Genomic DNA, 129,470 nt, shown 5'->3' on the forward strand with positions numbered 1-129,470 from the left:
TGCTATTTTACTGCGCTATCAATTATGGGGACACTCTAGAGGAATTTTCGACGTCGCCGTCACCGTGAGGTTGCGTATAAAGTCCAGGCGTGATAAGATCATATCGCGCATCGCGCCGTTTGCTGTAGGTGCGAGGAAAAAAGGGTGCGAGGGTGAGCCGAGAAGGATGTTGGCTTGATGTGCGGCGTCCGCCTGCTCGCCCTGTGTTGTGCGCTCAAGGCGGGGTAGGGGGGGGGGGGTGAGAGCGCGACTCCTCTTTTAGCCGGATAGTTGCTACCCATGACTCGACTCCGCGCACCGTACGTTGGAGGTAACTTGCGACGAGTTGGAAGACTAGCTGAACTGAGATGGCTGGTGGCTTCGTGTGGACTGTGTTCTCCCGCTCCTAGTATTGACGATCGCGCAGTATGATGTCTCGGAATAAAGACAGCACGAAGCTTTCGCTCGCCGCTGCTGCCGCTCTTCATCACGTCAGCGTTGTGACAGCGAGTGTCCACGGTCATCGAGTGGGATCTGTTTATGTTTACCTCTGCACGAGTGAAACCATACTAGCAATTTTTTATAAGAAGGGCAGGAGCACCTAGAATAACGGACAACAGCAAGAAAATCAGAGAACATTCTTGCCGCACAGCTATATTTCAAGCGTCATTTTTTACATATACGATTACAGAGTGGAACGCCCTGCCTGATACTGTTGTCTCCATGCCTTGTGATATGCTTACGGCTGCGCTCTGGCAGCACTTGCACATAACCTCTAGGTGAGTTGGAACTCTGTAGATTGAGTGTTTGTATACTGTGGTAATTGCACTATGCATTGTACCTATATCTTTCTGCCTCCTCTTGGCGTTCTTCTGGTTGTCTCCTCGTGCGTTGCTCCTGCGTTTCTTTTCTTTTTCTAATTTCGATGCTCCTTTGTTTTGCGCATTTTTTTGTTGAACAGCCTCCTGTGCAAGAAGGCTTTATGACGAATGTAGGTATTATTAAATAATGTAAAATAAATAAATTTATGTGAATGTTTGCTGCAATTGGATATTCAATGTATAATTATATTTTATTAAGTTTATAAGTTGGTGTATTGTGCTCCCACTTTAAATACTGTACTGCACCGCCCCCCCCAACCTTACTCAATGATCCCACCGCGGAGTCTGTAAGGCGCTGTAATTTATAAATAAATAAATTTATACGGTCGATAAGAGTAGGACTTTTATTTCGGGTAGTTGTCTAATACTTTGCTATCGCAATCAATACTTCGCCTTTCGGGCGAAAGTGCGACATTTTCTTACTTGGTTATTTTTTCTACTTAACCTTACCGCATCCAGTATTTTCTCTAGAGCCTCCCGGTCATTTTCTAGACATTATTACTTTAGGCGAAATTTGTCCCCGCCACCGCCAACAGCGATCTCGTTCATAATTTTTTTTGTAAGTTGGCACAACACCCCTCCAGGCTTGCGCCACCGTTCATCCTAACTCACTCGCGAGGCAGTAAGCCTCTGAGAAACTTGAACAGGCGCACAATGAGAGGCACCGTAAAATGGAGGTGCCCGGATTAATATGACCAATCGTGGTAGTCTAACAAGAGGCTGTTCCTGCTGTCCGACGATGGACAAATGTCCTTGTACGCTGTGGCAGTCGCCATGGCCGCCCGCCCTCCGAGCATAATAATAATAATAATAATAATAATAATAATAATAATAATAATAATAATAATAATAATAATAATAATAATAATAATAATAATAATAATAATAAATGAACATGTTTAATTCTAGAGGAACCCATCAGTATTGTTCAGTGCAGTTCATTGTCTTTTATCGATTCCTCGAGTACGAGTGATACAGCAGATGCCGAACAAACGTATTGCAGCCACGACGCGCGCTATGCGAGAGCGTAATGCTTCAACACCACCGCATTACTTGTTAATGAAAAGATTGCGACATATTCATTCACTCATCCACTCTCCAAATCAAAGGACATAATGAGGGCGGTGATTAGGTGAAAAAGATCCAAATGTTGAAGAATTTTTTTTTTCGAAGGAAACTGCCGTTGGAAGCACGTCCGTTGGAAACCCGCTGGAATTACTAGATACATAAACAAATCTAGAGCTCAAATAGAAGCACAACGAATAAAATGTGAAGTGCACTCAACGCCCCACGCTCAGTTACCACGTTTCTCTCGCTGCTGAAAGAATTGACCGCATACATGCAGCAAGGAGTCAGCGAGCAAGCAGTTAAACCTGTATAAGCGGTAATATACTTGCTCTCAATATGGTGATATTAGTACGCTTGGGGATCACAACTTGTAGATAGGCTAGTTGGTGGATGTTATATGCAATAATCTCAGCGCGTATGCACGGTGTTACGATCGGCCTGCAGGGGTACTTCTCTGCAAAGCTATTTCAGCCCGCTGCGCGTGCTTCGATCGACTCGCGGTGCTGACGCCCTTCGGAGAACCAGCGAGGACGACAGCGCTAACCGACCATTCGCCTCGTTCGGAGAATCGGTGACGGCAGCAGGGCGGGCCACGTTTGGCGCCCAACGTATTGTTGGTTGATTTGGCTGGTCTTCATGGTCTCTCTCGGCAGCAAGAAGAGCTTCCCTAACAAAAGGGTGCTTTGCGATATGGTGCCCCAGGATTCGTCACAGTCTGCTGACACTCGTGGCGACTACAGCAGAAAGGCAGCTCTGGAATTTAGAGGCGCAAGACAATGGGCAACCAGCAGCCGCGCTGCGGGGGTCAGCTCGGGGAACCGACGCGCCTTTCAAGACTCAAGATAATGGACAACTGGCGGGTCAACTACGATGACTGGTTGAACGGTTCTCTCACCTAGGGAGCTAGGGACCAATGGAGTGTTTATAAGCGGCTGTTGTCGGCTGCTAGAGTGTGCTCGTGCTCGTCAGTGTGCTGTATGTTCGTCTTGCGTGCTTCATTTGGGAGCCACGCTAGACTGTCGAATGTATCTCTTGTTTAAAATGTAAATACTGTAAATAAACCCTGCACGCCTGGTTCCTCCCAAGTTCCTCTCTACGACCTACAACTCTTTCAACTGGTGGCAGCGGCGAGAACGTCCGAAAACTCTTACAACGGACGCACGCACACAAGTACAAAGAGACACTGTGCAAGCTCGTGCGGTGCTTTGCATCCCGCAAAATTTGCGTATGTTGAATAATAATGTATATGCTGACACGGGTTGTTAGGGTCATGAGCTCGCACACACTGTGTGTGCGAGTGCTCTCACTTAACATTTTTCATAAATTGTGTAATTTTCGGACGAAAGAATATCATGTCGACAAGTTGCCTCGACCTGCCTGATTAGAACCTCTGCAAGACACAAGACTTTATCACAACCTGCTAATTTCCGCTCCGGCACCAATTCTGTACGTGCCAATCTCGTTACTTCATCGCTTTGAACACTTGTTCGACAGCGCCTCCTGTCCTTTGGTACTCATTATGTTACTCTTAGACTGCTAAGCAGCGCCTCCCCCCCCCCCCCCCGTCTGTGTCATCCACAAATCCAATCAGTCGGTGAAAGCTTTCATGAAAGGAGTGCACTTCGAAGGAAGGCACTTAACACGAGAGGAAACAAACACACACACACACAAAACGCGCCTCTCCCTCGCATGCACGCGCAGCACGCAAAGGCACACAGCCGAGCGCGCTCACAGGTTAAAGGACGCCTTCATTGCGAGCAACGTGCGGATCCTCTGGGCGAGGCGGGTCGCATTCACCAGGTGGTGTGGTTTTCCCCAGTGGTCCACCCAGCCGACGTACAGCTCTGAGTTCATGAGAGGGCCCGACATCTGCTGGCGCGACTTGCGAGCAAACGCATGCCTCGGATCCGTGCCTGCATTGACCGTTAGGCAGACGAGCCCGCGGGATGCCATTTTGACTGCTGCTCTGACAGAAACGCTTCACTTACCCGAAAACCACATCCGTAAACATTTTATTTATTTTTGTAAACCCTTCTGTGCTTGCAGCAAAACAGAAGAAAAAAAGAACGATTACAAGCACTGTGGGTACGCACTACGGTACGTCTTTGATGGCGTAATTTTCATTCACACGCTGCAGCCTTCATTCGTATAGCAGCGATATGAAATAAGTCGAGGACCAGCATACTGGGTTTCATACAAAGTTGTAAGTCTTGGAACATTACTTTCCAGCGGCCTGTTTACTTCTACTCTGCATAAAAATAGCATGCCAGTTTGCACCGAAATGAGTGCAAATGTCAATAACAGTGAGTAACAATGGTTCAGATTTCAAAGGATTCTTTCGACGGCAACACTACAAAAGCCATTTATATGACCGCCGGGCTTGCGGTGAGTAGAGCCGTCGGCAATGTGTTCCTCTGGCAAGCTTATACGTCCTCGAAAGAAATAGCTTCAGCTCAAGCATGAGTCGAGTCAAATATAACGCATCGCGGAGTCGTTTCTTGCCACTTCTGTGCGTGCAGTCTAACAATGTTACCCCGGTAATGTGATTGGAGTCACATTCTGGGCACCTTATTTATAAAACCTTCAAGTATTGGCGAGCGCTGAAGTGTCTTATGTGCTTCGCCAGCAGAACACTATACGACACACCGTCGAATACCGAGACCAAGGGAGGTATTACGTAAGTGTCCATGCAGTGGACATGTCCACTTCAGCTGCAGCTGAAGTGCTGATAGGCTGGGCTGGGTGTAAAAGCGAGAAGGAAACGGTCGCCCACAGCCAGTTTCATTCTCTTTCGTTCAGCTCAAGCCAATCAGCGATGAACACAAGTGTACACAAGCGCACACGTATATGCACACAATTGAATGTATACAGGACGACATCTCGTGTTGGGAACTTGCTTGTGTGCGTCTGTAGTTGTTCTAAGACTGCAATTCTCGGCTATAAAGAAAAGCACTGGTCTAAACCAAGATCCACTTACTAATACGCCCGCTTCGGATCTAAGGGTAGCCCATAAATGCGAATCATTAAAGCAAACCGCGCATTGTATCTAACAGAAAACATCGAATTTCTCACTGGTGCCGAAGTTGACGGTGGTGAGCACGCCCCCGACGCTGCCGCACTTGATCATGTTGTCATTGATGCTGTCAACGGTGAAAAGAACCACGTCCCGCCCCAGCTGCGCCCATGCCAGGTCCCGCAGGTGCGTCATGTACGAAGTGTCGCACGCTTTGTGGAAGCCGTATTCATTCTCCACCTGAACAATGAAGTACGGGGCGAAATCACGCGGTCAGATTTAATCAAGAAGAGGAACGGAAGTTGAGCGTTGGCCAATAATTATAGCAGTATCATTGAGGAGGAAGGAAACAGCTGTGAAGAAGACTGCTTATGAAAACGAATATACAGACGTTTACTATTACAAACGAGTAACAGGTTACATGTTCAAATGATCCTCCGAATTATTCGTAAAACACTGCAACACTATTTTAGCGTTTTCCCGAACAGAGAGCAACATGGTAATTAACATATGCTTCTGTTGGTGGTGACCATTCTTCTTTCTGTATCGTTCACACCGCAGTAACTTTCAGGTGCAAGGGAGTCACCATGGCTGCTGTTAAAACAGCAAAAATTGCTCTTATTGGAGGCGTGACGGCAGAGATGGAAAGAAGTTTGTGTCTGCAATCACGAGCGATGATCTCAAATAGAGTGTCATTGAAAAGAAAACAATCAGGAGCCAAGGACAGAATTTTGTGAATTAGTGCTTAGCTACGTTAAGCATAATGTGTCATAGAGTTGGGGGAGTATACCTAAAATAACTGAATTCTGAGATTTCACGTGCCGAAACCGCGATCTGATTATGAAGCACGCCGTAGTTGTGTACTCCGGATTAGCAGTGGGCAACTATAGTGTCCTTTAACGTGCACACAATGCGTGGTACACGGGCGTTTCTGCAAGCATGACATTTTTGCTACCAGAATACATATTTTGAAGCACATGCAAACAAGTTTTCTTCGCTGTAACCGGCACCGCATCGAATCCCGTAATTTCGAATTTTAAGTAATTTCGAATTTTAAATAATTTCGAATTTTAAATAATTTCTGCGGTTTTAGCGCCAAGATTTCATTATCAGGGACGTCGCAGTGGGGGACTCCGGATTAATTTGAACCACCTACGGTTCTTTAATGTGTACCCGATGCACGATACACGGGCGTTTTTGCATTTCACCTCCAACAAAATGTGGCTGCCATTGCCAGGATTCGATCCCGCGCCCTCGGGCTCAGCATCGCTACGACAAAGCCGCTACGCCACACCGGCAGGTGGGAAGTATATTTTTGTGTCGGGCTAGTTTCACAACAACACCTACAAGAAAGCTTCGCAAAAAAAAAGAAAAAAAGCGCAATCATGCTGACTTCAATCTGAGGTCAATTAAAAAGAAAGACAATTCATTTCACAAATTCCGTGAATATATGGCGAGAGAAGCTTATACAACGCCATAGCTTTAGGCAAATTCAACTTCAGCAACTTTTATCCAGATCATAGTAAATTGTAAGATTTCCTCATAGTGTGGCGTATAGTTAAGAAATCATAAAAAAGTGGCATTGACGTTGCCTACTGCATTAGAACTTCCATTGCGGTGCTCTGTCGCATGCGCCAAACAAGACCACCAGCGAGGAAGGATGTACGTAAGTACATATTTCACTGACGCCTGCGAAAAACAAAATCATCCTGCATGCTAATCAATTCATAGCCTCATTCTAACACAGCTCGAATCTGCTACGATTCATTACTTCATTTCACTTGGCCTTTATACTATAAGCAAGTCCCACTATCTCTCCTACACACAGTTTTAGGCAACAGCTTTCAAGTGCGCACGAGCACAAAGACATTCATTATCAAACAGCTGTTCGGACAAAGCTGGAATATGTTTCGGCCAGAATGCGGACTCAATCGCTGTATGTCAATTGACGTCACGGAACTTGTCCAAGGTCGAGCACATTGGTATGTACTTATTATCTGCACTTGTAGCGTCTCACTACCCTCACCTGTTTCTGTAATATTATCAGCTAGAGAACAAAAGCATTTCGTAAAGTCCTCTTTTTCATCTTATGCACCTTATTACCAACAGATACTCTTCATAGCTATCTTAACGGAGGAAAAAAATATGTCGTCTATCAGAAAGCAGTACAAAGCTGCGAATGACGAAAAAAGGTATCGTATTTGAAGAAAAATTCATCCCGGTCAGCGAATTGAACCCCGGACTAAAGCTTTACAGGGGCGGTCGCTATACCACCGGAGCTAAATTGCAGGCTGCCAGATAACAGGATGAGGATGAACTGATTGAAAACTCAAACCGTAGTATCACTGAATGGGCAAGTCAGTTCTGCAAAAAATGAGCAAAGTAGAGGACATTTTATGAAAGGTCGTCTGAAAGATCGTTTATGAAGGTTTATGAAAGATCGTCTCTCAGAAACGACCACGAAGTTGCCAAGGAAACCGCACGGGTTTCGTTTAAGTCTCCTAGTCATATGGTTTGATTTCTGCGTTTCACATCTACTTCAACAGGAAAATCAGAATCGGCCCCAAGTTAAAGCTTTCCGTTAACAAAAAGTGGTAGCTGGTTCATGCCTACCAAAAGCATGTTGCGCTTACCTGCACCATAATGACCGGTCCTCCGTTGCCGATAAGAAGTGGTCGCACTTTTTCGAACACCTTCGTCAGAAAGCGATCCACATAGAAGAGATAGCCTGCGGGCAATCCGACATATAAAGCAGACCTCAACACGCGAATCATGAAACTACAGAGTTGCTGCGGAACTTGTGTCGTTTAAATGGGAACACGGCATCAATGTGCGCACTAATTTAGCTCCGCAGAGATGGTTCTCAAAAGTATTCTCCACATCTTGGGCAGACGTAACCAAAGAACAAGGCGGTGGTCATGAGTCGCCTAACACAGAAGCAAATGAAGCAGCTGAAGCAACACTGAGTATCCAGTGGTTACACATATAGCATTAAAACGTTGTTGTTGTTGTTGTTGTTGTTGTTGTTGTTGTTGTTGTTGTTGTTGTTGTTGTTGTTGTTGTTGTTGTTGTTGTTGTTGTTGTTGTTGTTGTTGTTGTTGTTGTTGTAACAGAGGTGCATATGGTTGGTTAAGATTTTGGTTGGTAAAAACTTTATTGGGTGTCCTGCAGATTAAGTGTCCTGCTGGCTCAGGTTTCCCACGTCGGGACGCCCAGGCCTTGCCTAGTCGCCGCTTCGCGGGTCTGCTGGACGGCCTAGATTTGGTAAGCAAGCGTGGAGCTATGCAGGGCATCGGCCAACCTCGCCGAGAGAGCATCGGGATTAATGCCTTTGCTCTTTGCTTCACATTCCGAGAGCATGTGTTTTAGCGTAGCAGGTTGTAAACCGCGAACCTTGCAGGTGCTGTCGTGATAGATCTCAGGGAAGAATCTATGATATGCTAGCGGGTTCGGATAAGTATCAGTCTGTAGTTGCCGCCAGGTGGCCGCTGGTTTAATTCTTGGCATGTCTGGGAACAACCAGATATGCCATAAGCATTTCAGTGAACAGATGAGACGGCGCGCGAGTGAGACATGCAACCACGAGGACGTTGCCGAAGTACTTGAGCGGAACGGGTGGTCACTGAAGGCAGCTATTTAAATTGACGAAGTCAGCAGCCGATGATGGCGAAACTAGAAGTGATCGCGTGAGCCGGAGATCATGAACGAATGTCACAAGAAAGGCGGCCACAGATATCGAAGCTAATCGACCACAGCTAAGACTTTGGTCCACGCTTCAAACCCCAGGAATTTGCGTCGCATCTGCTGATACAGAGTTTCCCCTGCACGAAAGTGTGAAAGTTTTCAAGGCTACACACCTCCATACGTTAAATGTAGCATACGCAAAAGTAACATACCTAAAACTTACATGGCATTGGTAATATCTCTGCCAGACACCCTTATACGTGGCCATAAATGTAAAAAAATGCTCCTGCTTATTAAACATTATCGTGGTAAGATTGCACGTTCGCATTCGTATCGCACCTGCTGACGACAGCTCATGCTACGCTTTAGACAGATAGCAAGCGATGCTTAATGAGACACTGTTCAATGTGAACTTAACAATGTGAAGCTCATCTCGGATGCACGTCTCATTTGTTGTCACATATGACATCTTCGGCTGGCCGTTTCGGTGCATTATAGACCGCTTTCGCGAGCGGCGTTGTCTTCGGCTAGATGAAAGAGGGTCCGCGCCCTGCGTTCGTCTGGTTCGTTCGGCTGGATCGCTCTCCTCCATCTTGAAGCGCTCTGAGGCGCTCCGAGACTTGTCGCCGGGGCAGTCAAGATTGAGAGCGTTTCCCCGTTTCCCGCAACGTCATAACAACAAAGAGTCACACCTGTCGGTGACGGTCCACCGTCAACCTAGGCAACCTTGCCCGTTGTATGCTGTCGTCTTAACGAACGCTCGTCCCACCGGCGCGTCCGCCTGTTTTACCGGAAGCGTCGAGAGCTTTGAATAGGCGAAACATCGGACGTTGGCTGTAGTCACGTGGTTTCGCATCTGCCATTTCCTCCTCCGAGAGCGTGTCACACGTCCGGCTTGCGCGCTTGTCCTTTACCTATGAGTTCGGGGAACACCGGATCTTCCCGACTCTGCTTTGGCGGATGGAGGCGACCAGTCGAAGATGCCAATAGTTAAATGAAGGCGGGCTAGACAAGCGTGCCATTTAAGACTTAGCTCTGACCTTCGCTAACAAGCTAACGACCACTTCCCTCAGTTCACGTACCTTAATTTCTCCAAGCCCACAACATAAGCCAAAGCGGCAGCATTTTCAAAAAAGAAGCATCAGAAATTGAGAGAAGAATGTTACAGAAGCAGTAACGCCAGGGCTCCTGGCGTGGTGGGATTTTGTGATCACGTTACATCTCAAGATGAAACGGCTGTCGTGCAAACGCAAACGTGAATTCGGAAAAAGATACATTCATTTCTAATTTGAAGCCAGATGCATGCAGCAATGTATGTAAGTGGCTTAATTATATTGCTACGGAACAGTATTGTCACCAACTGTATTTCAGAAAAGAGAAAATTTCTAGGAGGCCACTGTATCGTTATCAACGACGAAAAGCCACTCACGAAATGGATTTTAAATGCCCCGAGATGACGTGGCAATCAAGGATGCAGAAACGAAATAGCCAGACGATGCTACGCCTTTATCTATGAATTTACATAAACAACGCAAACAAAACCGGTTTTCACCTCAAAAAAGAGACGATAACTTTGTCCGCATAAATGTATATTCTGCTTTGCAAATAAAACGGCAGTCTTGAGCAAACTATAGGTTTCTTTTTCGAATGCGTGGTATACAAGTTGGTAATATGTGAACTGAATTGAAAGAGCATTGTACTATTGAACTTTTTTAAAAAAAATCTTGAGGGCATTTTAGTACGCGCAAACACACACACACACACACTAACTCACTTTTATCAGAAGTTCTAAGCCGCATTGAAGATCCATTTCTTAGAAGCCAGTATGGAAATCCACCCTGCAAAAAAAGAAACGCCTTCATCAAGCAGAGCCCTCAATTCCGCTAGATATTCTTTCCCTTCACACAACGACATGAGGGGCATTCAATAAATTCTCGCTCGACGTAGAAGCGAGAGCTTTGTGATAAGGAACAAATTCTTATTTTTTCCTTCCGTCCTTCTTCCCTTGAACGTCAACGCACTTGAAATATCGCTTACTAAGCTCTCTTAGACCTGACGAGAAAAAGACTTTGTTGCGCTTACGAAAACACTATTCGATGGCTTCTGTGAGTTAACTCAGGGAAGTCGTTATCATCATCACGAAATCACACTCCTAAAATTTGCTCTTCTAAGTTTAAAAATAAAAAGTAGTCATGTGACCAAATGTCCAGAGAACAGGCAGGGTGGTTGCGTTGATTCGAACAAGTATTTTCGTGCAGTGACTTCTGCAACGCGAGATGTACGGGCTAGAGCTTGCTGATCCAGGACACCTTTATCTCTAGCAACCTTTCTCGGAGATGTTTCTTTCTTTTTTACGCGAAAGCGTCAAAAATGATAAAAGCCGGCATCTGTAGTCTGTAGCAGCGAAACGGCACCTAAAGTCCGATTGGCTGCGACGCCACGTCACGAGAGCATCTCGAAGGAGCAGAGCGGGTGAAAGGGAAACATGCGGCCGCGATAGCGCGCCAGGTGTTCCCTGAGGGGAGAGGGCAACGCCGCGATGCAACGTCACCCTCGCTCTCGCTCTCGGAACCCGGCGCACGGCCGGTATCGCTCTCCCTCACTCCCACTAGGCTTAGCTGTTGCGCGCGCTAGCCGGCCTTGGTGGCCGCTGCTGTTTCCGCGGCCTCTTGTGGCGCAGGACGTTGGTGCCATACGGCGTTGGCACCGCAGGCTGCTACTGCTGCTTGCTGGCTCGGACAGCACCATACTACTATGGTACATTACTCGCAGAGCAAAACTCGAACGACCGCTCAGCGGCGTTCAGTTGGACATAAATGTTTTGCATTCACAACTAATAACAAGTGCTTAGGTGTCATCGAATTTTTTTATACATGACTTCACAGAACTGACTAAGTTTACGGCCTTATCGGCACCTGTTGTAGTTTTGGCTGGCAGATAATCAATGAGCAGAACAAAGAGCAATGCTCTCATTCTAAAGAAGCTGTTGATATGACTTTTACCGCTGAGGCTTATTTTACAGCCGAAGAATTCTGTGATTCTAGACGGCTCTCTTGACGACACTCGGAGTCTCAATGGTAGAGCCACGTTTAATCTCAATTCGACGGTCGGTCAATAAAAAGTGCTCTCATCAGCGTTCGTTGTGGCTAACATTTCACTCGACCTTCGTTTCGGGTGTCAACATTTTCGACACCCAGCTCGAACAGACCATGAACACGCATGGCGAAAAACAGCTCAACTTCACAAGGACGAAGAAAAGACACACAGTGTCGCTGCCACAGAGTAATTGTAGACAGGACATATGCAGGGTGTTTCTAGTTTTTTTTTAGACACTACATGTTCTTTAACAAAAAAATCTATTAGTATAGTGAACATGGTGTTCTTGCAGACTAATTGACGAAAATTAATTATTAACCTTATTATTTGTGCCTTGTGGGCAGTTGTCTATATGATATATATATATATATATATATATATATATATATATATATATATATATATATATATATATATATATATATATATGGTAGCATACAACAAAAACGTTGTCTGTACGCAGCAGCGCTGTTTTCCAACGTGCACCTGCACCAACTTGCCCAATTACTTCAGCTAGCAAAGACATCTCACACGACCAAATGTTCGTGCAACGTCGTTCAATACGGGCCCACTACTTATCACTTTATATTTATCTTTATCTTATCACTTTATCTTTATAGTAGCCTGGACAACCTCCCGCCCATACTCCGTGTGTCTCAGTTAAGGTTAGCCAAGCTGTTCAATAAAAAATAAAGATTAAAAAAACACGGTGCATGAAACAATTATAAAACATATTATAAAACATATGGTCGTCAAACAGAGGTTTGACGACCCAACACCGTAGGTTGAAAAATTGTAAGTTGCACTGTGTCTATTTATCTCTCTTTTTTTTTCGTTCTAATGAATTCTGATTTTCGGCACATGCATTGAGCGGGGACTTCAAAAGGGCGACCGGTTCGAGGGTTACCTTCTATGCTGTCTGCCATGCCTAAACAAAGCTGGTCATCTTTCCACAGTCATTTATCATGGTGCGGATCTCTCAGACATTCTTCATGCGCCTACGAATATTCGCCAGCGCTGCTATTTCCTTCATCAAGTTGCAGAAAAATTCATACGCGTCGAGACGCTTGATCATTGACAGGATTGCATGAATTTTTTTCACAATCCGTGGAATGGGGGGGGAGGGTAAGAGCCTCAGGGGTTAAAGTGTTACCGCAGTAAAGATGTTCAGAGCCGGTAGGAATCGCTGAAATCGGCTTTTATTTATTTATTTATTTATTTACTTATTTATTTCCCCGTATGTGTGCTATAGCGGGAGAGCATGTTACCTTGTTGAGCAAAAGCTAATGGCAGCTTTCATATTCAACGACGGATTGTTAGAATGGCTATGGATGAGTAAACGTGCCATCCGGCGTGGCAGAGCTCGTGTAGCGCAATACTATTCCACATAATGATGGGAACTTCGTGCTATACTTTCTATAGTCCAGGCGGTGAGCGTTGAAGAAACGCGAAACCAGGATTCACAATGCTGAAACGATTATGATGCTGTGGTTGCTAAGAGCGCCGAAAATGCGATGTAGGAGTGACACCGGTGGCCTCCTAAACTACTGAGGCTATTGCACGTTAGATTGAGAAATTCGACTCACAAAATCTCGCTCGGCGCAGATGTACGGACCTGGTCGAAGGATGACCATGAAGCCCAGCTTATGGGCTATCCGTAAGAAACGGACCAGGTCCTGCTGGCCTTCGAAGTCGAAGTTGCCTTCTTCGGGTTCATGACTGCTCCACTCTACGTAGCTGTGCATTTGGGGAGAACAGCGGTAAGCAACCCCGAATCGGCGATTCGAAATACTGAAGTAGAGAATGGAATTCTCTACTTGCACCGCCGTTGCACCAATGTGCAGACTCGGTCAAGCACGCCTACGTGTTATACTTGAAGCTCGAGAGGACCAGTGCGTTCAGCTGTTAGTAAACAATCCGCAAAGCAATAAAAAGAATTGCATTCAACAATAATAGCTACATGCCAAAATTGAAGACCAAGGAAAATAAACTGAGGCGGTATAGCGTTTATTATTTTTTCTAGGTTTCTTAATGACTGATTGCGTGATAAAAGCAAGTCTAGGTTTCTTAATGACTGGTTGCGTGATAAAAGCAAGTGTCACTGTTTATAGAATTGGTTTGTAAATTTCAGTCGCGCGATGATGCTGTTCTTTATAACATCGCGCAGCATCACTCAGTCAGCATTGGTTTTAGCGTGCAGAGATCAAACAGTAGAATTTTATTAAGCCTCTCATCCACTTTCTCCCTCTCCACTTTCTCATTTTCTTTCCTCGTGACAGTTCGCGTTTTGGTGCGCCACGTTAGCCCACACTACACCCCAGTTCTTTCTTCATAGCGGCTAACGCTACGTTGGAACTGTGTGACGTTGTACCGACTTCATCACCGGCCCAAGTTATTAAGCATACTGGCAAGGACAGCTGCGTATCTTCACAAGAGAGCACGCACACACGTATGTGCCCGCTTCGGAGCTTTCAGTACCGTGCAAGGAACTGAAGATTTTACCCAACCAGTCGACCATGCTCACACTTTTGTCAACGTACCTCTGCTGGGACCAACATATTTTGTGTTGTGTCACCAGCAATGCTAACTTATTTCGTAATCGCCGCACAGTGCCTTCCATGCACACTGATGGCGCGCGTCGGCTTCAAAATGCAAAGCATTACCGCGCGTAACGCACTGACGCAAAGTAAAAAGAACGAGCCGTTTGTACAATTATCTCAATGGTCTGCCCTGCTTAATAATTCAGCGTGAGCTTTTGAGTCAATTACTAGACCCAGTAGAAACTTCAGCGCGGCGCTTTTGACATCTTGAAACAAACTCATGCGAAGGTTGTACCGCGAGTAATGCAAGTGTAAGCGAAACCTTTCTTGTGTGAACTGGCACATGATGCTCAAAAGAAACGTGTAAATGTGTGTGACCGTTCCTATATACAAAAGGCATTATTGTCGCATTCGTCACAGAAGTTATGCTACGATCGCTGCCACAGGGGTACCTATTAGTATCCTGACAATCACAGGAAGATGGAAACGTGAAGTGAGCAACTGTGCGCGAAGGAGGGATGTCGCTCGAGCCAACAATTTAACAAGGGTGTCTTCGCCAGGGCAGCAACTGTTTTCCTTAGCAGAGGTTGTGTGTGCGTAGCTCACTCAAGCCCACACTCAACGCGGGAGGAGCAGAATAGCCTGGTGTGTAGAGTAAGGCGAGAGAAGTTTAGTACTCAAAGTAAGAAAGGGTGGAGAGAGAGAGAAATGGAAAGAAAAGCAAAAGGGGGTGGTGTTCGACTCCCTCGACCTCCCTTGTTCGACAACATTGAGTAATTATACGGACGTTCAAGCGCGTTCCCGGTGTTGGTGCAGCCGCCGCCGTGCCGTCGTGTCATAGACGGCGCATGCGCGGCCCGCGCGCGGAGGAGTAGACGTTTTCCAGAGACGTGGCTTGCGTTTGGGCGAAAAAAAGAAACGACCAATTGAAGGACACGCTGTCAGGCTACGCTCTATCGCCTTGGTGGCGGAGCAAGGGCGCAGCGCTCAACCTTCCGCCGCTGGCATAAGCGTTGTGCGCACGCACACCATAAGCACACATGAGCGCTCCTGCTGAGAGCTGTTGTCTGTATGCAATGATACCGGTTCTCTGTGCAGTCGAATTTCGGCGTTGGAGGTCGATGCCGCTGAAGCACATAGGAAGCACCTTCGTTCGGCACTACGCTAGCAGCGTCGCAGACAGTAAACGTCAAGCAAACGTTATCTAACACCGTCGGTTACTCGGTCTCATCTCGCGCACCATAGAGGTGCGACACCTGCAACGCCACCGATAGCGCTCCTCTTCACGCCAGCGCAAGGCGCCTCGATAGTGCCACCCCGCTGGTATCGAGGCATCCATGCCAGCGTTGTGAGACGCCTGCAGCTGCCTGGGCGCTGTTCTTCTTGCATGTTGCATTGCATGGTTGCGTCGCGCCAACATGTCGAACCCGCGGATAGTTCGAGCACCGTACGACGATTACGAGTTCAAGTGCAACACTAAACCTTGCTATCGCTGTCAATGAGTCGCCATACGAAACTGCTTTTCAATGCGAAAGCATTAAATGCCCCATTACGCGAAAATCCGTCGCCGCCGGCGTGCCCAAAACATGGTACCAAAAATGGCCGACTGCGCAAAGAGTAAAAACACGTCAAAAAATGCTAGGATTGGCGTCAGATTTCTCAGGGAGGTTGCCGTAAACAAAGTAAATTAATGGTTTTGAATAGAAAATTTGGTAAATTTCGGTCTGGATGGCTATCGAACCCAGCTTTCGGCTTGAGAGACGAGCACGCTTCCCCGAAGCCAAGGCGGCTCCTCGAATTTGGCTTACTAAAGGTATGCCTAGTGCATGCGTCCTTGCACATGTGACGTCGCAGCCACCTGGCCGACTAAAGGTGCGGCCTCGTGCATGCGTCATTGGGCACGTGACGGCACAGCCAATGGGGAGGAGGCGGCGCCACGTCACGAGTGTATAACATGAGCGCGTTCATGGCGTTCCGAGGTCTACAAACGGTATAATGATTTCGCATTCCCACACGCAATCAGTCTTAAGTGTCTCTGCCTTTTTTTTTTGCAATAGCAATTATACGAACGCTACAGGCGCATTCCCGCTATCGCCGTTGGTGTCGTCGTAGTGTCGCGGTATCTATACTCCGTTTCATACATCACGTGCAACGCTGTGGAGGCTAGAGATACTTGTTGCAGTGGCTGCGTTCCCACTTAGAAAGAGTTTGGTGCTTTTTGACCGACTTTTGTGAAATTGGTCTTTATGTAAGGTCAGTTCTGAATTAAATAATAATATGCCGCTAGGAGGAGACAAACCGTGCGCTCATTCGGCTGCTAACACGCTGTTTTATATCAGTTTCCTTTTCGTTGTTTTTTTATCTGCATCCCGTCGCGGCAGCCTCACGTGCATGTTCGCGCGAGCGAACGCTGCTGGCGGCCAGCGCAGCATGGACGGCGCACGCGGAGTGATAAAATTTGGAGAGCGTACCATCTTTTTCTTTCTCTATGAGCGTACTAATTGCATAGCTTCCACAGCGTTGCACCTGATGTGTGGTACGGAGTACAGAGCCCCTAAAGGTACCGACGCGCATGCGCGGATCGCGTTTGGAGGGTTAGGTTTCCAGAGGCGCGACATACGCCCAGTGCATTTGGTTGCAAAAACATGGAAAACACGACGAAACCAAGCGGACGCGCACACTTATTCCTGGGTCCTCACCCTCTTTATGCTCCGCTTAATGGACTCTGGAGGGGAACCAGCGCAGCGTTCCGCCCACGACTGCTGGCATGAACGTTGTGCGCACGCTGCTGAGTTTATATGTGCATATGATGGTACATAAAGTGGTCTGAGCGGAATGGACAGCACACGTCAAGCTACAAACAGTGGCGCTTTTTCTTTGGTCTAATTTCGTGCACCATTGAGGTGCAACGCCTGCAACACCGGTGGCGGCGCACCTCATGATGCCAGCGTTGTGAGACGCTTGGTAGCTGCCAAGACGCTGTTTCTACTACAGAACAGCTGTTGCCTCACGTGCTTTGTGGCGCTAACATGCCGTCCCTGCATATTCTACAAGCACTGCATGAGGAGCTTCAACGCAATGCTGTGTATACCTTGATCTCGCTTTTAACTCCCGCAATCACGTCCAGCGCCTTGAGCACACAAAAACATGACCTTTGCAATTCGCTTTCACTACTTCAGAGAAACCGTTGCGGCGGGGTACGATTCGGACGCCTGCTGTCCTGGACATTCCTCGTGTAAGTGTTGCGATAACTCGATCACTGCTGTAGTCGAACGGACACTGCCACTTCTCGCGAAAAATTTAGTTAAAGTCGCTCTTGCTTATACTCTATATCTTCGCCCGCGGCACAACAAATACATTACAAATCATTCGCCTACAATATGTTAAAATTCCACCACATGCGTAATTTTAAACACCAACGACAACAAATAAAGTTGTGCCTCTTTTGCGTTACTTTCGATACAACATTGAGAACTACTCGTTGGCAAAGCTGTTCGCGTTGCTGAAAATGCTGACTAAGAAAGAAGTACGAAAGAACTGCTAAAAGCAATGGTTCCGTTAGTCCAGCGGCGACAACGTCACAACTGCGTACGTTTCGACCGTATTCAGGCCGGAGGCTTGCATGGTGATCAGTCTTTCTTCCCACAGCTCCGGAAGTACCCGGAAGTAGTGCATGGCACCGGACATTATCTGCACAGGCTTGCCTCGCATCACAAAGGAATTGCTTCCAAAATCGACGGCGAAGGGAAGCTTTGCCTGGAAAAGAAGCATGCCCCGTACCTGTTAAGCGCATACGCATAGATAATATGCAAAGTCGGAGCAGCGTTAGGCTCACTTGGAAAACCGACAATGTTTAGGTCGACGCCTCGGCCAGGGAGCGACCTTTCATTGTCATTATAATGCTGTTCGCCATGATAAATGCTTCATTTATACTCTGCGCTACTGCGTGTAGCATCTGCATTTTACAAATGCGGGTATTTATGCACAAACATGCATTTCACTTAAAAAAAAGGACGCGGTAATGCTGCGATTACGAGAACGGCGGCATGTACCCACGCAGAAACTAGAGAAAAAGGAGACGGGAAGAGGAAGACCACCATTTATTTCATCCCCACAATTTATTCGAGTGAACCGCATGAAACCGTCAAACAATGTGGCTCAGGGAAGTACAGGGAAAGTGAGGTGTTTTATGCGAAGCATACTAGCCGCACAACCACGCTCTTCCTTGCTGCGCCGCGCGCTGCCGCGTAGCTACCATATGACGTCATAACAGCTGCGAAAGCGGAGGCTCAACTCGTGCGCTCGCTTGCGGCCGCGTAGCTACATAGTCGGGTTTCAGCTCGTGCGCTCGCCTGCATGAGTTGTTTCTTCGTCTAGCCGAACCAAATATAGCCAAGCAACAGCAGTTCACCAGGCTAAACAGTGGTTCAACAACTAAAGTAAAGGCTAGTATGCTTCGCCATTTTTTTTTCTAATTGCATTAACAAAATAATTTCACATGAAGGCGAAATTTGCGATAATATTCATACTGTTAACAAAAAAATGCAAATAAAAGTGGAAGAGAAGGGAACCTTGCGACCGACAAGAACTGAACATAGACTCAGCATACACCGCTTGCGGTAATCACATGCCAAGTGAATTAAATAAACTCGTGTCTGCACCCGGCCGAAAGAAAAAGAATCACATGTTTAGGAAGACAAAATTCTTCAATAAGTGTCTTGCCAGAAAGTGGTGTGCTGCAGCTGTTATGGCGAGAGGCACCATTAAAACAAGTGACATGCAGGTTCGAACGAAACGGGTTAGCTCTGCAGTTAACGCCGACCTTCTCGAGACGCACGCAAGCAATGCGCGAGCGTGATATAGTACTCACATACTTCGGCGTGAAGACCTTGGGCCAAAGCAAGCAAACGATATAAGAGCCGACCAAGACGCTTAACAGCCGTATGCAAGACCTAGCGCGTCGGCGCACCACCGGTACGCGGCTGCTCTGCTTCAGGTGCTTCTGCATCTGGAAAGAATGATGCACAGACATCTTAATTTATTTATTTATTTTTTATTTCCCAATACTGTCAATCCCGATATGGATTATTACAGGAGTGGGCACATGGTCATCAAAAGGTACAATATGAGCAAACACTGAACAAACAAGGAGTTAGCATAGAAAAACATGGACACTTGCATTTATTGAGTAACACACTGGTCTTCACACAATTGCTTTTGCAAAAAATAAAAAAAATAAATAAGACACTAAGTTGTGATTGCGATTGCTTCTTCTAGATGATTTCTAAATGTTTCTAATGTGGGCTGGGCAGTAATGGCAGGGTTTAAGCAGTTCCACTCTGGCACAGCTCGCGGAAAGAATGAAAAGAAAAAAGTATTGTTGTTACAAAGAAATTCCTCTAGCGTGAAAGCGTGCTTACACCGAGTTGGTCTAGTGTGTTTGTGCTTTAGAAAGGCGGCGGGATCCGCAACTTCAGCGCACTGTGTAATACCAAGCATAGGAACTTTAATCGTTGAACCTTAGCTCGAATTTCGAGGGTAGCGAGGCCTGCGCGAGAAAGAAGTTCGGTTGGTGAATCTGTGCGTTTAAAACGATTATACATAAATCGGGCAGCTTTTCCTTGTATGCGTTCCAGCGTATGAATGTGGTTTTTGGAATGCGGAAACCATACTATGTTGGCATATTCGAGTGTTGGTCTGATAAGGCTGACGTAAGCAAGCTGCTTTGTCTGGCTGGTGGAATGCGATAAGGTGCGTTTGAGGTAGGACAGTTTGTTCAATGCTTTTTTAGCTACGTACTGTATGTGCGCATAGCTACGTACTGTATGTTCGCATTCCAGCTGAGGTCGGATGGGATGATTACGCCGAAGTATTTATACTGGGTGACGCTTTGTAGAATAGTGCCGTTGAAACCGTACGGGAACTGCAGACTTGATCTTTTGTTTGTGACTGACATGCAGACAGTTTTGTCGAAATTTATCACCAATTGCCAGGCTGCACACCACCGCACTACCTTATTTGGGGAATTGTTCAGTTTTGCTTGATCTTCGTGGTTACGCACAGTATGATAAAGAATGCAGTCGTCTGCAAAGAGGCGAATGGTGACGTCGACTTGGTTTGTTATATCATCTATTTATAATAAGAACATCCAAAGAGCCATGAAACATCCAAAGAGCCAGATCCACAAGCGACAATAATGAATAAAGAACCTGCAAGCACTACTCGCAGCTGATACGACTTATTCAGAAAAAAATCAAATAAAGAAGTCACGACTCCCCATGCAACGGTAACCGATGGTGGTGGAGTAGGGCGGCTTCTGCGTCGCCTGCAGGGGCAGCCTTACGTGGCGGTGGACGGAAAACGGTTGTGTGGATGAGGCCCTAGAAGGACTTTGAGATGCCGTGTTTAGTGGAGCTTTCCCTGTGGCTCCGAAGCATAGGGTTTCATAGAATAATTACTGTAGGAATCTCTACGTTCCGAAGCTTACGTCCCCTGGTAGGCGGTGGCGCAGTCTTGCGTTTCTGCAAGGTGCACTCACAGCCGGACTGGAACGCGCACGGAGAGTCCAGTTCAGTCGTATGGCCTTGATTGCAGCGCGACCTGACCTGCAGGTTTTGAAGTGCGCGGGCGCGTTGTTCTCGTCTCTCCGTTTGTGTTGGAGCACGACCGTCACTTCGCTCGCTTCTGCTGCCGCGCTTCCTCACGCCAGCGTTTTGACAGCGTGTGACCGCGGTCATCGAGTGTGATGTGTTCGTGACTGCCTGTGCGCGCGCGACATTATGCTTGTTAATTTAGTTAGTAAGCGAATCCTTACTTCGTATAGCTGTGTACTAATTTGCTACCGCAATCGATGCTTCGCCTTTCGGGGCAGAAGTATGACTTTTATACCTCTGTGTTCCACTGCCTCAACATGCCTCGCTGTAGGCAAGACGATCTTCTAAGGACGATGTGCGGGGGAATGAACAAAGCGGCGGTTAAAATTGAGCGTTCAAAATGCCGTATGCAAGTAATGCACTTCATCGAACACATGCAGTCCCGGTGATATGCATGCGCCTTTAGCAAATAGCGTATTCTTCTGCCGGAAGACGCACAAAAAGGCGCAAGACAAGAAGTTGGAGTACGTCTAACAAAAATAAACGTGCTGAGATATGCACTTGCCAAAGTATGTCCCACGTTGTTGTTCTGACAGGTGGCAGTGGTAATAGTTGTTTTTGGGGCTCAAGGTTTGGTTTGGTTGGTGCCTACGGATATGGCTCAACCCACTACGGGGGATCGGCTACGAATCGGACGGCAGTAGGTAAGAAGGGAAGAATACTTAAATAGAATTTAGTAATATAGAAATGATAATAAATGAATACTAATTGTTATCAATTTTCAGGCTTTATTAATTTAATATTTGAAGTTAATATTTTTGTGTACACATTGAGGAAAGTAAAACAGTGAAGTTAACATTGCAGACTCTTTGCTTCCCTTGTAAAATTAAATACGGCATCAAATACATACCTATTACAGTGTCCTAGTGCCCGCGCTCCAAACGACAGTATCACAGGGAGGGTAACGCTCATTCCAAGTTGGCGAAGAGGACCTTCCAGAAGTCGTTTTGCACGTCGAACCTACAACGCTCTATAAAGAAATATTCCATAGTTTCAGGTTCGTTGAAATAAAAACAATGAGGGCAAGGTGCCGAACCAGACATGTGGGAATAAAAATTAAGCATTGGTATTCGGCAACGGATTCTCGTGAATTAAACTTCAAATTTTCTTGTTGAATACCACTTGCTGTGCCAAGGGAATCTAAGGTGCTGGAAATCGGTGTTATTTAATATGCTTGATTTCTTATGTTCTTCTTGAACATAAAATTTTCTAAATATTGCAGCCGTGATGTATGCCGAAGGTTTCAGGATCTTCAGTACAGGACCTCTAAAGAGATGCCGCCGCCAGTGCGTCCGCTGACTCATTTAAAGTGAGTCCCATGTGTCCTGACACCCATAACAAATGTATGAGCCGTAAATGTTGGGTGATATATGAATGAAATTCTCGGAGAATGGTAGATGAATTTGGCACTGTTAGAGCAGAACAAACGGATAAGGAGTCGATTATGGTAACGGCAGAGGAAATAGATGAGGGAAGTTTTCGTAAAGCTAGAATGACAGCCAATAACTCTACCTGAAATATTAGTGTAAAGTCGGGCAGTCGAAGAGAGAAAGACCAATTTAATGGCGGCGAAAAAATGCCCACTCCGGCCTTCTCTTCATTGACAGAAGCATTTGTGGCTATTACTGTATTTATAGGGACTTTCTCAAAGTGGTCATCTAACAAACCTTTTGGGTATCTAATAGGCAGAAGCTTAGCGTTATTAGGGAATATATTATCGAATTCAACGCTTACTGTCGCAGTGGGTAAAATTTGGGAAAACTACATCAAGGATTGGTACTTGCAATGGTTCAAATAGCTTCTGCACCAAATGTATGCAACAAAATTAACTGGGGACGATGCAGTCGAGACCATTGATTCGGAAAGAATGCTGTCGGGTCTCGAATGAACACATAGGAGGAGCGTCTCTGGGGAGAAGTATAGATATTCAGTAATATCTGGACTGTCAGCATCCGAAATCGAGATTGAAGAGAAGGCAGGGGAGTTTCATGATAAAGAATATTATTCGCTACAAATTTTGGAAGGCCAGGACATAGACGTAATGATTCGCGTTCTAAAAGAACGAGATGGCGTAATTTATAAGAAGGACCTGCGGAAAGTGATACGCAACCAAACTTGAAAATGTGGCGGACATACATACAATAAATCGTCAGCAGAGTCTCCCTGCGCATTCCAATATGCCTGTTGCTGACTCTTCGTAATAAACCAACAACCCGTGCTCCATTAGATGCGATTTAATCTATGTGTGTCCGCCAATTAAGCTTTTCTGTATAAGTAATTCTCACATACTTTAATGATTGTACCTGTGGAATTATCTCCTGATTATCTCCTGTCAATGTTATCCGGAGGGAAAAAGTCAAGGGGAAAACGATGATGGCACCTTTCCTGACACTTATTGACATTTGTATTCCCTTAAGCCACATTTCAACCTTATTCAAATGCGACTGCAATGCTTTATAAAGGCTATGTATATCGCCTGACACCGAAAGAAATGCAATACCATCAGCATATACATATACCTGCACGACACGGTGTGTAGGAATATGACTCAGTAAAACATTAAATAAAATGGCGGAAAGTAGTGCGCCTTGAGGAACACCCCTGGTCTGTTTGTATAACATTGAGAAGAAACACCTATAGCAATAAAATGTACAACCACTCAGAAAATTACGAATCCATGCGATTATATACTGTGCGAGATTCACACTTTCAAGTCTGTCGATCAAGATGGTGTGCTCGACACTGTCATACGCCTTCGCAATGTCTAGTGGCATTAAGGCCGCGTACTAGTTGTTGCGGCGAGCGAGTTGAATTCGACTCTCCAAGTCAACATGAGCACACCAAATTGAGCCCCCAGGCCTGAATCCTATTTGATAGTCACATAATATTTTGGTGTCACCTATCCACATTTCGATATGACCATACAATACTCTCTCGATTAACTTTAGAAGATTTGAAGCGAGTGAAATAGGCCTAATGTTATATATCGTGTATCCACCGCCCTGCTTTTTAAGTAGTGGCATTACTTTGGCAACTTTCCAATCTGGATAAATCCATGCATTTCGAACTGAGAAATTTATAAATTTCAGCAATTTCTGGGAGACAATTTCAATATTATTTTTATTATTGTTGTAGTTATGCCATCAGGACCTGGAGCTGAACCTGGCAGTGACTTTACCACTTTCGCTAATTCCTTTAATATGACTCCAGCGAATTCATAAGCTTGTTGAGGTGCCGGCATATGATAGTGCAGAAGTGACGTAAATCGACTATCTAAGCGTTTTTCAATCTACTCCAGTGACTGCATCAATTCCGTCGAAGTTAAACTAACAGATTCTACATTTGTTGGTGCTGAAACAATCTTTTTTGACCGTAGAAACTTAAAAAGGGCTTTTTTAATTACTGGATTGTGATAGATAACTGCAGTGTTTTGCGTTATAATTATCTTTCGCTTTGTCAACTGTCTGCCCGAATGTAGCTGCAACAAATGTATAGTCATTCCAGTTACGTGGACACTGGTTATACAGTAACTTGTTCCATGCTGCTTTTCTTCTTCTATATACGCGTTCACAGTTAGGATTTCACCAGGAGGAATTAGTACCACCTTTGGTTGACTGCATAATGAATCTAGATTTCGCATAACTGTCACTTATAACATGACACAAATTAAGTGCATTTACTTCGTCACTTAGTCCTCCCTGTTTATTTAAATTTGTTCGCAATGCATCTTGAAATTTGCTATAATTAATATAGGTTCGGACATGCTTATTGACCAAATTGACCGTTTGCGGCCGAGGTGATAGCAGACCAGGACAAAATGACACAACCCGGACTGGAAAAAATTAGGTCTAGCACCAAACGCGATTTCCCGGATACATAGGTTGGGGTTCTCAAATTTACGCAATTAAGGTCATTTGATGAAGTCTAATCTAACATTCGTTTGCCAAAATGATCGGAACGATAGCCCCATAATACATGGTGAGAATTAAAATCACCAGGTTTGATTATATTCTTTCTGCTTGCTGCAACCGCGGCATCAAGAGTACTTACATTTATAACTCCTCTAGGAAAATAAACATTGACTATCGAAAATCGGGCACAACCAGGCAGCATTACGTCCGATGCTAACACCTCACTTTCTGCAAAGAATGACTGGTGGATAATCTTAGCTCTATGACAAATTTCCGATGAGATAAAAAATGATAAACCCCCTCTAGCTACGAGAAGGGCGATCTAGACGAAAACTACGATAATTCTTTAAATGAAATCTATCTGTATATGGCCATGTTTCTTGCAAAATAATCAAATCAGGAGAAAGTTCTTCAGAAACGTATAAAAAATTGGTGGCTGCAGCAAAAGTGGAATGACAGTTCCACTGCAGCACTTTTTAAGGTTCCTATGTTGACGATGTGCCGGCATTATTAACTGCCATCTGTAAAATACTACATTTAGGAAATAATCCTTTGAGAGGTTGTCATTTTGACTCTTCTTACCCTTTAGTTTATGAAGGATAGTAGACCTAGGGGTGTATGGAGAAGCGCGACGTTTACACGCTCAAGCATCCAAATCCATTTTCTCAATGTTTTCTGAACCGGACTTGCAACTGCTACCACCCTGGCGTATCTGCCGATAGGCCTTTGTCTAATATTCTCGTGAGAAGATGTACTCTCAGAAACAACATTTGGTTGCGCAGCAACCTGCAAAAGTTGTGACATCTGTGCAGTGAAAACTTTCCCAATGGTCTCAGAAAGGTTCGAAAAAAGACTGTCAAGGGCTTTTGCCATAGCTTTTTCCACAGCAGTTCCTACGACATCCCCAAGAGATGCATCCAAAACTTTTAAGTGACTAGCAGCATCTTCAGCGTACCCACATGATTCCTCTAATATTATAGCCCGAGCCTCACGATGCGAACATCGCTTCCGTTCTATAACTTGTAAAATTTGAAGCTCTTGGTCTCTCGCAGTGCATTTCGAACAGTCCGCAAGGTGAGAACCCTTACACAAGCAGCATTGCTCGCTCTGAGAGGGACACGACTTTGCATCATGGCATTCTCCGCAAATGCGGCGCAGAAGCTGTGACTTTTTTTAATTATGGGGTTTTAAGTGCCAAAACCACTTTCTAATTATGAGGCACGCCGTAGTGGGGGACTCCGGAAATTTGGACCACCTGGGGTTCCTTAACGTGCACCCACATCTAAGTACACGGGTGTTCTCGCATTTCTCCCCCTTCGAAATGCGGCTGCCGTGGACGGGGTAGCCTCTGCATTACGAGGGACGAGACATTGCATTTCTTGCTTGCTTAGGGGGGTGTGAGCCATTACTGATGATGATAGGTTTTGTACCATTGGACTGGACGATGCGTTTTTTTTTTAAGGCATCGGTGGTATCAGGCACGAGTTATTGCTTAAAGGGACACTAAAGGCAAATACTAAGTCGACGTGGACTGTTTAAATGCCATTCTATAAATTTTTCAACGCTTGTTTTGCGCCAAGAGCAGAAAATAGCAACTTAAAGGTCCGAATGCCTTGCCTTTTTCAAATTTCATATCTCCCGCCACCCAACCACGGTAGTGGTGACGTTGCAGACGCCATCACCACCCTTGCCGCCGTCGGTAAATAAAATTCCGCCCGACTGACGGCGCTGCCGCGCCAAGACAGATAAAACCCCTTAAACTTCGTAAGGTAGCGACACTCTCCTCCTCCGCCTTCACTCCTTTTCGTTTCTCCTCTCTTTCATGCTCCCTCCTCGATCGTGGCACCGCCTACACCTAAAACCTACACCGCTCGAGCGTAGCATACGAAACACAGGATAGCAGCGGCGCCAACATGCACTCCTCGCCACTCCGTAGACGGTTCTCAAGCGAAAAGGGCGCTAAAGCACGACTGTAAACAAACGAAGCCGGCGCGAGGGCCCACATGATGCTATTAGGCCAATAGCGATGCAGCGTCGGCCTCGGCCAGAGCGCGCGAGGAGGAGGCGGCATAGTTCAAAGCGTGTCGCTACTTTACGAAGTTTAAGGGGCTTTAAAGACGGAGCGCCGTCTTGATGAAAAAACATTGATTCACCGTGGAGGAAAAGAACTAGGCAGCTTACCAGCAAGTATGCGACCTGTATGGTGAGCAACATGGCATCAAGCGGAAAGTCAGAGAGGCTGAGATAACCTCATGGGTGGCGGTTATGGAAAAGAAACCTGCTATGAGTAACTACTTAAGAGGCAGAAACGAAATCAGGAAAGAAACAATTTATGATAACTCGAAGGGAAGCTCATTACTTTTCGAAGCGAGATCAGGATGCCTTAGAACACGCACTTATAAAGCAAGATATGACAAGGTAGAAGAACCCTGTGCTTGCTGCGGTAAAGCTAGGGAAACGATGGAGCATGTTTTATCAGAATGTGACGATGTCTGCCCATTGGTCGATTTAGGTATCTCTGACCTCCTTGAGGCTCTTGGGTTCAGCGAAAGCAGGTGAAAAGTAAACATGCTCCCAGTAGAGATTAGTAAGCGGCGATTGAAAGATTGGCGTAAGAAAAGTAGGGAAATGACAAACAAAGAGGTGTGCAAAAAAAAAATGTTCACTATAGAGGCTCAGAAAGTTTGGTTATAGGATTTTATAGTGATGTTTCTTTTTCCGTTTCCTTGGTTTCTCTTTTTTTTTCTTTAACAGAGGTAGGACATTAGGCAATATGATAACAAGAGCTTTATGGTGCAATCCGCCACCCCGTTCCAAAGGGGCGCTCATAGCATCCATCCATCCGGAGTGGTTTATTCGCCGCTGCAGCTGCTTTTTGGTCAAGTTGCGTAGACCATTCGGGCATTCCGCGACACCACATGGAAGTTGAATTCTCTGCTACTTGCAGTTTGTGCGAGTTTCGCACAAAACGCGCACTACACCAGCACTACGCGATAACGAAATTAGGGAACCGCGAAAGCGTGGGCGGCGCTGAGTCGAGCGAAAATGAAACCTTTCGACCGCCCGCGTCGTTGTCAAGGATAATTTCCATTAGTTCTCTTTTTTCAACAAAACGAAATAGAAATGGACAAGTAGCATTTTATCTCGCCTTACAATACAAGGATGTTTTTTGCAGCGAATGGTTGAGTACTAGTGACAGAATTTAACTGAGGAGTGCTTTCGTCATCGGGCAAGTGCATGAATGTCCCGGGAGAGTCTCTAACCATGTCCTGCATTTACCTCAGTTTCTCGATTATTAAGGCTCTGTTCGCGGTAATACTGACGCCTTAGAGATTCTCGAGCACTAATCTATCACTTTAGCTTGACTTGATATTTGCCTTTAGAGTCCCTTTATTATGAAAACGAAAACTTCATGTGGTCCTGGCAGTATTCTCACTGCGTTCCTTCGCCGATATGCTGAGGTTGTTGCAGTTTCATGTTATTATATTTCGTGTTTCTTTATTGTACGAAGGTTGCCAAATGACTGGATGACGGCCCGAATGGTGCCTATCTTTAAGAAGAGAGTTCGGTTATTAATACGAAATTATCGTCCGATTTCACTACCTTCACCATGTTGTAAACTATAACAGAACATATTATTTAAAAAAGAAAAGCATACACACATTTGTAGAACAGCACTCTATATTAACTAAATTCCAAGACGGGTTTAGAAAAGGGTACTCGGCCATTACGCAACTAATAACTGTGATTCACTATTTTCCATCATTTATCGATATGAACAGCCAGATAGAGGTATTATTCTTAAAGTTCTGTAAGGCTTTTGACATATTACCACATGATAAACCAATCCTAAAGGTTAGGTCAACTGTTGTTCTGGAAATTTCTTGTGCGCTGAATTGCAGCTTATTTGTGTGACCACGTACACTTCGTTGATGTGGATGGCCATTACTAGGTCTTCCTTACGGTTACATCTGGTATACCTCAAGGATGTGTATCAGGACTTCTCTATATCAATGACATTGTTAACGTAATCTATCCTGAAGTCCAAATTCGACTGTTGACCGACGATTGCATATTGTTAGGAATGGCCTGCCGAGGTGCCGACATGCAAAGTTTCTCAGCCAGCTGCAGCAGCAGGGTTGGCGTTTTCTAGGAAGCGATCGTCTTTCTCCAGCCGGACGGCGCCGCTAGGTCTACTGTATGAGAAGGACAATACGCCGCGTCAGCGACTCTCCGTCGCGGGAAGGCCGAGATGAGTTCGACGAACCAGGCTTTGTTACTGAACTCGCCCCCGCCGACCTGGTCTGCTGTGAGCGGGGGAGTTCCCGAGGGAAGGTATTTGGCGGCACCTTCCCACGCGCCTTTCAAGACGTAAGCCCCGAGTTCTGCGAAGCCCATCTCACCTCGGTGGGGGCAGTGAAACCAGTGCGTACGTGTGTGTGTGAGCCCTCCTCCTCCAAAAAGGCGGGTCAGCTACGATGACGTTGGACGCTACGAACTGGCGGTGAACTGCCGTTTTCCCTCACCTAGGGATCTAGGGAGGACGGAGTGTTTAAAAGCAGCTGTTGTCGGCTGCTAGTGAGTGCTCTGTGATCGTGCTCGTGAGCTGTGTGCTCGTGCTCGACAAGCAGTGTGTTTGGAGCTTCGTGCTCGCATGCTGTATGCTTCGTCTTGTGTGCTCCATTCGGGAGCCACGCTAGACTGTCGAATGTATCTCTTGATGTAAATATCTGTAAATAGATTCTGTACGCCTAGTTCCTCCCAAGTTCCTCCCTACGACCTACAACTCCTAATATATATATATATATATATATATATATATATATATATATATATATATATATATATATATATATATATATATATATATATATATATGCGTTTGTGCATGTGTGTGTGTGTGTGTGTGTGTGTGTGTTTTGGAAAACAAATTCTAGCGCTGCCGTTTAGTGCCCTCGTTTTGACGTGTATCCTCGCCTATATTTAATGCATGTTTACCGCTCAGCTGCAGCCTTCCGACATTTGCTGGTCATATCTACGGCAAATATGTTGGAACCAGTTCCACAAAAAACTACAGTCAAACCTCGTTATGACGAAGTCGCATCGGACACGAAACTACCTTTGTTACATCCGATATTCGTAATAAGCACACACGCGGTAATCGGCCAAAAGGAATATCGCGGCCAGGTATATGCGAAAGAATCGAAAGCAGGGTGTCTCCAAAGGGAACCCTTCAGATTTTGATGACACCGCATGATTCTGTGACGATACGAGGCACGGGAACCTGCACGGTCCAACCAAGCAGGACGCCACCACACTTTTCGGACACCGCGTGCGACGGCTTCGACTGGATCGCTTCTAGTGTACACGGTCGTCAGTCTGGCCTGTGCGTCTGGTCCCACGCTCGATCTCAAACTAGGTTTATACGAGTGCAAACACTTTGACGGCGAGATCTCTGCGACGGATTGTCACTACCCAGCAAACCACAAATATCCATTGGACGTACAACAAAAGCCCTGATACCCCAGACATTTAACGACGTCGTTCACATCTATAAAATATTCCGCTAGTACATAGCAGTCAAGTATCATCCAAAGGGCGTCGAATGTTTTTTTGTTTTTTTGTAATTTGGAAATCTCTTGCACATCCAAAGCTTTCGCACATTGATGGTGCATTAGGCGTTGTGACTATACACCGTTCCATACTTAGCAGTCAACGCTGCGGAAGCTAGGCAAGAAGTTCGGCCAAGAAAAGTTATCACTGCGCGCGTTCTGTCTATGCTTGCAGTGGAGCATGCACGTGGGGCTCCTAGCGAGGAGTTGCAAATAAAGAACCCTAAAAGAACAACAGAAGTAAAAATGATCTAAAACGACGCATTCATAGCCGTACACCACAGTGTGTCTGTTTCTAAGTATTAAAACTTGTTTCATTCAATACTGAGTCTATATAAAAAACAGTTGCCCACAATTGCGGTAAAAAAAATCGAACTATATTCAAGTGCGAACGAAGCCACTGCAAGAAGTCCCTCTAGCCTCCACAACGTTGACATGCTATGTATAGAAAGGAGTTTATAGGGTGTCCCACGTGACTTTAGCCAAACTTTAAAAAAATATGCAAATGCCACGTATCTGAACAGAACCATTGCAAAGTAATGTTTGCCATCGCTTGGAGATACTCCGATTATTTTTTTTGCATTCCGCCTAATCACATAATTAGCATTGATTAGTTAATCATTGACTTCTCAAATATTATAATTAGATGAAAAGTGTCAACGAGAAAATTGTAGAGCAAGCTGAAAAACTCCCGATACAGGTTTCTGTTGCTCAATACGTGCGAAAAAAAGTGTTTTTCCAAGCGTGAAAGAAGCCCGAAAATACATGCAAAGTGCCTCGAATGGCCAGTCGAGCGCCAATTATGGAAGTTTGAATAGTAAGGAGTGGCGTTTATTTTATTCAAAATAGAAAACTGAAGAGAGGGGATAGTAAAATGCACAGAAAATATCTTCGAAAAAGGAAAGTGATAAAGCCCATTGCAAATCGAGCCGAAGATTCTTAAATACGAATAAAAAGGAGATGCATACAGAAGGAAATATTTTCAAATATGAACTATTTTTATCAACAGATGGCAAGCTCATTGGTATGAGGCCCGAACTTCGTCACAAGTGAGATTCTCTCACAACAGCTGTTAAGTCAACCTCAGCTGTCCTGACATACTCTCAGCCCGCACACAACACATCAGTGTTGCATTTCACTGCTTTTAAGAGTTTATTTTGGTCTGGATTAGAGACACCTGCATTTCGGCATCAGCCAACACTTTGCTTTTTAAGCTCAAGCTCCTTCAAAGAAGCGGCAGCATGCCTTCGCTTCCCGTTCATTCTTCAATGCATAGGTCCCTTGTGTTCTCGTGCTTCTTCCGCTGCGCGTTCGCCCCACGGACCATTTGAAGCAGCCTCTTGGTCAGTAGTATAGTCAACGTCTGATTTTTCGGACTTCCTAAGGGCGCGAAAATGTCCGAAAAATCAGGCAGTTAAAAAAACGAATGGATGTCTTTTACCGCCCTTAAGGGCTCAAATCGCCACAGGCACGTCCGAAAAAGCCATGAAGGCCTGCCGGTACACTTATTTGGCATATCGGTGCACGTACTGTGACAGGAGACGGTGGGCGCACGCGTGTATAATTACGAAATACGTACTGTGTCCCATGACAATTGCTGCTTCCCACTCTTAAGCTTCACCGCAATACTTTACGTACGCTTCACCGCGTAGCATCGCTATGCTGAGACAAAGCTACCTTTCGGGAACCGGCATTATGCAACGCATCCTGCATTCTAAGCTTCGAAGCCTATCGCGAGGATTACGGAAGCAGAGTCAGGGCCACTAGTGATAGCAACGAATTCTTGCAATGAAAAATACGGCATCGAATGGCAAGAACCTCAATATTAATATCGAACGTCGAAGCAGTTAAGCCTCGCTTTGCCTCGGTAGTAGCTATGGCTGCCAGCGGATCTGCGTGCGAGAGCGCTGGTTAGCGGAGGAGAGATAATCAAAACCGCCGTATTGGCGTTGGTTAATGCCGTTTCGAGCTTGCGGTCTCGGCAAAGAGTCCGGAAACTCGGACGACGAAGGGTTCTTGCGTCTGAAATTGCAGACGTTCTTATACATTGACTCTATGGGACATGTGGTGGTGCCGCGAAGCCGTCCGCATTATCGGGCATTTCCCAAAAATAGGGCGTCCAAATAATCGGTCGTTGACTGTACACTGGCAACTCCTCCAGCAGACGACACGGCGTCAAAGACAATTCGTTACGACTCATCTCTTTTACCAGAGCCAGCTGTAGGGCGACTTTCGTTCCCTTTCAATAAAATGACACCTAATTTTCCCTGATTGAAGCACAAATTCCCCGAGTTTTCCCTGAGTATTTCCAGACTATTTAAAATCCCCGAGAATTCCTGGTTTTCCCGGTTGGTAGACACCCTGATTGATACGTACTTGTAATGTTGTTTGGAGAAATAGAGCGCGTATAATATATAGTGCGCGCCGATGGACGCGGCACTGGTGGCGGCCTTGCGCAGCACAATCGGTAAAGGAGTCAGCCGCGCGCCGTAGTTTTCTACGTCGTTGATCGTGCTTCTCTTTCTCACCAGCGCAAAGATATTAGAGCTGCAGATCCACTAAAAGAAACTAATGTAACCCCTGCAGCACGTAGCTCCACCGACAGTCCTACAGGCGAGCATCCAGAGCACTGCAGCAATGTAGTGGACATATCCCAGAGTCTAAGCCCCGAAGTAGTTGATCTCCTGAAACGTGGTCTAACGTTCTGTCCGACGAACAACGCAGTAAACGAATACGAACTCGACAAAGATATAGCAGAGTTTTCACGACGCATGCGCATCAAGGAGTTCTTTTTCGATAGATCAGATGTAGGGAAACAAGATACAGACTCTCTTAGACCACCTAGCACATGGACACTGGAAACCGAACAGTGCCCAGACCTGGATTTATACATAAAACTGATATCAAAGGAAATTCTAGAGTCAACGCGGCATTGCCGGAAACGCAAGAATTTGACCCCCGCTCAACACCAAATCCTTAAAGAACTTGCGAAAAGGAATGATATTGTAATAAAACCAGCAGACAAAGGCGGCAGTATCGTAATCTGGCCTATAGAAAAGTACAAGAATGAGGCCTCTAAACAACTGAGCAACCACACTTATTACAGAAAACTCGACTCTAACCCAACTTCAGATTACAGCAATATTGTGATAAACAGAATAGCGGAGCTCCTCTCCAGGGAACTAATCACGCAATTTGAATATCGCTTCATGATGCCCAAGAACAAAAAAAGCCAGGCCGCCTTTTATCTTCTTCCTAAAATGCATAAAGTTCCGGTCGAAGAAATATTTACAGCAGAAATCTCAGGTCGGCCTATTGTGTCTAATAACAACACACCTACTGAGTCACTATCTAAATTCTTAAATCAACACCTGTCAAACATCCCCACCACCCTCCCATCTTTCATTCAAGACACGCCGCACTTCCTTCAAATTATCGACGGCATCAACGCCAACCAAATCCTTTCCGACCGCGCTATTCTAGGCATTTTGGATGTTTCTGCGCTTTACACCAACATTCTCATGAGTCAAGGAAAGGAAGCCGTTTCTAGATCCCTCGCAATCAGTCTCCAAGCGCACGCTCCTGAAGTTTACTTATCGTTCCTTAGGTTAGTTCTAACGCTCAACTATTTCGAATTCGATTCTATTCACTACCTGCAAACTTTCCGCACTAGCATGGGTACGCCCTTCGCTCCTACGTATGCGAAATTTTCATGGGACAGCTTGAAGCAGACCTGTTGAAATTCTGCCCTTTAAAACCCCACACCTACCTTCGTTACATTGACGACATATTTACAATATGTGAACACGGCACAAGCGCCTTAACCGACTTAATTAGCCATTTCAATCGCATTCACCCGAGTATTAAATTTACTGCTCACCACTCTCTTAGTCAGATCAACTTCCTGGACACGACGGTCTACATAGAAAACGGAAACTGAGAACGACACTTTACCGGAAGCCTACGGATAGCCAGCAATATTTAGACTACAACAGTCATCACCCGCGACATTGCAAGCAAGGAATTTTTGTCGGACAAGCGAAACGAATAAGAAGAATCTGCAGCGAAGACCACGATTATATCCACCACCTAAATGACCTTAAAACAACACTAGCAGAAAGGAACTATCCCCAAGTTGCTGTCAGTAGAGCTTATGATGCCACGTCAAGACTGGAGAGACAGCCGGAATTGGCGAAGAAACAACCCACACTAGAATCTGACAGACCGCCGGCTTTTATAACAAAATATTCTAAAGCACTCAGAAACATAAACAACATCCTACGAAAATACCACCCAATATCATCAAGTAACGAGCGTCTGAGAAAAGGGTTCCCGAATGTACCTAGGGTTACCTATCGCCGAAACAGACACTTTAAAGACTAGTTAGTGCACGCAAAAGGCACCAACAGCCTTCCTCCGTAATAAAAGCATGTTGTCGCCCCAGGTGCAAAACCTGCAGGCACTTTCAAAGTGACATTAAAATTAAAAGCACCGCAAATAGTTATACACATGAAGTCAAATCTGGCTTCACTTGTACAAGTTCGGATGTGATTTATATGCTTGAATGTTCCTTCATTCATTCGAAAGGCGAAGTTGCAACTTAACTCGTCCAAATGCCGTTTTGGCCATCGCCAAATTGCTCTTCTGGGCCATCTCGTTGACGCTTCCGGACTACAGCCTGATCCCCACAAAACTCGCGCTGTCCGAGACTTTCCGGTTGCGAAGACAACCGCAGACGTTCGAAATTTTGTAGGGCTATGCTCGTACTTTCGTTGTTTTGTTCAAGATTTTGCGTTAATTGCTAAATGCCTCACTAATCTCTTGAAGAAAGGCGTACAATTCTCGTGGGGTACTTCAGAAGCCACCGCCTTCTCTCGTCTCGTCACTCTTCTCACCGCACCACCCACTCTCGCTCACTTCGACCCTGATAGCCCTTCAGAATTGCGTACAGATGCCTGCGGTCATGGCGTACGGGCCGTCTTAACCCAGCGTCAGTGTCGCCAGGATCACGTTATTGCTTATGCGAGCCGCCTCCTATAGCACCATCGGAGCGCAACTATTCCGTTGCGGCACAAGAATGGCTTGCTGTTTGGGCGGTTGCGAAGTTCCGTCCTTACCTTTACGGTCGCCCTTTTTCCGTAGTCACTGACCATCATGCTCTCTGCTGGCTCTCATCGCTAAAAGATCATACAGAGGTGCTATGCAGGATACGCAGAGTTTCTCGTTCACCTGAGCTTTACCCGAGTTTGCTCGACGGCAGTCAGTGAACGGAGATAGCGTGAAACGCGCAAAAGCTGCACGCAAAAAATATGCAGACAAAAAGCCGCGTACGACAACATGTGCGCACCCTGCGCGGCACGCTCTTCCACGTTTCAAGCGCAGAAGGCTGCACAACGAAACGCGCCTGCGCCGCGTCAAAAATGACATTCTGCCTCCTCGCCGGCGCGCTGTCGTAGTGATGCGCGGCCACCCGAACTTAGTGCAATAAAGCACGACGATTCCTCAAGCGAGAATGTGTTTGTGCTCATAAACTCCAAATGGATCGCAAATGGGTCGGTGTGTCGTACGTGTCTCCAGTGCGTTCTTGCAGTGCAGTGAGAATGCGTACATTTTTCTTTTTTTTTTTTTTTTCGTATCGCTAGACGTCTAGCTCCCAAGACCGTCTGAGAGCCCCAGGAAGTCCAAGCAGAGAAAAGCAAGTAGAAGGCAGCGATAAAGGTGACCTTTTTTTTAAAAATCGCGCAAGAACTGGGCAGCGGCCGGTACCCGCGGTTGATGAGAATAACTCATTTGGCTGGCCTGATAAAGCATGTTTATTTTCACAAAAGCCAGTAAAAGCAGCCGATTCGACCCACGGCCCAATCTGCGAAGTTCGTTATGAACTTCTTCCAACATGACTTCGGGAACGGTAATGCATTGAGACATCGTGATTACATGATTTTGTTTAGTATTGCTGCGGAGCGCGCGCGTCCTAACAGCCCGGTTGCGCGCAGCGCGGCGTGGTTTCACGAGAAAGGTAAACAAGAGAGGAGAACTGGCCCGAGAGACGGAGCAATGCCAACTTCCGGCTTCACTTTAGCTTCACGAAGAGTGACGTCAGGTAAAGCCCCTAAAACTTCGAAGTTTAAGGGGCTTTAACGTCAGGGCCTCTCCTGAGTTTCCTTCTCCCCCTCATGGCGCTTTCCTCCTCGATTCTCCTCGCCCGCCCGCTGCGCACGGCGCGCATTTCCTCCTGGGCTCCCGCGGACGGGCCGCAGGATTCTTGGAGGCGTGTTATTTTGGGCCAGTTGCGCGCCCCAGTGGGGTTGAAAATTTTGAGAAATGCTAATAACCGCATCGATAATGCTGGAGGCAACGTTTATGAGGAGGTTGGTCTTTTCTTAAAGCCGTATGAACGGGGTATACCGATGTAAAGGAGCTTTTAGGCGAGTTCTATACTACAGACAATTTTTCTGCCACATGATCAGATGCTTTACTTCGTGCGTCTGATCTAGTATTGCTTGTGACACATCCCTTTGCGTGTGGCCTATTAAGCGAAAGCCTTAGACCTCTGTTTCAAGGTCGCGTTGTGAGCTACAGAAAATATCACGTGACCGAAGGAAGGCGGGAAGCGAACCAAAGCATGTGCAGCCGCGTATGAGAGATTAATGATTAGTAAAGTAACGATAGATTAGTGATTGGATTAACATGAATTCGGGTGTATTAAGGAGGATTAACGTCGATGAAGGTGCATTAGGGTGAATGAAGGTGAATTAAGGTGCATAAAGGAGGATTAGGTTGGATTAAGGTACATGAATACGGATTAGGGTGGATGAAGGTGCGCTGAAGTGCATTAAGGACGATTATAGTGGATTAGGGTGGATTAAAGTGCATGAAGGATAAGGGTGGATTAAGAAGGATTAAGGTCATTAAGGAGGATTATGGTGGGCTAGGGTGAATTAAAGTGAATGAAGGAGGATTAGGGTTGACTAAGGTAGATGAATGTGGGTTCTACTGGATTAAGGTGAATTAAGGACGATTATAGTGGATTAGGGTGATTTAAAGTGAATGCGGAAGCATTAGGGTTGATTGAGGTGGATTAAAGTGCATTAAGGAGGGTTAGAGTAGATTAAGGTGGATGAAGGTGGATTAGGGTCATTAAGGAGGACCTTCGTGGATTAAAGTGAATGAAGGTTTAAGGTCGATGTATGTGGATTCAGTGAATTAATGTGCATTAGGAGGATTATGGTAGACTAATCGGTCTTAATACTCAATGAACCCTAATTCACCTTAGTACACCCTAATCCACCTTGATGCTCCTTCATCCACTTTAATACTCCCAATCCATCTTAATACGACCTAATCAATCTATACATTTCCCCTAATGCACCTTAGCCTACCCTATACGGTCTTAATCCTCCTTTATCAACCCTAATCGATCATAATCCGCCTTCATCCACGTTAATCCTGCTTAATAGTCCCAATCTAACTTAATACACCCTAATCCACCTCTATCAAACCTAACCCAGCTCCATGGTCCTTAATCTACCCTAATCCATCCTAATCGGTTTTAATCCTCCTTTATCAACCCTAATTCACCTTGAACCCTAATTCACCTTAGTCCACCTTAATGCTCCTTCATCCACCTTAATACTCCCAATCCATCTTAATACAACCTACATCGCCCCTAATGCACCCTAGCCTACCCTATATGGTCTTAATCCTCCTTTATCAACCCTAATACATCATAATCTGCCTTCATCCACCTCAATCCAACTTAATAGTCCCAATCTAACTTAACACACCCTAATCCACCTCTATCAAACCTAATCCAGCTCCATGGTCCTTAATCTACCCTAATCGGTCTTAATCCTCCTTTATCAACCCTAATTCACCTTAATGCACGTTAATCAACCGTAATCTTCCTTTATTCCTTCTTAATCCACCTCCACCCACCTTAATCTTTATTAATGCATATTAATCCTTAATGCACTCTAATTCACCTTAATCTTCTTTAATACACTCTAATCAACCTTAATCCTCCCTAATCCACCTTATGTCAATCACTAATGATTCATTAATTAACTTGGGTAATCATTCTCTTATAAAGGGGTGGACATGCTTTGGGTCACCTCTGGCCTTCCTTGGGTCACGTGATACTTCCAGTTTACAACGCGACCTTGAAGCATTCAGATCTAAAAGCTTTCGCCTTAAAACTTAAAAAAACTTGATGTTGACTAGCTAACGCTCATCACCTGCAATACCACGGGTATACTTGCCGCAAATTTTTTCAGGGCGCAAAGCATAATCTATAATGCTGCACTTCCGACTGAATAACAAGTTAGCAACGTGCGAGGTGGAGCCGCCCCAGAATATTAATACGTTTTTGCTGCATACAACCGCAACAAAAACGCTGGTGAGCAGGCCAGAAGAATAAAAAAAAATGCAGCATTATGGGATGCTTTGCTACAAACTATAAGAAAGGCACCTCAGCTCTAAAACAACACTTTTCTTTGTCGGAACAAAGTTCTTTCGGCCAATCTCATGCAGCCACTGCTTCCTGCGCAAGCCGTCGCGCTTTCCTTGTGGTACCATAAAAACGGCATAACCATCTTCAGGCTTCTTGCTGCAGTTATACGCAGAACAGCCTGGCATAGCGCTAGCACATAGAGCAGGATACAGCGTACAATGTTCGCTACACAGAGCTAAAGCGCCGAGCCAGCCGTGCTCAGGAGGAAAATGGCGCGAACGAAAAAGAAAAACACAAGCAAAACTCGGGATCTGCGCGTTTCCAAGGGCAACGGCAGGGAGACCAATCGTCGTGCAGAAAAACGGGGACAAAACTGTTTGCCGCGGGGAAACGCGCAAGAGGCGAGGAGGAGGTGAGGAGGTCGCGCAGCGATGGCAGCGTTCAGAGTGTCGCTACTTTCAAATTATCAAAATGATGACGCCACCACAGCGTTCCCTCGTGGTATAATGCGAAGCGTACTAAATTACAAATTAGTCTAATACTGCTGGCTTTTCCCCGTTTTACCTGTTGTATGGCCGAGAACCGACGCTATCACTAGATACTGTGCTTCCGTCCACCACAGCTTCAACTAGCGATTATGCCCATGATGCAATCGCCGTGCTGACCATGCTCGCCAACTTGAGCGCACTCGTCTTTTCATTTAATTATTTGTTTCAAGACAAGCAACGCTACGACCTCTGTCACCGTGATGTCCATTTTGTGCCCGGCACCCTCATGTTGCTTTGGTCACCATCCCGTACAGATGGCCTTTGTGAAAAACTGCTTTCCTGTTACACAAGCCCATATCATGTGCTTCGCAAAGTGACCGATGTCACCTATGAAATCGTTCTAGCCACGCCCACTACGTCCTCCGCTGTGACAATCAGTGACATTGTCCACGTCGCCCGACTCAAGCCCTACAATTCTCCATGTGCCTTGGATATTTAACAGCGCTGTGATGGCGCTTTTGCCACCAGGGGGTAGTATTACGATATCATCGAGAGATGCTCAAGACACGAGCCGCCGCGAGAACAACCATGAAGTTGGTCTGTGCCCTTGGCGCGAGTGAGGGTCGGCCTGGCTGTCTGGCTCCAGTGTAAATAGCCTCTTTCGTCTGTCTTTCCAGATGGAACAATATGTAATACAAACTAAAAATTTCGGGGGGTTGGCACCTCTCTGGCTAATCGAGCGTATCGTGCACTAAAATGTGTAATCTTGTTCAGCGCTTGCGAACAAATGCTGCGTGTAGCTCGCAACCAGCAGACAAAAAGCAAATGGAACACCTTGTGGCATTTGCATACTGCGCGCGCGAGGCGTGGCTTCACTGCAGAGCTGGAACATAAAGTGGACCTATGCGCAACTCTGCTCCCCACGGGAGCATATACAGGGACACTACCATTCTGTTCATGTCTACGAACTGTGCAGTCTGCTGATACGTAGCGTGCGTAGCACATTTTTTTTCTAGATTGCGCCCAACTGACTGATGTACCACTTTTTATGTACCTGTCAACTTGTCAGTTTGCACTAGGGTACCCATATGTAGTCATTGGTCCATGCGTAACAACACGCGTGCAATTTTGCCGTAGGTCGGCGGAAAAACAGCAAGACCGTACGAGGGAGAAGCTGGATCCGTTAATGGTTTTACGCCTACTAAATGTAGACTGCAGATGCGTGACCAATTTGCCAGCTGCCATTAGGTTCTGTCTGCACGGTAAAAATATCGATTAACTTGCGTGGAGTGCAAATTCACAGCGAACTAGCGACAGCATGCAGTTTGTAGATGTCCGCGATCACTTCACACGGCGTACACTGTGAATCCAGCGTTCCCACAGGTCTCTAATGCATGGTCGCGCCAGAAGACGGAAAAACTTCATGGCAGGTGGGCAGCTAGCTCTTGTAGCTATTAGCGCACTTTACAAGGCAGCAATTCATACGAGACTTTGCAAAGCTCCGCTAACTGCCTGACATGGCTCAACTCATGGGTCGGCTGCAGCACTGAGCACGTGAGACGCGTTCGCTTGCTCCCGCACTGCGGCGCCCCCGGCTCATTGCACGTTTCCCATAAGTCTGAACCAACGACGGGTGCTTATTATTGAGGTATAGAAGCAGCATTACGGCAAGGGTAGAATTAAACAAAAACGATCGAGACACCGCATTACTCAACAAAATGTAGCGGCTAGTTAACGTGAGCTCCACTTCATGCAAATGGGGTTCATGGCATTTGTCTGCGGGACGCACCTGGCACGTATGTGGACCGGGTTGTCCCAAACACTGGTAACATCGTGTTCATACCCATTCCCACAGAGGTCTGCGTCTTTCCTACAGCTGTCCCCGCAGAAGCAGTCTAACACCCGAACAAAGGAGAAATTGCAGCCGCGAACTTCAGTAATTCTTGCCGCAAAGGGTTGCGGACCCAATTTCTTACTGCTGACCTCGTTTTACTCATGAAACTTCACTGCCAACTGATGCTTTATGCTGATGACTGTGTACTGTACTCAGAAATATACAATATTACTGACCAGGAGTTGCTGAACGATGCTTTTCGACAAATTGTCGGCTGGTGCGATGCCTGGCAAATGTCGAACAATTTCGAGAAAACTGTTTTTATGTCTATTTCACATCAGAAGCTTAAACCAACATTTCCGTACAGTATTATTAACATAATTATTTCCAAAGTAACACACTACAAGTATCTCAGACTCTGGATCACAAATGACCTCACTTGGACTAAGCACCTTGAATATGTAATAGCTAATGCTAACTGCAAGCTTTTTTTTTTTTAAAGGAGGGCTTTGAAACTTTCTACTCCCACTGTACACGTACTCGCATATAAAGCTGCAATTCTGACGATCCTAGACTATGCATGTGTAATTTGGAACCCTTTTACTAAAACTGGCACTAACAAGATAGAAATGGTGCAAAGAAAAGAAGCTCGTTTCATTTGTAACAGCTTCGGACACACTTCAGTGACAGACCTCTTAACAAAAGCATAATAATAATAATATTTGGGGTTTTACGTGCCAAAACCACTTTCTGATTATGAGGCACGCCGTAGTGGAGGACTCCGGAAATTTTGACCACCTGGGGTTCTTTAACGTGCACCTAAATCTAAGCACACGGGTGTTTTCGCATTTCGCCTCCATCGAAATGCGGCCGCCGTGGCCTTAACAAAAGCAAAACTGCCACCATTAATGCAAAGAAACCGTGTATCAGGACTAAAATTCTTTTTTCACCTTATTAACGGTTATTATAAGAGATCTCACGGGAATAAGTACTTTTTCATCTGGTTATGCTACTAGGCAACGACATAGCCGAAGAATAACCCCATTTAGTGTGCGTAATAATTGTTTTAAGTATTCCTTATGAACAGTGGTTGAATGGAATCATCTAACCAACGACCAAGTTTTAAAGTCATCACTTTTGGTGTTTGTTTCAAGCATTGAGTAAAAATTTATCTTTCTGTGCCACTGCTGTTCAAGCTCTTTTGACCTGATTTGTATTGTGTTCGTTGCTTATGCTATAGTGTTCTTTACATATGTATTGTTTCCCACCCTGCTAAAATCCCCAGTGGGGATTGCAGTATTGAGAAATAAATAAAAAAATGATACAACTTGACAATAAATAGTTGCTGCGAAGCATGCGTTTTATTTCAGTTCAATTAAGAATTCGACTTTCGGCGTTCCAGTATAATTGACCAGTGACAACATACAAAATTACGCGCTTATAATTTTATTTTGTGGTTACCATCTTGTTTAGGTAACAGGGAAAGTTTGAAGTCCGAACTATTTGCAGCCTCGCAGAGGAACAGCGAGTGGCGGTTATGAGGGCATGGGTGGGGCTTCACTGCAGACTTTTGCATCCCATTATAGTTTATAAGCGCCGCTACAATCGAATGGACCAAAAATTTCGGTTTCTGGCTCAGTCAACATAGCAACTTTGTTTATGGCTGCACATTATTGGCAATGAGCGCGTGGTTTATGCACGGAATACAGTGGGGCGTCTGAATTTTCAGCTACTGCCGTTATAAATTGGTTCAGGACAGGTGGCAGTACCACAGGCAAGTCCGAAAAAAAAGAGCAGTCTGAGAAATCTGCCAGTAACATTTTTGTTACCAAAATACGCGTTTTGAAGCACATGCAAGCAAGTCTGCTTCGTGTGCAATCCCGCATTTTCAGTTTTAATTCTGCGGTTTTCCGCGTCAAAACTACGATTTGATTATCAGGGACGCCATATTGGGGCACTACAGATTAATTTGAATCAATTGCGGTTCTTTAACATGCACCCAATGCAAGGAACACAGGCTTTGTTGCATTCTTCACTCACCAAAATGCGGCCGCTACGGTCGGGTTTTGATCCGACGCCATTGGGATTAGCAGCGCAATGCCATAGCCACTATACCACTGCGCCACCACGGCGGGTGCATTTTCATTGTTATAGAAGCATAACAACCACGTCCTAGATTTACTTCTTTGTATCAGATAATTTGCTATATTTAAGTTCATCATATCAAGGTACAATACTTGCTGTTTAACAAAATAAATAAATAGAGCACAGAAACTAAGTGATGAACACAAATGAAGTTCCTCTGTAATATATGGAAGCCCTGCAAGGCAATGGACAAGCGACTGCTGCCAATAAAAATAACACCGAGATCCCTTGTGCTTAAGGTCTTCTTTATTTGAAGAAAATGTACAAAAATATTACAGAAGTAAAAAGTGGGCGTGGCAGTTAGTGGTTAGCAATAGATACAATGTAGAGGAAACAAAGTGACAGTGCTCTTTTTTCTATCACGTCCAAAACAAAAGTACTCTGATATCACCTTGGAGGGATAGAAATCTCCAATAATAAACAAACAGAAGAATGTGTCAGGTTTGAATAGCAAAAACTGTGGCTGTGACACATATGTGCCTCAATTCTTTAGAGACCCAACAAAGATGGCTTAAACAGGGAAGACACTGGTTGTGAGATACATGTCTCGATTCTTGAGACAAAACAATGACAAAATGCAAAACTGTTTCAATGGCATAAGGAAAAAGTAGGGCCAAAGATGCCACGACTTAACGTTAAAAGCATAGGCATTAAGCAGTGAACATCTTTTCCTCAACTTTTGAGGAAATGAGTTCACACATACATTATTCAAAGCTATGTTGGATATGTTATAGGTTAAAATAAGCAACAGACCAGACCCCAAAATACTTCATATGAAGAAAAAGGGTCAGTGACACTTGAACTTCAGTTTCTGAACGTAACAATGTTTAAACAAAAATTATATAATTGCTAAGACATGAGCTGGCACCTTGCAGCTCTTTAACAGGGAACAAAAGAAAACGAAAACAAATCCAGGTACACTGCACCACGAATACATGTGCAATGCTATCACAGCATGGCATAGAAAATGTCCTATTTGGTCTTGCCTTTCTTTAACAATATTTTTTTTTGTTAGAGTTGCTTGTACCATTCTCAAAAAAAAATTTTCCCCCTCATATGACAGGAATAAAGAAACACAGCTATTCATCCACTCACAGGAGATTTAAAAAAATGTTTAGTTTGATGGATATCAAGATGAGGGGCAAAGAGATCATGGCTAGTAATGAGAGCACAAGATGAAAAAAAGAAACAGTCAGAACACTTGACTAAACAGTGACCAAGACACTAAGCACTACAAAAAACGAAGAAAAAAAATGCAGTTATTTGCTCAATGATAAGTACATAGGGTCAAGAAGCTCTCTTATGTAACTTGTGGCAATGGCTGGGCATGGTAGATATACAAGCTGTCAAATCACTGATGATCACAAGTACAATTAGCTTGTGTATGGAAGAGTACTGAAAGAATAAGGTAACAGCTGAATTGTGTGTAGTAAGGCTTGTCAGTAAGGAGGCCCACAAAAAAGAACTTTCTGAAAAAAAACAAAGCAGGGACTATGGCACTTTGAAGATCACATTTGTTCAGTATCACAAGTTTATGATGGGCCCGGAACAATACAAATATACAAGCTATAAAAAATAGTGGCCTTTTATATGAGACACAAGATGTGAATGAAATATGATGCACTTTAAAGAATGGTGTGTGTATTGCACTGCCACTTTAACACGTTTGACTAGAATGAGGCTATAACTACCAAACTACAAATGGCAATGTTCAAATGTGACCATGTTAGAGCATGGAGGTGTACATTGGTACATTTGACTAGGAATTTTGATGAATAGACAGTGCCAAAAAATGTGCAATTAGCAGTGTATTGTCTCTATTAGGTATCACAGTGGGATTAAAAGTAAAGCTTAATGCTGTCAGCCATAACTCCTACTAACAATGACGACATTAACATTAAGCTTTGAAACAAAGCATATTATATTATACAAGAACTACTGCATAGATTTCCAAAGCGTAAAAAAAGCAGATTTTTAGTTATCAATAAAGTGTCATTTTCTTTTGGCACTGGGACAGCAATGCCTTTTATGTACGCTGCACTCACATGTGCAGAGAAATGCAATCTGCATGTCAAGAAAATACCACCGCTGCAAAAATTGCGAACACATGAAAAAATACTAAATGCAGGTCAAGTACCGGTAGCATGTGTTGAATGTACACACTCCAAAGTGTGACAAGGCACAGACATATGACTGCAGTCATCTTAGAGTGGCACTGCTACTTATCACAGGTATGGAAAAACTGCATGTTACATTGCTGCTCAAAAGTTTTTCAAATGACTAGTGAGAGAACCAGAGAACTGCAGAGAATGACTAGAATTGGGAATCTTGGCGTGTGCACCACACATAGAACACTCCTGCCATACCACACAGCATAACAGTGCAGTCACTTCTGAGGTTGGGAAACAGCTGGTGACATCATTTCATAGCTGTGGGATGGTGAAGTGCCCAAATTATTGCCATTTCGGACAGTGCCAAAGCCAGGTAATGAGGAGGAGAGGGAGCCGTCTTCTGAAAGTAAACATTCAACGCAAACTATTGCACTGGTTTTTTCAATATGCACAGTGGTTGCACAAGTTGGCAAGAGCTGATCTGCATCATGCAAATTAAACGAACTGTAACATACTTCTTGCCGCCTCACTGTAACAATGATCCGTTTCTTAAAAAAAAGAATAACCACTCTTCAAGCTGAGGAACTTGATCATATCATCACAACATATCCTTGATGTATGTTACAAGATTTTATAGCTGGCTGGTGCAGAAAAGCTCGATTTACAACATGTAAATGAAAATTTGACAATAACTGCATTATGCATTAAAGTTCTGGCACTAAAATAAAAAGCTTTGACTATAACTATAATACAACTGGCATATTCCAAAATTGAGGTTATGATGTAGCTAACTACAATGAAACTTAAATCTTGTACCTGTTCATGCAATCACCCAAGTTTTATGATAGACTACCCAGGGTCATTTTAACATGTGCAATGCTGGAGTCGACATGGGCAATTCCCCTTCATTTATAACAAAGTTCTTGAATCTAGCTGCCTTGATGCTATTAGGTAGCAGACGATGGTTTTCTAGCCACTCAAATATATGGATAGTGTTTGTTGGATGACACAAATGATTACACAAATAAAGATCCAACAAAACGCAAATTAATTTCTATTTGAGACCAAGGCTTCAAAAACATATTCAAAAAAAGAAGAAGATATAACCTGGGAGTTTAACCCTTAACCGTTTTATTATTTTTACAATTTCTGTGCCCAAACTGCTTATATGTTTTTTTTTAATTTGATGCTGAATATTTTTATTCTAAAAAGCAAGTTTCCAGTGTTAAAAAAGAAAAATTCAAGCACATACTAAGCAAAATTAGCATAATAAAGCTTATTATTGCTCATGATAAATGAGGCCTGCTGGCAATCAATATAGAAAACAGAGCATGAGTGCAGTTCAGAAATTTTTATCATTCTGATGCCTTACTGGAGACGCCTAAAAAGGGAAACCGGGGAGGCTTTATAGGGATGTCATTCATGTCGATGCGCCGCCACTGACGCGCACTGGCAATAGTGTCTTCTAAGTCACTACTGCTATCGCTTCCAGAAGCGAAGTAGACTTCTGTGTCTGAATCATTATCGTTCGAAGAGATTGACGACAGCAAAAGGGTTCTTTTCTGCAATGACAGACCGCCAACACATGCGTCGCCTCCACCGGATGCCAAAAACGAGTTGCCTCCCCCAAATAAATGTGAAACCGCGGTTGAAAAAGAAAAAAATTACCTACCAAATGCTGCCATATGTGAAGTGACACAACAACGAGTCCGCAAACGAGCATGTCTCATTCAAAATGCTCAAGAGGAGATATCTCAAGCAGAATGATTTTGGAACAGTTCGGCAAAGAGGAGCAGCGCTCATCCGAAACGGTTAAGGGATTAACCACAATAACGATAAAAAATTCACTGCAGAACTTGAAAACTTAAGCCTAACTGAGAAGGTGTGTTCCTTGCACTGAAATAGAGCGGCAGCATCAGTTAAACGCCCGTATAGCTAATGCCAAAACTAATGTATGCATGGTGAAGTTGAACTTGTGTTTGCATATTTTAGTACGGACAAGCCCAACATGTCCTTGGTATGAATAACGCATATTTAAACGAGTGGCCTGGCTCGTCCTTGGTAGGGAAAGAGTTAAAAAAATGCAGAGAATCTGCTCTGCATGAAGAAGGGGAAAGAAACGCCCTACGAAGAAGAAAGCAGAAGAAAAAGAGAAAATAAAAAGAACCACCCTTAAGGAGATGAAAACCTGGATTAGTCAGGCTATTCTAATGTGCATGAAGTATTTATTATAGCTTGTCAAATTGTCAAGCAAGCCAACATCCCAAAGATACTCAAACAACAAGGTTAAGGCCAGACACTGCCCAAGACAAGGTTGTTTGGATAAAGCATGCCATAACTTCTTGGTGATGCACACAACATTGTTTTTGTAAAACATAGTGTTGCATATTGTGAAGTATAAGATACATGTAGAGACTACAACAATCTTAGCATCCTGAGATAGAGTAAAGCTGAGACACATTTCAATAAGCTCACATGGATAGCTATATGTAACCTTACAGATGGCCAAACCATTACATTTCTTTTCTTCAATGTGGTCCAATTTTTTTTATTATGTATATGAATTTATTCAATTCAGGCAATGTTTGTGCATCATGTTTATTTTTTGTTTCTTATGTTTAATTGCTGTGACGCCATCAATGCTATAATTTTCTGCTACCTGTCCAATTCTTGGCATATCCCACAATCTGGCTATGTGCCATGTTAGAGGCTCATGATTCGGGAGTCGGCAACAAATGATAAGGTTTCATGCCACATTGACAATATCTTTGCATCGGCGCTATGAATTAATCAAAGCCAGCCATGCTTCCGCGTGCACTCCGCCCCCGCAGCTGATAGCGTCGCCCGCATTGGGAAGATGCTATGCTGAAAAGTGCCGGCAGCGGGGAGCGAATGCTTTGTCTGCCTCTCATTTGAAAGAATCCCCGAAACTCAAGATTACGCAACCTCCAATCCTAAACACACAGGAATACAGCTTACATAACGCCACGCCATCTCGGCACGCCCACTCTTTCCACACGCAGCAGATTGCCTCTAAAGAAGTGTGCGCGGCTGCATATGAGCTCAGTCATGCTTACAGCCATGCACAGTCACTACCGAGAGGTGCGCCAGAAATCATGAGCACGCCAACTTCATGTCAAGTGTCTAATGGCGCCGACAGTGCCTGTGCAGACTGCGCTGGGGAATGCCGGAAAGCGGGTGCTGAGAGGCCTAAGATTTGTCGCCTTCCGATGTGCTTCCTACTGACGCGGAAAATGTTCTGCCGAGACCTGCGCAGTGATTGCGATTCCGGACACCGTCTCATCTGACAGTTTCACAGGTGCTGACACTGCTGTACTGACATGCGCAGAACTTGACGACGGCGAGATCATTCGTCAGGTTTCTGCTGCACCGCCGGACGATGACTCTGAGTCGGTAGATGACGCACCATGTGCTACAATGCTGCCGCATGCGGAGCGTGTACAAGCAGTGACTGTGCTTTCAGCCACCCTCTCCGAGATTCAGGCTTATCTGATTGCGCGTAAACGGAACAGTGTCCAACGGCGCATTCATGATTTCTTCAAGCCTACTGCCGAGCTCGAATAAGTGTGTGGAAATAAAGGATTTCATTTTTTTTTTCTTAACCTGCTTTTTCGGACACCTGTTTATTTGGACATTTCCGCAGTCCCCGTGAGGTCCGAATAAATGGTCGGCGACTGTATATTGAGGTTCCAAACACATGATGTTCTATGGACAAGAGGTTATGAAAAGTTACACTTCGTTATATCAAGAATTTCGTTATATTGAAGTTCCTTATATCGAGGTTTGCCTGCATTTCATTTTCAGGTCTGTGGCTTAAACTAAAGAATTGTATGCACACACATGCTCTCACTTTCTAATCAAATTGTTGTTACGTGACCTAATGCACACGTCAATCGTCTCAAAGCACTAGTTTCAAGAGAGAAGCATGCATGTGTCTGCGGTAATGGGTAGAGCATCAGGCTACAGTGTTGAGAAACCATACTTTGAAACCCTCCCCTGAATCCAATTTGTTTTATAAGGAGGTTCAAAACTACGCAGACAGGAACCTACTGACGAACATACTACAAAGTTGGGCTAAGGATGCTTTGCATTATACATGTTACACTTGAGCAAACTGCATTAAATTACTAGCCACGGTTGTTGTAAATGGCACCACGGCATGTATATATGTAATTGTGCCAACATGTTTATAACTTTAGATGCGAAAATGTCAGTGTGCTCATGTTGAAGGGGCCTAGAACCACTTTTTATCATAGTCGAGAAATGCATTTATAGTTAAATTACACTATTTCAAAAATACATTACTGCAAAAAGTTCTTCAATATGTTCAGCAGAAGTGCAGTTATTGGCAATCGAACGCACCATTTGCACTCCTTCTTCAATGATTTGCACTGCGAACAATCCACCTATTAAATGTCACCATGGTCCACAGTTCAATCCTCATTTTGGATGTTCACATAGACGCTACTATTTTCCATTTTGGAGCCTACGAAGCACCAAATGCGGTCGTATTCAGCGAGCCGCAGTGTACTCAGCCAGTGGACGCGTAACAGCGCCCCGCGGCAGCCGCTGTATCTATGCTACGCAACAGACCACAGCTACGTGCAACTGCACTCTTTGCTTTGTGCATGACAGGGCTAGAGTACGCACTCGCGCTCATATGCTGACGGTGCTACATGGTGGGGACCACCTTTACCCTGCACCAGCTTGATCGATGGATAGTAGTCACATCCAACTTGTGCATTTTTTAAGCACTATCAATAGCTAATTATGAAGCGAAGTCTGCCAAGGTATCTGATCAGGAACGGCCAGGGGTGAGAGTGCGCTGGCAAGCGTGTGTGTGGTCTGACCTTAAGTTTCGCATGGTTCGAGGCTAGTTGAATGTTCAAAACTAGTCGAAATTAGAGAGACCCGACAGGTACGACACTGATAAGCCATGGTGGCCAAAGTTTCATTCCTACGCAGGCAGCCAAGGCCGAGCCTGAGCAGACGATGGTCGGCTTCTTTCAGAAGTATGTAATTATTACTAAAATCAGAAAGCACATTTTTGTTTACTTCAGCCTGTTTATTAAACTGAGTCGATAAATATACACAGTAACCATCGGAAGACGCACACAGATCCAATCTCCCTTCTATTGTCAGCTATTGGCCAATAGCAGCCACGTATGGGAATCTACTATATTACAAAATAAGGCGTCCTGAACAGAGACATGCAGGCTTCTGATGAAAAAAAGAATGTTTAGAGAGATGAATTTGCGCTCCCCTTGCGAGATCCACGCCCTACGAACGATTGCAAAATTTGGCTGAGATATTCACAGTAGCGTATGCTATCTGCTGACTGTTTTTTTCACCAAGCTCGAGGTGCAGTTGAGGGCCCCTTTAAGCTCTAGTGGTCATGTTATTTCGGGAAATATGATAAATAAGAAAAGCAAATACCATTCAGGCCTTCAGTGAAACTGTCTGTGCTTTGTGCAGTCTCCGACACGGTGCATCTGATATCAGGCACGACTATGCTGGAGTCAGCCATGTATGGCACAATGGTCAGGCTGAAGTTCCCATTGTAGCCCTGTACTGAGGGGAACACACATGGTTGCAGAGTGGCGCCGTACATCCGAAAGTACTGCACATAGAAGAGGGGGGAAATGCGAGTGCAAATGCTGGTGACATTCTTGCATCTCTCATCAGCATTAATGATGAGCTCTCACTAGTTACACAATTGCAAGCTTCTGGGGTCTTCCATGCATTGAAAAAGGGTGCAAGAACTTGCTATATTAATGAATATCGTACTTGCAGTTACATAACTATTAGCAGTATGCAAATATAGTTAATTTCGCTCCAGTAATATATTATGTTAATTTGATAGCTAGTAGCACCCAAGCCACTTAATTTTTTTATATATTCTTTCCCTTTGAGCACACACCTTTTGAGGCATACATACACACACTAATAATGATAATTTTCTTTTAGATTTCACCAGCTCAGGTCAACCACTCAGCCTTTCCCATAAATAATCTCTCAACTCTTAGATGCAGAACACAAGCATCAGCAAATTTGGAACAGCAAATTGACACACAACACATTGTTTTTAAAGCCCAGTGACATTTTCAGCGAGTCTGCTGTTGGCAATCTGACTTGCTTCAGGAACTTGTCTGTATAAACTTGCTAGAAGCAAATATGTGGCCCTCTTCAGTCATTTTCATCAGAATACTTACAAATGAAAGGTTTGGAGAACGAAGAGCAAAGCTTTTTCGGCAACGGAATATATTTTTTATATTGATGCAACATTCTTAAATCATAAGGCGAGCTTAAATGCATAAGCTTTAGGAAAATTTGGGAGTGGGAGAATATCGAGGCTGCCCTTATGGCCTCGAGATTGGGCAGTACATGTTGCCTGATCTTGATGGCAATGCTTCGCGCAAGTTTATCCACACATGTTCCTGAAGGTGGCGAAATCAGCAACAGCAAAGTCTGAAAAAAAAAAAAAAAGCTCTTAGCACAATGAATTTTTCCGTTCCTGGTGTTCCTAGCTTCCCAGTAAATAAACTGTGCATGTCTCCTACAAAAGGTGCATGCTCACAGCAAACTTTTAGAAAATGCATATTACTTTTTTGTGTTTTCGTCTGCCACAATATTTATTTTCTGCATGATGCATCAGTGCATGATGCACTGATGCAAGCAGGCTACGGCTTCTGAAAGCCCTGGGTATAGTCAAGTGTTTGGAGGAAACTCGTCTGGTGAGGAAACATACTGGTGACAAAAAAACACGCACTTGCCAAGAATAAAAGAACAATAAAGAACATCACGTTTCGGGCCCGTATGGGTCCCTTGATCAAAATGAAGATACAGGCATGGGGGTGCGGCTATTGCCACGTGCCCATGCTTATTGGGGGTGAGCTCCACCACTGGAAAAAGCTGACGCCACCGTCGGTGTGACGTGACATGAGGGATCACGTGGAGAAAGCGGCCGCGTCGGCTGCTTCGGAAGCGCCGAAGCGAGCTGAAAACGAAAGTGTAAAGTCCCATGTGCGCCGCAGTTCTGATTAAGTGGCGAGGCTTTCACGCCTTGGGTGTCTGCTTGACAACATTTGAAAGCACTACAATAGGTAGTGGCTGCCTTTGGAGGCGTGCAGCATGGTAGGCTATTGCTCAGTGCCGCAAAGCCAGACGTACGCAACGGAGCCCAGTGTCAGACTTATTCACATGTAGCCACAGGATAAGAAGCTGCGTGAAGCTTGGCTCGCGAAACTTAGAACCGGCAAACAACTATCGACTACAACTTGGGTGTGCAGCAAGCACAGACGTGAGAAAGATTTCTGCTACGGCGCCGGGACTGTGCGATGTTCAGTGAGCAGCAGAAAATGCGCACTGAGACGCTGGCCCGCACCCGCTGCCCAGCTAATGTCATTATAGTTTGGTCTATGAACTTGTTGGTTCTAGATACTGGCAAGTTCACTGGGAGTGGTAAGAAGCACATTAAAGAAAGGCATGGCATATGGTCATGTTTGTGTTATGAATTAATGCACTGGATTACGAAAAAGAAGCAGTGGGAAATTGCATGCTGAGAAGACTGATAAACATACAGTGCGACGCAACTTCAGAAATAATACTAAAATGTCCAGGAATTTAAAGAAAACAAAGAACGAATGAATAGTCACGATGGCACATCGCAGTTGCCGTAGGCGTCGAAGTCTCTATAACGAAATTATTTTTCAACAGCTCTGATAGTGTCAACGCAACAATGGTTGCTTGTGTACTGTCAAATGCTCATATTCTGCAGCCTAAAGCTCCCGGCACGGTGCGAAAACACGCACGCAGTGAAAGAGAAACATTGTGCGCGGACATGCATGCAGACGCACAGTCAGTCGCTGCAAACCCGTGCGATCGCTGCATTGAAGCTTTATTCTGTTATGTTCCATTTGGTTATACAGACACTATAAGGACATATTTCACATAGTTTGCCCTCAGCATTTGCCTACCTTTCACGCTAGAAGCCGGTTTGGAAGACTCCATAGCTGCAAACGCGTGCAGTGGCGTTCACTGTATGTAATTGGTAAAGATATAGCATCTGTAAATGATTCTGTGGTTTAGTTTGCCCAAGATTATTTTGAGAGTAGAAGCTTCCCTCATTTTGAGAATACTTACAGAAATGTCCAGGCGGGCTGTCACGTGGTGTTTTATTGAGTGCCATAAGCCAAACCTGTGAGGAGCACGCCACGCGATACCCCATACTACGCAAAGGAGGTGCTTCCATAAGTCCTCCCTCCAATATTTTCATTGTGATCAAGGGACCCGTACGGGGCCTGAAACATCCCATTGTTTATTTTTCTTTTATTCTTGGCACATGCACTTTTTTTTTTCACCAAGCCCTGGTTAATGTCTGATGGAGGATGAACAGAGTGGCTTTTTTAATTACCATTCACTTTGCACTAGTTAACCCATTGTACATTGCCAAGAATGGTAACGCAGTGTGCCTTTGTATGGTATTTGGACTAAGTCACGGTACAGCCAGTAAAAACAAGCAACAGCAAACAGCTTGTGCCTAAAAACAGAAATGTAAGCATAACGTACATCACAGCCCATGTTGTAAAAGAACCGCAGGGTCGGGACATCTGAAAGACCAGAGAGATAGAAGTAGCAATTGTAATCATTTGTCAATCACCAAGCAAAGTGCTAGGTGGTGAAAAACAGCACTAAATTTGGATGGAATAGGGGAAAAGGAAAATCACAAAGGCACTGACTAACAGCAAACTTATTCACACCAGAAATATATTAAGCTAAAAAAGAAAAAAAAAATGAACATACCAGCAGCGTACACACTGGCCAAAAATAAAATTCAGATACTGAAACCCGAAATCATTAAATATAAAATAGACAAGAAGTCACTATAGATTACATGCTATTTCCTTTTTGTGCATGTGAAACGGACGAGTTTCTTACAGAGGCATCCGCAATCTTATCAATGCAAAAGGCTTCTTCCATAAGGCAGGTTGTCCCCAATAAATGCTACCAAAGAACAGCGCTGGCATTAAAATTTGGGAATTAACTAAATTGTGCAATCATGCACGTGTGAATAAATTTACTGATGCTAATCAGTTTACTTCATCACACTGTCCAAATTCCACATTCTTATTATACTACGCCAAACTAACAAATTGTCCAGCTTTCTGTACTTGCGGCAAAATGTATCCAATGCAGAACAACAATGTAGATGAACTAAATAGGAATTACTACGTACACTGAAGTGGTAGATTATATGCAATACAAAAAATATCAATTGTCATGACTGGAGCCACTGCTGATGTAAAAATGAAGGATAGTTATTAATGCCAACTAGAAGTTCCTGCGGAAGCTTCCTACAATATCACAGATTCTGACCATGGAGACTGGTTAACCGTTAGTTGAAGGAGGATTACATTTTGTTCTAAAAGAATCTGGGATGGACCCAACCAAGCAAAAACTTAAACAAGAATTAAGTAATAAGTATACATTTACAAAGTACTAGAACAATTATTTACTATGCATTAACCATTTACTATAAGTTAGAAAATAATATTTGCTCTTACCAGCAGTTAAAAATCAATAGATCGATTTGATTTTGATGTCCCAAAGCTAAAAAGACAAGTCAGTAGATCTCTGCATAGATTGTGGTCACCATGAGATTGCTTTATGTACACTAAACATCAGTATAAAACCATTTTTTGCATGCTGTGTACATATATTAAGTGACCAGAAATTTAATAAAGTTGCTAAAATTTTTAACAGTGGTGGATTATTGGCAATTAAAGACCTCTATAACTCAATTTCGGTTTACTTGAAGTTTGGTTAATTTGTAGAATCTGTGCATCCCGTAATTTGCAATGTGAATTATACTGAATAATCTGAAAAGTCGGTGTGCACGCGCCCGCACAATTCATAGTTTCCCGATTTTGGCCTCCGAGATTGGCATGCTGCAACACGCTTACTGCTTTGCATATCCCGGAGGCAGTGTGAGTGAGTGAGTGAAACAACTTTATTTGGTCCACTATAGACGTAAGCAAACTCAACGTCACCTGGCTAGGCCCACTCGGGGACCATCAGGTGAAACCTGACGGCCCTCTCGCGAGCCCTCTGGACTGCCAGGATTTGAGAGGTCTGATCCTGGGCCCTAATTAGCTTCATTTCCTCTTGGGTGAAAGGGGGACCAGCAGAGGCGCAGCCCCACAGGACATGTTCGAAGTCCGCATAATCACCACACAGAGGGCAGTCCGGGCTGGGGAACCGTTTTGGGTACATTGTGTGCAGTGCCGCGGGGCTTGGGTAAGTGCTTGTTTGCAGAAGTCTAAGAGTGACTGCCTGGGCCCTGCACAGCGAGGAGTGAGGCAAAGCAAAGGCAGGAGTCTTCTTGACAGATAACTATGTTTGCAAATTTCGTTGTATGAGCAGAGAGGCTCGGATCGCCCAGGAGAGGACGCGTTACCCAGCGCACGGTCAGTCAAACCTCGTGCAGCCGACTGCGCCTCCTCGTTGGGGTTGATCGAGGCACCCTCAATGGCTCCAAGGTGTGCAGGGAACCAGGCCAAAGAGTGATGTTTCATGTTTTTAGCACTTTGGATGATACGTAGGGCCTGGGGAGCCACCATTCCCATCTGAAAGGCCCTAACAGCAGCCTTGGAATCTGAATAAATCGTGTCATGCACACTGTCCGTCGATGCAAGAGCAATAGCAACCTGCTCTGCAATGCTGGAATTAGAAGTGCAGATGGTAGCGAAGCAAAGGATTTTAGAATCACAGTCGATGACCACCGAGGAGAAGCCTCCTCTTGAACGTACAAAGCAGCGTCTATGAAGCATGTTTGGTCCTTCTTCAAGCGGGCACTGGCGAGCAGAGCTTTACCCTTGGCTTGTCTTTGTCCTTTGTTGTAGGTGGGATGCATATTGCGTGGCATCCGGTGTATGTAAATCTTGGATCTTACGTTGTTGGGCAGCTCCACAGCGTCGAGATAGACAACCGTGGGGTTATGTCCCAGCTTGCCAAGTATGGCTCGGCCCGCTGGGCTACCGGAGAGACTGACAAACTGGAAAAATTCTTGGGCTTCAACGATTTCTTGTAACGTCTTGTGAATTCCAGAATTGAGGAGGTCTTTTGTGTGCATTCAGATGGGAAGGCCGAGGGCAAGCTTGAAGACCCTTCTGATTAGGGCATTGATCTCGTTGCGCTCCGATACGAGCCAGTTGTGCATAGCCCCTGAATAAGCGAGGTGGCAGAGCACGAAGGCGTGGATAATCCGGATCAGATTGTCTTCCCCGATTCCGCGGTACCTGTTGGCGATTCTTCGGATCAGGCCGAGGGCGCTTTCGGTCTTGGAAAAATGAGTTTGAGGGCGGCTCTAGGAGGCAGTGTCAAAAATATGACGGCCCTGACATGTTTGCGGCTCCTGGTGCTTTCGGTACATAAATACATGGCCTTTGAGACTGGAACCAAGCACTGTCCCTGGAGCTGCTCTACAGGCACCATCCTTGACAGCCTCGGACTGCCCGAGCAGTGCTTTTTAGCCAATAAGCGTTGCTTATGTGGCGTCTCGGGCAGTCCTGAACCGTCTGGGATGACAAATCACAGAGGCTCACTGACTAAGCAAGCGATTCTGCGATGTGGGCGCTGATGATAGGTGAAGCTGTGCAAAGCAGTGCAAGTTAATTGTGCGTGTTTCCACATGCTACAGAGAAGAGTCGGAGTATCATCACCATTATCACTTGCTTTTTCATTTCTCATTTTCCTGGTTTTTCTCGTGCAAGGACCAGCTGCGTCAATTATGTCATCACCTCTTCTCCACTGCTCTGACGTTGTGTGCATACGGTTCCCAACAGCGCGAAAAATCTCACCCATGTGCATGTTTCTGCTAGTACACAAAAACGTGGCTTGACTTGCAGATGCCGTCAGCTCGATGAAGGAGGCGCATGGTTGATTAACTTTGCTGTGGTCTCAGAAGTTCTCCGAAGGAAATGCATGGTGTGTTAACTTTTAACTTTCCTGGCATCGCCAGTTCTCTGAAGAAGGTGCATGGTCAGTTAATGTTGCCGGCGTCGCCGGTTCTCTGAAGGACGCCACCCCCGCGAGTCGATTGAAACAACTACAGTGGGCTGGGATAGGTTTGCAGAGCAGTACCCCTGCAGGCCGATCATAACACCCTCTACTCTTTACAACCTGTCTGTTATTTAGTGTAAAGACACTAAATAAGCTGTGCTGAGGAGGGGGCCTAGAGCCAGATGATCATTTGAAGTTGTCCTTCGCATACCAAATTTGGCTGCCGCAAATATGAAGCAAATCATCAGTGCTGCTGCCAATCACTAAGTACCGTGCTTTGCTGATCTATATAGCAAACTACTGCAGTTGCCAGTTTGCTAACACTCCTGTTTCTGAGGTGTAACTGCCATATATCGTACTGCATTTTGTCTGCCAATTATTGTATTGTTTCATGTATTGTATTGCACTGCGTTTTGACATTGTCATTAGCTACTATGATGAATGCATACCATTGATCAGTGCATTTATTGCGTGATGCTATTTGTGTTTTTCAGGGTGTCTACCAAGTTTACAATTCGAAATTCCCTGAGCTTTCCAGGTTTTCCCTGAGTGCCTTTGCAATATTCCCTGAGTCCCTTACAACTTTGTTTTATGTCGAGACGGGCTCCTTACATCATGTCGCCCAATGGTGTCACTCTCTAGTAAGCATGTTAAAAAATAAAAAACGTAATCCAGTTTGAATAGCAAGGGGTGGTGTTTATTTTATTCAAAAAGAAAACAGAAGGAAGGGGTTAGTAAAATGCACATCGAATAAAATATCTTCAAAAGAAATAGTAAAACCCATTGCAAATCAAGTCTAACATTCTAAAACATGAATAAAAAAGAGATGTATACAGAATATTTTCGAATATGAGCTATTTCTATCAACTGATAGCAAGCTAAATGGTATGAGGCCCGAACTTTATCACAAGTGAGATTCTCTCACATCAGCTGGTAAGTCTACCTAAACTGTCCTGACATACTCTCAGCCTGCACGCACAGCATTTCAGTGTTGAGGTTCACTCTTTTTAAAGTTTTCTTGCTTGGATGAGAGACACCTGCATTTTGGCATCAGCCAACACTTTGCTTTTAGAGTGCAAGTTTCTTCAAAAAAGCGGTGGCATGCTTAATTTCCCATTCATTGCTCAATGCCTAGGTCCTTTGTCTTCTTATTCTCCTTCGGCTGCGCGTTCGCCACACGAACTATTTGAAATATCCTCTTGGACAGTTGTACAGTCAGCATACGATTTTTCGGACTCCCTAGGGGCCACGAAAACATCCGAAAAAATGAATGCATGTCTTTTACAGCCCTTAAGCGCTCAAATCACTGCAGGCACGCCCAAAAAAGCTCTGAAGGCCTGCCAGTACACTTATTAGGCATATCGGTGCTTGTACTGTGACAAGAGATGGCGGGTGCGCGTGTGTATAGTTAAGGAATACATACTGTGTCCCGTGACAGTTGCCCCTTCCCACACTTGTTATGCTTCACCGTGTAACATTGCTGTAATGAGACGAAGTTGACTTTCGGGAACTGGCATTATGCAACGCACTGTGCTGTTCGAACTTGGAAGCTAATCGCGATGACCACAAAGCCGGTGTTGGTGCCACTACTGACAGCGGCGAATTCTATCCATGAAAAACACGGCACAGAACGGCAAGAAGCTTAATACCGAACCTCGAAGCAGCTAGGCCTAGAAGTGCCGCGGAGGTGGCTACGGCTACCAACGGATCTGCATGTGAGTGTGCCTGTTCGAGGTGGCGAGGTTATCAAAATGGCGGCAATTGTGGCTTTTATTAAAGGGCCCCTGAAACTGTTCAGTCAAATTTTGTAGACTCGTAGGGTATAGCTAAAGTTAATCATTCGCACCACAATTTGTGTGAAACGTCTCATATTAAGAGCTACGGAGGATTACCAGTTACCCTCCTCCACAGTCATGCATTTTCTCAACTTGTTCAAACAAGTGATCGGGACTAAGCTACACCTTCAATGGCTCTGTGTCATGATGGCACGTCGTGTCGTCGACTTCCGGTTCTCTAGGAGCGAGCGCACGAAGCCTATCCAAACTCTCCGCCAGCTGCTTGGCAGTCGACCCCAAGAGAGAGCTATCAAAGCAGCGTGTGTTGCGAGCATTCTATAAAAGCGCTGAATGTGCCTGGTACACCGGTAGCTACAGGCAAGCTGGGCGTTTCGGCAGATGGCTGGAGGCATAAACTGAAGCTGATGAAGGAACTTTAGCGTAGACGTACGTGAGCGGCCTGATCGGTCTGCATAGTCCAGCCACTTGTTGGCACAGAGCTTAACCAGCCAAACAAAGCACTAATATTGCTCTAACCAAGTGCGAGACATTTCAAACATTTACAAAAACAATGTGTTGATGATTACACTCCTGTGAAAAATTTACACCAGCAGCAAAGAATACATTTCGTTACTGCTACTGTGTATGGTTTAGCTCTGTGCCACCAGGTGGCTGCACTGTACAGACCATTCACATTTGCGCTTCTGCTCATCCCGTTAAACGGCACAGTCAAGCGGCCAGGCCCTGTCCCCTTGCGCTTGCACTTGCCCTAATACTGGACTCGCGAAACGCTATTGCGTTAGTAATCTTCCGGTGTAAAGTGACGGCCGCAAATGAGCAAATCCTGGCGCCGATCGGATAGCGGCAGTTCGATATGCTGCAGCCAGTTCGCTCATCTGCAGCCTTGCAGAAGGTCACGAAGTCACAGCTTGACATATTGCCAATCATTATGTTTGCAGTCCGCAACGCAACAAAGTCGAATCATAGTGCTCGTGAAAAGACAGACCGACTCTGACCGCAGAGCTCTCGTCAAAATGGAGTACGTTGTAACACAAGCAGACAACACTTGCTGCGTGCCGGATGTGCTTAAGTGTAGTGAGAAATTGTTCTTGTGCATTCTCTTTCTGTTACTTTCTTTTTATAGAAACAATTGAACTAACATTCCAACTATTATGAACATCATTTGTTCACCATAAAGGTGGAAAAATTCTCGATGGCCTTCAGATAACTGCAGACACTCACGTACCCTAACCTGGCACAATACCACAGGCTCTACCCCGGCACATACCCGACAAATATATGCAAAGCCTGCCACACCGATATAGCTACTTTAACTCACATGCTCTGAGACTGTAACCAGAAGCACAAGCTTCTGGTGAAATCTCGGCCTTCTATTCTCCTCGAAACAAACAAATATGTAGATTTCTTTGTGCGAAATTATACTGTGTTTGGAATCACGTCAGAAGAAAACACTAATTTTTGGCTACTGTTGGGCTAGTACGGATGCCAATTTGGCAATCTGTAATTGGAGTGATATGTTAACCTGTTTGTCTGTGAAGAACAGCGCCCATAAACTAGGCTAACTAAGCTCTGCCAAGTACTGAACACAGAAGGAAACTCACAGACAGTGTACACAAACATGGAAGACAAGGTCACCGGCAGGGTACCAGTAGACAATGGCTGGGATGATAATGAGCCCACTTTAGTCCCTGAAATTTGTCCGCAGCTTTGTTGAGTGTGGCAGTGGTGACTGCAATGCTGCGAATGATTAGCGGGCTATAGATCATGGGCAGTATACCTCAGCGATCACTTTCGGAGTTTAGTCTCACTTTTGCGAGCCTCAAGGTGCCAAGCTCGTTATCTTCGCACAGTGCCAAAAGCACTGTCAGCCATATACTTTGACACCTCCAGCACTGGTTCTTGTGAAAGTTAAACTATTTCCGAAAGTGGACACCCATGAACCTTGGTGTAGCGAGCTACTGCACGAAGCAATCCTGCACCAACGATTATTTCGGGTAGTCCTGCTGCTAAACGTAAAATGAACATGACAGGCTTGCGTTGCACAGTTCTGCCATTTCTTTGCTACATTGTTTTTCTGGCAATTCAAAAGCCCATTTAACTCGCAGTTTAGTGGACTTTAAGTAAATGAGGTTTTAGTGTATTTGAGATGTACAACGATCAGTGGCTACACATTATAGACAGTGGACAGTTGACAGCATTGCTGGTTTTTTAAAAGGCTGCCACATAACATGCGGTGAGGTAGAACAAGGGCAGCTTGGGTGTACTGCACTTTAAGTAAGACAGGCCCTCACAAATCACAAGGCAGGGCGAGGCACAGCCTGAAAGCGAACTTGGTTGGGACCGAGTGCAGCGTAAACAGCTAGCTGCTCCCGGTGACTTTTGGAGACAAGACAAGGAACCACACTTGCCAGTGGGGAGGTCACTTCCCTCGGGGTCACTAGAGCGCTGAGCAGCCAGGTTAACCGAAGGTGCTGGTGGCTCACAGGTGAACAGCATGTTAGCAAAGGGCACTGGAGAGTAGGAAGCAACCAGCTGCTGCTGTGGCTGCTGCACAGCTGTGACTTCCTGACCATATGGCAGGGGGGCATCACTCGCACAAGCATTTGGAGTGGTGGTGCTCAGGATCCCATTCTGTGGTGGGCTGCACAACACATCTGGAGAGGGTGCAGACTGCAAGTAGAAGTGGACAAAGAACGAACATTCCTGCTGCTGTTGAGAGTACAAACTGATCTTTTCTTCATCAGTGTGTTGCCTCACAGCAAGGAACAGAGAAAAAGAGATGAAAGGGAGCACCAGAATAGGTGGTGTGTAATTATCACAATGCCAGAAGCCATGCTCCACTATAGCAGAAAAAGAGGGCAAACCCATAGGACGAACATACAGGAAGCAAGGGAGCAGAAAGGAAACTGGGAGAAGGGAATTTATCTAGATGGCAAAGTGAACGATGGTAAAGAGATGCTACCTCCTGCCTTAAGTACTGATTTCTGGACCCCTCATGACAGCTTTGGTGTCAAGAGTGTCAACATTGCCCGTGAAACCGACCGATCCCTATTTTACACCACTGAGATTTCATCACTTGTGATGTCCACCCAATACGAGCGGCAGTGTGATAAACAGTGGGAAGCTCCAGATTAACTTTGACTATCTAGGTTTTTTTAATGTGTACCCAATGTTCAGTACATGAGTGTTTTCCCAGTCTGCCTTCTTTGGAAGTGGCTGCCATGGCCCTTCTATTTCACCTTATTCTTTTTCGTGTCTTTTAGATGTAATCGGATTAATGTCAACTGATTTGCCAATGGTGTGTGCAAAAGTTTCAATTGCATTTACACTGTATCCACACTTGTTTCAAAGTCAATTGTCATGCGTTGGCCATCTACAATGGAATGCCCAAAACTGCACTTTTTTAAGTCATCTATTCACAATTGAATTGAATTGTAGGGTTTTGTGTGCCAAAACCACAATCTGATTATGAGGCCCGCCGTAGTGGGGGACTCCAGAAATTTGGACCACCTGGGATTCTTCAACATGCACCTAAATCTAAGTACACGAGTGTTTTCGCAGTCCGCCCCCATCGAGATGCGGCCGCCATAGCCGGAATTCGATCCCACAACCCTTAGCAGCCCAACACCACAGCCACTAAGCAACCACGGCGGGTACTCTAATCACAACTGTTTATTCCATAACAAGCAGTGCATAAATCCCACTTACAAAGCGGTTTTTAAAAGAGGTAATAAAGCAAGTCGCAAACCAGGAAGCATGGCATGAGAAAGAAAGCAATAGCAATAACAATGATTTGCTTGCAGAACAACAGGCACTTACACAAGTAAAGGGAGGAGTGGAAACATAGTCGTAAGATGGAGGTGGTGGTGTGTTCAAGAGCCCTGGTTCTGTGTGTGCACGTTGACCCAGGATAGATGGGTCAAATACGGTGGTGGTGAAGTTGCCATAGTACGGCGTTTCGATGTGGCGAGCTGCTGGGAGTTGGGCTTGTATACCAGGGCTCACAACGCTAGAATCCTGCAAAACACAAACATTGAATTGTTGAATATTACATGTATGACATTCTGTAATTGTTTATGAAAGACTGCTGCAACACATGAGGAAGAAAATTTTGTTCTTGCGAGTTTCGGTATTGAGCGCTCAGTTTCTGGCTAATTGTGCTCTACAAACATTGAATGACAGGCAGCAGTGATAATCTCTTAGTTTAGAGCATGAACAAAAGAAAGGAGTTTATCACACGAATCGCATTCTTTTGAAAGCATGATCAGAAGAGAGAGACCGATGCAAGATCTCTGGTTGTAATGGTATTCACACGTGGCGGGCCACCTTGCACGCCATTGCTGATCACTTGGAACCTTCGACTTCCCATACGTCCCTTGTTTGCCCTCCGAGATGGTGCATTATACCACCACAACATTCATCCCAATGATCCGGCCTTACTCCTCGTCATTCCTAAGTACCTCCGGTCAGCGATTCTCCATGAATTTCACGACTTACCGACCACCGGTCACCTCAGCATCTCCCCCACTTATGACCAGGTTCACTGACACTTCTTTTGGCCAGGCCTTGCCCACTCTGTCAATGTGTTGCGGTGTGTGAGAAATGCCAGCACCGAAAAACACCATTGACACTCCCTGCTGAGTGCCTTCAGCTGCTAGATGTCCCGTAGGAGCCGTTCTTTTGCGTTGGCTAGTACTTACTTGGCCCTTTCCCTCTATCAACATCTGGCAAGAAGTGGGCCGCTGCGACGACAGATCACATCCCGTGCTAGGCAATAACCAGGATGCTTCCAACAAGCTGCACCACAGATGTCACCAATTTTCTCTCACACAACGTAATTTTGTAACATGGAACTCCACAACTGCTCACTAACCATGGCCAAACATTCCTTTTGAATGTCATGGCTGACATTCTGCACTCATAGTCAACCAGGCACAAGCTGACTATGTCTTATTTATTTATTTAAATATACCTTACAGGCCCCTAGAGGCAATGTGTAAGGGGGGGAGAGCACACTCAATGTTTATACAATAATTAGAATACATATGTGAATACATATACAAAAAATGCATTGTAAGAAATATGCTAACATGCAGTAATGTGGTATCATCTGCAAACTAATGGTCTCACAAAGCATCTAAACTGAACCCCGACAGACATGCTTGCAAAGTATGTCTCATCTGACCATACTGACTGGGGGTCCTTGATCCATCTACCCTATGTAACATTTGCAAATAATTCTTCGCACCACAACACTGCAGGTTACTCCTAGTTTTTCTCTGCTGTTAGGTTGAGAACAAACATTGCCACTGGACACATTCCTTCTAACCACGGCAGAAGAGGCCTGCGAATATGCACTTTATGCCATCACCAGGGCGGCGCAAGCATGCGAAATTGCCCATGCTCACCTCCTGACCTCCTACACTCTTATTAAACAAATGCACATGCTTTGGGGCTTATCTTGCCACACAACAATAATCATCATCTGTCTCATCCATATTTCTTTTCTTTAGGCCCAGTACTTCTATCATAAACGGCATGTGCATTATCAGCATGGCAGAGCATTCTCGAAAAGAAAGTAGCGAGCACAGCGTTTTCAAGAAAGGAAACGCAAGCAAGACAGATGACGATTATTGCTGTATTGCAAGATAAGCCCTCAAGATAAGGCCTGTCATTTAAAGTTTCATTATCTCCAAGGGAACGACAACCTCTCCCCACCCCAGTGTGTTGCATCCTTCATGGTATCCCATTCATTTTGTGTTTAGTAGTTAGCGAGTAGTGTACACAGCTCTAGCAAACTAGAACTCTCATCACGATGAGCTGCACTTTTAATGGCAGTTACAGTTCAGCATGGCCAGGAGAGGGGGAGAAACAGTGCCACTGGCCAAAGATATGACATGAACTAGTTGTGCATTCACAAATGGAGACTGTTTTTGCAAATATCTGAGTGTTGTTGTATGCAGTAACTTCTGTAAATTATACGTGCAGATTTTTTTTTTTTCTTTCCGGGCTGTCAATTTTTGGTGCAGGTTATAGGCAGAAAAATACGGTAAGAAAACACAGTTTATGCACTCTCTCTGCTTACTGTAGTCAGTGACTGAACATTACAAAACATTTAAAGGAGTACATATAAAGTACCAGATATCACTCGCAGCAACGTGTGCTCAAGCTGGGCGGGCGGGGAGAGCTCGCGGCCGCTATGCCATTGTGCAAATGTAAAACATATTTAATCTTGCCATTGTGCGGGTGTATATATGTTCTAGTGTAGAAAAACTGCCATTTGTTGGCGACCAGCGTCCAGAAAACGATGGACAGCGAGGTGCCGTGCCACATGATTGTACGATTACCACGTAATCCTATTTACCAGTTTATTCTAATTTGAATGTTTTCGCCGTTTTTGCAGTCATCTTTGGGTTGGATAGCTGTATACGTGAAGTTCCACCATTTCCCAACTTACCATGACCATAACTTTAAACACAGGACACTTTGGATATAACAGACCCTTTTCGCTGGATTATTATGGTCCGCTCAGGAAAATAACCCAAGATCAAAATTAGAACTATGGCTTACATCATTCTTCAATGGCATGTCCTGAGTGGTAGGCTGACCATAGCTGGATGGTATACCTGGTAGCATGAAAGTAAAATGAATCAACGCGGACAGTAACACAGAGCAAATATATTTGGGGGCTTATTCTGGAGCTTTACTAAAACAGAGACCCATGTACATAAGGTTACGAAAGTTTCAAGGCTGGGAAATAAGCTTACAATAAACATTTACAGTGTTAATTTCTTAAAAACAAACTGTAATGTAATTTTGAACCATGTAAGAAGCCTCAATTCATGTTATGTACCTACAGGGTGGTGTCCGAATAATTTTACATTAGAGCGGATGCTTAAAAAAAGGCTCTAAAGATCAATGTTTCTGATACCACAATTTAAATATGCCACGATTACTGCTCATGAGAAGTGACACATAACCAAGAGTGTTAAAAGTCAAGAGTCCATCATAGCAAAGAGACATTAAATAAGAAATGTGCCTCCATGTCCAGGAATGATCAGCATGCATGCATGGTTCCAAGATCTGCATTATATAGTAGAACCTCGTTGATATGATCCCATTGCGTATACTTTCCCAGTGCCAATACGCGTGACCAAAAATGCAAGAAATTACTAAGCACAGTTACACATTCTTTGCCTGTTCATACATTCCCAGAAAACGTGATCTTTCGGCACTAACGTTCAGTACAACACAAACTCATCGCATGACATGCTTTCCGTCCGCTAGATCTCATGTAAACAAGAAAAGACATGGGGCACATGCAATTGAGAAAAGTAGCTGCTGCTGCAGACGCTTTTTTGCAGTGCTCGCCTGTCCGTCTAATGTGAAAATGCCAGCGTGCACTCGGTTTCCCATTTTGGTACCAGCGAATCTCCTCTCGGGCCATCACACATCGCATTCACAGCTATCACCACCAACCTTACTGCGATAAGCATCTTATCTGTTTCACAGTGCCTGAGGTGTCGTGCCATAATAAATGTACAGCACACATTTAGTAGAGAACCCAAATGCACTACAATTCATTGCTGTGGGCGGCACAAAGTGGGCATTATGTTTCACTCTGGCAGCACCATAGGCATCGTATTCCAGTGTTGCTCGCCAGCTTGATTTCATTTCAGTTTCGCATCGCTCTTTTGAGATACTAAGCCATGGGAAAACGATAAAGTGCACCTTGGGCCAGCCCCACCAGTTCGACATGTGTTGCTGTCTCGTGCCACAACGATTCGCGTCAAAACTTCTTGCCAAAATTCTTCACTCGAAGAGCCTGCTCACCGAGGCCAAATTTGAGTAGCACAAAAACTTAAGTTTGCCAACGTCTAAAAAGCGACAACACACGTCTTGGTCCTCTCAAGCTCCAGCAGTTCGGCGCACATTGGTGTGTCTTGCTGCAACGATTCAGACAATGCTTCGCATTATGTCGATGTCAACCACCAGTCTTTCAGATCGTACGTCTCCCCGTTTGTATTATTCTTTTGTATTTTTTTTCCAGAACACATGAACGAGGTTCTACTGCATTAAATGTCCATGTGGTCTACTAAGGTGCCATTTAGAATCCCTTAATAAAAAAATTGGGTGGCTATCACCCGTGCAGCTTTGCCAAGGCTAGTTAGATTGTATATATAGTATCAATTAAGCAAAAGAGAAAAAAAAAGAAGAAATTAAGCAAAAGAGAAATTTCACTGCAGAAAGCCATTTTTAATACACAGTAACTATTTTAAAGAAATAGCTTCCTTTAGCTGTTTGAACAACTTCAAATGATTGTATGATTTTGCACAATAAACAGTAGCACATAATCCATGAACCAAGTTGTTTACTAGCTTGAGTCGCCAGGTATGTGCTGGCTGCTGCCTTTCAAATCTGACAACTTGCACAAATAGGTATGTGTCTGAAGAGAACTTACTGTTGGCTGCTATATGGCCTAGTAGGCAACTTGGGTCCCCGGGTTGTGCCACTGGGTATGTGTCTGAACAGACAACTTCGGCACTGAGTATGCGATAGTGGTATGGACCCCTTCTTGGGTAATCCCCAAGAATGGATGTGCCAAGGTAATACTAAAAGTATGTAGCCTTAAATATATTAAAGCGATAGCGCCCCATTCACCTCGAATGTTTAGTGCAGCTGCTTGTAGATAGCGACTGCAACGAAGTTGCAGCCAGAATATTATGGATAATGGGGTTACTTTGCTGCAGAGTTGCAGGTGATTAGGACAATATAGTCTGTCATGGTATCATTCAGCATTGTGGTTGGTAGCGAGATTGCCATGTCACATGTCCGCTAATGTGCCCATATAGTTTTGCAATTCAAAGATGGCATGGGGACATGCAACAAGTTACACAAGAAAGCTATGACTGACTTTGAAATTATTTGTTGATTGCTTCTCCCACAACTCTTTTGCATTTAACTAATTGTGTAATGTAAACGTGCCACAGCTAAAGCCACGTATGATTAGTTTGCATCAATTCATGCATTGCTCAGTACTCAACTTGAAATGAAACCACTCCCCACTCCCACATCAATCAAACAAAGAAAAGAAAGCAAACATGCAATTTTGAAAGTGGAAGCATAGAAAGAGATACACTTACTAGTCTGGGGCTTGAAGTCAAAAACTGCATGGCTCTCAAACCTTTGTTTCTCTTGGTACATGATTGGCTAGAAAACATTTTTTCAATCTTCAGCACCATAAGTGAAACAAATCAGATGAGTACACCCAATACCACTAGCCCAACAAAATGCTGCCAAGTGAAAAATCAATGCAGTTTCCAGATGCACATACATTCAATGGGTTGGCTAAACTTGAGATGCAATCTCTAGTCTTGAAATACAGCAATTGCAGCAAGCAGGTGACAAAGGCGAGCATCTTTGGTTTGCAGGTGCAATAAAATCCAGTCATTCAGAGCAGTTCGCTTACGGAGCACACAAATAATTTTCCACTATGGGACTGACTTTTAACTGTTCTAGGACTTTTGATGTTTAGCAAATTGAAAATTGATAGTAACACACGTTTTGGAGAAGTGCCCTGCATTTAGAGAGACATCTGTTATTTCGACCTCGACGGGTCTAAACAAACAAGACGCATAAATAATGCAATGACACACTGGCGATTCATTTGCCAATGCTTGCCTGATGCTAACATGCCCCCAAATCAAACGCGTGCCAACTTTCTATGAGAACAAAGTAGAAATCTAAGGCGCACCCAATCTTTAGCAAGAAGTTCGTATAAGGGTCTGACATGTATTGCACAACGGCAGCAAGGTTCCTAAAGCCAGCTTCGCCGCAATACACCCATGTTATGCGGTAAAGCATACAAACGTTATGAACGTGGTTTTGATTTGTATCCCATTGCACCGCGCAGGCAATTTTCGACTTAATTTTGTAATGCACGGTACATAGGTGTTCTTGCATTTCACCTCCATCAAATCAAGCCACCGCGCAAAATATGGCTGAGATGTTCACAGAAGCGCATGTTATTCGCAGAGAGTTTTTTGCCCAAGATCAAGGGGTGGTTCAGGACCCTACGAAGAAGCACCCAACACATTTTTTTTTTCGTGAAGTAGTTTACATGGGTTGTTTCATCTAAGCTGCGCAAGAAGGAACGGACCTAAAACAGAAATTAAATGCATTAATGTAATATCACTGCACACTTGTGCATAGGAGCTGCAGTACTCTGAAATGCGTATTGAAAATGGAGCCCACATGGCAGCAGCAATGAAAGAACAGGCACTAAAATCTAACATGGGCTAAATACCTTGACTGCAGCTATTAATCAACAGGCAGGTGAAAAAAGCAAATTAATGTTTTGTCTGCTTTTATCGAAGCTCATTGCAAACATTGTTCATCAAAATGCCCACTTGATGATACTGCAATACAGACATGCAGGTATGTCTAGAGGCAATTGTTTCATATTTTTAAGGCTCTATTTATTGTCTGGAGAAAATAATCGTGTGAAACTTCATGGAAACAAATGTAATGACTGTTCCAGAATGGCCTTGACAGTTTCAAAAATGCTGTTTTGCTCCAGGCTCAAACTCAAAAACTAATTTACATTACCTAGCTGAGTGAGTACACAAAATGTGACAGAGGACAATGTTCAAAAGCCTGCTCCAATACCAGTGGTGCTAAATTATATGGTGCTGATCTGTCTGATGCGCCTCTGCATCCACACTTAGGCCCAAACAATGAAATGTTCCTTTCCTTCGAGCGCTTCCTAACCTCACGTGAGGACTTCTTACAGCGAAGGACCGATGGAGGAAGCAAGCGTACTCTGAAAGCTCCCTTCGCCCATCCTCACGTAAGGAGCGGTTGCGGCATGCCTGTGTTCGAGATTATCTCTTAAAAGCTTTACGCGAACACCATTATTCAATAAAAGATGTTGTATCGTTGCACAATCTTTAAATTGAAGAGCTAATATAGAGAAGCGTGGACGCTTAACCTTAGTTTTGTTTACTAAACTTAAAAAAAGTAGCACATTACAGTGCAAAACTTGACGTGCTCCATCAACGCTGGCATGCCGGCGTCGTGCAACGCCTAGCAATACTTTCATGCTGTACGCGTGACTGAAACGAACATGCCTGGCAAGGTGTACCGTGCTCGCGCTTCTCCGCAGGTGACCGACAGCGCGCATGCGCAAGCAAAGGTCACGTTGTTAAGCAGTGAGGTGAAGCGCTCATTCAGGGCCAGGAGCGGTGTAAGGACGCATGAAGGTAGCTTTGGAGCTACCTTATGCTGAGGAAGCGCTGAGGAAGCACTAAGGAAGCCTTCACCGAGGGCCCCTCAGTAAGGAAGCTTTCAGAGTGACATAAGGTAGCCTCACCGCAACGAAGGCTTCCTTACTGAGGTAAGGAAGATATTGTTTGGCCCTTAGCACTTGCGCCTGTGTGAGGCACTCGTTTATCTCTCCCAGTGCGACACCCGCATTTCCACCATCACATCGTATGCATACCTTTTTATCGTTCAGTCATCGTCTTATCCTTTTTGTGGGTGAAATAACTTATTTTTCATACACATTATGACCTGCGTTACACGTGACAGATGTGAGAAAGTAAGCGAAGTAATGGCTGTCACCAATAAAAACAACACGATTTGAAAGTACAGCTGTTAACTAAGCACATGATTTGCCTCCCTATACCCAAACCCTATAAAGATGGAGCCTGGCATGCTGAACATGCAGCAGTTTCACAGCTACATGAAATCAAGAGGCGTTGTCTTCTAGAAGAGGTCGGAATGACCACATAAAAACTCTGGATTTGTCCAAAAATTGACAAAAGGATTATTCCCACAACTTCCTTTCATCTCATTTCTCTCTCTCTCTCTCTCTCTCTCTCTGTCGCTGTTATCGCCTTGCCACAAAAGCGACACATACTTAGCCCCCTTGACTCCTCCCTGCCCACAAGGTGAGGTGACAAGCTCCTTTTATTAAATTTATTCTCTTTCTCTCTGTTGCTGCTTTTTAACTCAAGTTCACCTTTCCCTTGTATCTGAGTGAACGTACTGAGAAGCATACATTTCCATTACACAATCATTTTTACAGGAATTGGCAGGCTAAAGGAAAGACAATGCCACTTTGTCCATATTCAAGGATTTCTGGACTAACACATATGCAAAGCAAGACAATGTTTACATAGCTCGATTAAGGAATTAAAAGAAAATAAACAAGCAGACACCCGAGGAAATGGGCAGGGACTGCCAGGTCGCAACAGTGCTGCAGGAGGGCTCCAAATTGCTTGACTGGTGTCCATGGGTGATGAGGGGCTCAGAGGAAACCTCCCCCTGAAGAAATATTTAGGGGATATGTTTGAGATAAAATCCACTGGAACAAGTTACTTGGATAGCACAAAATGTCACAAGGCTGACAATATTTGATAAGAAGTACACAATAACAGAAAACAGAGAAACAATAAAAAGACTGCAAAATGACATAAGGGCACACATCTGTCGTAATCAAAAGCAACACCCACAAACACGACACTGTTGGGCCGTAGTTGGTTCAAGTCGTCTTCTCTCTCTCTTGTTTCAGCTTTAGAGTTGTCAAGCACCTTTGTCAGTGATCATGAAATGGGTCCCGTTGTTCCTTGCTGCACAATTTCTTGTCTGGACTCCATAATTGAGCAATAGCTTTTAGGGCAATCTCTTGATATGCTGCATGCGCCCTCACAGAACTAATAGCACAGTCAAGGTTGCTGCAGTCTCCAGTGTTCTCAGGGCTGCGAACTCAGTCTTCGGGCTGCTCTTCCAAACTAATGCACTCAGTGCTTCATTTTAATTCTGCATATGAATCCTTCAATATTGTTTAAGGAGCTCTGCCTAATTAATAAAGACACTAGCTCTTTGGCAATAACTCCACTGAAGACTCGATGGTGGGCTCTTTGCACCAACGGATTGCCGGAATCAGCTAAGGTTTTGTGTGCCACATGTAGTCCGAGTATTCACGGACTGTTATTCAATAGTAATCCTTCAGCCTAAGTTTCAGTATCAGTTTAACAGTAAATACAGATTCGCCGTGACTGAAAATACTATGCCATTTTTTTGGTTGTCGTTTAAGTTTTGCTTTACCACTGAATCCCGGTTTGCTACAGCCAAAAATATTTTTTCTCTGCGTTATTCTACAGCATTGATAGGTTTCATGTCTAAAATGCACAAGTAACTATCATTCGAACAATCTGTGCTCAGTTTCCCTTGTGCTCTGTGGCGACATTTTAGTGACAACATTCACAAGTGGTTTTAATGGCAAACGCCCGCCACTGTCACGCAAGAAAACTTTCTATTCTTCTTTGCAGCACAGATAGCAACGAAACTTAGTGAGAAGCTTCTGCACCAAGTGAAGAATTCAAAAAAACATATGTAATTATAAAATTGTGTATTTGTGGCACAAATCTCGATTTTAGCACAGCATCCCACATTGAGAAGCAGATCATTGTACGTTGTTTCACTGTGTAAGCTCACTCAAAAGGTAAAGTCAGCCAAAAGCATACCTCAAAGAACTTCAAAGCTTATTTTAAATGATTTATTCTACTTCCCCGAGTTTAAAAAACCCAAAAATGTGTTGTTCTGAAAATTGGGTTTTCAGTAAAGGTAGGCAAGCTTGACTTACACGACAAGGTGCAATTATAAATTAGGTAAACAGGCTAATTTAATTATTGTCCCAATTCGCAAGTTTCTTTTGTATGTTACATATGAAATTTGAAAGGTTACCTTTTTCCAAGACCACTCCATCTGCAAAAACCTTGCTATCACGTCAGTGAGATATGACAGCAGTACACTGCATCATCTCCCCGTATACTAGAGGTAACCGCCCATCATCCAATTGATTTAAAGGGATATACATTAAAGAGCAACACCACATTATAGTATTTATTCGAATATAAGGAAAGTTATTTTTCACAGAATTCTTTGCCCTCGAAGTCACCTCCTGCCTTGCATGTGAGGCTGATAGTTCAATCACTATTTCATCATTGCGGCAGCAGCTTCGCATTTCTGGCAATCCAGGTTTTAAACGGCGGCGCAAATTGTAGCAATAAGGAGTGCAGCATCCTGTCGTAATGAAGAGCATATTGCCATAAAGTCGAATCATAAGGCAAAATTCACATCGTGAAGCTACATCTCAATGTAAAATTTGTATAGACTATTCCAATTTGGTAGTTAAGGCAATTCTCACTAGGTCTTAATATTTTATCGGCTACTTTATATCACCTTATATTAGTGTGCATACTTCAAGTTCTTTTTCTGGGGTCCCTCAACTGCACCCTTGCCTTATAATTCATTGGATGCACGAGTTGGCATCGGTATTTTAGCTTTATTTTAATTAATGTAGGGAAAAAAACGTTATTACTTGAGAAATTGAAGGCCAGACTTCCCTTTCTAAAGTTTTGCACCAAGAACTTAGCACCGGTAGATCAGTATGACAACATCAAATTAACACTAAATAAAATTAATTAAATTCTGGGGTTTTATGCACCAAAACCAAGATCTGATTATGAGGCACGTTGTATTGGGGGGCTCTGGGTTAATTTGGCCACCTAGGGTGCTTTAACATGCACCCAATGCACGGTACGCAAGCGTTTTTGCATTCTGGCCCCATAGGAATGCAGCCGCCATGGCCAGGATTCAACCCACAACTACTTCAAAATATACTTTCTTGCATGATTGCCCATTATGGAGTAGTAAATTTTCTCAAAGCCTGCAGTCTTTGGTTTGTTCAGGACACGATGTTGCCCTCCACTACTGATCAACAAATAACTTGACCTGAGAAAGACTGCCAGCCTATTGTATTTGTGTCTTTTCTGGCTTATCACGTATCCTTTCACGGCAAGAGTGGACACTTTGCTAGTGCAGGAGTTCAACCTACTGATAAAGGTTCGCTTAATATTTCCCTCTGTTGTCCCTTTAGGGCATAACAGCAGCTAGCCTGTGCATCATTCACATCAGTATCTCGAAGGATAAGAAGCCTTTGTCTCAGGCTACCTGACAAAGCTAGGGCACGACCAGTCGAAGGAGAGAACAGCGGAATCTGTCAAAACCTGTAAACCACGTGATAACAGTCATATGTTCTGATTGCCACATTTTCCGCCTCAAGAACATTCAAAACACTTGAGCTAAGGAGCCGGGTTTATTAAGCCTGAAGAATACCCCGAAATGTTATTACAAGAATTACAGGTTTCAACTTTACAATTAAATATATGCCACAGACTGAGCACCTAAATGTTCATTAATGATGTTTCATTAATTGCTTGAGTTATCACAGGAACTTGGTGTGCAGGCTGTGCCTGTCTCTTGCAAACCACAAAAACCGAATTATGCGAGGCGCCACAAGTGAGTGAAGGCTCAATGTTTTAATTAACAAGAAAAAAAAATACACTGTTTACTGCAAACAGGGACTTGCAAGCAAATATGGCAACTCACTTGTCAGATGTAAAGATGTCGTTGCCTCTAAGTAAATGAGGAGATGAGCAAGTGACATCCGAAGGCCTTGGGATAGAGAAGTCTAGGGGCAGACGTGTTCCAGCGACTACTGTAGGCAGCCACAGAGACAGGTCCTACAAAGGCAAGGCGATGAGGTGCTCTATGTTCACAGCACTTTCAATTTGATCCGAGCTGGTCATACAGGCTCTAACAAAGGGCAGGTTCAACCTATTATCATATGGGCAGGAAAGAAAGGGGGGAAGCTTTAAGCTTGTCTCTTCCTCTACTCTCTGCAAGATCACCCTAGTTATAATACAACAGACTAAATGCTAGATACTTCATGGAAGACAAACACTTGTATTCTAGAATGTTCCTCCACTTAACACTCCACTTCAACTCAATAAAGTGAATAGCTGCATTGTCCCTCGACAGAAGTCATTGCGCTTCATGATCACCCACGGCCAGTCTCGAGAAGCGTAGGGTCTCCATCAGTCGAGGGGCGGTGCTGTGCTCAGCTCAAGAACTCTCAAGTCAAGGACTGTTTGAGAATACGCGAGGTTAGTGATTACCAAAAACAGCAAAACAGGCATGACGACAAACTTCTTTAACAATACCTTATTTGTGGTGACATGAGGATCTATGCGATAATCACCAATTGATAGATTAATAGACCAAAGTACTCGAATTACCTCCTTAACAACATGCAGGATATGTTGCAAGTGAAAAATTGAAGACAGCCAAGATGAAAAACATGTCATTTGCTAGCAATCCTGGAACTACCACCAGTTCCTAGAAACACCAACACAAAACGTCAGAAAAGTACATTAGTGTTCTGGCTAAAGCTTCACACTTGAGCTTTCAGCAATCACTGTGCCACCATTGCTGTTAACACAATTTTTCATTAATGCCGCAAAAATGGATTATGGATAGAATCAAAACAAAATATACCCAGAACTCCCTGCAGCCTCCTAATATTATTTTGCATTAATATACCATTACACTGCGTATGAAAAGTCAGCTGTTTATCTTGCATATACAATGATTTTTCACTTTTTGAACTAATACTACATCAAGTGATTTTGTCACAGGGCACCACATGAAGAGTAACCTATAGTTTAAAGCAGTGTTCTACAAACTGATCTATGAAGCAACTGAAACAGAAGCATCAACGAAAATCCCTCCCAGGGAATTCTATTCATAACGATTGTGTCCCAAAATGGTCGACAAAATGAGGTCAGGCTTGTCACATTCAGTAACTAATCTGTATGAAGTTGCCTTGTCCACTACGAATGATTCTGATCAAAACAAAATATACAAGAAGCAGTCTGTGCTGAATGAGACTGGTGACTTCGTGTTCAAAGAACATGACAAGACCATACTTTTCAAGGGAGAATGTGCCTTGTTTGCAATTATCAACCATTAACTTTCCCACGAAAAGTTTACTGCAAATCACACAAGAATCTCATTCTCTGGACAGGTCAACCTGTGTCCCCTGCATGAGATGAGCATTTTACTATGAAACTAATGCCCTAAATCTTCAAAGGATTGCACAAATTGGTACAGCTTGCTAAAATGACATGCTCAACATCTACAGCATAGCACTTTGTTCCGCACCAGAGATCTAAGTACCTGCGCTTATCATGCAGGTGTCATCATGGTTGCCTGATATCACCACGGAGCTGTGCATTGATGGTTTCCAAGACAAAAAACATTCAAACATTACCTTGCTGTTGTCGCTTTGATTTAATCGATAACTTTTAGAAAGTATTGGAGCGGGGATATGCCAACGCACTATGAAAGAAGTACGAGCAGCTATTCCCTTTCAAAGACATGCAGCTGGCTTTAAAGCAATACACAACTCAAACTTGGCGAGGGATGAAGCCAACTTCTCTGGGAGCCACGCAAGCTGCATTTAAGTGAGAAATGCACCATCTTTTGCCAGCAGAAAGGTTTATATTTAGTGCCGTCGCACTTGCTCCTGCCTACAGCACATCTTGTAATGTCACATTGGTCACTGATGTCACAATGTGGCTCTTGCTCAAAGACGTTAAGCTCGCAGATGTAGGTGCTTCCTAAGAGGGAGTTGTTTCAAGAGTTCTCTCATGTTATAAAAACGAATAAGGGAATGTTCCCCGTGCATCATTTTCAGCTCCAGTGAACACTGCAGGTTGCTTATCGCAGCCTTCTGGCATTTGTGAGAAATGGTCATGAAATGATTGGCCTGTCCGTTTCTCAACGTCGAATGATTGAGACTCTGTTAAAGGTGTCCACAAACTAGTACGTCACTGCATTTTCTCCACCATGTGCACAAATGTCTGAATTAAAAAATGTAATTCAATGCTAGAAAATATTGGAAAGAAAATAATTCTACTGCCATTCAAGTTTTCCAGTATGGTACTGACACAAATATGCTCCGGCTTTTATCGTTATCATGAGAAATGGCCATTTGAATATTATGCAAGATCATTAAAATGTGCTGATGAATAGCTGTAGGCTTATGCACTGGCTTAATATGAAGCCTAGAACAATGTTATTCGTGCAATATTACTATATCCAAGTAATCTTAACTGAACCTCAATCTCGATGTGCTGCCACGCGAGTAAATAACTGCAAAGGTTGAAAAGGAAGGCGAACACACAAAGCAATAGCATCAGTTCGCAGGCAAATCAAAACATACTAAGGAAGTGCATGTTTTGATTCAATAATGAATGCTGTGCCGATAATACTGCCTAGGCATTAGTAGTAGGAAGACTGAGAGTCAGAGTCAGAAGTGGTTTTATTTAGGCATAAACTGAATTACAAAAATATGTGTATACAGAAGGAGGTCCCATAGTCAGAGAGTGAATCAGGACCTCCTATGGTAATGAAATGTAGGAAAATTAAGACTAATATTCATTTAACTTGTTAACAAAAAGAAAAAATCCTGCACACTCACATCTTTTTGTATTTATTTTTTGTGTGTATTGCATTTAGCAAGAAAATTTTCTTTTTTTCTTTTTTTCGTCTGCACATGTGCGGATTACAGCACCAGTTCCCAATACAGTCTGAGCTTGGCCGTGGGCTGTATTAATGCTGCACAGCCAAACCTAGTGAGGGGCAAAGCCAAGTTCTCTGGGAGCTGAAAGGGGCCCTGAAACACTTTTTGAACATAGTAAAAAAACGTTGCCGATCTGTTAACAAGGCTCCTGTGAACATGAGAGTCAAATACTAATGCACTGAATGCAGCAGGGAAAATACTATCTCGTGTCAAAAGCAGCGAACAGTCGCTTGCTTTCACATCCACAAAGTCGTCATCTAGAGCAGTCGGCAGACAAATGCTATTGGCAGATTTCGTGAATGCAAGAACATTCTCAATAATGCATATTTGCTAATGTGGAGTTAAATAAATGCAAAATACATCTGTCTGCGATCTCAAAGAGATAGAAAAATCATTTCATCTTTGCACTGTGTGTAGCTGCGTTTGCTGTGAGTGGCCTTCAAGATGGCAGCAGCACACTACGTAGCATTCGCAATGCCTGTGACCTACAGATGGCACACGTGGTAAACCAAGATGGCTGTCCGGTAGAGAATCGTAAGCGAAGCGGAGGGCACATAAACATGTGTAGCATGTTGCGACAACTTTGCGGCACCATGACACTTTTATTATGTGACATAGTGAGCTGCATGGAAATGGAATTCCTATTATATAGCTAATTAAATAGGAATAAGTACAAATTAAATCCGTGCTAATGCATTTTTCTTTGGCATTACATAGCTTGTTCCACTCGCGTACATGACAGTGCCATGGAAGAATTTTGAGGCGAGGAGCGGAAACATCCTGTACATGCTCTGCCTAACACTTTGTCACTCGAAAAGGACAAAAATGCTGTCAGCTGTAATGTTCAACACATAATACCATTTTACCTCTCAGCTATTTGCAGCGTTTTTTAAAGCATGAAGCAGTCCTTCAAACATTTAAATATGTTCGACTTTATGAAGATTACATACGCAGATAAGGAAAATCATTTGCCCATGTTCGTAGTAATCCTCATTACCTGAACAATCAATATTTCACATACTTCAGTTACACTGCAAATAATATTAGTAACTATAGCGGACTATATTGGAAGACATATTGCTGTATGTTTTTGACATATTCCTTCGACTTCTTGAAAGGTTTCTAGGGAAAATATGATTTTCAGCCAAATTTATGCAGCATTTCATATGCCGTGTAAACTCTTGAATGCGTTCATCCTACAGTAACACATAAAATTCTCATAAGCGCATACCACAAAAATGTTATTTACCTAATATGACTGCTGAAAATATAAAAAAAAAAGAGAGAAAGAAAAGACTGAAGAAAGTCTAGACATAGCTCATTATTGCTAGTGTCTTTTTATGTTCTCCTGTCCTGTTTGCACTTTATTCTTCTTAAAGGAAGTGCCCGCTGCCACTTTCTACAAATGCACGCAATCCCCTTCATCAGTGAGGTCACAACCTTGCCTATACGTAGCCTTAACCGTTGTAGCTTGGTAGATTTTCCCAGAAAGAAGAAGACTTACCTCGTTGTGGAAAATCTGGTTTATGCACTGGGAACCATAGCACATGCTCTTATTATTGTTGTTCTTGACCATCATACGAGCGAAAGAGGCAAACAACACACTCTGCCTGCACGGCAAGTGTTGGCGAAGCCCAGACTAGCCACATAAAAACGTAGCCATATCGCATCATCGGGTTCTGATCCTCCTCAAGGCGTTTCTCTACTTAATCGCTGCATGGCACTACCGTCTACGGGCACTGAGAATTGTCTACCGCAGCTGCCATGGGGTGCCGCAACAAGCTCTTTTTGTGCCGCGACACTCAACTTTTCGTCAGGGCTTTGCTCTTTTGATTTCTTCACTATGTTGCTTCCAGGGTGCTAGTGAATGTAAAAAGAGAAAGCCAGCTATCGGTGCGATAACTAATCTTACACTTCAGGGATTCAAAAAATTTTTTCAGGCATGAGATTCATGGGACAACAAATTAATAGCAAGCCCATTCTATGATTAGCGCAAAAAAAAAAAACAGTGTTTCAGGGCCCCTTTAAAATTTGCACAGACCTGTAGGAGTATTTTTCACAACGAAACAAGCGCCCATGAGGAACTCCTGTGTAATCTGTGAGCAGGTCAAGCAAGGGGTCTGCGACAGTTCAACAATTCAGGATCACAAGTTTATGAAATGATGTGTTTAATTATTACGAGCCTCAAATGAACAGGACTGAAATGGTGCATGGCATCAATGCTCAAATGACTACAGTCGATCAACAGCTGTCCAAGTAAGAAATGAGTGGACAGAAAGAAAAGGAAGTGAAAAACCAGGCATACGTACAGTTGATTAGCCTACACATGGGGAAGGGGTGAAGGGATGAAAAAAGAGAAAGAGAGAATGGAAAGTGTAAGGAAAGGCAGGAAGTATAATCAAAGGCTGTATTAGATACAGGAGACAGAGTATACCCAATTCATTCAAACAGAAAAAAACATGGCATGATCGATGGCAGCTGCTTGAGCTGCCAATTGACACTAAGCAAAGCACAGCAATGGCCCATTAGAGGTAGCACCAGAGTACTGATAAGTGTATTTGTTCATTTAATCTTTACACATCACAGATAGCTTGTTAACAGCATCTAAACACATGCACAGGCTAGGCTGTCAGAATTTGCTTTCATAACTTGTCTCCCATTTGCCTGCTCGAACTGAACAAAGGCCAATGTTTCCTTTTTAACAAGAACTTTATGGCCAATGTACTGCTCCAATGATTTCAGTGGAACACAGCGATTTTTTCAGCACTATGACGTACACTTGGTCCCCTCTGGGCAGGCAAGGCCCATGAGAATTCCCAAGCTCAGTTCTCATTTATATTAAAATACAAGTGCAGTTCCCACAGTGATTATTTCAGCATTCTGAAGTACACTATGTCCCCTCTAGGCAGAAAAGGCCCACGAGTATATTCCCAAGTCCAGTTCTCATTTGTTTTCAAATGCAAGTGTAATTCCATCTTTTGCCAATGAAGAATTTATAAGCCTTGGCAAGGCAGTTCCAAGAACTACTAAAGAACAAAAAGCGGGTGTGTAATTTTCAAGGCGTCATGGACATCATTTTTGACTGCCGTTTAACCAAGTGCACTAGGCTTCTGAAATGGTTAAACCCATTTATTTTAGTACAATCTACCAATATATGGCACATATATTTTTCATTGATGACCCCTTAAATTGCCAACCAATGGCAGAAGAGCTGGCCATTACTCAGTGGTAGGGGACAATGGCCTAAATTAGACATGGTACCATCTAGCACATGCCCTACAAAACCGAGCATGGATGTTAAATTTCTGCCAAGATTTTCAGCTGCATGGATGTCCAGACTAGTGACAAAAGAAAAAGCTGGTCAAAAATTCTAGAAAAAAATTCATTACAATCAGCCCTCAAAAGTTGCAACTTCCATGAACATTACTGTTTATGTGCATGCTCGAATATATACCTCGCAATACAATACAAAAATTTAAACTGAGCATGCTGTTTTAAAATGTTCAAGCATGCCACCAAACCACAAAAAAAAGCAAATTAGTTTTAATCACAGGACATATATGACCATGCACAGAATTTAATCTACACAACCAGCCTTCAAGGATCCACAATGATCACGGCAATCACACGATCAATGACGCTATAAATTGTAGGAACTGCGCTGTTCTGCGTGTATCCCCTAGTGACTCCCTTATTGTTTCTCCCTCCTAACATGTAAATTTTGCAGAACCCTAGTGCCAGAGGTGCCCAGCGGTCCTCCAGTTCTCACAACAAATGTGTTATAACTTATCAGTGGTGTCGCAAAACATGCTCTTACTGAGAGCTCAGAATATGTTAAAGGTGTGCAAAGCTGAAAGAATAAATGTGACCTACATAGCAGGTAAGCAGCACCCAATTGGCAAGCAATAACCAAAGATTATAGAGGCAGCTGCTATATCTTTCTGCACAAGAAATCCTGTTATTTTTTTTACCCAATCCAATTCCACATCAATTTGTCACCACTGTATGCAGGCAATTCTAATACATCTTGCATGCCAGCACTTTAAAAATAACAAAAACTCACCTTTCCTTTTCCTTTGCGTGCAAGTCTTCGCTGCGACTTTTGAAGATCTGCACACAAAGTACAGCCAGAAATGACCGATTCAACTAAAAAATTTACATAAAGTGGTTATTTATTTCAAGAGCTTTTCGTTCAACACTAAACCCACCATACACACATGTGAATATGTACAAATGATCACCAAGGGTCAAAAACAGGACCACACTATGTTTTTAGCCGTGCCTCGGCACACATACATGCTAAGAGGTTACAAGAGGCTGGTAGATAAGAAATACTTAGGAGTTACTTCTACAAACAGCGAATGCTGCAGCACGCATGCACATACAATATTATAGCTTCACCAGTTTGTAAAATTTGCTTCTGCTGACAAAACCACTAGATTCCCTGTCTACTACTGAACTTCTAAGGTGAACTAATTTGTTAACTAAGTTATGAGCCCTTCATTAACATCAGATGCTCAAAGGGGGCACATTCTAAAAAGACGCTCACATCTATTCTTCGTCGAACTTAAGACTACACCTACATTCTAACATCTGCGCTTTGAAAAGTGTAGGAACACGTCATCTAATGCAAGTTACTATTTCAAAACAATTTCCCTTCCTAACTAAGAAATGTGAATGGCACACTCCATGCCAAAGCTGCCCAGGTTCAGAATTCAGCTGCTGCCATAAGGGAAAACTCGTGACATCACGCTTAATGGTATAGCGCTACGACACTCAGCCACTCTGACAAGTCGGTCAATTAAGAAGGGCACAACAGGCAATGAGAAATGAGGAAAAGCATTGAATAAACTTGCAAATACTTCACCCTGAAGGTTGGACAGCAGTGAGTGCTGGTAGAGGCAACCCCGCAGCTTGTATGGTGGCCCCTGGCGCCAAGTCAATACTGTAGGCAGGAACCAAATGCAATAACTTATCTCTGTTAAAGCAAAGGCTGCACAGCAAGTCCAAAGCAGCGATAGAACTTTTAGGGTGCAAGTGGGGTGTTTACCACGAGTTTAATTACAACTTTTGGTCATAATTTTCAGTTTCAGGAGATATAACAAGCAGTGGAATGCCCCACTAGAGCAATGGGCCTCTTTTCATGTCGGTGCGCTGATCAGAACAGTGCTCCACTCACAGACCTCTCTCATCAAGATCACTTTTGAAGAATCAGTGCATGCTAGAATTGACACTATCCTTAAAGGGGACGTGAACCCCTTTTTATTGAAGTCAAGAAATGCATTTGACATTAAATTGCACTATTTCACAAATACTTTGCATAAAGAAGTACTTTAATGCGTTAAGCAGAAGCGGAGTTATTGGCAATCAAAGATTGCCTTAGATCCGATTCACGGTGCTCCCAGACTGTCTTCAATGCCTAGCACTGCAAAGGCTACGGCGGAGAGAGGTAGTGCCCGCAGTTGAGTGTTCAAAACTAATCGAAATTAGTGTGATCCGACGACCGAGCGTTAGCAGATATTTGGTGGTAGTAAGATAGTTGTACTTCCAGAATTACGTCCCCAATTCTTATTAAAATTCAAAACAGACATTTTCACCTACTTCAGCCTGTTTAATAAACTGCATCAATAAACAAACACAGTAACACTAGGAAGAAGCATACTGATCCAAACACCCTTCTTGATTAAGGCCAGCTATTGGCAAAAGAGGAGCTGTGTATGGGAATCTGCCATGTGACTAAATATGGCAACCCCGAAAAGAGTGAGGAGAATGCCTCTGTTAAAAGAAAAAAGTGTTTGGAAAGAAAATTGCTGGCTCTAATTGAGAGCAGATGTAAGGATGAAATGGCAACCAGCAAAGGAGGTTGGTTGGAGATGGCACCAGCCACTATCTAAAATGGGTGTAGTGCATGTTCGCAACGGCACGACCCACTACACCGCACTGTACCCCGCCATACTGTGCATCGGTCCGTATGGATGCTGCCTAGCTAGAGTAAAACTAGCTGAAGGCTGCACGAGAGGCAGCGACAGACACCAGGGAGACGGAGCGCAGCGCCCGGCTAGAAGAAGAATGAATTGAATTCTATGGTTTTACGTGCCAAAACCACAATTTGATATTGAGGCACAACGTAGTGGGAGACTCGGGATTAATTTTGACTACCGGGGGACCTCTAACATCCCCCCAATGCACAGGATGCAGGCGTTTTTGTATTTCGTCTGCATTGAAATGCAGCCAACTCAACCTGGATTTGATACCGCAACATTGTGCTTAGCAGCATAACCCCATAAGTACTAAGCCACTGCTGCAGGTAGAAACGGCTGAGGGAGGCGCAGCGTGGTGCAATCTCTCAAGGCAATGCAAAACCCGCGTTGTGGAATTTGCGGGCCGCTGTCGTTCAGCGCTCAGTGCCAAAAGTGCCCTGCCATCTGCTAGCCGCCTGGTTAGCTCAGATGGTAGAGCGGCTGCCCCGGAAAGGCAGTGGTCCCGGGTTCGTGTCAAGGACCAGGACGAATTTTTCTTTAACTATGAGGCTTTTCTTTCGAGGAACCCATATGGGTTTCCTTTGTAGCAATTGCTACGAATGGGTGGAGGTCTGATTTTCCCTTTATTCATTACTTCTCTCCACCTTGAGGGTTTCCACAGAACTACTACGTCAAACTCTTGCCTTTGCTTCGTGTTGTCGACAAATTCGACTTCGCCCTGCCATCTGCTAGCCGCCTGGTTAGCTCAGATGGTAGAGCGGCTGCCCCGGAAACGCAGTGGTCCCGGGTTCATGTCCTGGACCAGGACAAATTTTTCTTCAACTATGAGGCTTTTCTTTCGAGGAACCCGTATGGGGTTTCCTTTGTAGCAATTGCTACGAATGGGTGGATGTCTGATTTTCCCTTTATTCATAAGTACTATACTGTACAGCACACAGCCAAGTCTGGTTAGTAATGTCAACACTTCCTTTCCAATACTGGGAAATTGCGGCCCTAAATATAACCCACTATGGTCACAAACAACTGGTTGAATTCATTGGGACATAGGAATGCAACACTGGACACACATTTCAATATATAAAGTGGCTGCCTGGTGTTGCACTACCCGCACACAATGAATCTTGACCAAACAGTCCACCAGCCATCTACTACCATTTTTAATTGAGAAACCTGTTTAGTCACTAATTGTGTACGCACAGTACAAAAGATAAATCAGTCGGCCTCTTCATTTCTCCTGTTGCAGAAAGCATTAAGCAAGTGTATGAAAAAAGAAAAAGAAATTTAGGGGATATTATTATAGCCTGTTTATTCAGGGTTACAATTATGTTAAGGTATGGTTTTATAAATGATATGCAAGCAAGTCTTCACAAAGAATAAAACGTGCTGCTGGATTAGTTGGCACACAATTTGAGATTAACAATGTCGCAAAGATATAACATGGACATGGACACAGGCGCCAACTTCCAATTGATTTGTTCCAGGGAGCTGATGCCCAAGCAAACTTGAGGCGCATGAGATTTCACACACACAACCAACAGCATTGTGGAAGATCCATATTGTTTTAAAAGCCTCATCTAAATACTTCTATTTCTTGTTATAGAGGAATGACCGAATGCCAACGCATTCTACTCCCCCCCCCCCCCTTTTTTTATATATGAAAAGCCTAAATTAAATCTCTAGTAACCTGGTTGCAGCTTTTTCCCAGGTATCTTTTACCCACAGGCGCTCTTTGTTGTGTGTATGAATGCACATGCATCTGTAGTTTACTTTGCCGCACGCTTCCTGGAATAAATCAGTTGGAAGTTGGCGCCTGTCTTGTACTTTATGCCTGCATCATATCTTGGCACCATTCTTAAGCTTGAATCTTAACAGAGAAGTGCCATACATACACAACAGCCCTATCTTCAAGCTTGCAACATATGCTAAATTGAATACAAATGAATTATTCTGAATTAAAATTTTAAGTTGTCATGTATTTCACAAAAATGAATTCAAACTTGGTTGGAACATAAAAATGTGTTTGTAATGTTAACAAAAGTTCATTACTGCTTTATTCACTGGGAAGGTTACATCACATCGATACTTACCTTTGTGTGCTGGGAGGGGTAGCGCCTGAACACTGCTGTACGGGACTGTGCACCTTTAAAAATACAAAAATTTCACCATTTTCAGTTCTGGCTTTGATGTTGAGAAACCCACACATACTAAGTTCAGGGTGTCTACCAAGTTAACATTTCCAAATTCCCTGAGTTTTCCAGGTTTTCCCCGAGTGCCTTTGAAAAATTCCCTAAAGTGATGCAGAACTATGTTTTATGTCAAGATGGGTTGGACTCATGTCGTCAGATGCTGTCGCTCTCTAGTAAGCTTGCAAAAAAATAAAAAAAAACTTAATTCAGTTTGAATACTAATGAGTAGTGTTTATACTGTCAGCCTGTGCACGATTGACGCCTCACTGTTGTGTTTCACTGCTTTAAAGAGTTTATTTTGGTTTGGATGAGGGACAGCTGCATCTCGGCATCAGCCGACACTTTTTTTGAGCTCGTGCTCCTTCAAAACGGCGGCAGCACGATTCTTTTCCCGTTAATTCCTCAATGCGTAGGTCCTTTCTGTTCTCGTCCACCTTCTGCAGTTTGTTCGCCCCACGGACCATATTAAGCACCTCCTTGGTCAGTTGCACAGTCAACATGCAATTTTAGAACTGCCTAGGGGCCGCGAAAATGTCCAAAAAATCAGCCTGTTGGAAAAAAATAACTACGTCTTTCACTACCCTTGAAGGGCCCCTCACCAGGTTCCATGGCAAATTTTGGTTATACGCTGGAAGTTGTTACATGTCCTCTATGGAGCGTTCTACTGAAAAAACATTTTCAAATCGGCTCATTAATACCAGATACAGAAATATTTCAGCGCCACGAACCCATGATTTCAACAGGCGGGCTTCACTGCCAAGCAAGACGCTCTCTCCACTCATCCAGTCTAGCCTCCGCAAGCGGAATTCCTTCCCTGCATTCTCCCATAGCGGACCTCGAGGAATGCGTGAAGCATATGTCACGCTTTCATTTTACTCATCTTTTTCTTTTTTTTTTTTCCATGCTACTGACTTCCGCTGACAGCGTCGCACTCTAGCTGTTGTCTAGTTCGTGCAGTGCACGACATTGAGCTCTGTGCACAAGGACAGATGACTGACAGTATCATTCAGTGCTACACGAATACTGAGGCAGAACAAACGGATCGCAGAACATGACTACGCGCTGGAACACGGTAGAAAATGACATATTTTCGGTACCTGCGCACATGACTGCACGACCGTGCGAACAAGCAGACGAAGTCTCTCTTGCTTCGGTGCGAAGTAAAACAAAAAACACGCAGACATTCTGTTGGTGTTTTATTTCTCTAAACTACAATTCGTCGATTCAAGCAACAGATCACACAGATAACAGATTTTGCCTTGAATAATTATCGAATTCACGTGTCACTACGAGCGACGTCACACTGAGGACACGAGCACATAGGCGCAGGGACACGAGGACGTCACCGTCTGGCTTGGAGCGCAGTCACCGCAAGGAGAAGGGAAAGCGGCGTTCGGATTGAAATTTCAAACCTTTCCACGGCGCGTAGCAATGCAGTTCTTTACAAGTATGATCGTTATTGCACACTGTATGCTCTGCGCTTGTCAGCTCAAAATGGCTAGAGCTGGTGAGGGACCCTTTAAGGGCTCAAATCTCCACAGGCACATTCGAAAAAGCTCTGAACGCCTATCGGTACACGTATAGGCATATCAGTGCTCGTACTGTAACAGGAGATACCGGGTGCAGGCGTGTATAATTAAGGAATACACACTGTGTCCTGTGGCAATAGCCCCTTTCCACGCTTATGCTTCACCGCAATACTTTTGCATATTCTTCACCAAGTAACATTTCTGTACAGAGGCGAAGCGGACTTTCGGGAACCAGCATTATGCAACATTACGTGCATTCCGAGCTTCAAATCCAATCGCGAGGACCGCAAAGGCGGAATCGGTGCCATTGCTGACAGTGGCGAATTCTTTCAATAAAAAACATGGCACTCAACGGCATCTGTGGTGAAGGTCAGCGCGGTTGCAAAAAGCAGCATAAAGATGTCTTTTTCAGGTGTGCCCTAGGAGTGGTATACTTTATTCCCCTGTCCTGCAGGAAGTGCTATATTGGGTTGCCTCAATGACTGCTTAAGGGAACACTCTCAAGCCTTTACAAACCAAGACAAGCTTGCGAATTTAGTTTTGCATGTGATGGTGTGCGAGCGCATGCCACAGTTCAAAGAAGCAAAGATTCATGGCAAAAGTGCAAGCACTAAAGCTAGAGTTTTTCTGGAAGCATATTACATAGAAAAAAAGGCGGGTCTGTGCGTCAGCGACGTTTCGATAAATTTGTACTCGGCTGAGCGCACACTTCAGGAGAGATGTGTAAAACCATAACATATGGCTTTTCGTCCATTGCTGTCTTTTATTGGTAATTTGTTTCACTTCTTGCTGCTTGGTCTTTTATCATTTCACTTCCCGTGACTGCTTGCGATATTGCGATATTATCTGTAAAAGAAGGCTGGTGCAGTTTGGTTGTGCGCACGTGTTGTACTTGTCTTAAATTTGAACCCTTTTCAAAAATAAAGCAGTTATAAGTAGCGTTCCCTCGTCGTCGTGTCGTCTTTTCCCCGTGTGTTCGTCCCTTTTAGTGCAACCATCAGTTTTAAAGGACGGCAAGAAGCTTAATAGTGAACATCAAAGCAGCTTGGCCTAGCGTTGCTGCAGTAGTGGCTACGGTTGCCAGGGATCTGCGTGCGAGGGCGCCGGTTCGAGGCAGCTAGATAATCAAAACGGTAGCAGTTGTGGCTTTAATGGCGTTTCGGACCTGCAATCACGGCAAAAAGTTCGGAAAATCGGACGGGGAACGGTACCATATTCACTCACATAATGATCGCACTTTTTTGTCAAAATAAATTTATGCAAATTCAGGGGTGCAATCATTACGCGGGTTAAATTTTCCACAAAAATGAAAATTTTATTTTTTCATCCCGCATTTGCTGCGGGATGACAAGCAGGCAGCAGCCGCTGTCAGTGCGGGACACCAAAACAAAAATGTCGGCCGGCAGAGCAAGCCGAACACGCCGACGGCAATTATTTTTCTTCTCGTGAGTACATTACGCGCACTGAAACAGTTTCTTCCGTATCAGTAATGAATAATATCTTTAATATCGGCAAGTGTGTGACAATAACGTAGCCAGGTCCACTTTGAGGGGACAGAAACAGAGATAGGCACGCTTAGCTGCCAGTGGAATGGAAACATGGCGGGCATGTTGTGGAAACTGCGGCATTTGTCTTCACTGCTATCCTAATACGGCATGTTTCCACTAAGGGTGGGCGAATATCTTAGCTGCGTTACAAGCGTCGATGTATGAATAGGGTTCACTTGTAACATATGAGTGTAAACGTGGCCACTGTCGTTGCCGCTCGTGATTTGTTGCATGCCCACGAGTGCAGACAAGAATTGAAAGGCACTCTTTATGTTGTTGTTGACCAAAACCATTATGAAGCCTACAAATAATAAAGCCGAGGCAAGTTTGGTGGTAGCTTTTTCTTCATGGAAGTGCAGAAAGTGATGAAAGGAATGAAATGGAGCATCTGCTTAAGAATGTTGGGTGCGTGCAGACCGTTTGGTATGTCTTCAAGAGTCATTCGCATAGCATTCAACAGATGGTAAGCACAATCATCATTAGCTAGACTTGGCACACGACACATCGCTGCGACAAGTTCAGGGTGCAATCATTACACGGGAAAGAAAAAAAATCGAATTTTGACAACAAAATTCAGGGGTGCAATCATTACGCGAATGAGATCATTATGCAAGTAAATACGGTATTCTTGCGTCTGAAATTTCAGACGTTCTGATACATTGACTCTATGGGGTACGTGATGGTGCCGTGAAGCCGTCCGAATTATCGGGCATCCGGAAAGTTGGTCGTTGACTGTACGCTAGCAACTCCTCCATCCGACGACAGGGCATCAAAGAAGATTCATTACGATTCCTGTCAGTTACTCGAGCCAGCATAACTGAGACTTTCATTCCCTTTCCATAAAATTACAGCTAATTTTCTCTGATAGAAGCACAAATTCCCTGAGTTTTCCCTCAGAGTTCTTCCAGACTATTCAAAATCCCTGAGAATTCCCAGTTCTCCCAGTTGGTAGACACCCTGAAGTTTAAAGACTTGCTTATCACTCTCAGGCTTACCTGCAAAACAATGACCAGCAACAGACACAAAAATTATGAGGGAAAACATTTTATAGCAATTGCAGCCATGAATACAGGGCTGAATCCAAGTACTGGAAGAACTGTGAATTGGTCTGAATAAGATGCCGTCCCCAAGAGGTTAATCACAAAGAGGGTGAAGGGGATGAAGAGAACATGTACCATATTGCCCATCAAGATCAGATGTTATCTTGGTGTGACCATTTTAATGCTCGTGCAGATATGCACTAATGCAGTAGCTTGTCTCTTTCTCTCTCTCTCTCTCTGTGTGCGTGTACACACACACACACAGAATCCCGCCGTACAATAAGGGGATGAAGAACATCATGGTGCTGTAACATTTAACATTTTAACTAGTACATTGATTTACATAACCATACATTGCCTGTTAGTTTGTACCACTGTTTGAAAGTGAACTGTGTAAATTGATGGGACATGAAATATTTCAAGGTTTTCATTTCAAATATTGTTTGTTTTTGTGTACTTCCATCAAATTTATTTCCTATAAATTTTTCCTACCTCAGAACAGAACTTTGTCAGCATCCTCCAGTCATCCTAATTTTCCAGTCATCCTAATTTGCTTATACCCTTCCCCATGAACTTCCACAAGCTAGCCCAGTTTGACCTGGGAGGAGCATTCTAAAGAAAGAAAGAGAGAAGAAAAGGACTGCACAAGCAGTTTCAACAGACAGCGACGAAATACAGTAAGTACCTGGTGAGGTTTACCCAATCCAAAGCGGGATACAAGCATAGTTTCCAAGTAGCTTGTGGCGAGATAAAAGGGCAGGGTGAGAAGAGATGTGCTATACTGCATCTTGTTGCCATCACTTCTTGGAATGGAAAGTGAGACCGCATTGCCCCAGTTCAATGAACACGAACTCCTCAAGACATGCTGCCATTTCATCAACAATCGCAGTCTTGTTTCGGACCAAATATAGCACTCTCGTCACTTAACTGCACGTATCATTCAGCTGAATTTCAAATGGTCAGAGATGGTTAGCAAAATATCACATTCTACTAAAAATGTGTGAATGCATTCCACACATATTCTGTCATTGTTGCTTTCCTGTCTGGGAGAAAACTGACTGAAATGCTCTAGCTTCTCTAGAACTTAACCTCATTAGCAAGCTCCTTTCAATTAATGTGAAAAATGTCAACTCTCCCCCTAATGAGATGCCTATATAGTAGCTAAAAGGGTCTACAAGCTTCTGGCTCTAAGTTAAAAGCAAGTCCCTGCCAGTCATGGGCACACTGGAAAGCTTATTCCTTCAAACAGTTGTAGCTCAGCCATTACTACATCTGTTCCAACAAATGAAGCACAAGAATGTTCAATGGACACTGCACCACAGATAATAGTGGACAGCAGACCTTTAAGCACTCTAGAAAATTATTTGTGCTTTCATTTACTTCAGGAGCCACGACTACAACAAAATTAAATAGACTCACATTTTTCCCAGCTTTTCAATGAAAACTGTGATGGGTCCTTCGTTTGGCTCCATTTTCTGAATGTGAGCTTGGAACGAAGCACTGTGGCCTTCTAATTCGCGAGTCAGCCGCACCTACAAAAAAAGATATTGCAAATTTAACTTCATTCTACAAGTGCATAGCTACTAGGCAGTCAATACTGGATGCCAAAGTATGCGGAAAAGCAATGCAAAGATCACTTGCACATTAGCAAATTTTATGCGAAGCCAAGAAAGTTGAAACATTATGAAAGAAGCGGCATGAAATTTTGGATGTCTACATTGAAATGCCCTGGCACATTTACTTATCTTGTCAATTACGTTATTGTGCATATAGGTGTAAATTAAATATAAAAATATAGACAAATTCATGACTGCAAATGATTTTTGTTCAATGAGAAAATTTAATAATTTGGAAGAACAGGCAGCCCTTGCACTGCCAACTTGCACAGTGGTGAAATAAGCTGCGAACAAGCATGACAAGCAGCAACAACTTGAATTGCAAAATTTCCCACTAGTGGACGGTAGACACATGAAACCTCAACAGATATAAAAGAATATGAAAATATCTAGCCGCTGCATTCTTTAGGTGCCTACTGAGGCACAGCTCAGGCATGTCAGCTATGTGGGCAGGTCCAGTGCTGACAGAGCTATTTTCGGTGCCACTGAAGACGGGAGGATCTCGTTGGCATAGAGCACTGGAGCAGACGATCAGCGATGCCTGTGGAGGATCGGGCTATGTGGCGCCCTTAGGCATGGCCCAAATGGGAAGAAGCGTCCGGCTACGAATTTTCAGGTTGCTAAATGGCCCAGCACTTCCACCAAATTTTCAAGAGGTTTTTTGCTGTAATTAATGAAGGTCTCGGAGAGTAAAGCACCAGAGTGAGAGGTCACACAGTTAAGGCAATACAGGCGCAAGGCTTCGGTCAAACTCCTCGTAGTCTTTCTCGAAGCAGTGCATACTGCTCCTTCTCCAGTACACTTTGCATTTGAGAGTGAATGGGCAATTTTTATTTTCTTGCTGCCTGAAAACATCTGCCTGCTTCTCACCAACCATGTGACTGCAGTAAAATAAATATGAATGCAGGTGCAAGATTAGCTACGCTGAGATTAGTCATCTTACTTTTGGTAGGAAAGATTGCAAAGAGTAACAAAAAGAAGTAAAGGAATGAAATGGATGAAATGAACTACGCTTTTGAGACCGCTTTTGAGACCGAACAAAATGTAATGGTGATAACCAAGAGATGCCCACATGTCCTGATAAATGCACACCACAATACTTTTAAGTTATTTAAAATTCGTCGACACTGTTATGGTGTGTAGTGCCTCCTCACTCGCAAATTTCGTGCCTCCTCACTGGCATTTCTTCTCGGAAGTATTTCAAGTTTTTTATTCATCACACAAAAAACCTGGGAGCACACACAAAGAAATGTGCCTTTTCATTGTTTTGCAGAGTTCCAATGCTTTCAACATCAACCTCTAACCCTGCATAAAGCACACACAAATTAGCCATTCTGCATTATATGCTCCTACTTAGCGAAACGTTTTCTTGGGCAAGTTTATTTATAAAGAAGTAGTAAATATATAGCCCTAAAAGATAAGGACAAGAAACGCAGTGCACAAGACAGGCACTATTCAGTCACTTCGATGGAACCGCTGCAATGCAGTGATTAGAACACTTGGCTCAAAATCAAAAAGTCGTAAGTTCGAATCGTCACCTAGAGACAAAGCTACATTTCTGTTGCTCAGTTGTACTTTGACAGATACCAACCATACAATGAAAACGACAGAAAAACACAGCCTTGAATTGAAGCGTGGAGTCTGCCACAGTGGTGCTTTGGCAGCTAAGCATCCGATTTGTTTACAACATGAAGTGTATCCTCTTCTGGCTTCCGATTGCTCTAATTCAGCTTGGGCATGCTTTATCAGGCATTCAACTAGAGCGGCTTTCACATCATTGTCAGAGTACCGAGTAGTACAGTGGGAACCAGTCAAATGTACCAGAGATGCTTTTACACTTTAATAACAAAGACACATAGGAAGAGATGAAGGCATGCAAGTGATCGCTAAAAAATAGGCAGTGAGAAAAGTATGGATTACAGAGTGAACAGAAGTAGTTTACCTTCAATTTTTTTCAATTTTTATTTCAAAAAATACCTTTGGTAATGATAGCATTTAACTGATTGGTCTAAGCACTTTGCGCTTGTCGACTGACCAGGTAGTAGATAGAGCATCTAAATGTATATAACAAAATTGTGCCACAGCGTTATTGTATCAACATCACATGCTACCCATTATTTTTCCAAATTCAACAATTCAACAAATAAATGCTATTCCAGGTGTATATAACAGCATCTTACAAAACCAGATTTTATACACAAAGATCAATGATGTGTTTAAAAAGAAAGTGTAAAAAAAAATGAGTGTATTTCATGTCAAGGCAATGCAGTACATGTAAGAACCTTTGTGTTACAGCATATATTGGCCCTTACAGTCATGCACAACATTTTCTAATTTATTTATGCATTTCACTTTTGGAAGTAATTCCGAACAGGCCATTGTCACTTTGATTAACAAAGACTTGGAACATAATATTCGAGCCTCTTGTTACCATAATTAGTATGACAATGTGATTTAATGAAGCGCTCTGTTGTACGTAACGTTACATTTTTGCAAACTGGTATCTTGAAATCATTAGAGAAGTAATACCGCAAAAGCACAACAAAATTAAAGAGCTGCTGTATCCGTAGTACACCAAGAAGAACGCATGTTTTTTCTATGTCAACCGATTGCAATGGAGTGTCGTTAAATTACTGTATTTGCAATTCGTTTTATTGTATCATTCAAGGTTTGTTTTTTATAGTGTGAGCAAGTACCATATAATGTTATCACATACATTAATACTGATTCAACTAATGCTTTGTATATGATTATCCACAAATTCAGCGGGGCAAGCTGTACATCATTGCTGCAGCGGCCCTTATCTTTTTAGATATATCGCTAAGATGTTCAATCCATGTAACTGGTTGGTCAAAAAAAAGAGAACACGCAGATACTTAACTGGTTCGTACCCTAAAACCTGGCATCTACAAGGGGTACACATCTAGCCGTACAGGTATAAAGGCAGCTGTAGAGAAATATTCTTGTGCGGGTTTCTGAAACATAGTAGATTAGTTAGTTTTCTTATGATTTACAAATATTGCATTTTCTGAAAACCAGTCTAGTACTTTGTTAATATCCTGCTGAAAGGTTTGATTCTATAATTTATATTCAGACACCTTCAGGGCAAGTGCCGTATCGTCTGCATATTGAAACACCTTCGAATTATTTTTTTAACAGACCTATATTAGATACATATATGTTGAAAAGCAATGGTTCGAGCATGCTACCTTGTGGTACTCCATACTTTATTGGTTGAAAGTTGCCATAAACGTCTCCAAGTCTTACACACTGTACTCTATTTTTAAAGTAATTACTAAAGAATTTGTTAAATTCATTTCAAAAGCCCAAGCAGTTCAACTTTTCCAACAACATAGTGTGGTCTATTGTACCAAATGCTTTGGTCAGGTCTAAGAATAGGGCTAGTACTACCTGGTTATTTTCTAATGCATTGTTGATAAAATCCACGAATTCTTCAAGTAGTGTAACAGAGTTCTTGTTCTTTGTGAATCCAAACTGTGCAGTGTTATTTAAAGAAAACTTGTCGCAGAATGATTGCATGGTAGACGCAATGTGCTTATTCATGATATGAGTTATGGAAGATAAAATTGCGATTGGCCTATAGGTTGCGCACTCTCGACTTTTTGCCATATTTATATAATGGTCTTACATGGATACTTTTAGTTCATCTGGTACTTCACCCATTTCGGATATTCCATTTATTATTTTGAGGATAACTTCCTTTAGCTTATTAACCCTTTCGCTGTCACGGACGTACCGGTACGTCATCGCGCTTTCCCCCAACAGTGTCACTGACGTACCGGTACATTCTCTATCGTGCGTTCGAAATTTCGCGCCTGAGCGCAAAGCTGGCGCTCCTGGATTGGCCAAGCCATCTGTTGACTCTTTCTACAAGATCGTATATTCGCCTCGACCTGTGTAAGTCCATGTATTGAAGAGTACGGTGCGACTGCTACTCCCCACTTTCTCTTTTCTGAGTGGCACGGTGGCTTCGCGTTCGCTGGATCATGCGTCGCGTGCGTGTGGTTATGGGTTCAAGGGTTGTTCTGCCATCTCCGCTGGTTTGAAGGTTTTTATTTTTCTTCTGTTGGTGTGCCTGCTACGGCGCATCAAGTTCAGGCGCACGTGCCGTTGCCTCTGAAAAAAGTGATTCGATTGCTGCTTTCGCTCTCTCGGCGCACCCTCACTTCCAGCTTGCAGCAGTAAACGTAAAGCCCTTCAAACTTTGTTTAGCCTCTTTCCATCTCCCTCTGTCTTCTTGATCACGCAACTTCCCATTTATCTCCGTTGTGCGGGCAACTGAAAGCGCATCCTCCCTGCGCGTGGTTACTTTCGGATGGCTCAGCGCGCGGGACCTTTGTCTGCTCATTGGAGCGGTGGCTCAATTCCGATTCAGAATAAGAGCCGAGCTCAGATTCGGACTCGGACAGAGTCGCATGCGAGGAAGAGGGTTCCGCATCGTCAGATTCGGATGTTGAACGGATTTTATAGTCAGGCTGATGATGATGATGATGTTTACTAACAACAGCTGCAGAACACTGAAATGTGCATATTGCATTGACTATGTTATTTGTATACCAATCATAATCAAAAATAAATTGCTATGTTCATTCCCTGTTATGCTCGTTCCCTGAAACCAAGCCGACACTGGGGGTGCGTCACAGCCAGAAAGGTCCGACAGCGAAAGGGTTAAAGTTGTAAAACAGGGGCCCTATAACGTTAAAACTATTCCAATATGCTTTTATTCTAATCTCCTGTCGTCAAATTTGCGAAACCGCCAACGCAAGCACCAGGCAGTCACCCGCAAGGTTGTCTGAACAGAACAATCCAACGCTGTCCTCGTACATACGAGGTCACTTTTGTTTGCTTGAAAAACAAATAAAATTTCCTACACTGAGCGGTTTATATAATTGGCTGACAAGAGGCGAGGAGCACGCTCAAGTGGAGAGGGATTCGATGGGGCCGAGCTACTGCACTGAAAGTCGATGACTGGATGAAAAAGGTGGTGTCAGCGTCTGCGATTGGTTCGCTTTCCCTTACTTGGCACGCGGCGGCTGGTCGAAAATCGCGGCAGCATGCAACAGAAGCTTAAGAATGACGTTAAAATGGATCTTAAGCAAAGAAGAGTTGGCAAAATGAGGTCGTAAATGTGCCGGAAGTACTCGAAAATGTTACACAGCCATGCAAAAAGCTTTATTAAGCACGAATAAACCCATGCTCTCCGGCAGGTGCGAGTAGCGAGCGCCTGAGCGATCGGTTGCAGCCATCTCTTATTCCTTTCGGAACAGGGCAGCCTGCAGCTATTCAGAAGAAAATACAGGTTTGTTCGGCATATTAATGCATCTTTAACAAGTACACGTCACTTTGACGCGGTGAGTTCTTGCGGTTTTGTGATGTCGCGTGACAGGCAGGTGAAGTGGGTGCAGCCCGAAAACTTTTTACCAACAGCCGAGGGCTAATGGTGAAAATGGATCGAATTAGAAATAACTGTTTTTCTTTTTTCTGTGAAATCATGCATAATCAGTGTGTACACATCATATCAGATGGGGAGGTATTGCGGTTTTCGTGACGTTGCGTGACAGACAGGTGAAGTGGGGGTGGTCCAAAAAAAGCTTTTGGCCAATCAGGGCTGATTACAGAATTGGAATAGAAAAGTTTGGAATAGTTTTACGTTACAGCACCCCAGATCTCTAAAGTAAATTTTATCATACTCAGGTGGTTTGCTCTTTTTCATCTGGTGCATTATAGCATATTATCAGATTCAGAAATAGGCAGCAAATACGCAGAATGCACACAACCACGTTTCGGCTGGTATGTGCTATATTTATCAGGGTTCATACGTTTCAGTTCTTCTGCTGCACTTGTGAAAGTCGTATTGAATTTATCGCATAAGATGTGGAAATTCTGCCTGGGAAAGTTTTTACTGTGTCGTCAATAGACGCCTTCTTGGATCTGCGCATCATTTCGTTCGCCATTTCTGAAGCTTTTTTGCTATCATATTTTTTTAATGTAAACTGCCGCATGAGGTACATTCGTTTTGCTTGTCGAATTTTTGAGGTTACAAGGTTTCTGTATTCATCTTTGTATGAAAGATTTTCTGGGTCTTTTTTGCACTTTTTCCAAGTTTCATCTTTCAGATAACATACATCACTAGATAACGTTCTAGCGTTAAACGGTGCCAGGTTCAGATTCCAATGGCGAGTCTAGCAGTACTATTGGAGGAATTAGAGGGCAGTAAATGGGATATAATAGGGCTCAGTGAAGTTAGGAGGACAAATGAAGCATATACAGTGCTAAAAAGTGGGCACGTCCTGCACCGTGGCTTAGCGGAGAGACGAGAACTAGGAGTCGGATTCCTGATCAATAAGAATATAGCTGGTAACATACAGAAATTCTATAGCATTAACAAGAAGTTGGCAGGTCTTGTGACGAGACTTAATAAGAGGTACAAATTGAAGGTCGTACAGGACTGCGCCCCTACATCCAGTCATGATGACCAGGAAGTCTAGAGCTTCTATGAAGACGTGGGATCGGCGATGGGCAAAGTCAAAACAAAATACACCATACTGATGGGCGACTTCAATGCCAAGGTAGGCAAGAAGCAGACTGGAGACAAGTCTGTGGGGGAATATGGCATAGGCACTAGGAATAGCAGGGTAGAGTTATTAGTAGACTTTGCAGAGCAGAATAACATGCAAATAATGAATACCTTCTTCCGTAAGCGGGATAGCCGAAAGTGGATGTGGAGGAGCCCGAATGGCGAGACTAGAAATGAAATAGACCTTATACTCTGTGCTAACCCTGGCATCATACAAGATGTGGATGTGCTTGGCAAGGTGCGCTGCAGTGACCACCGGATGGTAAGAACTCGAATTAGCCTAGACTTGAGGAGGGAACGGAAGAAACTGGTACATAAGAAGCCAATCAATGAGCTAGCGGTAAGAGGGAAAATAGAGGAATTTTGGATCCAGCTACAGAACAGGTATTCAGCTTTAACTCAGGAAGAGGACCTTAGTGTTGAAACAATGAACGACAATCTTACGGGCATCATTAAGAAGTGTGCAATAGAAGTCGGTAACTGCGTTAGACAGGACACCAGTAAGCTATCGCAGGAGACGAAAGATCTCATCAAGAAACGCCAATGTATGAAAGCCTCAAACCCTACAGCTAGAATAGAACTGGCAGAACTTTCGAAGTTAATCAACAAGCCTAAGACAGCTGACATAAGGAAGTATAATATGGATAGAATTGAACATGCTCTCAAGAACGGAGGAAGCCTAAAAGCAGTGAAGAAGAAACTAGGAATTGGCAAGAATCAGATGTATGCGTTAAAGAGACAAAACCGGCAATATCATTACTAATATGGATGAGGTAGTTCAAGTGGCTGAGGAGTTCTATAGAGATTTATAGAGTACCAGTGGCACCCATGAGGATAATGGATGAGAAAATAGCCTAGAGGAATTTGAAATCCCACAAGTAACACTGGAAGAAGTAGAGAAAGCCTTGGGAGCTATGCAAAGGGGGAAGGCAGCTGGGGAGGATCAGGTAACAGAAGACTTGTTGAAGGATGGTGGGCAGATTGTTCTAGAAAAACTGGCCACCCTGTATACGCAATGCCTCATGACCTCGAGCGTACTGGAATCTTGGAAGAACGCTAACATAATCCTAATTCATAAGAACGGGTACACCAAAGACTTGTAAAATTATGGACCAATCGGCTTACTGTCCATTGCCTACAAAGTATTTACTAAGGTAATCGCAAGTATAATCAGGAACACCTTAGACTTCTGCCAACCAAAGGACCAGTCAGGATTCCGTAAAGGCTACTCAACAATAGACCATATTCACACTATCACTCAGGTGATAGAGAAATGTGCGGAATATAACCAACCCTTATATATAGCTTTCATTGATTACGAGAAAGCGTTTGATTCAGTCGGAACCTCAGCGGTCATGCAGGCATTGCGGAATCAGGGTGTAGACGAGCCGTATGTAAAAATACTGGAAGATATCTATAGCGGCTCCACAGTCACCGTAGTCCTCCATAAAGAAAGCAACAAAATCCCAATTAAGAAAGAAGTCAGGCAGGGAGATACGATCTCTCCAATGCTATTCACAGCGTGTTTACAGGAGGTATTCAGAGACCTGGATTTGAAGAATTGGGGATAAGAGTTAATGGAGAATACCTTAGTAACTTGCGATTCGCTGATAATATTGCCTTGCTTAGTAACTCAGGGGACCAATTGCAATGTATGCTCACTGATCTGGAGAGGCAAAGCAGAAGGGTGGGTCTAAAGATTAATCTACAGAAAACTACAGTAATGTTTAACGGCCTCGGCAGAGAACAGCACTTTACGATAGGTAGCAAGGCACTGGAAGTGGTAAGGGAATACATCTATTTAGGGCAGGTAGTGACCGCGGATCCAGATCATGAGACTGAAATAATCAGGAGAATTTCCTCGTGTTTCGGTGCCGGCAACTGTAGCCTCGAGCCAAGTTCTGTCAATGTACAATATAAATATTCGTTAGGTGCCTCATGAATTCCAATGTTCCTACGCCGCGAGTATACTTCCTTAGTTTCCACAGTGTTTTTCAATAGAGCTATTCTACTTACCCTTCTAGCTAATTTTTCTGTTAGCTCTTCCGATATTTTTTTTCATCTGCTTAATCTGCGTGTCGTGATCATCAACCTTTGTCAGAAGCTCGTCGTACTTAGCAGAAAACTTTTCTATTGCCTTGTCCATAGCTTCAGTCAAATTACATTGTTTATCAAGTTTTTTTTTTCCAGCCTTTTCGATCTGACCAAAACTGCACCAGGCTTTCGACTTAAGGCATCGATCTATATGCTCAATTCCTTTTGCTCACTTGCATTTTCCTTTTCATGCTCATCAGAATCGGCATCAGACTCTTGGGATTCTTTTTGTTTGCATTCATCACACTTCCATGTCAATAAAATGGTGGGCAAATACTTTTCAAAGCGGACTTCGATATTCCCGTGTACTTCCCAGCACGGTACATGCTACAACACTCGCTACATGTCAAACTCTGTTGGTCTTTGCCAAAATTCTTCCAACATGAAAAGCAGTTCTGTGCAGCCAAAGTTACAAAGCAAGACAGGATGCAGTCCAGTGGAGCACACAATGGTAAAATGAAAACTGCCTCTGACCTAAGACCCCCTTCTAGCTATGATTAGGAAGAAGTGAGGCAGGCTATGCAAAGTGTAGAGCTCATGACTACCAGTCCAATGAAATTTTGTTTTCAAGGAAAACGAATGGCAGACAAAGATGGCTGAGAACTCGGTGTTGTGATTGAATCGAGAAATTGGCAGGCATGGTAAAGGGGTCAGCTGGTGCAAAACGGGTAAAGGTGAATTGATTGAAGAATAATATTTAACTGAGCAAGTTAGTTCATAGCTAAGACGGGTTTTGAGAAGCTGAGGACTGAGGAAGATAGACAAGGACATCACTGTTACATCATTGCAGATATCGGGCACACAGGGTGATGCCTGAATGAGTTAACCAGAAAACATGCAGCCTCACTCAAGACAACAGCCACCTGTGGACACCTGGCAGCACATTGTAGGAAATTTACGTGCAAAGCTCATTTTAATCGAGTTAAGACTTTTAACGAAAAGCAGCAACAAGAAAAAACAGGAAGCCCTGGAGGCCATTGAGATATCCAAGAAGGAGAGCATGTGCGCAAGTACGCCCTCAGTAGTTTTGACCACTAAAGAAAAAACATATCTTGCCGGCAGATGACATGCCTCACCCATCACATTCCCTTTACATGGCCAATATGAGGAGTAAAAAATGTATCTGTGCTTCCTTTTTTGCATGTGAACTAGTATACACATGTAACCACAAGCGCAAAAATAAAATTCAATTGTTAGTACACCAACGCCCTTTTCTCACTTCCCTGGTCTTTGGTTCTTTAGTTCAGCTGTTCAAAACTGATCTTTGCAGGGAGAAGCCTTTGTCATACAGTGGACATGAAATAGGCTCATGGTGAATGTTTTCCAATGTTCAAGCCATTGTGCATGCACTTTCTCATGCCATGTACATGACAAATGCTACTTTTGAGCATAACATTCTTTTATCCATGTAGAGAAGGGTAGAGGTGTACACGCTGCCACCACTAGCATCGTACTGCCACCAGCAATTCCACACCAGTGGTCTAGAAGGCGGACAAAAGTCGGGCCAGTACATATTGTTGCATGTGGAAAGATATCGTAATAATATAATGAGCACCTGCTATTCCATGTTCATTTGTAACATGTTGCCTCAGTGTCACACCAGGGTAAAAATGTGGAAACAGTGTGGTTAAGCGAAAGAATACTTTTTTTTTTTTTTAGAGCATACTACAGCCAGCTAGTTTTTCCACAGAAAGTTTCTGTGCAGAAACTTTCAGAATTTGCTAGAACCAGAGTAAAAGAAAATTATGGGGTTTTTACGTGCCAAAACCACGATCTGATTATGAGGCAAGCCGCAGTGGGGGACTCCGGAAATTTAGATCACCTGGGGTTCTTTAACCTGCCCCTAAATCTAAGCACACGGGTGGAACCCACAGTTCCATTGCTAGAGATGATCTATCTAGCAATGCAACTGCTGCTGATGCACTATACTCACCAAACATTTAACACCAGGCTCCAACTCTGGAATCACTAGTTGTTCACTGCGAATTCTCTCTGGAAAGTACAGGAAAATTTTTCAATTTAAGATAAACCTGCACAGACTGCACCAAAAGCAATTGCCAAATGTGTACCATTACCTAGCCCTTGTTATAATAAATGAAAAGCAGCATTCAAAAATGTGGAAAACAACATACTTTCATTCCTCTCAACATTTCCTTTATTACAAGCAAATCACCCCTCAATGCCCATAAAGTCAAATTAAAAACGCGCCCACACACAACCACACACACACACACACACACACACACACACACACACTTCCTCTTTACAATAGGCATTTGAAAAACAAGATAAACAGAAAATTTAATTATCCATGTGATCAAGTGTCATGCAGAAATCCTGCATGTGAAGAACACTGCATTATTAGGTACACCAAAAAGGATAAAGTCATTCCTCTGTCATAATGCTTTAAGACACCAGCCACTCTGGCATGCAAAAACAGCAGCTTAATTTCAAGTGGCACAAAAAGGCACAAATAATAAAGTCAAAGCACAGGCTCAGTAAGCTGCACAAAGCAAAAGCAGTTTAGCACACTTTTGGTGAATCTAGGAGGGGAGTGCCCTTGACCTATGTAAATGCACTTAATTTCTCAAATACAACTTATCCTATGAAAAACTGAACTATGCTACAATGTGAACAGTGCTAAAAACAAACAACATCCAAGTACTGCCTTTAAACTGCTTTATTCACAGCTATTATTCCATATTTATGTCTCTCCCTTCGTATCCGCATGACACCACAAGTGCACTTGCACATTTCCTGCTCTATCGGTAATATTCAATGATCACATTACCTTGCTTAAATTTAGGTTAACTCAAATAGTCCTTAGTGCATGCAACAAGAGAAGAATGTAAAAGCAAGCAAGAAGTAAGGCCTACCTAACATTAAAATCTGGAGGTCCATGTCAAAGAACTACATCTGTAGGACTCCTGAACAAGGACCTACAATCCCTGCCTGGGCATCTACATTGTCACCATGGGTTCAAAGCGAAGTACTCATACAAGAGGCACTCATGCAAAATCATATTTGAAATAAGTGAATATTTAGCAGCCAGCACTGGCATATGTACATTTGTATGGCCTTTTCTTGTAGCCCTGTTCTCATAGCAATATAAATTAGTTGTAGTAAGTAGTAGTTAGTAGTAGTAGTAATTCTTTTTTTTTTTAAAACAAAGTAGAAGAAAATCTTGGTCACCATAATGCAACTGTCTAGCCTTGAAGTTTACCAACAGTGGCCAGTATAGGGCAGAGGTGGATGGTAAGAAAAAAAATTCAGAGCCATTCCACTCTGAAGATGGATGAGCAGCGGAGTTGTATATATGGTGATAAATATGTTAATGTTGATTGAAAATGAAGGACACGTACTACAATGAACTTCTTTTACCACGATTATTTTTTGTTTTATTAAATCGCATACTAAATGCTTTTTATATTTAACTTTTGTTTGCATTTTTGGATTTGTTATTTGGTCACCAAGGTAACTTATCACTTTATGATCGCTATGATATACAGCTGGTGGCTCTGTGGCAACACGAGAAAGGTTCTTGGCAAATGTGAAGTCTACACACGATCTCGCATAGTGGGCGCACAATGATGTTTGTGTAACAGTGAATGCAGAACCTTTCGAAGAGAAACGCCACGAACTACTTTCTGTTCGGCGGAGACATGTCTGTTGAAATCCCCCACAATTACTATGGGAGTGGAGTCGTTAGGGGCGATGCAACTAAAGGTGCATACACTTAACGTTTGCGGCACTATCTTTGTCCGTATACGCTCGCTTCGTCCGTATCCGATCTTTGCCCGCTGTCACCGTGCACATTCCCACTTCTGTTTACGATGGTGTCCTTTTGTAGGTGGCGTTGTTCTTACACAGTCCTCACCACACATGGCCTACCCATTTCACGGGTGGAAAGGAACCGGGATAAGGTTATGTAATTTGCCTACAGAGCCCATGACATTAAACTGCAATCCATACAAAACAGTGTCCATTCCAGTTTTACTTATTTTATAACGATATATTTTTTTTCCCACAATACATTTCGCCACTTCTCGCGAATAAACGCAGCTGGAGTATGCCCGGCGATACAGTTTTGCTTTATGCTTCAGCTCTTTTCGCTTTGGGATGGCCGCCATCTTTTTTGCCTATGCACAGAAACCACTACAGCCTTGCATATAACAGCTCCACTGTAAAAGGACGGAGATAGAAAGCAGAACTGGCAGGAACAAGAGGAAAGCTATTACCAAAGCTACTTACGCCATGTGCCTGCATGCAGTTGGTGACAACAGCTTTGGCAACCATTAAAACAGCTGCCACATGCAACATTCACCTTTAGCCACCAAACTTCAGGCGCTGCACGCTGACCAACCATGCAAGTCACAACAGTAACTCCTTTAGAGCGCCGCTCTTATGCACCCATCCCCAAGACAAGCTCCAATCTGCTCTTCACGCACTCATCACCCTGACTACATCATGACCACTTCACTGGTGAACGCTTTTCATGTGCTCGCAACACTTGCATAAACTTTAGCTCTCTCTTGTGTATGCTTTAAATATAGTTTGTTAGCTGTGCACCTTTACAAGCGGCTTCGTCATTTCCGAGTACTTCTATCGTTTTTATTTAAATAACCTGAACTCAAACCTACACAGCTTCATGACATATTGAATGTTTCTGTGAACATGCAGTACAAATAGCTCAACGATCTGTGCTGGCTTTAACCAAGCGACTCGCACAGCCTCGAGCGACCAATGCTGTTCAAGACCAACTGAAACTAAATTTTGGGCAGTGTAAGCTTAGTTTCTGGTAGTGTAGATGTATAGCAACTTCTGTGCAAAATTCTACACTTGAAATACCAGTGGATTCGTCATGAAATCTAGTAAAAGGTGACATTTCCGATTTAAAAAAATTATTTCATTGCTTTGAATGCCCCAATGCAACAGAGGGGCATGGCAGACCTTGCAGTGGGGGGGTTGCATATTGGCTTTTAATATTTTAACATGTACCCAACACTTGGTAGACAAACATCAACTGCTGTGAAGCAGGTCATCCCGAATGGAAAGCAGCCAAGAAATTGAACCTGTAACATTGCACTCCTCAGCAGCAAAGCATGACCACCGAGTTGCCGCTTTGGTAACTTGCACAGTTTCAGGAACATGTTTGATGCCAAGGGTGACAGCTACCTTTCTCTGCCTCATTCCAGATGTCATATTCAACATTTCTGTAGATTGTCGGGTCCAAAGCCTTGGCAACTTTGAATGGAAATGGGGGTATTCGATTGGCCAATGCAGTCACAACCTCAGAAGCAGTGGCCTGTAAGAGATGGCACAACTTCAACAAATCATGCACCAGAGCATTCTTAACTGCATGCTACCTAACCTGTTCCTCCTCAGAAAGGACATTGGTCTCCGTGCCAAACTTGACACTAAAATGAGCAAGAAATAAAAAACACGTAGTACATTTATTAGACACATTTGATCACTGCATTTGTATAGCAATAATTTAGTGGCACTGAAAGCAAAAACTTGAGCTAATATGATAGGTCAGCTTGCTACTGTTGCAAACATCAGAGCCACCATAAGCAAGAAAGAAGAGCAAGCTTTGGGGAAGACCATCACTTTTATAATGCAAAACCGGCTGTTAATTTGTTACACCCTGGAATTGACTTAGCAGTCAATGGTCACAAAAGACGTCACATATTAAAATGGGTACATCTCGGCCACTTTTACTGCATTCTCCTGCAGAACACTAACATGGAAATGTAAACAGTAGCGTAACACAGTTCTCACAGAAATGCACAGAAATCTATAGAATTCTTAACAAAACATTTACCCGACAGAACAATTATGTTTGCCACAAAGAGGTGCCGCTTCATTTGTGTCAGTAGTTTGTACAATGGAACCACAACACCACTTGTCTGGAACAAATGTATCTATTCGGCCAAAATTCAATACCATGGCTTCTTTCTCAGCAGCAGAATGCCATAGGCTATAAAGCCCAAACCCCACACGACCAATTCTGTGCGCCACGGTGACAAGCGACAGCTTGGAGCGACGAAACGGGCCATTGCGTGACACATCACTCGTTCTTGTTGCTCGATCACTCGGTTCTGGAAATATAGAATTCATTTCTCGTCGCCTGGGAGTGCTATGAGTGACTAGCAAATAGTGCAAAGCCACAATTGATTGATGGATATTGTTTGTTGGCGCAAGGGCCAGAAATAGCCAAAGAGCACCATGACATTTGGTGATGAATGGCAACGAGTATCGATGAATATGGCGGTAATCGAGTGGCTGTATATTGGCCTAAAATATTCGCTGTAAATGGTGTAAAATATGTATCTATTAATGTCAATGAAAAGTGAGTCCTATGGTTGTAAAAGTACGTTGAGAACGATAAGATACTAAAACATGTTAATTTATAGCAGCACCAGTGCCTCTGCAGAGCCCTTCAATGCAAGGGCTGCGAGGCACGTGCTCTGTAAGTGATTTCATTGCAGCTACAGCCTCTAAGCAGAGGCTGTGCTACAAATAGCCTGGTCAAATGATTCCTATGGTATTAGTTTCTACTAAGAACTTGAGTACTGATTTAAAATTAAATAGAGGGTCATTGCCTAAAAAGAAGACTGGGTGCAGAGGTATATTATGACAGTATAAGGAAGGGAAGAACTTTTTCCTCTCCTCTTCTAATAATGGGCACTGAACGAGAACATGAAGGACTGTAAGTCGACTTCCACACCTAGTGCATGTCGGAGGGTTAGTTCCAGTTAGAATATACGAGTGAGTGCTATAGACCGTTTTTTCGTAGGCGCCGCCATATTGTGAACGCAGTGGCGCCGCCTATGAGCAGCGCCATACTGGCTTGGGTGAAAGCGGTCTTTTGCATGGCAGGTATATGCTCGGCGGCAGGTTCTGGCGTTTGTTTTCGCGGTCGTGCGGTCTGCTTAGTATGACGTGCGTCTTCTACGTGGTAAACGGTTCTGTGAGACGTGCTGAAGTGGTTTAAGGCGTCATGACCGGAATTTGTGCTGGCGGTGAGGCGGACGGAACATGCAGCGCGATGTGTGCGCGCATATTCGAGTCTACAATCAGCCTCGGAGAAGAATTGTGTATTTCTGAATGTTCCAGTCACTAATGTGACCTCATTGCAGTATTATCCTCTATTTCTAAGCTGCGGTTTAGGAGCCATGAAACATACGCGACGATCGTAACAGCGTGAGCGTGGGTACCGTTCTGCTACGATAGGAGCTGTGGTGTTATACTTTGACAAGCGTTCAAACTGTTCGCTGCAGGTTACATTGCGTGACTACTTGGTTCGATGGATGAGGTTTCCGCCCCTGAATAAAAATAGTTTTGGCAAGTGATAGCAGCATACCTTACAGTCTGAATTACGCTTGTTCAGCAAAGGGACTGTTTACGAACTGCGCGGGCGTCCTAAGCAGTGGTAGGTGCTGGATTACATATATATTTGTTCTATACACCGCATGGTCCAAGCATACCGCATCAGCGGTTATATATTTATAAACGTTGTACGGCGTGACTACGCGAGGTCCTATTGCGGTGTTAGCCCGTTTTCTTTTGCTTTTTTGAGAAAGAGGATGGAATTTTTTTTTCGGTTGTGTTCGTTCCGTTCTCTACGACGCACTCACACGCATTACGGAAATTTTGTCCTCAAAAATAGGCATCGCATTCTTTTTATGCGATCCCTCATATATTATGGCTGTATGCAGGCCAAAAAGGCAATGCCGAAGCGCACAGCTTACATATGTACCGTGCTGGTTCACCAACCGCAGTGATCGCTGTTTTGAGCAGCGCCATCGGCCTCATGCAGGAAGGCTAGCGTAGACATGTGGTAATTTGAAGCCTACTAGACTGGAAATGCGCGAGAACAATGCCGGTGCATCACAAATATTTGATTGTGCCTGCCGCTTAGATGTTTCGTGGTTGCCTTAGGTTGGCCGTGCACGAGCATGCGCTCTTATGCTTTATGTTTTACTCCCTACGCCAAGCGATCAGATATTGAGCAGATTTACCATTTCATGCTGCTAATACAGAGACACCGCTTTTCTTTGTTGAATGAAAACAGATATAAGCAAAATGGTTCACAACACATACACACCGTGACTGATAATGTGCGTACACCGCGGCTGATAAAACGAGTCACATTTTTGCGCCCCCAAAAGATATTTCCGCCTACTGTAGTCACCGATGCACCGAAAGGCTTCCCTGATGACCTTATATGAACGGACATGGCGTAAATTTCACAAAGTACCATCTAAAACATCTCGAAATCGTTCCACAGCACGCAACAGCAATACTTTCAAGCAGCGCCGCGCCGGATCGCCCAAGCCAGAGAGGAGGAAAGGCTCTCCGCGCGCCCTATCCTCCTCGCCCGATGAAACGGTCTATAGGTGTGCCCAATTCTTAGCCTACAGAGCAGTACTTCCTGATGTCTTGTTTTCTCAGAGAGCCAGTTTCAATATTTTCGGTTTGATTAGGTGCAGTTTGTTGGATACCTGAGTGTCCCATTGCCGTTGCCAATATTTCCGTAGTTTATGCTGTAAAAATGGTTTAAGGTCTGTGTAGGGTACAGGTATATTAATGTTTGCATCACAAAAAGGTACGGATGAAGCCCTTTCGTCAGCAGCTACGTTGCCCTCTAGGCCTCTATGGCCAGGCACCCAACAAAGAACAATCATTTGGTTAGACGTGTATGCTGAACATAGAAGGTTATAGACTTCATTAAGGATAACGTTTTTGTGTTTTCATAGACTTGATATGCAACTAACAACGCTTAATGAGTCTGTGAATATGACAGCCTTTGTTATACCTGTTTGTTTTATATGTTTCACAGCAGAGAGGATCGCGTATGCCTCCGCTGTGAAAATGCTGGTGTTTGGATTTAATGCACCGGACGTTGAAAATGAAGGTCCGAGCGCTGCATAAGCTACACCATAAGTAGACTTTGAAGCATCTGTATAAAACTCCGCGCAGGAGTACTTCGCCTGGAGTTCGAGAAAGTGTGAATGTATATGCACCTCAGGCGCATGCTTTGTTATTGCGTCGAAAGACATATCACACTGGATAGTCTGCCATTCCCAAGGTGGTGCAAGGTTAGTGGGAGTCATTAGGACTGTTTCTTGATGTTGAATACCGGTTTCATTAGCCAGCTGTTCTAAGCGCACAGACAGAGGGGCTCGAACAGATGGGCGGTTACGGTAAAGTCTTGCAGAAGATAAGTCAAGCACAGTTGAGTAACATGGATGTTCGTCATTCGATTTACATTTTAAAAAGTAGCAAAAGTTTAGATATGTTCTGCGTAGGTGTAGGGACCATTCGTTTGCTTCGACATAATGACTTTCCACAGGGCTTGTCCTAAATGCGCCTGTTGCCAGCCGTATACCTAGATTGTGGACCGGGTCGAGAATTTTGAGAGTACTGCCCGATGCGGATTGGTACACCACGGCTCCGTAGTCGAGGCGTGATCGTACAAGGCTCTTATAAAGGCTAAGCAAACACCTCCTGTCACTGCCCCAGTTTGTTCGAGAAAGCAGCTTCAGCAGGTTCATAGTCTTCAGGCACTTAGCTTTAAGATATTTTAAGTGGGGAATGAAATTAAGTTTTGTCTACAAAATAATACCTAAATATTTATGTTCAAGACTGACCGAGTGTCGTTCTCCGTTAAGGCCAATGGCGGGTTCCGGTGACATGCCTCTCTTGTTTGTGAAGAGAACACATGTGCTTTTTTGAGGGTTAAATTTAAAACCATTTTCTTCTGACCACTTTGAGAGTTTGTTCAGGCCAAGCTGTAGCTGTCTCTCGCAGATGCTGAGATTGCACGACCTAAAAGCTATCTGTACATCGTCCACATAAACAGAGTAAAAGAGTGTGCAAGGTATGATGGTATGCAAGGACTTCATTTTCACAATAAAGAGTGTACAGCTCAGCACTCCACCCTGCGGTACACCTGTCTCCTGTGAGAATGATCGACACTGCACCATTGCCAACTTTAACGTGAAATGTTCTGTCAGACAGGTAGCTCTCAATAATGGTCAGCAAGTTGCCGCGTATACCCCTTCCAGAAAGATCCCGAAGGATCCCGAAGTGCCACGTAGTGTCATATGCCTTTTCCATATCAAGGAATACAGATACGACAAGCTGTTTGTGGATAAAGGCTTCACGGATGTACATTTCTATGCGGACAAGCTGGTCTGTCGTCTACCTACCTTCCCTGAAACCGCATTGGTATGGGTCTAATATTTTGTTGGTTTCAAGATAGTGGAGCAAGCGTTTATTCACCATCTTTTCAAAGAGTTTGCATAGGCAGCTTGTCAACGCTATCGGTCTATAACTGTTTGCAAAGGAAGGATCCTTACCCTGTTTCAAAATGGGAATTATAATGGCCTCTTTCCAGACAGGGAATCTGGCGGGAAGACCACATACCATTGTAAAGAAAAAGAAGAGTTCATTGTGTTTCAGATGGCAAGTGCTTTAACATTTCATATATTATGTGGTCAGAGCCAGGTGCAGATTTGTTGCAGCCGTTTAGTGCTGCTTGAAGCTTTGCTATGCCAAATGGTCTATTGTATGCCTCACATTTTGCACTTTTTCGTACTAATGGCTGCCGTTCTATTCGTGTTTTTTGTCTTTGAAATGTGTCAGAGTAGTGCGACAAACTGGATACGCGTTCAAGATGTGCGCCTAGGAAGTTCACCCGGTCTTCCATACTATTTCCCTGTGTATTTACTAAAGGTAGCGAGTAAGGTTGTCGACCTTTTATTCTGTGCACTCTATTCCAGACCTTTGTCTCATCCGTGTAAGAGTTAATTCCCGATATATATTTTTGCCAACTCTCTCTTCTAGCTTGTCGGCGCGTTCTCCTTCCCCGAGATTTCACATGCTTGAAATCAACAAGGTTTTCTGCGGTCGGAGAATCGCGGAGCAACCCCCATGCTTTGTTCTGCATTTTATGCGCGTTACGACACTCCTCGTTCCACCACAGAACATGGCACTTGTTAGATGATCCCTTTGTTTCTGGGATACATTTGGTTGCGGCACCAATCAGAAAAAAGGTGAAGTATTCAACCGCAGCTTTCAGGCTTAGAGCAGAGATGTCAGTCCACGATATGAGAGTAATTTTTGAACAACTGTTCCCAGTTGGCTGAATCAGTTTTCCACCGAAGAAACTGTGGGGGACATTCATTCATCTTCGGTGTAGACAGAATTATAGGGAAATGGTCGCTCCCGTACGGATTTCTAATAACATTCCATTTAAGATCAGGTAAAAGGGTGGGAGATGCAATACTGAGGTCTATAGAGGAATAGGTTTTATGTGCAGTATTGTAATATGTAGGTGCCTTACTATTCAAAAGGCATGCACCAGATGAAAAGCGAAACTGTTCAATCAGTCGACCTCGAACATCGCAATGAGAGTCGCTCCATAGGTTGCTGTGTGCATTTAAATCTCCTAAAACCAAATAGGGTTGGGGTAATTGATCTATTAATGTATGGAATTCATGTTTAAGGAGCTGATAATGCGGGGGTATATACAGAGAGCAGACGGTAATAAGTTTGTTTAAAAGTATGGCTCAAACGGCCACCCACTGCCTCTAGGGGCGTTTGTAGTTGTAGATGTTGACACGCTACACCTTTGTCAAGTATAATGGCTACACCGACAGATGATGCGACGGCATCATCATGATCTTTATGAAAAATAACATAATGACGAAGAAAGCTAGTGTGTTTAGATTTAAGATGGGTTTCCTGTACACACAGCAATTTTGGAGTGAGTTCGTAGAGAAGTTCTTGAACATCATCAAGGTTTCTGAGGAGACCTCTGACGTTCCACTGCATAATTAGCGTGTCCATAATGAAGTTAATTTGGTGCTGTATGTACGGAAATAGAAGTTATGCCTTAGATTACAGAGCACTTTCGAGGCCCTGTAATCGGGGTTTTGCTCTTTCTGAAGCGTTCGAGGGAGCCTCGCCGCTCCTTAGGCGTTTGGTGTGCCTTCAGGACAGGTGTAGTGTCCATTGCCTCTAGTGAGGCTCCAGACACGTGCTCTTGCAAGCGAGAGGTTACCAGAGAGAGTCCCGCCTTGGAGGGCAAGACCCCTGCGCCCACCAGCCCAGAGGTCGATGGGACTCCCTGAGGGATTTGGCTGCGCCGGCTGTTGCCAGCGCTGGAAGGGGCCGGGGAGGTTGGGGCAGCCTCGGCTGCACCCACCTTCGGGTTCGATGGTTCCTTCTGCTGGGTTGGCGGAGCAGCGTCAGCTGCAACCACCTCAGGGGCAGATGGCGTAACTGCCGACTCACTGCCTGTGGGTCGAACAGTCGCCGGAAGCCTTTGTGTCCCTGTCCCCTGACGCGTCATATCGGCAAAAGAGTTCTTGGGCAGGTGGGATACCTGCTTGTGTGCCTCCTTGAAACTTATATTTTGCTTTACTTTAATTGTCCCAATTCCCTTTTCTTTTTTCCACGATGGGCAGGACCGCGAGTACGCAGCATGCTCCCCATCACAGTTCACACAATGGAAAGAGTTTTGACATGTTTCAGATAGGTGTTCATAGGCACTACATTTCGCACAGGTCTGGCGGCCTCGGCAGTTCTGTGAGCTGTGGCCGAATCGCTGGCACTTAAAGCATCTTGGGGGATTTGGGATGTACAGTCTCACTCGGATTTTCACATACCCTGTCTCGATAGTGTCGGGTAGGTTGCTTGAGCCAAATGTAAGTATTAGGTGCATGGTATTGATTTCTTTTCCGTCACGTCTTATTTTAATTCTCTTAACATTGATCACGTTCTGATCATTCCAACCCTCTAGAAGTTCAGCTTCAGACAATTCTAGCAGATCAGCATCCGATACAACGCCACGGGAAGTATTCATGGTACAGTGTGGGGTCACTGTGACTGGAACACCCCCAAAAGATACAAGTTTGGACAGTTTTTCATATTGTTTCTGATCGCGGAGCTCTAGGAGAAGATCACCGCTAGCCATTTTCCATGCTTTGTATCCGAGACAGAAAACTTCCGTCAGAGATTTCGAGACAACGAAAGGCGAGACCATTCTCACCGTCTTCTCAGGCTTATCAGAGTGGATGACATAAAAGCGGGGAAAGTTCTGTGTACGATAGCCAAAAAACTTAGACATCTTCGGTGCGCTCTCGTTTCTGAGGGCGATCAGGAAGTTTGGGGAAAGAAGTTTCCATGAAAGTATATAAAAATTCGGCAACAGCGCCGACCGCCCACCACGGAGCCCAACGAGGGGACGCGGCAGAGCTTGCGTACAAGTCTGCACAACGCCAGTCGTACGCCGCCACTATAACCAAATATGGTGTACCCAAGGTTGGATAGCCACACAGGGTTAACCCATGCAGCCAAGAAGAAGGAAGTAAATAGAAGAGAGAAGGAGACAGGAAAGGTGGAAAGTAAGGGAAAGACGAAGGTTGTAGGAAGAGAGAGACATGAAAAGGCGACTGCCGATTTCCTCCAGGTGGGTCAGTCTAGAGGTACCGTCTATGTGAAGCCGAGGCCGAAGAGGTGTGTTGCCTCCGCCGGAGAGCCTTAAAGGTCCAAACACCCAGCATCGGCTCAACCTCCAGGATCCCCTTTTCCCCAGACACGGCTAAGCCGCGCATGGCTACACGCAGGAGGGTCCGACCCTCGTGTGCTCGGGTACGTGGTGTCGCAACACACCAAACACCTGCTTACGCAGGCGCCCCCTGCGGGGCGAAGCCAGAATTGGATGTACATCAGTCAAGTACTACTGATTGTCGCACAAAACGATCAAACAGCTCAATTTTGATATGTGCGTGGATAAGAATCTACTGCAAAACCTTCAGAAATTTTTGATGTTGCTCTTTACAGTAAAACACATCAATTTAACAAAGCATGCGTCATGCCAGTTTCGGCGCGTATTTGCTGTCCTCATATCTGCAACACTGGGAAGACGTTGCTCAAAGTCGTTGCCCACGTGGCAACTGCGCGTTGCCCGCATGACTTGTAGGCGACGAGCGAATACCACAGCCATCTTCATCACATCAATTGTTGCTGTCACACACAAGTTCACTTGCATGGGTTTAGACTTAAACCATGAACATCACAGCAATACAAAAACCCCTGAAAAATTATTCAGGCCTTGGTTGTAGAAAGAAAAAAAAAACGACAGCAACAACAAAGGGGTCTGTGCTCGCATAATTATCACATAATGGCACACTTGAGCCATCAAAAAAAAAAAATTAGAGAAGTTTATAATAATTCATAATTCTAATAAGTTCATAGTTACAATGGTATGCAACACGTAATGGGCATCCATGCACAAGTGTGCTTAAATATAGTTAAGAGGCCCCACATTAGAAAAAAAAAAATGTGAAATAAACAGCAAGTACAAATATGACAAAAATTTTCCAGCACATGAAAGCCTTTTTACCAGATAAAAAGGGCTATTGACCATTACCTCTCTTTCCACTGCTCAAAGGTCATGTTCTTCTTGTGCTTGAAGTATGTCTTGTCATAGAGCATCTTTTTGACTGCCAAGTTGACATCGTCTCCAAACTTAAAAACTGACTTGTACAGAGTCTCGTACACAAAGGCTGTAGGAAACAGTGAGGCAGCACAAATTAAAGTTAGCTAAAGAATAGGTATGTAAGATAAGTTGAAAATGTCTCAGGACCCACATTGGCACATGGCTGCAGCACCGAGTCTTTCCTTCGTGTAGACAGCATCATAGTGATTACCAAGAGTGTAACAGAGCATCACCTAGAGAAGAAAAATATAATGTAGCCACGTGCATGGCAAACATAAAACTGAATCACAGAGACCATACCACATCTTGAAAGTGATTCTCTGTTGCATAGTAGGGACTCTTGCCTGGGCTATCAAAGATCAGGAAGTCTTTCCTATACGTTCAAGTAGAAGAGGCAAGTCAATACTTTATGAGCATGAAATAGATACAGCAAAAAAGAAGAAACACCCACTTGTAGTTAAATCTGTTAGAAATCATCATGCACAAAAGTGTGAAGTATAGGAAATCGCTTGAAGGAAAGGTGTGTGGGCAATTAGCTCCTTAGGGTTCCATGTTGGGCTTGTTGGCATATCGTACTAAAAGGCCTTGGGCACAGCGCACCCACTACAACACAGAGCAAAACAGTATCTGTGTTGCTCTTTTGTACTGTGTTGGGCATGCTATACTCAAGGCATTTAGCTGGCTCCACATTTGCGGCTACAATGCTATCCTTATTATGCTCTGGCAGTTTTGCTCAAGAAGCTAATCTTGCAGTATAAACTTTTGTCAAGCCTTGAACATGGGCAATGCAACTGCGCCCTAGTATAAAAGTCAATAGTCACACGCTGCAAAAGACAATGAAAGCATAGCAGTTGCTCATTCTGAAATGGACCATGCTTAAGCAACATTACAACAAATTTTCTTTTCTTACTTGTACAGTTCTGCCATTGCATGCATCTCCAAATGGCCACCCCAGACCTGGAAGAAATATTCATTTCCAAGATACATTCTAACAGACAGCTCAGCACAAGTGAAATACATGCTTTGTCATCATTTGATACTTGCCTTCACATTTTCCATGTTTGACATGTATTGCTCGAAGTCCCCATCAATGTACTAAGGGATGAAAAAGCGGTTTGTGAGAGAACCTTAATGCAGTTGGCAAGGCAAGATTAATAAGATATTTCTGGTAATATGCCCTGAACATAAATGACTTCAACACACTGTCACGAAAGTCTTGTAGCTGTCAAACACAGTTTATGTGCTATAAAGAGACAAAAAAATATGCACTTTGGGCGAGCCTACAAACCTTTCAAAAAAAGCTTTACTATACTTTTTTTTCAATGCAAAACTGCAAAGGCAGCAGCGAAAAAATAAAAAGGAACAACAATGTGTGCAGACCCAACGCAATGCCGTTATCTAAAGGAAGCAAATCTGTCATGTTATGTTTAGGTGTGTCTTATTCTCGATGTCAGGAGAAAAACCTCTGATGGTCACATGCAGTGTCCATTGAAGGCTGCAACTGCATGACCTTGAATGAAGTGTAGAAGGTGAGTCGAAAGCCAATGTGCATTGTTTTTATGTGCAAAGTGGTTTCCAAATACAGAAGTAGTGTTTATTTTGCAGTTCATGAAAGTGAATCATTCGCATGAGTAGGTAGGCTATACATGAGGGTTTCCAGGGGGACTTAATATTGAGGGTTCACATTTGAAGAGGGTGCAATGACTAAAGTTGCACAAGGATGCACAAAAGTTGTCATTCTCCTGAGTGGCTGTGGCCCACACGCACAGTGGGGATTGGTCATGAATCGGCTGGTTAAATTAAAGGAGTTAACAATTTCAACATTGAAGCTTAAAAAGTACAATGTTCTTTTTTTTTTTTGGAGGGGGGGAAGCAATTGGAAGAAAACCATGCATAAATAAAATTAATGAATAAATCAATAAAAGAAAGTTATGGTGGAAAGGGGGGACAAACAGTCCAACATGGTAATCTATTGGTTTCAATTAGGTAATTTTGGATTGCCCAGCAAACATTTCTGTGACTGAACCCAATAACGGAGGCGCCAAAAGATAGGATCACAGGCAGAGATAAATTCACGCCAATATTGCGAAGCGGGATTTCCAGTAGTCATTTTCTTGTAACAGAAAAATGCCTCCAAGACGACAAGAAATGGTCTATTGTATCCACTTCGCCAAAGAATGAGCATAAAGGTGAGGGGACCATATCTGTGTAGATAGTTCAACATAGGTATACGGCAGTGCAGCCTCGTGATAGACACTTCAATTTTTCATGTTTGGCAAAAATCTCTGTGCCAAGGGTACAGAAGATGTCGGCAATCCACAGAGTTCGTAACTGCGGAGTCTGATGCTGCCTGCATGATTATGACACTCCTGCGAAATCTAGCAGCAGTGACATGAGAAGTCAAAGGGCAATAAGGGAGAATCGGGCCACTTATCAATGCCTTCGCAAGAGAATCTGCAATTTCATTTATAATTAGTCTTTATGGCCAGGCACCCAGATTAAATGCATGCGTCTCAAATACCCAGGTACCAAGGAATGAAATGTCATTATGCAACAATCACGAGAAGCAGTAAGGGATGAGCAAAATGATAATGAATAAGTGATTATCACAGCTGATGTAATTGGTCATCCAATTTTGCGTAATGCCAGCATTACTGCCATGAATTTGGCTAAAAAGGTCGGCATAAAATCTTGCAGCCGAAGAGAAAAATGAATCGGGGAAAATATTCCTACACCTGACTTTTCGTCACATTGAAAATTGCATGATATTAAAATATATCTTCTAGAATACGATATGGAAGCTTTTTGCATTATTAGGAAAAATGTCATTGAATTGAATATCCATGGTAACAGCTCTGTCGGGAATCGAAAGTACATTGGATATGCTGTTGACCTGACTGATTGTGGTGCATACCCACACTATGGGATTCGCAGTGAATCAGGTGGTTAAATTAGGTGGACAAAAACAAGGGAATTAACAATTTGAATGCTGGAACTTAGCAAAATTTTTGTGAGAGGTCAAAAAGAACTATCAAACCAAAACATGAATTAAACTCATTGTACATGCGAGTTTGTCTTCACGAAGAAGCGCAAAGGAATGGTAATGCTTGAGATGGGGCAACTGATAATAGTATGACATGTACTTTGTATTCATTTACAGCGTCCAAACTGACCATGAGCGAAGACGTGGTAGCAAACTTGTTTGGGTGCGCAATGAAAGTCAACATTAATGGGGCAGTATGTGTCCATGATCAGCGGCAGCGCAAGAAAAAGTAACACGTTTTCGTCATCTCGCTTCGTCCTTGTCCTTTGCGCTGCCGCTAAAATCATGAACCTTAACTTGTCCAACTCGCTGCTCTAAAGTCAGTATGCGTCCATGAAATAGAGGATCCACGAGTTTTGGGGTTTGTGAAGATCGACGTTAAATTCCCAGTAACGACAATAGAGGCATCTCGTATGTAGTCGTAGAGCGGAATTACACTCATGGGGGCAAACTTAAACTTAACGCCCTAGCTCCTCCGCGTGGCTCGATCCTCACCCTTAATGCACAAGGCCTCGCTTGCCGCACACGCGACCCCCATTATTTGAAGACGTTTTGCGACTCTTTTGCCTTTGTTCTACTCCTTGTTTGTTTTTCTTGTATTGAAGGGCCTCCTGCTAAGACCTATTTGAGGCGGCGAAAGAGAACGGAAGGGCGCGAAACTAAGCGACATGACACCCTCCTTCGTTTGTCGCCAACCAACGCACCGCAACGCCCCTCTTATCGCCTATAACTGGGAAATGCTTTGCTTCTCTCCAACTCCAGTACGCCGATAATACTTTTTTTAATTTGTTCCCTGTTGTCAAGGGGGTAAGGGCCATTGTTGTGACCCCTTTGAACCCCATAGTAGGCGATCGAGTGAGAAACGCAGAACAGTTGACAAAGAAAGCTCCGCTTTAAATAAAGTAAAGAAAACGGCACTAGGACAGAAGACTCACCTTTGCATAGATGGACTTCTTCTCACGTAAATGCTGCACACACGCTCGTCGTACAACTTCATGTTTCGATTGCGTGTTGTACACCTAGTCCACAGATAAGAACCACGCATTAATTAACTTGCCACGCTAACGAGTCTTATAACAGCTTAACAAATAAAGAAGTAGCCGATCCGAGAGCATAATGGTCGCGCAAGTAAATACATAAAGTGTACTGAAGGTCGACTCACGTGCTCAGAAACCACTCTAAACAGGCATGAGCCATCAGCGGCGATCTGTTTCCTCCAAAAGCCCAATGAGCTGAGATACTCATCCATCTTCTGGGTTGCTTCTGGGCCAGACATTGTCCAATGCTGAGTTGCCGCGAAGCGCGGTGCAAGCTACCTTGACAACCGCAGATAAGAAATAATATGGCTTCAAAAGGAGCACAACCCGCAATGACCCGCACCGCACAATTTTCAGTTACGCGCTCGCCGCTTTCAGCGTATCACACTAATTGTGTCCTTCCGCACTTAAACTTATCGCAGAAGGAGCAAGTCCGTAGATGGCAATGCCAAAATTGATTATGTCATACAACTTCCGGGGCTCAACCTAAGTGCCACAGTAAGCGCTCCGCATTACAAGTAACAATTAAATTATCGACAGCAACCGCGCGCAGCGCGCGAACTACTTCCAGACGCTCCCGGGACGCCGGTGGCGTCGCGCGCGTCTCGGCAACTGTAGAATTGCTGTATATGCTTATCGTCCAGGCAACTATTTCTGCTGCGTCTGCACGCGCACGCTTCGCCAGCGTCATGGGCTTCAATCGTTGCATGTATCTGCGTGCAGTTAATTGTTGAAAGGGTTTTCAGTTGTCGAGACCACGACAAGCCGTGGTCGAACAGTTGAGTCGCTTATAAAACCACGCGCGCGCGTTTTAAACGCTTCTCTTATATATGTATGTTTTTATTGCATGAAGATATTGGTGTGAACTACTTAAAATTTACTCTGTCCAGTTAAACGCGGTTTGCGTTTTAAATCAACAAAACTTGAAGGACGCTTAAGCGGAAACTTTAGCTCGCACCCAACTCCGACGCGGCATATTCAAATACATGTAAAACGCAAAAACGCTTTTCTAAGATAACCCCTGGACCGATTTTAATGACATTTGTTGCATTTGAGAGAGAAAGTTAAATTCTAGTGACAGTCAAAAGCGGAATTTCGATTTAGGGCCTGAATTTTGTGAAAAATTTTTCGAAAGTTCGAAGAAAATAGACACACGAAGTTTATAAGCTAATAGCTCTGCATTAAGAACAGATATCGCGGTTCTGTAAACGGCATCCATTAGATCATTCAAACCGGACAAATTCGGAATGTCAATTTATATCTTATGTGAATTTGTTACGTACGTTCTGTACAAGGGTTCTGCAAAAGCCGTATTTCCATATTACTGATTTTTTTTTTTTTAGATTCTTGTGTAACATATCAATTTTGTCCGCTTTAGATGTACTATCATATGCAACTCACCAAATTGTGATATCAATTTTTCTTGCTGAGTTAGAGAGTTGTAAACTTGATAGTTTCGTTTTCTGAACATTTCCAATTTCTGCCAATTTCTAATAAAATATTGACGACTTAAATCAGTTACTCGAAACCAACAGTCACTAGATTCTAAGTTTTTCTTTTAAATGCAACAAACCTCGTCAAATTTGGTGCAGTGGTTGCCGAGAAAAACGAATTCTCCTTTTACATGCACTTAAAGGGACACTAAAGTGAAAAATGTTTTTTTTTTTCTGCATCAGTAAATTACCGTTCTACAACACCAAAAACACCACTCTTACAACGATAAGACGTTTGGTAAGCCAGAAAAAGCACAAGAACGAAATACGAGTGGCGACGCCTACTTAAGTTCCCGCACCTGGGGGCTGTGACGTCTTGGATTTTGATGTCATCTTCTAGGGCCTACTAAGTATATATAGCGGTGGAGATTGACTATATCGTGTTCTAAAGGAACCAAATATTAAACATGGCAAGTTTCGGGAACCTTTATTCAGCCAACGCGGTCCAAATTTATGCGAAAACATATATTGGAATCCCTGACGTCACGCTGACGTACCGGCACTGGAGGTTCGGCGCGAAATTCAAATACTGATACTTGGACCTTCATTTTCTCATCTAATAATCAAACTATTTTTTTAAATGACTGTCTGCAGGGTTCTGAAACAATGATTCATTAGTCTAAGCTGATTTATTGGTTCGCTTTAGTGTCCCTTTAAATAGGAGCACCCGAGCTCATGGGGTTTATTAGAGTGGAACGCGATAGAATTCAAAGAGACTAGCCGGCTGTTCCCGGTTTGTTCCCGGCTGCATGCGCTACGAAGCCTGCTGGAGTTTATAAATTCCACTGGTATAGACACCCTGTGAGCGCCCGCTACAACGCTGGCCACTTTGCTGAGGACTGCCACCTGTCGCGCATAGCGGAGTCTATTAGGCAACATCCTACCTATTTCTTGTCATCTTTCACTTCCCACTCCCTCTCCCCTGACAATGCTTCGCCATACTCCCTCACGGGTTGAAAAATCAAGCGTCTTTCCTTTCTCACACGCTTCCGGTCTGCGGCTTATGTAACCTTAATGTTCACCGCGATGTTTACCGGGAAACGCTGACGGCGAACGATGTGCATTCACGAAGGCGAGCGGGCGAACCTTCTGGTAACAACGCGGCCTCTTGCGTGACCGGTCGATCCTAAAGGTAGTGCATAGTGGCGCAAAAGAAAGAAACAGAAAAAAAACATAATTTTAAGGTTTTTGTTATTGAGGCCAAAGCCTTAGATCTCTACGGTTCAAGGTCCCGTGGTGAGGTACAGAAAATATCACGTGACGCAAGGAAGGCCAGAACGAAGCGAACCAAAGCATGTGCAGCCGTGTATAAGAGATTATTAACGATCAGCAAAATCAACTCATTATTAATTAGTGATTGTGATTAAGGCGAATTGCAGTAGGGTTACAAGGCCTTCGCTTTCGCGTCTCTTAGGCGATAGCTATAGGGACACCTGGGAATCTTGTTTCGCAATTTTGATATTTAAGTAAGAAGATTTGGCGTAAAGAGCATGCGCTGTCGATGTTTTCTTTTTTCAGATTTGTTTGTGGGCTGTTATTCTCACAATTCAGAGGAATAACTTTGTCAAGAATGTAGGACAAGGTATGAGCAACGTTAGTGATAGAATAATGTGGCAATATAACCCGCACATACCGTATGTCACATAACAAGGCGTGGCATATACATATACCTAAATATATGCGGAAATTTTCGCTCACGGACAACTCCGCTGACACTGGATTCTGCGACACGGGGCCCTTAACGCTCCCGCGTTAAAAATCCTAATACGTGCTCGAAACTGTGCCATGCGGGCAGGTTTCAAACGGCCTAGACATATACGGGAAACATTTTAAAATATCTGATATGACCCACCGTTGTGGCTTAGGAGCTATCGTGTTGGGCTGCTAGCTAAGCACATATAAGATCGCGGGATCAAGTCTCGGTTGCGGCGGCTGCATTTCGATGGTAGCGAAATGCAAAAACGCCTGTGTCCCGTGCATGGATGGATGGATGGATGGATGGATGTTATGAGCGTTCCCTTTGGAACGGGGCGGTGGGTCGCGCCACCAAGCTCTTGCGATTACACTGCTTAACGTCCTACCCAAGTTAAAAAAGATAAAAACCACTATGAACTCCCAAAACCACATTTTCTGACCACCTATTGCGAACTTTGCTTTTGTACGTCTCCGTTTCTTTTTGTCGTTTTCTTCCACCAATCTTACAATCACCTCTTAATCTCTATTGCGGACATGTTTACTTTTCCGCTGCTCTCGCTGAACCCAAGGGCTTCAAGGAGGCCAGTGGCGCCTAAATCAACCGCTGGGCAGATGTTTTAACATTCTAATAAAATATGCTCCATCGTTTCCCTAACTTTACCGCAGCAAGCGCATGCTTCTTCTCCCTTCTTATATCTCGCTTTATAGGTGCGTGTTCCAAGGCATCATGATCTCGCTTCCAAAAGCAATGAGCTTCCCTTTCAGTTATCATAAATTGTTTCTTTCCTGATTTTGTTTTTTCCTCTCAAGTAGTTACTCATGACAGGTTTCTTTTTCGTTGCCGCCACCCATGAGATTATTTCAGCCTCTCTGACTTTCCGCTTGACGTTCTTTGTTGCTGTGTCGCTCACCCTACAGGCCGCATACTTGCTGGTAAGCTTCCTAGTTCTTTTCTTCCACTGTGAATCAATGTTTTTTTCTGTACAGATACCTCAACACTCTCCCTGCCCATTTACTTTCTTCCACATTCCTCAGTCGTTCTCCATAATCAATTTTACTGTGAGCTTCCTTCACTTCAAAACTAGTCCAGCCCATATATCACCCTGCACAGCTTCATTTGTAGTCTTCCCGTGAGCGCCCAATGCGAGGCGACCCACTGACCGTTAGTTCCCATCGAGTCCTGATTGTACCCCTGATTTCAAGCAAACAACCGCATTTCCAGAAGTAAGTCCTGGAACCATAACACATTTCCACATACCCCGGAGCACCTCGTACCTATCGTATCCCCATAGCGCTCTGTGCTTCATTATGGCTGAATTTCTCTCCCCCTTCACTGTTTTTTTTCCCTGTGCTTCCATATATCTATTGCCTTTGTTTATCCATATACCAAGGTATTTATATTCTCTTACCCGAGGCACTTCCTGGCCCCGTATTGCCACTGTCTGTTCACTGTTTTCATTGAATACCATAACACCTGATTTTCTAACACTAAATTTCAAACCTAAATTGTTGCCTTCCTGTCCACAGATATCAGCCAGACGTTGCAAATCACTTTGCTTGTTAGCTAGCAACACAATGTCGTCTGCATAAACTAAACCTGGAAGCTCTGCTCTACTACTGTACCCGCCTGTTTGTATGAGATATTAAAATCGATATTACTTCCTTCTAGCGCCCTCTCCATCCTCACCATGTACATCATAAACAGCAGTGGGGATGAAGGGCACCCCTGCCTCAGTCCCTTGTTGATATGAACTTTCTCCCCGCTCCTCATCCCTTCCCATTCAACGCAAACGGTATTTTCTATGTAAATCTCTCTCAAAAGCTGCAGACAATCGTCAGCTAAGCCTTCCCCTTCCAGAATATCCCACAAAATGTTGCGGTCTACTTTGTCATATACGCCTCTGTAATGTCTAAAAAGGCCACATATAACAGTCTGTTTTCTACTCTTGATATTTCAATATACTGAGTAAGAACAAATAAGTTATCATCGAAATGCCTATCTATTCTGAAGTCATTCTGAAGTTCTCCCAAAATGCCAGTATTCTCTGCCCATGCTTGCAGCTTTAATTTGATTGCCTGCATTGCTAGCCTATATATTACCGATGTAATTGTCAACGGTCTATACGAGTTAATTCTATCTTTCTCCCGCTTAGCTTTATAAATTAAATTCATTCTACTTTGTCGGCAACTGTCTGGTATTCATCTATCTTTTAAAGTTCTTCCCACTGTTTTCACCAGAGCTTCCTTACTTCTTGGGCCTAGTTCATTCATCAGCCTAACGGGAACTTCGTCTAGCCCTGTGGCTGTGCGCTTAGAAATTTTCTGTTCGGCTTTCTTCCAGTTTAAATTTGTGAGCACCAGCTTCTTTTCCACCTGGGTCTCTTTCATGCTCTTTTCTTCTTCAAATAGAACCTCGTCATTGCCTTGGAAGGATTCGGCTATTATTTTTTGGATGTAATTTAATGCCACTTTCCCTTCCAATTTGTTTCCATCTTCGTCTAGGATATGTTGTATTGTTGTTGACTTCCTGCCTAACAATTTTATGTGGTTCCAAAATACTCTAGCTGCGGCCTTCTTTTTCTCACGTATTTCTGACAACCAACGTTCACTTCCACCTTTTAGCTTTGCTTGCGCCAGTGATTGAACCATAGACATTTTCTCCCGGTACATTTTTACTGGCTACTTAATTCATCCTGCGGCAACTGCGCCTTCTTTGCCTGCCTGTGCTGTCGGGATGCTTTCTGTCGTTCGGCGATCGCTTCTCGTATCTCCCTGTTCCGCCAGTTTTTTGGTTTTTTTATTCTTTTCCAACGAACATGTTTCTTCTCTTTCCGTATTACTGTCGTTATTACACTTAGAAGCTCACTATATTCCCACTCTTGGCCATTTGCAAAGTTCTTCCTCGACTCTAGTGACTATATTTGTTTTTTGTTCAGCGTTCAAATTTGGACTGGCTATTTTGTACTCCTTGCTCTCTTTCCCAACTACATATCCCATTTTCAAAATGATACGCTTATGGTCGCCCCTTATGCTCCTATACCCTTCCTCATCAATGACCATTTATCTCAACTTATCATGAATTCCTTCTGTCATCAAGCAGTAATCAATGGTTGATTGCCGGTTTCTCACTTCCCACGTGATTTGCCCTTCACACTTAGGCCCTGTATCCAGGACAACTAGGTTATGTTGCTAACAAAGATCTAGCATTGACTTCCCGTTGTTGTCGGTATAGCTATCTAGATCCTATATGTGGGCATTCATGTCACCTAATAGGATGATTTCAGCATCATTCCCGAAACCGTTAATAGCCCTTATGCATTCCACTAACTCTTTATTCTTCTCTGCGCAATTATTTGCGGTCAACAAATATGTAACGCCCAGCCAAGTTTTTTTCCCACTCATTGTATGTGGTAACCAAAGATGCTCTTGACATTTTGAATTAACTCTTTTCCATTTGGCTCCCCGATGGATGAGCCTTCCGACTCCCCTCCCTTTCTTTCCGACTTGGTTCTGTTGCACCCTTCCCAAATATAATTCTTAATCACTGGCGGCTCTTCCAAGTCTCTAAGGTGCGTTTCTGTAACCGCATACACCCCTATTTGTTCTCTATTTAACTGCTCCTCAATCTGTGTCCACATTTCCTTTCTTTTGCCGCGCTGAACGTTTATGTAGCCTACTGCATGGCGAGCACTCTTTCTTGCTTCCCTCCTTTTTCTGTTATTGCGGCGATGCTATTCTGAGGTTCCCCTAGGGGACCTTCTTCATTACTACCTACTCTAGCCTCCTGAGCGTCCATGGGCCCCCTAAAAAGCAACAGCACGACCAGCAAGTCGCTAGCCCCACTTCTCGTGCAAGACTGTAATTGATGTGGATCCCGTCTCATTGAAAAGCACCACACCTTCTCACTTCCCTGTTTACTTCGACAACCACGAAGCCTTTGTCTCGGCTCATTTTCCATATCGCCTCACTAGCAGCCACTACGGCTCTTTGTACGTGACTGTCACGCACAGGCACCTCCGGCACCGTGCACACCACGATGTGCACCTGGGGGGATAGCTCGCGCACGTCATCCACCCCCTTGGCCAAGCGCTAGTCTAGTCCTGTTCCTTTCCTGTTTAGGACGTCATTTAGCCCACCTACTACTATGACAAGGTTGCGCACGTGGGCATTTTCCGCGAGCTTATCTTTTGCGCGCTCCATGACAGAACCTAGTGTCCGCCCTGGAAATGTCCCTACCGCCGCTCTTTTATCGCCTTTCACCCTCTCCACAACTGTTTCTGAGCACCTAGCCAGGTTTGAGTCGCCGGCGATAATCACCACTTCACTCTCTCCTTGCTTCCCTTTGTCCTTTTCCGCGTGATTCGCATTCGACAAGGGCGAAACTGACCCTTGCGTTCCTGCTTTTTTTCCCGTGGCGGCCTCAAGGTAGGTGCCGCTCTTTCCAGCTAACCCCTCACCACGTTGCACGCATTCGATGTACTTTGCTGGCAGTCCCTCTCCTGTCACGTCGGGGGACTGCATTCAATTGTCACGACCATTCTCGATCACAATGGCGGCCTTGTTCAGCTTTTGCTCGGCTGCTTCAAGTCTTTTTCCCACTACCTTCTGTGCATCACGCTCCCTATTTAGCTAATTTTTGAGCTCTTGTTCCTGTTTGACAAGCTCTTCCTGGAAAGCTTCCATTTTCTTCAGCCTGGCATCGACATCACAGTGTGTGCCGATTGACTCGACTCCCTCTCCATTCTCATCCGTCCCCTCATCTGCCTTGAGGGACCGCCCCGCACATTGCCTGCTTTCCCGTATTTCTTGCCATGTATTGCATGGCTTTTTCTAATGTAAATACTATAATACGATAATACTATTATAATGCGAGCACGTGCCTTCTAGCAAAAACTGATACGCACAGTATCTAAATCCTTAAAATGTCGCGAAGTAATTCTCACCAATGTTTTAAAAGCAATCAATGCCGCAGAGACTTAAGGTATGACACGTTTTCGCACGTTTTCAACCACGCGGCCACGCTCTCACTTTCCTACCAATAGACACACAGTAAAACGACTAATAGCTGTTAGTCTTGCCATTTCCAAGCTACTATTTAAAGGCTATAAAGACTTAACGCCCACCCAGTTGCACGTGGCGCGAGAGGACGCTCTATCCTGCAAGAGCAAATGTACACGAAACACGCCCGCGCACACGAAGAGAGAGAAAAAAAACTACCCAATTATTACTTAAAGGCTAAAGAATCAACAAATCAAACACAGAAGCAAGCTCAAAGCATGCACAAGAACTTATCATTTCGTCGCCCCCACGAAGCCCTGAAAAACACGTCCTTTCGCCACAATAACTCAAGCTAACTTGGTAGCACGATAGAGATCCCCTAGTGGTCAAAATTCGTCCGCAGTCCCCCACTACTGCGTGTCATAATAAAATTGCTGTTTTGGCACGTAAATGAAAAGCATGTGTATAATTACAGGAAAACGAAAGTCAAGCTTACGCCAACTCCTCGAAAGACAGCTCCGCTGGAAAATGCGTGCAATTCTGCAAGGTTGCACAATCTGCTTTTCTTCTTACAATGGGGAATATTGCAAATCTTTTATGTTTATTGTACTTTGCTGTGTAAGCTTCCATACTATTGCCTTAACTAGTGATAAATTTGTGCGGTTATTGACTTAAACACCTATGTACTATTTTTTTTAATTGTTAAAAATGTTTGCAGCAAATGTATTTTCACATGCACCGTACTGCTGATAGGGTGCAGGGCCAGGGACCTCTGTCAGTAACTACTCACCTTTTGGCCTGTTTCATTTAATTTAAAGGTATAAATCCAATTTCTAATACATCTTGGTCCCCTATGGTTTGCCACGTGTGAGTGATAATCATGTCTATCTATGTCTGCTAAATATAAAAATAACTGCCAGATGTATTTCCTTGCTGTCTCCAATGCAAGTATATGTATGTATGTATGTATGTTGGAAAACAATTTCTAGCGCTGCCTTTTAGTACGCTCGTTTTGACGTGCATCCTCGCAGGAATGTTTACACTCAGCAGCACCCTTCCGACATTTGCTGGTCATGATAACTTCAGCAAATATGTTGGGACCAGTTCCGCAAGACATTACAGTCGTACCTCGTTATAACGAAGTCTCATCAAACACGAAACTACCTTCGTTATATCTGATATTCGTTATAAGCACATACGGATATATATCGGCCAAAATAAATATCACGGTCAGGTCTGTGCAAAAGAGCCGAAAGCTGGGTGCCTCCAAAGGGCATCCTTCAGGTTTTGTTGACCCGTCCGCATCATTCTGTGCGGATACGAGGCACGGAAACAATTACCTGCACAATACAACCAAGCAGGACACCGCCAGAATTTTCGGACACCTCATGCGACCGCAGGGACCGGGTCGCACATGGATCCGTACTACGTTTCTAGTATGCACGGCCATCAGTCTGGCCTGTGCGTATGATCATACGCTCGATCGCAAACAATGTTTATACGGGTGCAAACACGTTGACGGCGAGATCTCCGCGACGGCTTGTCACTAACCACTTCGCCGGCGGTACAGATTGCCTAACAAGCGCTGCCTTCGTCGGGAGTTGGCAATCAAAAGGTCCATTCGATTCTCCTGCACTTAGTGAGCTAGTTCAGGAGGTGCTGTTCGTTTCACTCGGTGCAAGTTTCATGAAGTTTGAATCCACAGCATTCCCTGCACTCGTCAGAAAGGTAGTGCAGGTTCGTGCGCAGCAGACGCAGTGCGGGTTCCCCAAGAGCACTGAATTGGCGGGAATAACTTTATAAGTAGGGCTCCGTGCTTTCGGATAAATCCGAAAAAATCCGATAAGCACACGCCGGTAGAACTTCTGACAATACGGATTTATCCGATGAACTCCGATTTTAACGGCCAATATGACCCTGTTCCGTTCTTTATCGAAAGCCTTTCGATAAAGGGCATGTTCTAAGCGGTGATTGATAGATCGGCCGGTTTGGCCGATATAAACTTTGCCTCACGTCAACAGTATATCTCGTAGACCACACCCATCGCACATTTAACAAAGGGCTTGTCGCCCCTGGGAGCGTATTTGCAATTGCCAGTAGGTAGAGCAGGACGTGGCACTTGCGGAGACGGCTTACGTTTGCGCGCATGCGCAAGTAAGAGCGCGTGCGAGAGAGGAAATGTGGGGACTTGCGCTCCTTGAATACATGACTCTGCCTAGGCACTACGGAGGAGTCTGTTAGCGCGTGTTGTATGCGTTTGTCCC

General features: G+C 43.9%; 2 protein-coding genes across 4 annotated transcripts in view; both read right to left on the reverse strand.

The window, feature by feature from the left end:
* LOC142577723 (beta-galactosidase-like) overlaps window positions 1–19,208 on the reverse strand; it is a 28,763-nt gene extending 9,555 nt beyond the window's left edge. Inside the window, exons 1-7 of the mRNA XM_075687177.1 lie at window positions 19,132–19,208; window positions 17,854–18,017; window positions 13,308–13,458; window positions 10,400–10,463; window positions 7,575–7,669; window positions 5,001–5,181; window positions 3,661–3,841 (exon numbers count right to left, since the gene is read on the reverse strand). Of these exons, the coding sequence (XP_075543292.1) occupies window positions 3,661–3,841; window positions 5,001–5,181; window positions 7,575–7,669; window positions 10,400–10,463; window positions 13,308–13,458; window positions 17,854–17,972 (791 nt within the window). The 5' untranslated portion in view covers window positions 17,973–18,017; window positions 19,132–19,208. The remainder of the gene's footprint in view (window positions 1–3,660; window positions 3,842–5,000; window positions 5,182–7,574; window positions 7,670–10,399; window positions 10,464–13,307; window positions 13,459–17,853; window positions 18,018–19,131) is intronic.
* A 24,373-nt stretch (window positions 19,209–43,581) lies between these two features.
* Window positions 43,582–119,631, reverse strand: LOC142578879 (UDP-N-acetylglucosamine transferase subunit ALG13-like). 3 transcript variants are annotated; one of them, XM_075688546.1, is made up of 23 exons: window positions 119,146–119,630; window positions 118,919–119,002; window positions 115,985–116,035; window positions 115,851–115,897; window positions 115,241–115,313; window positions 115,092–115,173; window positions 114,872–115,007; window positions 105,797–105,842; window positions 105,601–105,730; window positions 102,359–102,417; window positions 91,537–91,649; window positions 85,903–85,955; window positions 82,702–82,779; window positions 81,898–81,944; window positions 74,798–74,931; window positions 71,563–71,668; window positions 68,485–68,551; window positions 65,912–65,967; window positions 63,161–63,358; window positions 61,750–62,011; window positions 54,054–54,094; window positions 50,922–51,105; window positions 43,582–45,861 (listed from the first exon to the last, which is right to left on the reverse strand). In XM_075688546.1, the coding sequence occupies exons 1-23, from the start codon at window positions 119,257–119,259 to the stop codon at window positions 45,740–45,742; spliced, it is 2,283 nt and encodes a 760-aa protein (XP_075544661.1). In that variant the 5' UTR covers window positions 119,260–119,630; the 3' UTR covers window positions 43,582–45,739. The 3 variants fall into 3 exon arrangements, with proteins under 3 accessions (XP_075544661.1, XP_075544660.1, XP_075544662.1); XM_075688545.1 differs by having other exon boundaries at window positions 43,582–45,864; window positions 119,146–119,626; XM_075688547.1 differs by lacking the exons at window positions 43,582–45,861; window positions 61,750–62,011 and having other exon boundaries at window positions 50,928–51,105; window positions 119,146–119,631.
* Window positions 119,632–129,470: the final 9,839 nt, after the last annotated feature.

This window comes from Dermacentor variabilis, chromosome 4, assembly GCF_050947875.1.
Source record: "Dermacentor variabilis isolate Ectoservices chromosome 4, ASM5094787v1, whole genome shotgun sequence".
Taxonomy (NCBI): domain Eukaryota; kingdom Metazoa; phylum Arthropoda; class Arachnida; order Ixodida; family Ixodidae; genus Dermacentor; species Dermacentor variabilis.

Bases quoted from the DNA above. Each gene is read 5' to 3' on its own strand.
- LOC142578879 (XM_075688545.1), bottom strand. From the start codon at position 119,259: ATGTCTGGCCCAGAAGCAACCCAGAAGATGGATGAGTATCTCAGCTCA. The intron at 102,418-105,600 runs GTAGCTGTCACC...TGTACTTTCCAG, and splicing joins CTGGAATGAGGCAGAGAAAG to AGAGAATTCGCAGTGAACAA. The intron at 71,669-74,797 runs GTGAGTTGCCAT...ATATTTCTTCAG, and splicing joins GACATCTTTACATCTGACAA to GGGGAGGTTTCCTCTGAGCC.